Source organism: Musa acuminata, chromosome BXJ1-10, assembly GCF_036884655.1.
Source record: "Musa acuminata AAA Group cultivar baxijiao chromosome BXJ1-10, Cavendish_Baxijiao_AAA, whole genome shotgun sequence".
Taxonomy (NCBI): Eukaryota; Viridiplantae; Streptophyta; class Magnoliopsida; order Zingiberales; family Musaceae; genus Musa; species Musa acuminata.
In genome coordinates this window covers 26,780,793-26,882,019 of record NC_088336.1, presented here as the reverse complement: position 1 = coordinate 26,882,019, position 101,227 = coordinate 26,780,793, and the positions used below count along the sequence as shown (strand labels likewise).

Sequence of the window (101,227 nt, the reverse complement as noted above, 5' to 3'; positions counted from 1 at the left end):
TCTCACCTTTATCTTTCATCATTTTAATAAAAAATAAACGGTAAAAATCATCAAAATTAAATATCATGTTCACTAATAGATTAGACAATTTGACACGTAAGCAATTCGAGAATTATGTCGTATCTTGCTAAATATCCCTATAATAGATATTTCATCATTTTCAAATCTTTGGAACCTCCACCAATAATTTTTATTGGATATGCTCGTAATATATTCTTTATATGACTATTTGTCAAATCTCATCTCCTCGATATCAAATACATGATAAGTGAGTTCAAAAAGCTGAACTCAAGTTATCGATGTGTCAGACAATTAACATATCAATACCACTTATCATCGAACTAGAAAAATATTAATCAAATAAAGTTATTATGGAAAAATTCTTCGTATGATATACTCTTATCTTAGAAAATATTTATCTGAAGATTTAGTCCAACGACTAACTGATTGCCAAAACGGAATTCTTAATAATAACAATAATAAATAAGTAAATACAGTAATAATAACAAAAAAAGGGGAAATAAAGTAATAATAACAATAAAAGGACAAAATTAATGGCGCTTCGTGGATCATTCATTCCACAAGAGGTTAACTAAAAAGGGAAACCGTCGACTTGCTTGGCTTCTGTGATGCGAACAAAGCAAGATTAACTGTGTGTTTGTGTGTTGCCATCACGCACCGAGGAAGCATCGCCGCTGCTTTCCTCACGTACGACCTCATCGCCAACTAGATAATTCTTTTTCCACGAATTTTCAGAAATTTCACCTCGAATTTATTCCTTTTGTAATAATACCTTTTTGCATACTAATTTGCTTTCCATCTGTTCTTAAATTGCTGACATAATTTCTTTATTACTAATTTTTAGAATCTAAATTATAAATGTTATGGTCCGAGCTTCATTGATTAATTGATACTTTATTTAATTTAAATTATTAATTAAAATATTTAAGATAATAATAGTGTTATCCATGTTTTTATAAGTCAATCTTAATCTTACTTATTTCCGATATGATACTAATAGAAATGTTATAATAAATATATATATTTTAAATTATATAATTATAACTCAATATTATTTAAATTTAATTAAAAAAATAAAATTAATGAGGGTGATATTACTCTCTTTTACCAGCCTCACTAACATGGAACAGAACATTAACATTGTTTATGAGTCATAACTTAACCATTGACCGAGGAATAAAAAGGCATCTTGAGCTCAGACTCATATACTTTTTTATTATCTTATTTTTATTATTTTTTTAATAAAAATATTATATATAAAATATAAAAAATATTTAAATATTTAATATAAAAAGAATAATTTTGGGAAAAATAAGTTTAATAGTAATTAAAGTGAGAGAAAAAAAAAAACAAATGGATAATTGTGGAGGGTCATTCATTCAAGAGGAGGAAAAGGGCGAGAAAGAGAGCAGCTGCCTTTTTCTCCTTACCCAACTCAACCATCAACACAACTGTCTCTCACCCTCTCTTCCACCGTCCTGCCTCTCTCTTTGCGTCCATAGCTCACGATTCCCTTTCTCTCTCTCTCTCTGAACTAAGATTGCTACTCAGAGCGTTCTTTCCCTTTGCGAGGCGATGGCGGCGGTGGCCACTCCGTCGTCGGGTCTCCGGCGGATTCAGTTCTTGCGCGTCCAAGATCGACGCAAACCCCTGAAAAGACTCGCCTCCGCCGCTACGTGAGTAGATTCCTTCTTCCATCTCTCAAGAATATAGACCTAAAACCACGACCTTTCCTGCTCTGTCTGCGCTCTTCTTGGAACTAAGGAACAGAATTGGGTTCGCCTCTTTTCACATTTCTTTTTGGAGTTAAAATCGATTTTCTCTTAAAAGTGGGATCTTCTTATCAGTTTCTTTAAAAAAGAGAGTTTATGTTTCTTTCTGGGGGGTTAATTTTCGAGTTGAATTTGTAGGAAAGATGGGTCGGCGACATCCTCGGAGGCCGAAGAGGATAAAGGCGTTTCCGTTGAGCTTCGTCCGGCCCCAAGATTCCCTCAGCTTGAGACATCTTCCAGTCAGCCTAACCTGGCGCCGAGAATTCCTCGAATCGAGGCCTCTTCCAATGGATCAAACCTTCGGTTCGACCGTCTGCAGCCTTCGGATGAAGAATTCTCTTGCGAGCACAGACGGGCCTTTGGGCGTTTTGTTGCACGGGAGGCCCTTCTTGATGAAGAACTTTGGGTAATCTCAAGCTTTGGTTGTAGGATAGATTGGAACTCTTTTGCTTTCTTGAAATCATCACCATCATCATTATTACTACTTTTGGTACTTCTTCACGATAGACGGCGGCATGGCTAAGGGCAGAGAGTCAATGGGAGGATCGCTCAGATGTTCGGTTAGCAAATCCACATCCAATATTAACTTCGTTCTTTCTCTTCTTTTCCTTTTTTGAGGAAAAGAATGGGAGAATGCGATTGATATCACTAATTTTGGATATTTCAATGTGTTAATGTAGCTACGTTGAGACTTACAAACGCCAATTTGCTGATCAGGTATGAAATATTTTACCATGGATGTATGTGACATCTTTGTAAACTGTTGCAGATTACCTTTGCAGTGAAAAGATAGAACTATTTTAAACATACAAAAATTAAGGAAAGTTGTAACAGAGAATCTAAGTTTAGGATGGTTATAAAGAGGTAGTACAATGCGGCTCTGAATAAAGAAGCTTGATGCATCCACTGTGGCTAAAAATTCCTGAAATGTGATCTCAATTGATGTACATGTCTTGCCTTGTATTAAAAGAAATCCATTCTTAGCATGTATAAATCTTGCCATAATTGAATCTTAGAAAAGTTTGGTACTAAAAGCAACAAATGTTACATATAGAAACAAATAAATGAGCCTTATTGTTACTAAAATTCACTCGAAGTGGTCTCGTTGACTTTTAGGTAATTTCTTGTTGCCTTTCCTAATGATTGTTGATTATTTTGTACAATGTGTCATATACGAAGAGGCACATGAGTCTTGTTGAATCTTGTTGCCTTTCCTAAAGTCTTGATTCCAAGAAACAGACCAATAAAACCTTTTTGTACAATGTGTCATATACGAAGAGGCACATGAATCTTGAGATAAAACCAACAACATGCTTTTGGGAACAAGGCTTGTGTGTTTTCTTTTCGGTCATTTAGACAAAAAAAGGTACCATATCGAGTGATTATCTTTTCTTTGTGGATCATGGTTGTTGATGGCCAACATGTTTGGGAAAGCTAATTACGAAGCAAATTAGCATGCCAGTTTTGGACTGGTGAATCAGGATTACCATATTTGGGTTGGCTCAATCCCTGATGCATGTTTGAATTTTTGAGCTTGATGGTTTTGGGATTTTTTTGCAATCGTTTTCACTAATTCTTAATAAACTCATTTTTCTGGTAAATTAGCAAAAAAAAAAGGATGTTTTGAGTATCACAGAGAAATTATGAAGTTAAGGTGTTTTGTCTTAAGAAGGGAGCAAAATAAGACTAGTGGACACATAGGAAAAGGAAATATCAATATTTACACTTCCACCTGTTGTCCAAGATAGGACTTGTTACTAGAAGAACATTAATGAAATTATTTATCTTTGATATTGAATGAACAAAACACATTTTTAGAAAAACAATAAAGCTCATTTTAACGTTTTGTGATGGAGTGGAGTTGCTTTTGGAAGAAAAAAAGTCTAATTATGTAACAAGTTCATAACCTATAAGTTAATTAGTAATGAGGTACCTGACATAACGATATATCCAAAGCTTGACTAACATGGATAGTTATGAGCATATGCACATATATGAATTTAGGTACTAGGTTATCAAGTTCTTTCAACAAGTTAACCAAACTTTCCATACATAGATATATTTCCTTGAATGACTTGAGGCTTTCGATATACCATGTGATATGTTTTGTTATTTATAATCTTTATGTTGCTGTATAATAAAGTGAGTGTGCAACCTCATATGCAATCTGATGCAGGAATTTAATGCTTTAAAGAAGAGATGCGGTAGGCAGCATGCGGAGAAGTGTGTCTGCATTGTTGCGGTATATGCAAAATTTATGTAGTACTTGCTGTTTGATTTGCAGGCATTATGTCTTGTTACGGTTTAGTTTACGGCTATGATCGACTTATATGAGTTGTATCACAAGAAATTTTATGTTGGTTTCTGAGGTACTTTGTTTCATTAGTTGAATGTATGAATTCTCGGTGAAAGAGAATGAACTAGCTAAGTAGCAATAATGTGAAAGGAAGCCGAACTTCTTCTTTATAGGAAGTTGTCTGTATTATTGATCATACAACAATGCTAAATGATGAGACGGCCGATCTAGTTGATCTAATAATTAATCTCTCCTTCAAAATTTTCCTGAGATGAAAATTTTCAACATTCACAACATGTGAAGACCTTATAATGAGAATAAAAATTCCAGTTCTACCTTGACAAGTACTGATCTATAGATTATGAAGCTATTTAATCATCATTCCTATAGAGAAGCTTATTTTCTTCTTTGACAAGATAATTTTGTAATGAAGAGCAAACAATGAAGTTGGAGGATGGTGACATGAACTAAAGTATGAGATCTCTGTGCATTAATTTCAATGGTGCATGCTATTGTTCATTATACAGATTTTTATCTATGCATGAAGATGATAAGCAAAAGAAACCACCAGACATCCATGATGTAAATTTACTGCAATATGCAGATAAAGATTGCATGATGACCCAATATTCTTGGCATATTGGGGAATCAGTTTCTCGATTGTTTCTCACTAGATTTCTTGTTAAGATTGAGATAATATGGCTAATTTGAAGTTCTGTTGCTGATATTTCTAACTTTGATAACTAAGATAAGGATCCTTTTATAGTTAGGACTTTAGGAAAGAAAGAACCTTAATGTGTTGGAAGCGGTCCTTAATTCTGGAATTTATGCCAGTTTTTGGAATTATTTGTTTCTGTCATCTGGTATTCAGGAAAATTTTTAAGAGACTATTATCTTTTGCAAATGGCTTCAGCCAACTTCATGTAAGAAAGGGTGATATGCACGCCAACTTCAGCGCAGCTACCATGATTGTAGCTGTCCCTACTGGTATCAAAATCGTTAGTTGGATCACTGCCATGCGAGGAGATCCGCACCCATGTTGTCTTATGTAGGATCCTTCTTTGTTCATCATAGGAGGGCCACTGGAATAATTCTAGCAAATTCTGGGCTAGACATTACTCCGCACAAAACTATTCCTGATCCACATAATAAAAATTGACTATTCTCATGAAAACTGATGAGCTTCTCCATGGGCAGAGAATTACTTGAAATTTTTAAATCTGCAAAAAACTTTTAATCGATATACAGGAGATATGTGTTATATAGTTTTTGGACTTATCCTGTTCCTGTCATCTAATATTCAGGAATTTTTTTGAGAGACTATATTACCTTTTACAAATGACTTTGTCAACTTCTACGGGTGTTTTGTTAGAAATGGCTTTTGCAAATGATCACATCTTCAAATTTGTTTTGTTTTTGTGTTTAAAATTTTCAGATAAGGAAGGATGAGAAAAATGTCAAGCGGACTGTGTTGAAGAGCATAGTTGGGACCTTGGATTTGAGCGTACGACAGCTTCTTTGTGGAGAGACATTTCCCGGAGTATGCAACATGTTCAATCCCTTTTTTCATCAGTTTTTTTTTTTTTTTTCGTTTCTCTCCAAAAACTCAAGAATTAAATTTTAATCAGGAGTGCTTGAAGCCACCAGCTTCCTCCAATTTCTACCGAGCAGATCAACCAAGATATGCATATGTCGCAAACTTATGTGTTGCCAAGCATGCTCGTCGACAAGGCATTGCGACAAACATGTTATTATTAGCTATTGATGCAGCCGTTTCATATGGTAAAACACAACCTTCTATTCAGTGTTTTTATGCCAAAAGGTGTATTTAGTCCTTGTGAAACTGTGGTCATGGTTGAAGAAGGATGCTTATACATGACAGGCCAGTTTATAGTGTGCTTGCTTACCCGAGCTTTGCTGTGTTAGGTACCCACAGGATATTTGTACATGTGCACAAGAACAACACGGGGGCTCAGAAACTCTATGATCGAATTGGATTTCAGGTATCTTATCCTAATTCTAACTGCAAAGATAGCTTGAATCATCTCCTGACTTAACATTACTGTACGCCACCTCAGATGGTCAAAAAGGCTGTTCCCCATTTACTGGCAGACGACAAGCACTTGCTGTGCTTGAAGGTTAAATCTGATTCCAGCAGTTGACTTCCTATGTTCTTAAAAGTCAGCTTCAACACAAGCTGTGAATCTTTTGTATTCATGGAATCAAGTATAGTTTGACAGAAAAATACTGCTACTTGTTGTATTTTGTCTACACATAGTGGCATCCTTTGTTTTCATGGAATCAAGTTTAGCCTTCTTTTTTCATCTGAGTGAATCCTGCATTTTGGAACTTGAGCTCTCTGAATGAATCAGTATATATCGTAACAATGCAACATATAAGAGCACAAACATGAAGGAGAACACCAATATATATATATATATATATATATATATATATATATATATATATATATATATATAGAGGACACTATGTAGAAACGCAATGCTGGAACTTTGCATTTGGTGGCCACCCCATAGTGATCAACCAAACCAAAGGCTCGATTGCATCAAACACAATCTACAATACGTTAAGCCTCTCTTCCTCATCCCTCGAAGTCGTTCTTCGCCCACCGCCCTTCCTTGCTCCTCCTCGTCTTCTCCTCCAACTCCCTCGCCACGGCCTCGGCGTTGGCGATGGCCTCCTCCTGCACGCGAGCCATCCTCCGGCTCCTCTTCCTTGCCGACGCCTCCCTCTCGGCCTCCACCTCCTCGTACTGCCGCAGCCACCACCGCTGCACCGCGCAGGCCGAGACCAGCGCCAGCGACTGCACCAGGAACATCCCGAGCAGCAGAGCCTCCTCCACCTTCATCAGCACCCTCTGCTCCTTCCCGCTCCTGTCTGAGCCCAACAGCCGCAGACTGGGCTCGGGCCGGAGGAAAAGGGCGAGGAAGCTGAGCGACTGACCGACAGAGGAAGCGAGGATGAAGGAGACGTGGGTGACGAAGCAGAGGCGGGTCAGCTGGGAGAAGAAGCCCAGCACGGAAGAGAGGACGGTGGTGGAGGAGACCGTGAAGAGGGCCCAGCCGGAGGAGGTTGGGGAAGTCCTGAGCAGGAAGACGGGAGCGAAGGACGCGGAGGCGAGGACGAGGAGGAGGAGGTTCAGGGAGGAGAGGAGGAGGTTCGGGAGCGAGGAGGAGCTCCTAAGCTTCATGTCACAAACCATTTCTCTCCACCCCTGTGCTGCTTTCTTCTTCTTCTTCTCGATGCATTGAGGGGATTTGGAAGTGGCAATTTATCAGTTAGTTTGCGAACGTTGGAGCGTCAGCTTAACGGCTAGGTTTTATTTGTCTTTTGTTGTCTCCTTTTTGCCTTGTTAGAGCAGCGGAAGTTTAAACAAAGATGAGCGGGAATCATAGTTCAAATAACTAAGACGAGCTTACTAAGAGTACAAACACAGAGCTCCTTCCGAATCATATACAGGTTTTGCTACTTTGTTGGGCCAACAAATACCAATTGATACATGCCAATCCAACTTATATTTGAAATCTTGCTAGGTAAATATTATAAGGCAAAGCCTAATGTTTTGTATCCTCAAACCAATTCTCCTACTCTCTCATAGAGCAGACACATGAGGTTCATAGGTCATCAGGATGACCATGTTATCTTTGGGAGAGACAAGGAACAAAGAGCCTGTCATCTTACAGTCCCCTTCTCGATGGTAGTAGATCCCCCTCCCACCATTATCATGCACAACTTCTAGAGCACCATAAATATTTGTCAGCAATTTGTGAAGCAGAGAACACAATCCTGAAAACTTGATTAGCATCAACCATCAAGAGTGACCCACAAGCTAATTGAAACAACATCCGTCTGTACCTAGACGTATTCAGACATAGGTACAAACACACATCTACATAATAATTGTTCACCAAAGCACGAATTTATTAGCCACCTACAAATACCAGAACAATGTAGCATATACCTTTTTTCTCTATTTCCTCAGGGCCCCATGAAAAGCATATCTACCTGCCATATACTCTGTCGGCACAATAGTTTATCCCTGCCAAATCAAGATATTAGTCTACGGCAAAGAGAGTAAGTTCCGCAATCCAGTGACACAATCAAACACCAAAATACTAAAGGCATACATTATCAACTCCTGCCAATTCTTTGAAATCATGCAGACTCAAAGTTACCATTTATCATAGCAGAATAGCCCCAGCTGTTCTGGCCAGTCAATCTTCCAGTTTGGATAGCATGTCTTCTACCTTAGTTGCAACTTGCAACCACGAGTAGCAACTTGATATGCATGTATCCAAACAGCTGTGCCAGCAGTTACTCCTTGCAGATTTTGCTTCTACCTGCAAGTGTTATTTACAGAAATTTTCAGTTGCAGGCAACCAAATGCCCCCTACATGTGTTCGTAGTTACAAAAGTGCAATGACTGATTGGAATATTTAACGTGTACATATTGCAAATTGCCTCTACATCTAAATTTAACTTTTGATGCATTTGTATGCGAAAGGAAAGTGCTACTCAAACTCAATGTGGCCCATAAATGGATCCCAGATGGAGAATTTAGATCATCAAAAATATAAATCTCTGTGAAGTTTGAAGTATAGAACACAAAGTTTTAAGATGCATTTCAGGCAAGCATCTAAATCAACAGCCAAAAATCTCCAGATAAACTGCATATCTTAGAATGTAGACCTGAACTGGTAGAGTCAATTGTGACACTATTAATCATAGCAGGTACAACTAGATCAATCTTTAAAAGTTTGAAATAATATAATAAAAGAATTATAGAGTCCGCATCATACTTCCTTCCCTTGTCAACCATTCAAGTCCCAGAAATAGGTCATCAACCATAAGCATATATTTTAACATTTGTTTAGTACATTTCAAAAATTAAGGTTTGACTACTATTTGCAGATTCCCTGGAGTAAGATTTGAAAGTGATAACCAAATTAATACCATAACTACTTGCGTGATTACAGTAAATCAGGTGCTAACATGCTCAGCTCATTCGAGATGATAAAAATATAGAAGCCTATTTTACAAAAGGAAAACTACACAAAGAAAGGGTCATATCATCCTGAGCATGCATGCTGAGCTCACTGCTACATGATTAGGGGTTTAGACAATGCAAGTGAAAGTGGAAAGCAGAAGCCACTGGAAGTTTCAATATATAATAGGTATGAAGTTGGACTAGTGCACTATTTTAACAAAGATACTCTATTGATAAGGACAGGTCACTTGCAATCAACTTCAGATGACAAAGGAGTAAATTATAATAGTAATAGGTAAAAGAAAACTAAGCCAAAGGCCCATCAGATTTGGTGAATATATATAAAATTATTAGTATATTTGTCTAGAAATGTTTCACAATTATATAGAAATTAAGAAAGAAATACATAACTTTCCTATCCACAACAAAAGAGAATGATTGAGAAAATGGTCGAAAAGGTTCTAGTACTTGCTACATTTTCTTCTATACCCAATTAATTATCCAGTCTTTTTATGATTTTAAATAAAAGATTGAATGTTTCTAGTACCTAATCAAGTAATTTGTTTTCTTGCAGATAATACTGTCAAATGAACAAGAAGGCAACTGGCATCCTAAACAGGAAAGATGAGAGAGTGGCAAATTGTATTGTTCTATATTTATAAGGTTTTCTTAGAGGCATATCCTGATGATCTCCGCTCACCTAATAGCCATTAGTTATTTTCTTGTTTAGATAATTAGGAATAGGTTAAAGCTTCCCTTGTCTGTCATGCATTTCCTAACCTTCTCTAACATCACTGAGAAAAACAATGATAACTATTTTAGCTCTAGCTTGCTACAATGCCAAACTAAAAATAAAAAAAAAAACACACGCACACGCACACAAAGAGATATGCCTCTAAAGCTTCTTGAGAAATGGTATTATTGAGTTGTCTGTATGTTTAAAAAACAAAAGAAAAGGAGTTCCTTATGTTCGACTGCAAGCTATTGGCTATAACCATCATTGTTTTCTGATGAAACCAATGCATTAAAAGCAATTTGGACTGCCACACATTATGATCTTTCATGCTTGAGCCATCTCTTCATCCAAGACCATCTATTTGACCATTGAGATTTAAGATTGGCTTCATAAAGATTATTGGAAGAACTTTCTTTCATATCAAATCTAAGTGTCTTTGGTTAGAGATCAGCCTTGTTCATGAAACAACAATTTGAGACGATTAGCAGACATCTTTTTTCTATGTCAATTTACAGTGTGGCCATCCAAGAAATTGCAGTTCAATTTGTCTGCCCAGTAATTCAACCTAGATATTGACTAAACACTACAAATATGATCAACCTAACCAATAAGCAGAGAGAAACTGATAAACTTGTTTCTCAAATTTATGCTTTGAATCATCACTCATGTCAAGCACGGACATGAAATTCCTGTTTACTCTATATAACATGTTGGGCTACTCGTTTTCTACCTTAGCCAGCATCTTGTTTGTTACCCTTGGTTAAGTTTATAGAACAAGAAAGCACAAGATTACAAACAATAGAATATAATGGAACATAACATTATAGATAAAACTATCAAGAATAAACTAATTGAGAAGCTGAGTATAAAGCCATGCAAAATAGTAAAGGAACATTATGGGAAACGGCTAGGTCTTCATGAGACACATGTTAGCATGAAGCAATCGTAAGAATAATTGGAGACACTAAAAAAATAAGCGGATTCATAGAACAACAGAAAGTCCTTAATAATAACAACAATCACAATTCTGCTGTTGTTAATGGCAACAACAATTATATAATAACAATAGTACTAGTAAGTAATTGTGGAATAGGGATCCAATAAACACTCAATAAGGTGGATAATGTAATATGAATATTTGTTGTAGCGCTAAATTATACTTTAGAGTCTTAGAAATGACTCAGATCTGCAGGTGAATGGCATCTTCTCCCTTTATGATCCACAGATTAAGATGAGCAGTGTCATTTCTTGGGTCAATTCACAAATGTTAATGCATTGCTCATCTAAAAATGCTAAAATTTCTGAAAATATATAAGCTTTACTTCCTTATATGATACCAAAACCCCAGAAGCCATTTCGACCTTTTGCAGACACAAGATGCCAAAAGCCTAAGTAAAAGACAATCAACATATAAAAGTTTAGCCGATTCAAATATAGAAAAGGAACCTTTGCTGTGTCTGTTTAGGATACAGCATTAGGGGTTCACTCGGAGGAATTTCTTCAGCATAATAACAGCACCCAAACCGTAGTCAAAGCCTATATTACGAGCTCCACTGGAAGTAATTCTGACAAGCCGACAGGGCATACATTCATCGACTTCTTTATTATAGTCAACAGCCATAAGGGCACATACCATCTAAAGACAGACAGCAGATTTTCACTAAGGAAACCAAGAACATAATGGTCAAGTACTACAATTTTTCCTGCTTCCATGATAAAATTTTGATTCACGAATACTAGAAGGTGCTGTAATGGCAACCAAAACCATAATCAAAGGACTCCTGGATCTAACCATGAGTCCAGCTAGTGCAGGGCATCTCCACTCTTGACCAACCAGTAAATGACACATGTTGAACTTCGTTTTTTGTATGCACCAGCCTATATCCAATAGGAAAAGGCCTTCAATATTTAATTGTTGATCCAGACCTAAAACTCATCCTCTGTGCACAAAAATATTATGCTTTCTTTCTCCTGTTGTCATTTGGATCTCAATCATTCACATATATAATACAGATGGGAACAAGTGATGAATTTCCATACAAACTAACAACCAACAGCCATCTCTTTCACACTCTCTAATAGAAATGCAGCAAAGTACAAAGCCTGCACTCCAATGACAAACAACATTCACAAACTTAAAATATTTGAATCCACCGCCCTTCCTACCATCTCATCTCCATTTTATAAGCTTCAGTCACAATACAAATCTGATGGACTAACAATGCAGACTCCAAGCATCCATCTCCCTTTCCCACCTCTTGCTTGGTCAATGCTCAAAACCCCTTCAACTTTGTGAACTTCCATGCCATTGTCTATCCCATCTCTCTCATATCCTTAACCACTCTTATCTTCTCCATCCCATTCTAAAGCCCCCACTTCTTTCTCCAACTTTGTGAAGTCAATATCCAAAATCTTTGAACTGTCTGGCAATCCATCCTCCTCTGTTTTGTCTCCTGCAGCTCACTTTCTTCCCCATCTTCCCCGCCCTACTATGGTTCTCAACTTCCTCTAGTTTTCCTTGCTTGCTCTTTGAAGTCAATGCTTAAAGACCCCAGGTCTCGCTGAGTATTATACCTCTGATCCACCATGACCTTCGAGGGAGGACCAGACCCAAACCTCTCACCCAATCGCCACCACCACCATCATGTTCTGGACTGGTTGGAGGATTCTGTGTCCTTCCTCTCCTCCTTCCTCGATGATTCGTACGCTGGAAACACTGCCGATCAAATCACCAACTATGAATGGTGGACTCAAGAAGAGGACCAGGCCAACATGATACACAATCCTTTGGTCTCCACTCTCGCCACGTCTAATAACTCTCCATTACTTCCTCAAGCTGAATTCTCCAAGAAGAGGAAATTATCGACGAACCCAACCACTCCGAACAAGAACCCAACACACCAAAACCGTCAGAGGATTGCCATCGAAGGTGATGGAGGATTTGAGGAGGAAGGTGAAGCAAACAAGAAGCCAGCGGCGACAGGGAGGAAGGGCCATGGAAAAGGGAACGCGGGAAGCTCAAGCAATGGCGTGAGCAAGGAAGTGAGATGGGCTGAGCAATTGCTGAATCCATGCGCTGCCGCCATCGAAGCAGCAAACATCTCGAGGGTCCGACACTTGTTTTGCGTCCTCCGAGAGCTCCAATCATTCTCCGGCGATGCCAATCACCGGCTCGCGGCCCACGGCCTGCGCGCCCTCTCCAACCATACCTCCGCTGCAGGGATCGCCATCCCCGACCGCGGTGGCACCTCCGCGGCCACCTTCGCCACGACGGAACCGAAGCTCTTCCGATCAGCGATTATCAAGTTCCACGAGGTCAGCCCCTGGTTCGCGTTCCCCAGCGCTCTCGCCAACGCGTCCATCCTCCAAACCATGACACTCGACCCCAACCGCCACGCTAGGTCGCTCCACGTGGTCGACATCGGGGTTTCCCACGGCGTCCAGTGGCCAACGCTCCTCGATGCGCTGGCTCGCAACCCCGGCGGCGCGCCGAAACTCGTCCGCCTCGCTGTCGCCGGCGGGGCGGCGCCTCCCGGACCATTCTCCGTGGCGCCGCCAGGGTACGACTTCCAGTCCCACCTCCTCCGCTACGCCAGATCGATCGATCTCAACCTACGGATCGACCACACCGAAGATCTCGGCGCGGGGTCCGTGGCTCTCACCGTCGGCGAGACCCTAGTCGTCTGCGTCCAATTCCGGGCGGGCCATGGCAGCGCCGACGATCGCACAACGTTCCTCCGATCGATACGGGAATTAGAACCCGACCTCGTGGTCCTGAGCGAGATCGACGGCAGCGGCGGCGGCGGCGAAGTAGGGTTCCCGGCTGGGTTCGCGAGGAACGCAGAGCTGCTGTGGAGGTTCCTTGACTCGACGAGCGCGGCGTTCAAGGGGAGGGAGAGCGCTGAGAGGCGGGTGTTGGAGGGGGAGGCAGCGAGGTTTCTGGAGACGACGGCTGAGGCGGCGGCGGCCGAAGGGCGAGATCTGTGGCGGGAGAGGATGGCTGCGGTGGGGTTCCGAGAGGAGGCATTCGGGGAGGAGGCGCTGGATGCGGGGAGGGCTCTCCTGCGGAAGTACGACGGGAACTGGGAGATGAGGGCGGCGCCGGCGGAGGCGGCGGTGGGGCTGCGGTGGAAGGGGCACCCGGTGTCTTTCTGTTCCCTGTGGAAGCCTCACAGGAGAAACTAAAAAATTAGCGCTGTGATGAACAATCGATCGGATCGTGACCGTCCGACTGGTGATCTCTTAGCACGGAAAATGGAGCGCGTTGTTTCGACACTGGAGCGCAGATGAAGCGATGGAACCTATCCCAAAAATACAAATGTGGCTCGATGTACATAATGTGGCCCAGACCATGTGCCGTAGTTCTCCATGTTCAATTAGGCTCGATGTTATATTTAGGGATCCATCTTTAGTTCAAATAACTATCGAATTCGAATCAGCTTAGCCTACTGAGACTACCCCTCCTAACCGTGGCATCGCTATTGTGCAGCTTATTTCTAAGGCCATGATTAATGAATGGCTCGCCACATGACTTTAATATCGACGATTGATGTTAGAATAACGACTTTTAGGAGCTTAGGTCATGCACTTAATTTTAGCCAATTGACTGCTAAAAATTCGTAATGCAATCCATCATTAATTAAATATCGAGATCTTAGCATCTAATTAAATTAAATTAGTTTAGAATATACTAATTGATTTCATATGTTATGAAATAAAGTGATTTTTTTTACGATAACTTATGAAGGCTATTATAGCCTGGTGAGGAACCATAGGAAATTGAATTGTGACAAGAGGAATGGAATGTATAATTATGGTAGTGTAATTTATTGGATTGTTGGATTGAGAAATCATGGATTTATTTCTTATTTCATCCGTTAAAAATCAAAATATCTCAGTTTTATCTATTATTAGGAGCTAAAGTGTCATTATATATTACCAAGCTAATGATCTCGTATTACTAAGGTATCGATAAAACAACGATAGCCAATCAAATCAGTCTCCCATAACATATCCAAAATGAGAATTTATATTACATTTATAATGTAGCATTACATTGTTTTAGAGCGTCGAACTCCATCATCAAGACAAAAAGCTTACCAGAAATAAAGATGAGAAGACTTATGCGAGGAAGTGTTCCAAAATATCCGACCCATAAGCATGTCGGACTCGGATCTGGATGGATCTGACCTCAATTCCACCCGATACCACGTAAGTCAAATTCTACCCGGTATCAAGCTTGGCTGACCACATACAGCCATAGCCTAGGATGAATCAACGATCAAGGATTAAGCTTGTCGGAGCTTCACAGCCGTCCGATCTCTTGGTTCTCTTCGCAACGACATACCAAAACCTTTGCCCCGCTTCTCGCACGCAAAGTTCGCGACAAATCCACCGTTCGCCGACGCCGCTTCCGCCGCCATGTCCGCTTCTGCTGTAATCCGGGACTTCGACGACTTCGTCAAGGTCCACGGGATTCTACTCGCTGCCTCCGGCGTTCCACTGCCGCTCTACCGCCAGCTCTTCCGCAAGCTCTCCAGCGAAACCTTCGACGGCGGCGACTTCTTCTCCATCGAGCCATGCGAGGGAGGCCGCCAGCGCCGCCTCCTCTTCTCGGCTGAATTCCTCGGGAAGGAGTCGAACGTTTTCCTTGTCGATCACGCATGGTCATTTCGCCTTTCCGACGCTCTCCAACAGGTGAGAGCTCGAGCAATGAAATGAACCATATCTAACGTTAGGTTTAGGGTAAATTCGGCATTGGAGCATCCTTTTGATGGTCTTTTTGCTTCTTTGATCGATTAATTGGATAAAAAATTGAATCTTGGATGGTTTTTACAGCTGAGGGAGGTTCCCGGATTAGCTGAGAGAATGGCAACGTTGATGTGCGTCGATCTTGATCTGAAATCCAACGATGAAAATCCGGAGTCAGAAACCCAAGAGGAGGAGAAGAGTGGAAGCCTGGACAATGTGTTGGAAATCTTGCTAAAGGAGATGGACAAAGTGAAGGAGAGAGGAGTGGATGCTGCAACTTGGTTGGAGCTGGAGGAGTTGGGCATCGACGATGAGATGCTGAAGTCTCTAGAATTGTCTACTAAGTTTCCGGTTGGTAGCACCTCATGAACACTGCCGTCGTCAATGTGCTTATATTTTCTAAGCAAACAACCTAAGAATGATTAAAGAGACGCTATATCATGCACTATATTGTACTTATCATATTAATTATTTACCTTACAACAGAACCTGGTTGCTCTTAATCTCTGGGGTAACAAACTCGAGGATGCAGAAACAATTATTCAGGAAGTCACAAAGTGCAGAAGGTTAAAGGCAATCTGGTTGAATGATAATCGTGCTCTGCGAGATTGGTAAGTTTTGAGTGTCTTTAACTTTTTCTTGCAGCCCTACATGCTTCAGAACATCAAGCTAGTTGATGTTGTCTCATTTGGCAGATGAGGGTGTCTTTAGCTCTTATTTGCTCTTCATCTTTAGTGTGTTGTTGCCTCCTGAGATTCTTCAGTAATATGAGCAGGAGTAGCGTATGTAAGCACATTATCTCATTTGCTTTCCATCTATGATGGTGATGTCCTTCTACTCTACAAAATAAAAGAATCAATGGTTCTATGATTCATTGATAGCGATAGAGCTCTATTTAATAGGAAATATTTTGGAAGTTGATTTTTTCCGATGAAACTGTTCTAGCTCTAGGATTTTTGTTGCCAATTTCTTGCATCAACACCCCTTTTCTTCTAGTAATTGACTGATGTGTATAATGCATTTTCAGTGGTGACAGGATTTCTAAATCGATTCATGATGGTATTCCTGGACTGGAAATCTACAACTCATGTTTTACTAGCAATTTTGGCGAATGGGCATTAGGCTTTTGTGGCAGCATTTTGGGGGCAGATAATCCAGGTTGTTTGTCAGAGTGTAGTGGTTCATTGGCGAGTATTACCACACTCGATCTTTCAAATAGATGTGTCCGGTGCCTGCCGAAGGTAGGTCAAGGAATAAAATTGGTGCAATTTCTCTTTCTTTTTTTTTTCTTTCTTTTTTGTAGTTTTGTCAATTTGGTCAGATGAATACTAGAAGGATGATGCTTCTAAAGAAGAGATCATCTGGATATGCTAGTTACTCTTGAATTGATTTTCTTATGCTATGGGCAGTTTCTGAGACTATTTAATTCTTTTCAACTGTCCTTTCTATGTCAGATTTTACTCTTGAACGAACTGAAGTTTACTCCTGTGAGATGTAATATCTTTTTAATGTCCTTATTTTTCCAGGCCTTTTCACCAATCACGTTGCCATCTCTTTCCCATTTGAATATCCGAGGAAATCAACTAGACCAGATTTCTGTTAATGATCTTTTACAACTTCTAAAGAGTTTTACTTTGCAAACTTTGGAGGTAATTTCCATAAAACTAGTTTCTAAGTTTATGTTGAAGGCTGCATACTTTGGAACACTTTCATATGCTACCTTGCAGGTTGATATACCTGGTCCTCTTGGAAACAGTGCGTTACAAATTCTGGAATATCTTCCTAACCTGTCTTTTCTAAATGGTGTTAGTGCATCAGTTATAACTGAAACTGGTAAACATGTTATTGATTCCGCACTCCAACCGCGTTTGCCAGAATGGGCACCTTCAGAAACTCTTCCTGATAGGGTTATTGGGGCAATGTGGTTATATTTGATGACATATAGACTTGCTGATGAAGAAAAGATTGATGAAACACCAGTTTGGTATGCATAATTTTTATGTATTGCTCTGATGTTTTTCAGTTTGATCTTATACTTATTGTCAATTTGGTATAGAACTGTCCCTAGATTTTAAAAAAGTATGATTGGAAATGATATCAGTCAATCAAAAAAATGAAATCAAGATCAGATCACTCTTAACTTAATTAAGTTTTTTATAGATCTCAATGACGACAAAATATTCATATAGTCGACCCCAAACAGATGGGACTTGCAGCTTTTTTGTTGTTGCTGTCGTTGTTGCTGATCACATCAGTTTGATTGAATGAAATGGATCATAATATTTGGTTTTGGAAAACTTTATAGTTGTTTAGTCTGACTTTTCAACTTATTTTAAATTTGTAATTGACATTTTAAATCCTTGATTACTATTATGATATTTTCATGATGTATTTACTCTTAAAATCCTCTGTTACTAATTTTATGTAGATAATGTTTTTATCTTAAATTCACAAATGTACTATTTCATGATTTTATTTTACTCCACAGTTTATTCTATTTATCGTCTATATTTATCATATGACTTCTAAAAGCTATTGCATACGAAAGATTTTAATTTCGAATGATACCGTCTGTACCAGGCAGTACGCACCGGTCCGCCCGCATACAGGTACGCGGACCGCCCGCTATTGGGTGGTACTATCGATTGGGGCTGTTTCCGCCTCGTACCACTTGAAATCGGTCGGTGACGGTTGATTTCGATTGTCATCGTCTGCTACCAGACGATATTAGCCGAGGGAGAAGGAAGAAGAGGGAGAAGAAAAGGGAAAACCTAGAGATCCGATGCTGCTCTCCCTCAACGATCTTGATCCGTCATCGCTCTCCCTTGTTGGGCGCTACAGATGAGATGTTGCCTCCACGTTTGAGGTGACGAGGCCTCGGCATCGTCTGTAACTTCTCCTCATCCACGTGGGGAGAAGCTCGTGAGGAGAAGAAAACGAGGTGGCGCCACCTCGAGGATGTCGCCCTTTTTCCATTTTTTAAACTTTATTATTATTATTATTATCATATATATATATATATATATATATATATATATATATATATATATATATATATATATATATATATATATATACCGAGCGGTATGTGAGAGTGTATCGCTCAGTACACTCATACCGTACTGTATCGTACCGAGCAGAGATCAATACCGTAGTACGGTATGAAATTACGAACCTTGTTTTATACAATTTTTTACTACACATTTGTTATTTTCTGTTCCTGCTATTCTACTATTTAATTTGTAGATTATCTTGCAGAATGTGTTGTGCTCTTGCTAGCTCATAAAAAATTATACCAATCTTTTGACGTGTTTCAGCTCCTGGATGTTTAATCCTGATTCTATGGTTGGGTTATTTTTTAAAACATGAATTGTATCTGCAGTTAGAAAAATACGTTTTGCATATCTTAGTAATCTAACTATTTTGCTTAGATGTCTTACAGTAGTCATGGTACAACCTCCAATATTTCTTAGCTCCCTTTTTTGTAGGCATCTCATAGTCTGCATGGTGTTTACGCCAATAGCATCCAACTATCCATGATAACTCATACACTCTTTCCTCACCCACTTATTGGTCCCTGTTCTATAAGATCCCTGCTCCATTCAACCAAATATTCACTAATCCATTCCTGTAGATGTCTATCCTGTTCATTCTGCCTTATTTCCTCCACAGTTCTAAATTCAAAATTATGATCAGGATCAGCTGCTGGACTTTGGATTTGAATTGAATTGTTCTGAAAGAATTGACATCTCTGAGAAAACATTTTCTTCAACTTCCTTCCAATTTTACTCTTCTTTGGTCTATCCTCCTTGTTGGCAGTTGACAGGATCTTAAGGATTAGAGGGGAGATGGGCTTCCTTCTGTTCATTGCACTGATGACACTCTTCAATGTTGTCATGAACCTCAAAGGATGGAAACTAAGGCATCTTCCATGTCTACATTAGGTGCCCAAAGAAGAAATGCCAACCGAATCCCTTTGAATTGGTGCAAAACTTAGATTGGATTGGTTTAACATGTTTTCCATTTTAAGCAACTTATTTTGTTTCTCCTTTTCTTTGGCAGCATATTGGCACTTTCATTGGTAGTAGCATGTATGTGCAAGTGTTTATTATGGATTAATTGTTACCTTGATAGCTGTTAATAGTTCCCTTAAATATTTAGGTATGTCATGGATGAGTTGGGTTCTGCTTTACGTCACAGTGATGATGCGAATTTCAGGGTGGCTCCTTTTCTTTTTATGCCTGATGGGAAACTGGCATCAGCTGTAAGGTAATTGATTTTGAATATTTAATTTTCTTCTGTTTGTGTTCCTTTTGTTGCTTTGCATGTTCTTATGCTACGAGATAGAGGGTGGCAAGGATTCTGACATGTATATGCAACTATTCCACATATGTTTCTGTTCCTATATGGGTTTTTAAACATGCTTTTAATCTTATATCATAAAGATGTGTTCTAATATTTTTACTTTTGAATATTTAATATGCTTCTGTTTGTGTTCCTTTAGTTGCTTTGCATGTTCTTCTGCTCTAAGGTTGAGGGTGACAAGTATTTTTGGATATACATGTTCAACTTTTCCACATATGTCCCTGTCCTCGTATGGTATTTTACTTGCTATTAATCTTATTATTATGGAGATGGATTGTACTATATTGATGGATCATTTTATCTCATTTCTAAGATGTTCTTGTTCTATTCAATAACTTTACAAGCAACATTCGCCAAAGATATTTTCATGGTTCATGCAGACAAGTAGTTATGATGGTTCACTTCTTAAAAAGGTTATTCTGTATAAGATGACTTCCTTATTGACAACTTAAAAAAGAAAATAAAAAAAGAAAGACAAGATATCCTCATATACCAATTCAATAATAGAAAAGGAGTGCTATGTTGCTTTGCAAGATTGAATGACAGCTATAAGAGTTGTTTTTCATATAACAGCAAGATGATGAGACGTGAGGCAGTTTGGATTGTTTTCTTATTCTAGTAAATGCATAAATGTAGCAATATTTTGTTGTCACCTTGTATTTCTATAATTATTTTTTGAGACAAGATTTTGTACTAATTGGGTAATATACAGACTAGTGTACTGGAATTTAAGTCCTTCCTCACTCAAGAAAAAAAAGGCAAAAAGGATTGACATGAAATGCAGCTCATTTGGTTTTAAGTTGGGCTTGTAGCTTCCTGTTATAGATGTTGGCAACACTTGAAAACCTGTTAACAATCAAGGGAAGTTATTTTCAGTTTTTCAGTGCTGTGGCCAATTCAGGATGTCCATCATGGGGAAGAATGTACTCGTGATTTCTTGTTTGGTGTCGGAGAGGATAAACAACGCTCCGCAAGGCTTACAGCTTGGTTCAATACACCAGAAAATTATTTTATTAAGGTATTTTAGTTCTTCTTTGCTAATGCAAAAACTATTCGGACACGGCTTATCATTTCAATTTCCTCCATAGGAATTCAAAAAATACCAGCAGCAGCTTGCATCAAGAAGTCTTCCTGCTCCTAAAGAGGCCCCTATATCTAGAAGTATTCTTCAACATGATGGGCATATGCTCCAAGTCTATACTGATATTCCACACGTAGAAGAGTTTTTGACGCACCCTAAATTTGTTCTTAGTAAGTATGTGTGCAATTATCTCTCTATACTTCTGCTTCTCTGTAGTCTGCAGGACTTTCTTTGGATTTTTCTTATGGAGATGTTGTTGATGAATTAATAGATTGAATAACTCTAATCATGCTATTTGCGTCCTTTGGAAATGATAATCTTTTGTATTATTATATCAACTAGCTTGAAATGGGATCTGGAATTGTAATTGCTTCTGGTTTATAAAGAGCTTCCCATAGCTGCACTAGGATTTGGAGCAATCCAGACAAAGTCCTCTCCTTTATCTAACACAATCTTTTCCTTTGCCCTTTATGAGACCTGATTTCACATCCAAACTCTTCGGTGAAAGGTCATAGGTAAAAATGTTGATCTTTGCACTTGTTCCTCCAAAGTTGTCATACTGGCAATGCAATTGCGTGTAGAACATCCAGCATGCAAGATTCTGTTCTTGTTGTGGCATTCATAGATTCATCTTACATATTTATTTTTAGCTTAAAGTGTATTTTATCTTCAGTAACAAATCCAAAGGATGCTGATATTATCTGGACAAGCATGCAAGTGGATCCAGAAGTGAAGAAAGCCCTTGAACTAACTGATCTTCATTACACAAACCAATTCCCTTTCGAAGCTTGCCTTGTCATGAAACATCATTTGGCAGAGACAATCCTTAAGGTATGCAAACTCTTCCTTCAGAGCTTATGCATCTTCCAGTAGTTTATATACCATATCCTCGAGGCTGCCTATCTAATGACCATCTCATTGTTTCTTGATTCAATGCTAAATTGCACTGGTTGCAATGAAGTTGTATTCCAATGCATATGTTAACCCAAACAAAAAGATTGTCAAGTTTGCTCACAGAATTTTGTGTGAATTTGTTCTCACTCACCGTCCATGTACACAGGCACAGGGGAGACCTGAATGGCTTCAGCCTACTTATAACTTAGAAACACAGTTATCTCAACTCATTGGTGACTATTTTGTCCGGAAACAAGATGCACTTAACAATTTATGGATTCTGAAACCATGGAACATGGCAAGAACAATCGACACAACAGTTACTGAAGATTTATCTGCAATCATCAGACTTATGGAGACTGGTCCTAAGATATGCCAAAAGTATATTGAGCACCCTGCATTATTCAAAGGGAGGAAGTTTGATCTTCGCTACATCGTATTGGTTCACAGTATGGATCCTGTACAGATATTTCTTTTTGATGTGTTTTGGGTATGCTGTGAATTCCCTTGGCTATTTATTAGAGCAATGATCCCATAGTTGTTCTTGATATCTTCCAGCTTCTGATAAATTCAGCCTTTCACAGATATAACAATTTATTGATTCTTTCAGGTCAGGCTAGCAAACAATCCATACACTCTGGAGAAGAGCAGCCTTTTTGAGTATGAAACTCACTTCACTGTGATGGTAATTTTACTCTCCTTCTATTTGCAAAGGCACTGTCACAATCTTGTGATAGCCAAAAACAACCCCAATCAACTTGAGAAATTTATCAATTCATGTCGTGAAGTTTACTCTTTCGAAGCATTTCTTTTTGTAGTGGATTTTGTCATATAATTGATGGATCTGTTGCAAATGAAGACTTTGAGACCATCGATGATACTTTACATTGTGCATCTTCAGAACTACAGGGGAAGACTGAATCACATGAATACACCAGAATTTGTCAGGGAGTTTGAAGAGGAACATCAAGGTTGATTGTTAATTCTTTTTTCTATTGCAATCTCTACATTACACTTTAAAATTAAGCGCTAATATAATGTCCCCTCCTGTAGTGAACTGGCAAACAATCCATCAAGGAATCCAAGATATGATCCGATCTGTGTTTGACTCAGCTGCAGCGGTTCATCCAGAGATGCATAATCCACAATCGAGGGCCATGTATGGGGTGGATGTCATGCTTGATCATTTATTCAAACCAAAACTTCTGGAGGTAATCCTATTCATTTAGCTGACATATACACCTGATTGACTCAGCAACAGCACTTATCTTGAGATTTAGAACTGTAAACACATTGAATCACTCATCAAAATGCAGGTGACATATTGCCCAGACTGTGGCAGAGCATGCAAGTACGATACCGAAGCTATTGTGGGAAATGGGGGCATCTTCCGAGGACGTGATTTCTTCAATACTGTCTTCGAGTGCCTCTTTCTTGGCGAGACCGCACATGTAACACCACTCTAACTTTGCCATTTTGTTCACCGGCAAAGGAAACATTTCCAATTGAGTGTCATCAAAGTAAGTGAATGGGTGAATGATGTTACATGAAACTACTTAGTAAAACATGCATTTGGCAGAGCTTAGAATAGAGAATGAAGTTTTCATGTTGTACATGACAGATCATGAATTAGTAACTGCATCCAATCTTAGAAAAACTGTCAACTGTTTCAATCTCCGAAAAAATTTTAATTGTTTCAATTTTTTATTTTTAGAATGAGATATTTATGTAATTCCCATGAATAGAGTCAAACCTTATTCCTCTTTCTTAGACTTAGGCTTAGTTGATCATAAATCTTTTTTTTTCACCTTTTGGTTTATTTTGCGAAAGATATTGCCATATTCTTTCTTTTCGGATCATATAAAATTGTCTGTCTCTCCCATTGCTGTGATCCAAAACTTTCATCAAGCTTAATTTCCTACAGATGTTGAAAACATGGAGTGGTAAGTTATGGAAACAACATCAATATCTGCACTACACTTAATTAACACAATCAAAATTAGGATTGAAGAAATACTTAAAGCTAGAGAATATACAGGTGTCAATTACTGCAACTGTAGCATTGACTATATTTTAGGGTTAATTATAGATTATATTTTTATAGTTATGAAAGTGAAACAATTCATTCCATTTTCTCTAAAGTCAATGGCTGATAGAAGATAGCATTTAACATCACATGCTAAACTGATACAAAATCGATTCAATGATGACAATATTATTATACGTCACTATAAAAATATGCCAAATTATAAGTCTTATACTTGTTTGCAAAATCAAGCCAAAAATGAATTTGATTTTGTAATTGAATGTAATACCCAAAAAATTTATTCAAGTATTAATTACAGGTAAAAAGTAATTTAGTTATAATATAAATAATAAATTTAAACATTTAGCCAATAAGTTGAAAATATAACCATTATGAAATTAAAAAATATATAGATGTTTGATTGGATAGTGATTAAGGAAAAATTAAACGCAACATTGATATGTTCAATGAATAGTTTTCTTTGCATAATAAAAATTATGAGCCTTTTAGGTTTTTATTTATAGGATGTTAAGTCTTGTTCTAAACCACAACTAATCATAGTTAAATGGCACATGTGAGGATAATGACGATGATGTATGAATCAATTATACATTTTAAGTGTCAATCAATGCATAAAATGTTTGAGTTACAACGATTCAATATTTATAAACTGTCATAAATACACTGACACTTTAAATTTATGGAATGAATCTTCAAAGTCATTAACGTTTGATTTACGCATATATATATTTTGATTTACGCATATATATATACACGGAATATTTTGACAATTAATGTTTGATTTACGCATATATATATATATATATATATATATATATATATATATATATATATATATATATATAATCATGTTATTGTTATAAGATCATTTTATTTTTTAAAATTATTTCCAATAATTTTTTTCGTAATCTAAAAATATCCCTTAGTCTCAATGGAATAGTTTCGCATATATGAATGGATCCATACAATGCATCGGTGCAAATGGATGGATCAATCTATATCATAACATGATCTAGTCCATATCGTGAGTGAATTTAATAGTATTTATCACATCTCTTTTGGTAAGGCATGGAAGGGGTTATATTTAGTATTTATGACCTTCAACACAAATATTTTTATTGGATTTATCATGTTTATTTTGATTTATCAACATCCAAACCTACCATGAGTTTCATATAAGTGTAATTTTCTTTTTATGATATTTTGTCATGGTTTTTTTTTCTCTTAACACAATATTTTGTATGGAAAAATATATGTTCATATATCTTGAATTAGAATTCGGTAATATTGGAAATATATGCGTTGGAAAGAATAAGAAAAATGAGTTGGTAACCCATTTGTAATGTTTTTGTATAATGTTTTTTGTATATTAACAAAAAAATAATGACGTTCTAAAACATTATAATTAATTTTTTTATTACTTTTATGTAATATAGCAATATAAATTATGTCCATATTCATTGATAATAATTTATATTATAATTTTTATAATATTTTTTTGTTCAGATAAAATATATTGTGTATGAACGAAAACAACTTTTCCAAAGATCGTAATTGGTCTTTTATCACTAGTCTGTAAATATATGAAAAACATAAGAATATATATATATATATATATATATATATATATATATATATATATATATATATATTGATATATTGATTGATAAAACCCTTGTCCTCTCTCTTCTCCGCCACTACCACCCCCTCTCTCTTTCTCTCTCTCTCTCTCTCTCTCTCTGGTAACTGTTTCTGCCGCAAAACCCAGCAACGAAGTGTATCCCTCTCTCTCCGCCCTCTATTTATAGAGGAGAAGAAGAAGAAACAAACTACTGCTGCAGATCTCTCTATCAAGAACTAACACATCGAACTGCCGATCGGACGTCGGGAGAGGAGGAGGGGCCGCCATGGACGACCTCGAGAAGGCGATCCTCCTCGTATACGAGCCCGGCGCCGCTGACCCGACCTTCCGCGCCCAGGCCATGGCCTTCTGCGACCATGCCAAGGCCGACCTCTCCGCCCTCCTTCGCCTCTGTCTCGACCGCCTCCACCGGTCCTCCCTCGTACCCGTCCACTTTTGGTGCCTCCAGGCCCTCCACGACGCTGTTCGCCTCCGATACTCTTCCATCCCCCCCGCCGACCTCCCCATCCTCCGCTCCGCTCTCCTCTCCCTCGCCTCCGACCGCCCCCTCCCCGCCGCCTCCCCTCCCTTCCTCAGGAACAAGCTCGCCCAGACCCTCGCCGCCCTCATCCGCCTCGAGTACCCTTCCCTGTGGCCCGACCCCTTCCTTCGCATCCTCCCCTGCCTCCCCTCAGCGGACCCATCTTCAATCGACATGTTCGCCCGCCTCCTAATCGCCCTAGACGATGACCTCCTCAGCCTCGACTACCCGCGGTCGTTTGCGGAGGCCGCCGACGCCACGCGGGTTAAGGACGCCATGCGCCAGCAGTGCGTCCCCCAGATCGCCCGCCATTGGTTCGATGTCGTGTCCCTCTACCATTCCTTGGACACTTTCCTCGTCGCCGCAGCCCTTGACACCATGCGGCGGTATGTCACTTGGATTGACATCGCTCTTGTTGCCAATGATGCATTCGTCCCCCTCCTCTTTGAACTCATTCTCGCACCTGACTCGATCGAGCAACTGAGAGCTGCCGCCGTTGGCTGTGTTCTTGCCATCCTCCAGAAGAGGATGGATCCACGCCAGAAGGTCGCACTTCTCCGTAGTCTACCAGTAAGCCTGGTGTTTGCTGACCCGAATTTGGTCATAAAGGTTCCATATTTGGTTACTGGGTATGCTGCTGAGGTTTTAGAATGTTGCAAGAAGTTAGGTTTGACAGATATAGATAGTTCATCTCCGGTGGAACTTCTCGAAGAGGCCTTGCCTTCAGTGTTCTATGTGATGCAAGAAAGCGAGGAAGTTGAATTGGGTAATGTGGTTGAGTTCCTATCGGTTTATGTCACCACCATGAGAACACCCTCGCAGAAACAAGCAGTGTATCTTGGTCATATCTTAGAATTTATTAGAGTGCAGATATGCTATGATCCTGCCTACAGGAATAATCTTGATATCCCAGATAAGATTGGTAGGGAGGAGGAGGACCAGATGGGTGAACGCCGGAAGGACCTTCTTGTGCTCTTCTGTAGCATTTGCCGGCTTGCGCCTGATGTCACACAGCATTTCATCCAAAATTTATTAATTAGGGCCCTGTCCTCTTCGGAAGCTAGCGTGGAGGAGGTAGAAGCCACGTTTACTTTGTTCCACCGGTTAGGCGAGACAGTAAATGAAGAAGCAATGAGAACTGGTAGTGGGTTGTTGCGTGAGCTGGTCCAAATACTCCTTTCGTCACAATTTCCTTGCCTTTCTCATCGAATGGTGGCACTCATTTACCTGGAGACTGTCATGAGGTTTATGAAGTTTGTCCAGGATAATCCTCAGTACATACCTTATGTGCTGGCTGCATTCTTGGATCAGAGAGGTATACACCATCCAAATCTCAATGTGAGCAGACGGGCTGGTTATCTTTTCATGAGAGCTGTCAAGTTAATGAAATCTAAGTTCGTGCCATATTTGGATATGATTCTGAGAGTATGCATCCTTTACCATTTGTTTATGGAATATGCTTATAATTTTTTTCCTTTCCCAAAGTGGTATATCGTATTTGTTATATCTGGATACAGGGACTGCAGGATACCATCACTCAATTCACAACTTCAGATTGGTGCTCTAAAAATTTTGAGTGCTCAGGTTCTGAAGATGGCAGTCAGATATTTGAGGTATTACTTTGTGATGCAAAATATTTTTGCTCCAACTTCATTGAGTGTATACTGATTATCATTCCTCAATTTGATGGGGGCCCTAGGCAATTGGATTATTGATTGGCATGGAAGATGTATCCCCAGAAAAGCAATCTGACTATGTGGCAGCATTTCTCAGACCTCTTTGTCAAAAGGTAAAGATGGAATTTGAGAGTCTCTCCTTTTTTTCCCATCAATTGCCTTCTCTTCCTCGATTACTGATTCTCATAACTGCTTCAGCATTTATATGGTGAATAATTAGTAAGTTGACTTGTTACTTGTGCTTGTCTAATCAGCTCAATGAGGTGCTTTTGGATTCCAAGGCACAGGGGCTAGAAGAATCTTCAGGAAAAGTTTTAACCCTTCAGCAAATTATCATGGCTTTGAATGCTTTAAGCAAGGTGTCTCTTTTTCTATGCTGATATGTTCTCTCTCTGATAAATCAAGAGCCCGTTTGACATAATCCCTACTTTTTGTTGTTTCTAAGAAAAGTAATAAAAATGTCATTTCTGTTCTGTTTTTAGTTATTAATTATCAGAACTTATAGTTGATTGAATTAAAAAAAAGGACACATTGCATCTGATGATCTGGAGGAGAATTGTTATCCAATTATAGTTATGACAGGATCTATTGGGTAATAAGATGGTTTCTTGGTTTATAAAAAAATAGATAATACTGCTCTTAAAAGTTTTAAAAACAATGGAAGTACCATTAAGAAAAGAAATAAAATAATTCAAGCAGCATTTCTGTAAAACAATAAACTTCTGCCAAATGGGTCTGGAAACTGCCATCTTTTAAAGTATTATTAGTCATTTATGTATATTTGGTGAATGTTCACTATCCAATTCCCTTGGCTTATAATTGTACAATGTTCTCGTCTTCTATCTTTTCAATCTTTTGTTCGTCTTGAGAACATCAATTTGTTGTGGAAGTGACTCCCTATCTTTATGTTTGTGTATTGTTTATGGACAGGGATTCAATGCACGACTTGCCACAAGTATCTGTCCGGCCATTGGAATTATGTTTAAGCAGGTCGGTTGAGCTATCTTTCATGGTGATTTATATATGAGATATTCTTTGATTTTGCATGGCTTCCTTCAAGTGCATTTATATAATATAGGACAGTTTCCTTTAGATGGCAAGCTTTTATGTGATTGAAGGTAGATGAATAGTTTATATTTTTGTGTTTTATGTACACATGTAAGAGTTCTCTTGTTTTTTGTGTTGCAGGCATTAAGTGGGGTCTTGGAAATCCTAACTGCATTTCCAAACATTAAGACTTTGCGAAATAAGGTGACAAATCTTATACATTCTTCTTCCACGATACCTTTTGTATCTGAAATGTACAGTAACATTATTCGTGGATGCAGATTACATCATTCATTCATCGCATGGTTGATATTTTAGGAGGATCTATCTTTCCATGTCTTCCAGTTGTTTTAAAGCAATTGCTCATGGAAAGTGAGGTACCTTCTTCTCACAAGCTTTTGCTTTTTTTGCCTGTATCTTGTGCCTTTGGTGATGCATCCAGGGTAACTCAATTTGATCAACTATTCCTTTTCATTTATTATTCTGAGGTTACTCCATATATTATTTGTATGATTAGGAGACTGGTGTCACATTACATGTACTCATATCGGTTTATATATTGCATTTGTACTCATTTTTAGTTAAGTCTACTGAAGCCACTAAATAATTTATTGAGTGGTTTATGCTAGAAATTTTGTGATGTCTATGTTTCAGCTGTCTTTTCTCCATTTTTGACTTTTAGATTAACTCTGAATGAAGAACTTGTTATATAGTCTATCTAAGTTCTATTTTAACCTTTGTCTTTCATCTGAAAATTTCAGAAATGAAAATTGTTGAGCTTCCTTCTTGGTTGCAATAGCTTAACTATAACAGGATGTCCTTGAGGAGACATCTCAGTATTTAACACACTGTGCGGTCATGAGGCCAAGGGTTCAAATTTTGCTTAAGCATGTAGTATGTGTGTTATGTAATATTTAAATGAAAGAAGTAAACTTAAACAAAAGGAAGCTCAACAAACCTTGTTGTATGTTTGTGCTTGCACCGACTTAAGAAGCTGGACATCAATGTTAAACAGGAAAATGGCTAAGGTGTCATGACCCAGCCTGATATGATAACTTACCCATTAATTTGTTGTGTTTGAATTACTAGCTTAAAATGCATAAATCAAGTTAATGGTAATACATCTATTAGACTCAATCCAAATCTTTCTGAAATGGGACTACCAACATAGCCTAGATCAAATCATAATATGGTGGATATGAGGTCTAGGTGGCTCACGAGGAGTACTATGAGGCTCTGTCCATAGGGAGGCCTTTCCTATTCGAGTCCCTCGTCTTGGCCAATACTAGATCGACTCTTATATGAATTATTATTATCCGACCTAATAGGATGAGTGACCCATTAACTTGTTAAGCCTGAACCACTAGTCTAAAATGCTTAAGTTAGTGATAGTTTATCCATCAACTCCTTATAGGTAAATCTAAATATTTGTCTGCTTTCGATATGAGACTAAATCCTGATTGTGTTACATATATGTTCCCCATGGCACACTTCTTGTTGGCTTTCAACTAATCAAATCTATTACCATTGACCAGGCATCAATAGGAAACTGAAGAGACACGTGTAAATCCATTTGATGAACTTCTCATGAAAATAATTTTTGCACAACATACACAAATAATAGGAATGGTATCAAAATCCTTTTCCATATCAAAATTTGATAATGTCCACCTAAGAGTTCCATAGAATATGTCTCACCTGGCTTTTCCATATTAAAAATTGATAAAAACTACACATTTTTACTCAGAATTTCATAAACTCTGTGTTGCCTCTTAAGCAAGAAAAAAATAATCATACATTTGTGTGCTTGTCACAAGTTCCCTGTGCGCAGGACTTGATAAATCATTTGTATATCTTTAATCTGCTGACCATGACTTTTGACAAGAGGCTTACAAGTAACACTAAAGGGAGATACACATATAGTAAGTCATCTTTAATAGGTTCAGTTTTCATAATGAAAGTGAGGAAGGTCTTTCCCCATGGAGTTGGGAAGATATTTTGGGTTTAAGATCTTCGGAAAGTGGCAAGGATATCATGGCCTAACTAGTTTTAATGTTTTTGAAAAATTCAATAGTAAATCTATCAAGCTCTGGAGCCTTCCTATTGAGATTTTTTACCTAGAGCAAAGGGTTGAATCAAGTCATCATTGCAGTGTGCAGAAGAATCAGCTTTGGTCAGTGGACCAATCAAATGTTTATCTGGAACTCACAATTGATCCTGTTGTAGGATACTCACTAATGTTGTTCTTTTTCATTTTTAGAAGGATGGAAAACTGAAAGATTAGTGTTTTTGTGACCATCTTGATTCCATTTTACCTATATTTGTTCCTAATTCATTTTACACAATGTTGTTTAGAGACCATCAGTTTGATCTTTACCCATATTTTTGTCCTGCTTAACTTGGTGTCTCTTAGTCTCATTCTGATCTCTGAATATTCTCGACCATGTTTTTCTCTAGTGTGCATAAATATTATCTTTAAGTTAGCAATATACTTTTAGATAATTTGTGAATAATCACATAAAAGAAAATTTTGAATTGATGTTCATTGGTGAATGGTCCTGTAATTGATTAACAAAGCCCATTAGTACATATGACTGTTTTACCAGTTTCATTGATATAAATGTCATCATGCACAGGAAACATGTAAGACTGTTCATAAATTTGTGGTTTTAATGAAATAATTTGAAGTAACACGGTTTCCTCTAATAACTAACTTGTGAAACATATTTATGCCACTTTTAAGGATAGGTATGCCTTTTAAGATGCCATTTATGAATTTTTTTCTTCCTCCACCATGAAGGTGCTATTTTTTTATTCAGAAGCATACAATTATAAGCTAATTGTTCTTTCAGCGAATTTCCTTTTGTTTTGACGCTTTAGCTCATGATTTGCAGCCAAAGGACATGGTGGATTTTCTTGTTTTAGTCAATCAATTAATAAGCAAATTCAGTACTTCTGTAGAGAGCATACTAGAAGAGATATTTCCTGCTGTTGCTAGTAGACTGATTGTGATACTTTCAAAGGATGCCTTTCCTTCAGGCCCTGGATGCAACACGGAGGTATGGAAGCTCAAACCCTCTACAAAGGTCTTTCTGCATGCCCTTAATTTCTCTGGTACAAATGCTGTGAGATTTTACAATTATGAAAATGATCTGAAAATTTTCCTTCTGATAGTTATGGCCGACTTGGATCCTAATCATACTTTCTTTGTGATGTGCACTTAATGAAAGAATGACTTTGGTGAATACTTGAGCCAGAACTCAAATATTTTTGGCAAATGTCTTTGATACAGGTTAAGACTTGTGGGAAAAGCAGATTGAATTGTTGACTGAGCTTTTATTTTTTGAATTAAAGGAACAAAAGGAGGATGCTTTTTAAGGATGTTAGCAAAATAACAGTAGCATTATTATGATAGTAATGACTCATGCAAAGAAAACAAAGCTTTGGTCAATGAGATAACTTATTAGCTGGATATTTTGTGAGCTCTGCTTAGGTGGTATTCATAGGTGTACATCTCTAGTGTGCTCTCTTAAAAAACTTCTTTCCTACTTCCGTGAACTATTCTTCTACTAAAACATGAAGAATTTAATTATTGTGTATGGTTATTGAAATCCCATGATTAGTAATTTCTTGGGACTCAACTTTAAATGCTGCCATGAAACTTAATAATTATTACAAGATCCATTGGTTATGTACCTGATTCCATGTCTACTTGGCTTCTGTAGGAAGTGCGTGAACTTCAAGAACTGCAACGGATATTATATACTTTTCTTCATTTGATGGCCAACCACAATCTTTCATCAGTTTTCCTTGCCCCTAATTGTAGAGGATACTTGGATGCACTAATGCAGTTGCTTTTACTAGCTGCTTGCGGTCACAAAGATGTACTTCTTAGGAAGGTACGGAAAATATTTTGCGGTGCATAGTTATTGTTTCTTGCAAGCTTCTATGTTGGTAATGTAATAGAGTTATGTTAAATTCAGAACTAGGAAACTTGCAAATTTTCTTGGTTATGTAAGAAGATGCTCAAGTTAAGTTTTAAACCTCACTCTGGATGGAGTTTAGGTGCCTTGTGGTGCCCTTTTACCTAGCTCTTAGAACGAAATAGCAAAGTAAATTAACTAATAACTAAGACACCTACTTCATGTTTATTTTGGCAGTTGTGTGTCCAAATCTTCATGAAGCTCATCAAAGACTGGTGCACCAATTGTAATGTTGATGATAAGGTACTCTCTTTGCTATTAATCATTTTTATCATGACTAACCAAATACGTGTTCTTCATTTTTTTCAAAGTTTGTGATTCCAGATAATGGTTTTTGCTAAAAAAAATTTCCAGGTTCCTGGATTCCGCAGCTTTATAATTGAGAAGTTTGCAACTGATTGCTGCTTGTACAGCGTGCTTGATAAGTCATTTGAATTCCACGATGCAAATACCGTATAGTCATCAATACGTTTTCTTTTACTCTTTATGCTCAGCTAATGCATGAAATATTCATTTATGACTTTTTAGTATTTCATAGTTGCAATGCAAGATGGATCTGCATTTTTCCTAAAAAAAATTCCCCATCAGGCTCGCAATTAGACACGCACTGGCCTCCAGTATATAATACTTGTGTGCTAGCATACAACTTTGGCTTGTTACAATACTTATGCTCTTTACAAATCCCTACTGACCATTGTCCCATAGGTGATATAGTAACATGAAATTCTTCATGCAGATTTATAAATACACTAGAAGGTAGTGGTCTTAAGAACATAAGGTTCTTTTTGCAAATGAGAGAATAATCTAAGTTGTCTATATACACTTTTATTTGAGAGAAATTTGCACTGATCCAATAAGGAGGTCTATCCGTGATGTTACTTATCCATTTGTTTTCTAATAACCAAGTGCCTTACCGGACATTGGTCAGCATGGGTTGTGTTTCATGATGCTGGGCTAGTTGGGCACCGTGTTGGTTAGCACAAGCCAAAATTTGGGGTGTGGTGTACGTCGGCACTATTGACATTACTTTCATTGCATGTTCTAGTACCTGTCTAGCATGTTATGATCTGTGCTGATCGGCGTGCCAAGCCTTGCCTGTATAACTCTCCCTTTGACCTTTTCTCTTCTAAATGTATTTTAGGCATGAAGAAAGTGTTTCAATGGCTCTCTCCCATCTCAGTTTTCTTTTCTCTTGATGTTTACTATACAAACTATTTAACAACATACCTCCATCAACAGTTGCTTCTTTTTGGAGAAATTGTGCTGGCCCAAAAGGTTATGTACGAGAAGTTGGGTAGTGACTTCATTATCCATTTTGTGTCTAAAGGGCTCCAAGCAGCTCATTGCCCACATGAACTTACAGAACAATACTATCAAAAGTTGCAGGTACAAGAACTATGCTAATGCCTTATTCTTCTGCAGTATCTTTAATTGTTTGTTGAGGTCTTTGATCTGACAAACTACCAGCTAAGATTAACAAGATATTGCAGAATTTTGAGCAAAATTGAATTATCCAGATCTGTAATGTATGGAAATCGTCAATTTATCTAGAATTGTGTCAGAAATTTTGTATTGTCCTGTCGTTTTCCTACACGTAGTTCATCTAACAGGTTTTTCATCTGCTCTAGGACATTAGGTCTAACTAGATGGAACATCAGATGCTGCTACACCTTCCTTATATTGACTTTCTTGATATCTCAAATCTTTTCCAGCAGGCCAATGATATCAAAGCTCTGAAATCATTTTATCAATTACTTGTTGAGAATTTGAGACAGCAGCAAAATGGAAGTCTTGTTTTCAGATAGCACTGCAATATTTCATGGCATCTTGAAATGGAGTCAACGTGTTAGATTGGTTAATAATTTTTTTCTATAGGATCTGCTGGTCAAATGCAGGTAGTCAGAAAATTTCTTCTTAATACAGTGTCATTTTAATTCTTTTCTTTCTTTTTTGGTTTCTTTCCTATGTTATTGTTACTAATTCTTTCAGGAAAGTTTTGTTGATGTACATTACCATCGGGATGTTTCGAAGATTGAGAAGGTATTCTTTGGCATCATTATTTTTACTTCTAACCATGATTTATGATTATTTTGTTTTTTCCATTAAAATTTCTACTAAATGTGATTGCATCAGTTTGACAAATACTTTATTGATGCCTCCTATTTAGATTTGATGCCTGCATAACATTGGCCACTGTCATTTTCCTTTGAAACACAGACTGGTTATGTTCTGGGAGATGTATATTAATCATGTATCAGAAGAATGATAGTTCTTTGAGTTTGTATGAGAAAAGCAGTTCCCTTTGAGAGTCTGTCCTGTTCTGCTGCCTCTCTCTGTCTCTCTTTCTCTCTCTCTCTCTCTCTCTCTCTCTCTCTCTCTCTTTCTGAGATAAACGTCAGTTTGATCTTGACGCAGTTGCCTTGACCTGATATTGGGATGCTAATCTGCCAATACCTAAATTTTTTGATAGAGAAACATATGACACAATTCTGAGATTGCAGATATAAAATAACAAGTTGAAGAGATGACTAAAACTTTACGATGCTCAAGCGAGAATTTGTGCTCAATGTAATACTTATTGATGCTTGGTAAATTTGTTGTATCCAAGGTTCGCTGATGCTTTGTTTGCAAGGTTGAAAATTTCCATTTTCAATTTTTTAAAATAAAACTAGAGACCGTGAGTAGGAACTATTGCAAGATTGTTAGAATCTTATTTTCATGTGAACACAAACAAAAAGTTGCTTTGATGACTGATTTGATCATTTTGTATGTCATACCATTGTTGAATAAGGCTTTCCTAAGAGGCGTAGAATTCCGACTTGCTTATATTTTTCAAGATATATGCTGATGTATCTATAAGACTAATCTGATAAAGACTTCATAAGACATCCCATGCCACTGCTGACATTTTCTGCTGTACCTAACAACTCATGGAATGATGTTTGTTCTTGAGCCTCTTACGATAAATATATTTATTTAATAATGAGCATTAGATCATCCCCTTTAAACATTTTGTCAGATTGCTAAATTGGATTGCACCATTTGCCTTTGGTTCTTTGTGTGTGCAGGTGTATGTTGCGGGTATGCTTTCTTCAAGAAGGAAAAAGAGTCCTATTCTATTTGTTTAATTTTGAGATAAACAATAATGTATGCTGTAAATTATTTTTCATTAATATCTACCCTTTCTTTCGAGTCAATTTGTTCACACATTATTTTCTGGTCTCGTATCCATAAATATTTGCATCCGGATGTGTTGAGGATATCCTTAAAAGAGACTCTTTATCCACTTCCTGTAACTGTTCTGGTCACATCATAATGTATATGATCAGATGTACCTCAAAAGACAACACAGCAAGCAGCTCGACATGTTTGCACTATGCTCGACCAACAGTTACATCCAACACTAGCGAACGAGAGGCTCAGATAAGAATGATTGTAAGATAATTTTATGCCTACCGAACACCCAACTCAAACCACCAATCCTTCTTGCAAAGATGGCATGTTGAAACTCTCCAGACTCTTGATTCTTGTTAAAACCACAAACACAAGTAAAGAAAACCCCTAAGAGCCTTAAGTCAGGTTCTCTGTATCTGCCAGAACAGCTTGACGTCTCCCAGCAGAGGAAGCCGATGAATGGTAAAAGCCCAGATTCTATTCTACATCACCGCCCTGAATCGAATTTTCTGCAGAGATTAGGTTGAATTGGAGCAGGAAAGATTCCATTGAACGATTCAGGCCACAAAAGGAAGGAGAACAATTTCTAACCATCGTTCACATCTTCCATGTATAGGCTACGGGACTTCGCACTTTGTGCTGCTTGTCGCTCCAAGTGATCCAACCAAATGCCGTGCCGGCAGACCTCCCTCTTTCCTTCGACGCAAACGTAACACTGTACTTGAGCTTCTGATTGACGTGTTTGAACATAAGCTTCGCCGGCTTCACCGTCACAGCAACACCACCAGGCCCGCTTACCTTCGCTTCATAGGTTGACGACGCCGAGCCAACATTCGTCAGCTCTCTTCGGTACTTCACCACTCTCCATTTCTTCCCGAACACAACCGAGAAGGATGGGTAGTTCAGGTTGCCAGGATCTGAAAACCTCCGCGAGCAGGTGGTCACGTTAGGCCTCTTCGTGATGGCCTGGATGTGTGGGATGGTGTAGTTCAGGGAGCAGAGGAAAGCGATGTAATCGTCTGCCGTGATGTCGTAGACGAGGCCCGGGGAGAGGGCTCTCTGTGGATCCACATGGCCCGCACCGTAAGCGAACGGGGTGGCGTATGACCCACCGGCAGCATCGCGAAGGGGAGAATTGGTGTTGTCGACGACGTATGAAGTCGTCATGAGGGCCGACTTGATGGCAGCAGGACTCCAGTTAGGGTGCGCACCCTTCAGCAATGCAGCAACTCCACTGATGTGTGGGCATGACATCGATGTTCCTACATGAATAAGATCGACAACCACGAGAGAAAGTTATGATCAGCATACACTCATTCTAAAGCTAGCAGATATGACTCACGGAGCAAACACATACCCGACATGATGTTGAATTGGGTCCTCCGGCCATCCTTGAGCAGCCCGGTCGGCCCGATCGATCCCGACCACCCTGCCAATATGTTCACCCCCGGCCCGATGAAATCCGGCTTCAGTATCTGCGGCGACACCGGATTTGGCCCCCTTGAGCTGAATGCCGCCACCACCGGCGACGGCCGCACCCCCAGCACCGTCCCCCCGAAGCTCAACGCTCCCCTCGGTCTCGGGTTGGTGGTGACGTACTGCCGAATCAGATCCCCTTCCTTCTTCCCCACTGCTACTGCCGGCAGCAGATGGCTGTCCGCCACCAGCTCCTCCCCGTTGGCTGCCGTGTTCGCCAGTATCATCCCCGCTCCTCCAGCGGCCTTCACCACCGCCCCCTTTTCCACGCGGGCGCTCACCCCGCGGTCGCAAAGCACCAGCTTTCCCCGCACGCGCGCGGGGTCCAGCGTGCCCGCGAGGCACAGCTTGCTCGCGTTGCTGCTCCCGCCGCCGTACACCGCAGGGACCAGCTTCTTCCCCATCCCCTTCCCACTGTACAGCGAGACTCCTGTGTACCGCGCGCCGTTGCCGAGGCGGGCGGTCGCCGGGAAATCGCGATCTAGGGTGCCGGCGCCCACGGTGGCGATCCACGGGGCGCCGTTCGCGAGGGTGGCGGGGCCGGGGCCGCTGTTGCCGGCGGAGCAGGAGACGAAGATGCCGCGCTCTGCTGCGGCGAAGGCGCCGATGGCGATCGTGTCGCGGAAGTACGGGGTGGAACCGCCGCCGAGGGAGAGGGAGAGGATGTCGGCGCCGTCGGAGATGGCAGTATCGATCCCGGCGAGGATGTCAGAACCAAAGCACCCGGAGGCCCAGCAGACCTTGTACGCGGCGACGCGAGCGGCAATCGCCATGCCCCGGGCGGTGCCGGTTGCGTACCCGAGGAGGCTGGCGTTGGCCACGGCGGAGCCAGCGGCCGTCGACGCCGTGTGCGTCCCATGCCCGTCCCGGTCCCGCGGCGAGTCGTACTCGTTGGGCTTCCCCCGCACGGTGCCGTCTCCGGCAACCGCAGCAGCAGCTCGGAAGCCCCGGGAGAAGCTCCTGGCCCCAACGAGCTTGCGGTTGCAGAGCGAGGGGGAGAAGTCGACGCCGGCCTCGCAAGCGCCGCGCCACCGGGAGGGGACCTCGGGGAGGCCGGCGGCGGCAGAGAAGCTCGGAACCTCCGGCCATACGCCGGTATCGAGGACGGCGATGAAGACGTCGCGGGAGGCAGCCTCGACGGCCTGTATGGGGCGGGGAACGGTCGCCGAGGAGGAGGCGTCGGGTGCGAGACCAAGAAACTGCGGGGAGCGGGTGGTGTGCAGGGTGAGTACAGGGTCGGGGTGGAGTTGGACTACGGCGGGGGAGCGGCGGAGGAGGTCGAGGTGGTGCGGCAGCAGGGAGGCCGCGAAGCCGTGGAGGGCGTCGGAGTAGGTATAGAGTAGGTGGCGGCCGGGGTCGATGTCCAGAGACTGAAGGTGCGCAGCGTACCAGTCGGCGTGGGTCGGGTGGACTGCCGGCCGGTGGGCCGGGTTCATGTACACGATGTAGGTCTGGTTGCCGCAAACCAAACCTCCGGCACAAGCCAAGAACAGCATCACTAACGCCGTAACACTTGCCATACTCCTCGTCACCGAAGGTGGAAGCAAGACGCTCAGTTGTTCTCTATGAAGTCTCCATGAGGTGGAAGGAAGGCTGCCGTGTTTCAAATAATATAGGCGGAAAAAGGTGAGTGAGTGAGAGAGAGAGAGAGAGAGAGAGAGAGGCAATATTGGTGCTGATGTCGTGGTGGCGATCTGCGCTGCTCACAGTCACAGAGGAGTGCCGCAGGGCAAGCAGAGGAAGAGCTTTTGAATGGATTCAAACGGATAAACAAAAGGAGGGGACAGCTTCACAAACACACACACTCGGACTGACCCATGTCGGGTAATGAGCTTTTTCTTTCTTTTGTTTTGTCTCCTTATTAATCCCTTCGCACCTAACAATATATAATCTGCAGACGTCCTCCTCCGTTCCGTCAACTTCTTCTTGGATTTTGTTTTGTTGGATACGCATTTCTAGATCGTATTAAAGATTTAGCCTTCGTGGAGGGAAGATTTTGAACCCAAGGGTGTCAGCTCTTCCTCTCCTTTTCCGTGTACGGATTTGTATGGATAGATCCATCCACGCGGTGGAACTTTCCAATTAGAAAGAATTTTGGGAAATGTTTCTCTCTTTTTTTTCCCTTTTTTTTAAAGAAATATTCGTTTTTTCTCTTCTTCCATTTGTCTAAAATTAAGATAGTCGGAGATTACACCCAAAAATCGACTCAATCCTCCATGTATAAGATTATACCGCTAATTATATTTATAATATTTTTAATACCTTCGTCGAAACACTATAAATCTATTCAAAAATATTATAATTGAGATGAATTACCTCAACACTCAATAGAAATAATCTCACACACAAAAATAGTAAATAATAATTTAATAGGGTGTTTTTTTATATCAATGTTTTTGAATAGACGTATAGTGTTTTCAAAGCACTGAGTTTATTCAAAAATATTATAACTAGAAATTTTACCCGATTAAATTATTCTATCGATGGGTCTATCAAAAATGACAAAAGTTGTTTACGCCTCTAATTACAGGATATTATGAGAAATATGACAAAAAGAAACATCAAATGGAAAATATGGAAACGGATACCTCTTAAGGAAAAAAAAAATCTAAAAAGATAATTTTTTTCGAGAATTCGTTTACTTTAACTGTATTTAAAAGTCTCATTTTATTCTTTTTTCACTCATAGAGTATTTCTATTCTCATATTTTTTATTCACAAAAAGTTTCCTTCATTTTTTTCAGAAAATAAAATAAATTAAGTAATTACAAGCAAAAAAAGCATATCATTTTACAGTCATTTAATTTTGGTCTCGTGGCCTATTTGTTAGATCCCAAAACACACATTCCATTCCATGGCCCCATTGCAATAAATTTGCATGCCGTCCTCAATGCCAGTGTTATTGTAGACCTCATGCATTTTGAGAGTCTCACCTTCTTACTCGACAAACATGCAATACGTGAAAGCTATTCATGATGTGATTTAAGCTTCAATCGTTCCAAGGTGGCGTCATTCTGCCACAAATCTGGTGTGTCGTGAGATTGGACATCATCCATTTTGAGCGTCTCACCTTCTTCCATTTTCAAGCTTTTCCTAACACGATTAGTGTAATTTATGGACTTAATAACAATAATGAAATGACATATTATGATTTGAGAATTTTGGAATACATTATAATATCTTTACTGAGCCACTAATGAAATGACATTACTGATTTTTATTTTAGAAAGAGACATCAGATGTTTCTCTTTCTATGACACTCAGTAACGATAGATGCGTGATCTAAAAGAATACACTGACAAGGTTTTAAGTTGAATGAAAGGAAATGATGTTTGGATGCTTAACTCGTGACACAGAACCGATCAGTTTGCTGTTGTTCTTTGATGCTATGAGTCGTGCTTCCTCTGCGACTGAGAACTGAGACGGGAATGTCCACAAGAACATGATGTGCCATAACGGGGTTGGCACACAGTGTAGTCCCTCTCATCAGCATTACCGGCGAATGACACAATAATAGATTAGCAGTAACGGAGAACAGGTGTTGCTTTGAGACCGGGGTGAGGTCCGGATGAGAATGGTGACCGAAAAAGCAACTCACCATAATAGCCATACTTTGGGGCCTCTGTCGATGTGGTTTGCTGGTAGGCAGGCAAATCAGTCGTGAAACGTGGGAGCCCCTTTGCGAACACAGGTGCATGACTACATCATGGTGACCACCAAAGGTACATCATTAACATATTGCACCACGACCACCACCACCACCACCACCTTCCTTCTGTTTTAAGGCTATTATTGAGACCTGCCCAATGGGCACTTCGACTTGTGGAGGAGGACCTTCCACTGTTTTTAGGAATTTGACCTGATTTACATCGAATTGGTTTACAACATCAAATGCCTTTTAGATTATTAATTCAATCCCATTAAGTTGATTGACGAGTTAATTATCATAATATTATATGTTATGATATGATCCGATGGAATTATCAAACTCCTATAACTATCCGATAAAGACAATCATATGAGATTAGCGTGACGATAGCTTTTATGTCATGACTATCCTTTAGCCACGTTAATGAATATCCTTACATACCTTGAGCATTTATATTATGTTGGATTTAGTGTCTATCAGGAAAATAATATTATTGACGTCTTAATCAGTTCGACATGATTCAAACCCAGATATATAGGACTATCCAAAGTATCTTTCAGGTGCGAATGTTGAGTTCTTATTATACTACCTACATAAAGATCGAGGTCGAAAGAGTTTTTCGACCTAATTCCTTCTATGCTTAATTTAATAATCCAATGTATAAGAGTGTAAACGTGAATAATTTAGAGATAAATTTTTATATATAATTGTAAAAGTACGAAGAAAACTTATTATTATCTTTATCGTCATAAATGACGATAAGAAAGTTTATGATTATTTTTTTCGTTATAAATAATGAGAGAAAAATTAATAATTATCTTTCTCATCATAAAGAATTATCTTTCACATGACAATGTATTCCCTATGACATAATTTGATAAAATAATTGGCTCATTAATTTGTTAAGTTTTAATCAATAATCTAAAATACATTAATTTAAACTAATAGGATATTCATTAGGCTCTCATAATCCAATTTATTTTTTTTTCTATTTTTGATGTAAATTAAATTATAGGTGTTATAATAAATGATGTTTTAAATTTGGAAAACTTGAAAAGGCCTAAATGAGAAATAGTGGTCAAAAATATATTATTGATAGAATTGTTACATATGGAATTATAATATACATATAGAAATGGCATGGACATGGAAGTGAAGTGCTTGCATTGATCTCTCAAAGGCAGTGCAGCGAAAAAGTATGGGAGGGCTGTCGAGTCGTCGATGGGATCGAGAGGTTTCCCCATCTTTTGGAGAAGGGGAGGGGAGGGGAGGGGACGGAGGTATGATTCGGAATAATGGCATAGTGCTCGAGTGCAAGCAAGCTCAGTGGTGGCGATGGTGGAGGCAGGTCGACGTCGCCGCCGCACAACTGTCATACACGGGTAAGTAATTTAGAAGGCTCGCATGGGATGTGGAAAGCTTCTTTTTGCATAAAGCTGCAGTGGCACCGCACTCGATCGATCCATGTGTGCATCTCATCTTCCCACCTTTACACGCCGTCGTCCTATCGAACTCACAAGTGGCTGTCTCCGGACGCTCCCTCCATTCCCCTCTCTCGGTTTTGTTTAGTGCTCTCTCTTTTTTAGCGACTTTAATTTGCATTATGGGAATCATGATGAGATTTATTCGACACTCACCTACCCCTCTCCCTGTCGATTGAGACTTGTGGTGGATTTTGATTGTGCTACATTCGAATTTATTATAAATATAATAGATTAGATTCCGAAAGAAATAATGTTATGTGCTCAATGTTGGTATTATTCCACGGATAGTTACGTTGAATCATCGATCATTACTCGATCGTGAGAAGTTTCATCAGGCCATCTAGTATTACAAGTACCATCTATGTTTTTATTGGACGTGACATAATCCTAATTGATACATCATGATGACGAGATGTCCAGAGTAGCATCAAGCTATGTAGGCATGAGGTTTGGTCGATGTTGTCATATGTGATGTTGTCATTTGTGTAATACCCCTGATTAGTCCCACATCGAAAGTGACCAAGATTAAAATTAACTTATAAGTATCTGATGAGTGTATTATTATTAATTTAAGTTTAAGTATTTTGATCAGTGGATTAGACTAAATGAAGTTGATAGATAAATTAATCCTAATCCATCAAGCTCGGGTTGTAACATTGATCGTACTACATTCGAGTTTATCATAAGTTTAATAGATTAGATTTACAATCGAAGAGTGTTATATTCTCAATTTGTTTAAAAGAGTCTTTAAAACACATTTCAAAATCTTTTTAAATGAGATTTTTTAAATCATAGAAATCAAATGTAGAGCGTTATTCCATACGATAGTTATTTTGAATCATCGATCATTACTCGACTATGGAAAGGTTCATTAGGCCATCAAACATTACGACCACCATCCCAAGTTTTTTTTGGACAATCCTAATTGACGTGTCATGATGACGAGGTGTCCCGAGCAATGTTAAGCTGATATCAATGTGGACATGATGTTTGGCCAATGTATCGAGTTGATGAGGCATATGATGAGATGCGACGAGACACTAGTTACGTATGTATCAAGCCCCCTTATCAATACTAACATTAAAAGTTTTCAAGAAATTAAATTAAGAAAGCATCAATATGATAATTTTAAAAAGATTAAAAGAAAATTATAATAAAGTATTATATTAATAAAAAAAAAAGAAAGATGAGATGAAAAAAATCAATTGAAAGAATTTAAAAATATTGACTATTTTGGTATTTTGGGGACATAACATGTGGTAATTTTGAAAAAGAAATATAATTGAATTGAGAACTAAATTAGGAATTAAAGCAAAATGAAATGGTATCTTTTGCTAACAATTGACTTGAATAATTGCATGTCTCGAATCATTCAGTTCTTCTTCGGTAACACATAAAAAATGTTTCCATTAGTAATTATGATTTAGAATATGAACAATTTATTCAGATGATTAAACATTAGAGACCTTCGTGATGATGACACCTTTACATCTATAAATAAACCCACAATTATCTTTTCAAAAGCATTTGTCACAAGTCATGCATTACGATAGGGAATATTTGCTTCTCATAATGCGCGAGGTTAGACTCTCTCTCTATAGTAATAATGACTCTCACATTCATTACATCGAGGCTCACATCATAGATCGGATGGAGCTAACCTTCCATCAACAACTAACTCTTTACGTATAAATGAGTTATCTAAGAAGAAGACGACTAAAAATTAGAAGCGACGGATATATTAAAACATTATCATCCTCGCAAAAAAACTTAATCGGTATAAGAACAAAAGAGAATCCGATCTATTGTAATAATAGACACAAGAGCAAAAGATAATTCAAGCAATGAATCTATTAAAATATTATCCTTCTCACAAAATCTTATCGACGCTAAGAATAGGAGAGAATCCAAATAATGGATCTATCAAAATGTTGTCATTCTTGTAAAAATTTAATCGACACAAGAACATAAGAGAATCCAAGCAATGGATCTATCTAAATATTGTTATCCTGCTTAATCGACACAAGAACATAAGAGAATCCAAGAAATGGATCTATCATCATGTTACCATCCTCACATAAGCTTAATCGACATAGGAGGTAAAAAAATTATTAAAATATTATCATCCTCGCATAAGCTTAATTAACACAAGAACAAAAACAAATCAAGGCAACAGATTTAGTAAAATATTATCATCCTCATTAAAGTTTAATCGACACAAATCCAAGCTAAATTGTTGACTCTTATTCTGTCGAGTCAAATCAAAGCAGATTGGAGTTGAAGCTGATAGTAGATAAGATTTCCTCAACTATATAAATTTATTATGAATTTTGTCTTGGGTTAAGACTGATAGCAGATAAGATTTCTTCAACTATATAAAAAAATCTCTCTTCTGTCGAGTGAAATTATCTATTCTGTTAAGGAAAATCTTTCCTCCTAATCTATATAAATAAGAGATCGATATGTTAATTGTATTCAAACTAAAGTTACTTCAATAAAACTTCTTCAATAATTATTCTTATCTTTTATTATTTTCTTGGAAGACATCCTCACCCGTTAACCACATCGGGTCAAGATTAAATCATCTTGACCCACTGCCAGCTTGGGTTGGATTTGGATCAAATCTGCACTGATTCAAACTCGACCCGATCCATTCCCAGACCCATGCCAAAGTTAAAAGACCCAACACAATCGAGTCTTTTTTCTGTGGTGCGTTAGTGCTGCATTTGATTCATTGGAAGTTGAAACAATATAATTCTGCTTCTCTATTCTTCTGCAAACAATTTGAGTCTTTTTTCTCTATTCTTCTGCAAATATATATATATATATATATATTCTCGATTGATCACTTATGATTTTACTATGATTGATATGCTAAATCACGTTTTACGGTCGAATCTAGTCGCATCACTGGCAGAATTGACTGGGTAGAGTAGAGTACGATCGATGGGCGGCAGTGTTTGACCGATGCCAAGTGCATCCACACATAGATTTGGTGGAGTCAAAAGGAAGGATGACACGCCCATGGACGTAACGGAGGGATCACTCCATGACTAGTCTCCCGATCTCGGAACTTGGATCTTCAACCACGGAAAAGCCCAGCCATGGCGTTGGCCACCAACTCCACCCCACCCCGCAAGTCCAGTTCGTAGTTTGAAGTCAAAGTCCGATTCAACGCCTTCGATGGACCTCTCCAAATCCACGTACGTCTCGTGGAACCCTCCTCCTCCAAACCAACGGCGTGCTGCCAGGCTCCGTGGCTGATGGGAAGGGAGGCCTTTGAGGCCCAGTCAACGGAGGAGGACGATTCAACATGACCGTATCGCCCTGCCCTTCCCGGAAGCTCGCCGCAGATGAGACCGGCGAACGCAGATCCATCAAGAACAAAAGCGAAGGCGGTCGTCTCTACAGCTTTGTTTCCTTTGACATAGAGACACATTTGAAGGTGTGTTTGTCAGGGACGACTCGATCGATTCGTCTTAATCATAGATTGCATGTGTAACAATCTGAAAATAATTACACGTCAGTCATAGATCTAATTAATTTTATCTGAATCGTACAGCATCATTTATGTTCAGCAATTAATTTTCTCAAAATATTTTATGATCCTTTAGCACCGGAGGAGTTTAACTCGAGATTCCACGAACAATTATTTTAATCGATAGATAATATAAATTATAAAAATAAATTTTTTAAACTCTGAATAGTCACATAACAAAAGATCTAAGATGATCTATCACGATCAAAAATTTTTGCTTACTAAAATCGGATGTTCGGTTCGATTTCTCTTTTAATTTAGGACTAATATGAAAAGTAAGATAATTGAGAGTGATAAATTAATAAATTTTATAATAGATTGGATAAAAAAAAGATTATAATATGAATAAAATATTTTCTGTTTTATTTACCGATGTTATGGATAAGAGATTGTAGCATCAATCATTAGAAATGTTACATTCCAGAGAAGAACAGAATAAGAAAAAATAATTTGCAAGTGACAAGTGGTAAAGACAAGATTTGAGCTATATTTTTTCTAACAACCATCAAAGTCAGTCTAAACAAAAACTAATAGATTAAGCCAAAACACTTTATAATTACAAAAAAACATCTTCCTAATGTGCGACCCTCCGTAATTATATTGGTATTCACCTTTTATAGTTCATCATTTTTTTAATCACTCATCATTAAAAAAATATTTTTTTTATATTAAAAAATATCTATAGAATATTTTCTGTTCCGATGATTATGTCGACATGATGCATCCTTTGGTTAAGCTTTTATTATTTGTGATAGCTATGCATCGACGAAGATAAAGATGAATATCCTCGTTTCACTTTCAATTTCATATTTTCAAACTCTACTCACGAAATTAACGATCACTCGTTGTCATACAAGAAATGTATGAAAAAGGATTAGAGTGCATAGTCTTCTCCCTTTAAATCGAAGATTTGGGTGACAACAACGGGAAGCTACTTAGGCGAGTCATTAAAGAATTAGACTTCCGATGACTTCAATTATTATAGAGAAATTTCGGTATTTAAATGATTGAAAAGAAGATAGTAAGTGGCATTTACACCACTCATTAGTTTGTGGTTGAGATAATAAATGATAAGTTTTATGTCATAAAAAATAACACCACGAATTCGTTTTTTTACTTGAACGTCACGAGATCGCCATGTCCCTTTATTGGAGAAATTGACTTGGCAGATCGAACTCAACAATCACACCAAGCAAGATTGAATTCTATTGATGTTGTCCTGTGAGCAACTAAAAACATGATAGCAAGAATCAAACAAACAAGTTTGATATCTCCTCCTGTCCTTATGAAGTACCTACGATGAGGAAATCATCCCCATCATGTTCCAATGATCGAGTTGCGGGATTCAGTGTGAAAGTAGTACTGCTTCTGCCATTGATATGCCATTTGAACACCACAGATGGGCATGCCGGTCCTTCGAGCTGCAGAAAATGAACCCCACTACCTGGAAACATCCTTCTTTTCCTCACGGTTGACTTTGTTCTACCATCACGCAATCGATCACACCCGTACAGCATGTGTTTATGAGCTATAAACGCCAAGAAATCAAACAAGAAACGTGCACGAGGTAGAAAAGTAGAAACCAAGGGGCCGCCTGCCGCCCCTCCCTTCTTATATTTGTCAACCCATCCTTAGATCACACCGCAATAATTCTTGTCGCAACAAAACAGAGCAGGAAGAAGAAGAAAGCTCCCCCCCCCCCTTCTTTCTCCTGAAACTTTGCTCGAGTGACTACTTTGATCTTTAGGAAGAAAAGAGGGGAGGGAATGGCAGCATGTAATGAGATCATCGGCGTCTCTCCGCTGGGGAGATCCTCTTTTCTTCCTGGGAATAGATCTGTTTTGCTGGGGAGCAAACAGAACAAGCTCTGTTTTGCCTCCCCTGCTCTGTTGGAACAGAGGAGGAAGGGGAGACTTCCGTCCATGAAGAAGGCCGCGGCGACGCCAGTCGTGGCGACGATCAGCGAGGAGATGGTGAAGTTGGTGGCGGGGAAGCAGCAGCAGAAGTTGAAGGTGAGGGCGGCGCTGACCGTGAGGAGGAAGCTCAAGGAGGATCTGAAGGAGGTCATCGTCAATCAACTCGACGCGCTGTCCGACAAGATCGGCCGGAATGTGGTGCTGGAGCTCATCAGCACGGAGATCAATCCAAGTAAGCCTCGAAACATTTCGATCTGGCTTTTGGTTCTCGGATCACAAGCTCCAGCTCTACTTTGCGTCCTGTTTGATGAGATGGAGGAGGAAAAATACAAAGAAAAAGTTGGACTCTTTTGGGGTCAAGCTCTTTTTACTTGCTTTTTGGTAGATTTAAAGTGGATCTAGTGCTGTTATCAGATCTTTATAGTATAAAGCAAATCCAAAGATGACTCTTTTCAATCTAAAAAAATCCCCATATTTACCAAAAGGAGGTACTTTTTCTCTCTTCCCTCAAGAACAATCATCGATTGTGTCCTTCCAGATCGGCTTTTTCAAGATGGAATCATTGTAGATCATAGTTTTTTCCCTTTTAACTTCTCCAGTTGGCAGTAGATTTGCTGACACCAGAACAAGAGAAAAGCCAATTTCCTTCTTTGATGCCTCTAATTGTTCTCCCTGCAACTCAGGAACCAAAAAGCCGAACAAGAGCGGCGAGACGGTGATCAAGGATTGGTACGAGAAGAAGAACGTGAAGGGAGAGCGCGTGGTGTACACCGCGGAATTCGACGTGGACTCCGCCTTCGGCGAGCCTGGGGCGATCACGGTGGTCAACCGCCACCAGAAGGAGTTCTTCCTTGAGGGCGTCGTCATCGAGGGGTTCGCGTGCGGGCCGGTGCATTTCCCCTGCAACTCTTGGGTCCAATCCACCAAGGACCTTCCCACCAAGCGAATCTTCTTCAGCAACAAGGTCAGCGTCATCCTCTGCGCTTGTTGATCACAGCCATTCTGACATGCAGTTGATCTCATCAGTAGCCATTGATGACTTGAGTGCAGCCATATCTGCCATCGGAGACGCCGGCGGGGCTGAAAGAGCTGAGGAAGAAGGAACTGAACGAGCAACGAGGCGACGGCAATGGTGTTCGGAAGCGGTCCGACAGGATCTACGACTACGCCACCTACAATGACTTGGGTAATCCCGATCGAGGCATCGAGTTTGCTAGGCCAACACTTGGGGGCAAGAAGATCCCTTATCCAAGACGATGCCGTACCGGTCGCCCCCCAACAGATACCAGTGAGTTCTCTTTCCCCTCTGTCGACAGATGGAGTCGAGGATTCTCCTGTCGCTTATAGGAACCACGGCGAGGATGCCGGTTGCTGATCCGTTGACTTGGTCCGCCATGAATTGGTCACCGCCAAGATTGACGAACATGGCGTGATGTGATATCGTTCTCAATGTGCAGAGGTTGACTGCAATCCATGGAAAGCTAACCAAACGACTTGTATTCATCTACATTGGTGCAGACATGGTAGCTGAGAGCCGAATCGAGAAGCCACATCCCATATATGTGCCTCGGGACGAGGCGTTCGAGGAGCTGAAACAGGGTGCCTTCTCCGCAGGAAGACTCAGGGCTGTGCTGCACAACTTCATCCCCTCCCTCATCGCGTCCATCTCCGCTGATAACCATGACTTCCAGGGTTTCCACCACATCGACAATCTCTACAAGGAGGGCCTCGTCCTCAAGCTCGGCCTCCAGGAACACCTCATCAAGAAGCTCCCTTTCGTTCGAAAGATCCAGGAATCGAGCGAGGGCCTGCTTCGATACGACACCCCACGCATCCTCTCCAGTAAGCACTGCGTCCAATTTCTGATTAGCTAAGTCTCTGCTTGAGCTTAATGCGATTTGGATTGTCCACCTGCAGAGGACAAGTTCGCGTGGCTCCGGGACGATGAGTTTGCACGACAGGCGGTCGCCGGCATCAACCCTGTCAGCATAGAGAGGCTTCAGGTGATCCTCCTTAGCCATACACACAGTCAGTAACAAGGGTATTTGGAACGAAGCTCCCCGTAGTGACAAGGGTATTATGGTCTATAGGCTTTCCCTCCGGTCAGCAAGCTGGACTCTGAGATCTATGGCCCACCTGAATCCGCTATCACCGAAGCCCACATATCCGGTCAACTCGAGGGTTTGACCGTACAACAGGTACAAATATTGTAAAAGCCGTCGATGTTGATGATACTGACAGAAAGTGCCATCGTCGCGGCCCCTGATGGATGATTGCTGTTGTGTCTTCCTGATCATATGAAGGCTGTGGAGGAAGGGAAGCTGTTCGTGGTGGACTTCCACGACATATACCTGCCGTTCATCGAGAGGATCAACGCGATGGACCGGAAGGCGTACGCGACGAGGACACTCTTCTTCTTGAATCCCATCGGGACGCTGAAGCCCGTAGCGATCGAGTTGGGACTCCCTCCGGCGCAACCGGGGGCGTCCCGGCCGAGCATGGTGCTGACGCCGCCTCGCGACGCTACTACCAACTGGCTCTGGATGCTCGGCAAGGCCCACGTCTGCTCCAACGACGCCGGCGTCCACCAGCTCGTCAACCACTGGTACAGAGATCGACAACGAGTGCCTTGTGATCTAGAATTCTCGCTTCAGGTAGCCCGTGGACGCGGTGAGGTTCTAATCGGGCGGTGGTGACACGCAGGTTGAGGACGCACGCCGTTATGGAGCCGTTCATTCTGGCGGCGTACCGGCAGCTGAGCGCGATGCACCCGGTGTTCAAGCTGTTGCACCCGCACATGAGGTACACGCTGGAGATCAACGCGCTGGCGCGGCAGAGCCTGATCAACGCCGACGGCGTGATCGAGTCCTGCTTCACCCCCGGCGCCGTTTGCATGGAGATGAGCGCCGCCTACTACAAGCATCACTGGCGATTCGACCTCGAGGGGCTACCAGCTGATCTCATCCGCAGGCAAGCTCTTTATCCTCCATCTAATCTAACTATGGAAAGGACACACCATAATGCACGGTCATACAATTGACATCCGATCATTTACTGAGTTGCATTCTGGCACTGTATAATTCCCATGCAAAAGAGACGAGTGATTGGGGAAAATAAACGCAATTTGACGTCCAAAATTTCAGGGGAATGGCAGTGGAAGACCCCACGCAACCACATGGCGTCCGCCTCGTCCTCCCGGACTATCCGTACGCCGACGACGGTCTCCTCCTCTGGTCCGCCATCACCAGCTACGTTCGCTCCTACATCCAGCTCTACTACCCGGACTCGGACCCGGGCCGCATCCGCTCCGACTCGGAGCTCCAGGCCTGGTACCACGAGTCCATCAACGTGGGACACGGTGACCACCGCGACGCCCCCTGGTGGCCGCCGCTCGACACCTCGGACGACCTCGTCGCCTTCCTCACCACCCTCATCTGGCTCGCCTCCGCCCAGCACGCCGCTTTGAACTTCGGCCAGTACCCGCTCGGCGGCTACGTCCCGAGTCGGCCCCCGCTCGTGCGGCGACTCATCCCCGACCCGGAGCGCGACGCGGACGAGTACAGGGCCTTCCTCGCCGACCCGCACCGCTTCTTCCTGTCAGCCATGCCCAGCGTGCTGCAGGCCACCAAGTTCATGGCGGTCGTGGACACGCTGTCAATGCACTCGCCGGACGAGGAGTACCTGGGGGGCACGCGGGAGGGCGCCGCCGCGTGGACGGCGGACAAGGAGGCCGAAGCGGCCTACCGGAACTTCGCCGACGAGGTTGCGGCTGCTGAGGAGGAGATCAAGAAGCGGAACGTGGACCCGACTCGGCGGAATCGGTGCGGAGCCGGGGTGCTGCCTTACGAGTTGCTGGCGCCGAGTTCCCCACCCGGTGTAACGGGACGGGGAGTTCCCAATAGCGTCTCCATATAAGGGGAGGTAATCGCTCTCGACGGTGAGGGGAACATGGATTCTTTTCTTCTTTGTAACTCGTAGGACAAACCAGAGCTTATATACAAAAGATCGAGAACAATATTGGAAATATAATGTTAGAATTATTGAATGTAGAAAGGAAGACATGATTATATGGAAATGTAAATGGTATTGGAATTTATATTATCCCCTTTGTGACAATTATTTAAGAATGCTAATTATGATAAGTCTGGAAAGATCCAATTGTAGCTAAACTAGATGGTTACTTATTTGATTTCCCTCTTTTGCAATGATATAGTGTATCAAAAAATATAATGCAATCAAAATCTCTTACTGACTGCATTAAGAAAAGAAGCACTTGTTTCATCAGACTCAATTAATTGTACATCAATATGTAATAAAAAGAATTGCATGTATCATTTAATTCCTAAAAGAAATCCAAGAAAAAAACTGGCATCAAATGATCTGCCCATTCCGAATACACACAAAAATGTTACTCCATTGATTGCTCAAATTATGGCACCAAATAAACATTCATAGTTTCTCAAAAACTCCTAGCAATTATCCAACAAGTCCAAATTACTAAACTAAGGATGATCATAACATCTACTAATAGGAGTATTGAACATAAAGCTTGACAGCCATCAATTTGAGCTGGTCACATATTATTGGAAAATAGGTTACATTATGCAATATTTTAATCTCTAAAAATATGACCTAACTTCTAGGCTGCTCATTTAATCTTTAAGCTCAGCCGGGGAAGATTATCACACTAATGCCAGATAAAACATCAGAAATGTGGTTCAAGTACATGGACCATCAAGCTTGTTCCAGGAGAGCTTACCAAAAAGAAAGCAAGTGCCATAAACTCATTGCAACACAATAAGACTTCGAAGAGCAAGAGTGCCAAATCTAGTTCTAAATAGCATCTTGACATGATCAAACAACCCAATCTCCTAATCATAGCAAGAACTTACATGACCTGTTCTAGCATTATCAATCTGAAACAATGAAAATCAGGTGGTTTGGATAAAGATTGTTTATTTCAGAGAAACTAACTTCTGGGTCAAAATTATAAGAAGCAAATAACGATTACAAACAAAAAGAAAAAGCAAGAGACATAAAAGTTCACAAGAAATTAACAATTATATAAAAAATTCAAGACGAAGATGAAATTACCAAGATACAGCGATCAGCATGTCTAAGATGCAATAGCTCTCACAAAGAAATGGTGGTGCGGAAGCAAATTGAAAATCAAACAGAATATATAACTTTTTCACCATACAATAACAAGAAGCTGTAAGGCTGCAACATCTTTATCCTCCACGATTGATAAAAATCACATCGAAAAAGATATAAACAACATAAGTTTAAATTATTCTCAAGCTGATGGTTCTTTGTACAAATGTCTAGAACAAATAGGTTTAGCAATCCAAGGTCGAAATGAAATCAGACAAACACATGGTAAGAGAAAGAAAAATGTTTTCAGCCATACACAATGCTATATTAAAAGTTAATCTCAACTAGAAGACACCCTCCTTAAAGGAATTCCCTTTTGCAAGCACAAGACAACAGATCATTAACAAGTAAAAGAACAATACCTCAGGTGGATACCTGACATTCAATAAGAAAGAAACTACAGTTATCTATTCACAAAGTAAATTACCATGTTTAATATATTACCCAAGAGCAGTACATGAGAAAGAATGTGCGACTCCAAAGACAACACCGGGCAGAGTTTCCCAAGACAACACCGGGCAATCAAAGGGTGATTACCCTTAACACATGAACAAGTTCAATGGTAAGTGCAGCAACATAAAGAAAATCCATCTTCATATGTAACTCTTATAACATCTGAGACTTGTGACAGCATATCCATGTACAGATGCAACCTTGGCTTTCTAGGCAAACTCAACACTTGACCACCACAAAAAGGTACTTCATATAATCATGGCTTCCAAGTTCTTAGTGTGGAAAGTGGTAGGGAAGACCAGCGCATCAGTATGCCAATGGCAATTCAGCTTTCCAGTTCTCCTGAGAGAAAGATAGGTCATTGCAAGCCAGCCAATGGCAAGAGGCCAATTGCATTGCTCACTCTAATAATCAGAAATATGAGGTAAAGTGTTATTAGGCCAAAGCCCAACATCTTGTTAGGACACATATCATTCCGTGGTAAGATGATAAGGGCCCAAACAAGTCCAGATACAAGAAAAATCATGGTGTACACCAAGGTGCTATCTTGTGGTAGCACATAGGATTTAGGAGCAGTCGACCAAGCTCCAAGCAACATTGACATCCCCAAACCAGCAAGCGTGTTGAACATTGGTCCTGCATAGCATCCTGACATCGCAATCTGCACACCATCACCCCCGTTTACAGCCAAAGCAACATTTGACATCAAATCTCCCATTGAATTGCCCCATGCCAATACTGTCAGTCCCAGAATGGAAGGATTTATCCCCAAAATCACACCCAAGGTCACCAAAAGAGCAACCAACTCATTAGCAACAATGTAAAACCATGCTATGCTCATGAAAAACCCTCCTAAAACCCATGGAAACAAATACCTCCGTGGTGGATGATCGGTGCTGGTGTACAGGAAAGCAACAGCTGCAAATCCAACACCAAAGAGGCCGCCTACAATGTAAGCAGCAATGCTGATTTTAGAAGTCTCCTGGGTATTCCACACGAATGCCAAAAGAATGGGGGCGAAGAAAGCACTTGCAACTGCATATGGTTTTGACCACCTTTCTTCCTCAACGATTGGAATTGTCAACCTTCTAGGGATGGTCAGGGGCATCTCCATTAACAGAAATAGTTTGGAAAATGAGAAAACCGATGCTTCTGCCTCTTGTTCATTCCAACCCCATAAAGGCCTGGAGCTGTCAAATGAATTCGCTCTGCTTCCCTGATTCGAATAAATAGCCACATGTGAAGCCCACATCCACTGTGGCAATGAACCATGCAGATGTGACACCTCGTTGTCAAGATCATCTTCAAGAAGACTGCTATAGACGGACACATCCTCTTCACTGCCAAGAGAAAAGATGCTTCCTCTAACTGGGAGCAGTGGAGTCACCATGTCTAACTTCAACTTCCGAGCATGCTTCCTCAGAATCTCATTTGCTGCCACGGTGAAAGCATAAACCAAATAAATCGAGACAAACAAAACTGCTCCCCAAAGTGTCACTCTTCCAACAAACAAGATCAAGGACAATGACGCCAATGTCAATAAAAAGAAGCTAATATCTCTGATGAAGCACTTTCTATCAATCTGAACATTCTTCTCCGCCACAAATAAAGCGACAGTTCCAACAACTATGCAAGTGACGAAGACAGCTCCACCCAGCACACTATTAATGCCAACCTCGCCAGCACCCGTACCGATGAATGCTGCAATGCTCGCAAATACATCAGGAGCACCATTGCCAAGTGGAAGAAGAGTGACCCCAGCAACAGTCGGTGGAAGCTTTAGTAAGATGGAGAGTTTCTCTAAGCTACAGCAGAAGTAATCTGCTGCGGTGTTCCCCAACGTGTAGAACAAAGCTGCCAGCCATAATACAAGCACAGCATATCCCAAAACGCGAAATTTCCCACAATCACAATAGAAAAAAGTAATGTAATCGATGATTCCACCGGAATTGCACTGCCTATGCGTCTTCAAGAAGTCACAGTGGCTGGCGAAGCCCTCGTGCTGGCGTATGCCAGCACATGCCACGGTAGGATTCGCCAGGGGTTCGAATGACTCGTCCATCTGAGCGATCGGGACGGACCCATTTGTCGAATTGGTGAAAGAGAGCTCGGCCATCCTCCGACGAGGATAGAGGTCAGATTTGGAAGTATGACCGAGGGAAAAATTAGATCTTGGACCAAGGAAAGGGTTCCTGAGGCAATCCTCTCCGTTGTAGAAGAACAAGAACAATACCAGAGAGCAGAAGGCATTGAAAACCGCGCGAAATCTGGAACGGCGCGTATGGATCCCAGCCATGTCGGTGAGGTACGACGATGGTTCCTTACCCCTTCACCGGAGATCTAGGGTTTGGGTACATGGCGAATTCAGCGCAAAGTTGTCCAGGGGTCGAATTGGGGGATAGTTTGGTATCCAGGAGCTGGAAATCTCGCGTTTATGGGGAAAATCGAAGGCAAAATAGGGTTTTAAAGCCGCAGAAAGATCGATTTCTATTAAAATTAAGGTTTCCGGAGAGTACCTTCGGGGATGACGACGGGAGGTCTCTGGAATCGCCTGCCGCGGAAGGCTTCCAAGGGTCCAAAAATATTCATGGTGACGGATATGCCATGACACACGACACAAGTCACGATCCATAGACGCGGTCGGCGGGGTGCGTCGCGTCAGTCTGTCGAACCTAAATCGTAACTTAAGTTACGGGCTTATCGTGGTGTTTAAGCTGTACTTAGGATTGGCAAGCGGATCGGAGTCTTTTGGCCAGTCTGATTAATTCGATCAGTTTGAATGAGTCTATGTAAAAGGTTCCGCTTGAGTTAGATACTGACAGGGGACGTGTTCGACTCGCAAATTGCAGCTCGTCATATGATGACATAGTGGAGTAGAGATCTGAAGTCATGTAAGTATCAAAATATGTTGCTGAGCCCAGCCTACCAATTTACTATTACATATGTTAATTATTATTCACTTATGATTCTTTTCCATCTGACATCAATCTTTATATAAGTCGATATATCGATTGACGCCTGAGCTATCCACTCAATCACATCGAGTTTCTTATGCACGTTGGTTCAAAATCAAATCGAGTTGATTTGGACATTATGATTTAGATAGTCATATTTGTTCATAGAGTTAGAAACACGACTAGCTTTTGCAGACAGATAATCCGCAAGCAAACTCTGTTCATAGGACTCGTAAACTCTCCTAAAACATTCCACATCCAGACAATAGCCTAATAGGCAAGTAATGTTTACTGGGTTTGTTTAAACAATACTCCTAAAATATTCCATAGACTTTTGTTTTCAATGCTGTGACATGAATATTGTCTTATAAATAGAGAAAAACATATCCACATGAATATTGTCATGCATCCAAGGTTCGACCAGAAATTTTCACTAATGCATGCATATTGGTGTAACATTCGGTTTTAAGATAAATCAGGTTATCCTCAACCAGTGTAATCACAGAAACCAAGAGAGAGTTACCAAAGTCCCAAGCATGACTCCTCTGGAATCGAAACTGAATCAAGCTGTAGATGAAATAATCTACCATCAATCACGTTCACTGATCGCTGTGAGGTGTTCATCTATCTCCTCTGTCGACAACACTCTAAATGCTGGATCATCATTCCTCACAACTCCCACCTAGGGAATAACCAATAACCGTAAGTCAAAAGCAAGATTGGAAGCACTATTTATGGACGAGCCTAAGATACAGTGGAAAAGAAGTAATTTTTTTTTTTAATGTGAACTACTAACAACTTCTGCTCGAGGCTAGTTTTCTCCAGCCTTTCAAATGAAATTACTGATACTCATGACCATAAATCAAGAAATTACCTCAATCTCTGTTGCTTTAAAATCCTCCTGCAGAACTGATTGCAGAGCAGATATTGCAGTCTACAAGGCAAAAACCATAATTACAATCATAAATTCATTAATAAGAAAATGCTAACCTAATTTCAAAATATAATAGTCTTCTACAAGCACTTTATAAAAGAAGCAATTTCGACATTGTATTGACAAAAAGAAGAAACAAATGGTGGAAGAATTAGAAAGAAATAAATAAAATGCCTAAATCTCAAATGAGACAAAGCAAGTACCAACTCAATACACTAAATGAAATCACCAAGGAAGAAACAAAAGTACATCATCTTACCCATGCCAGCAGGTCAAAGGACTAGAAATTGCAAGTCATGATATTCACAAGAACAAATTTTCAATCAATGATAGGTCATTCTAAGATAGGAAACAGATGCTTAGTGCATATTAACTGCAGTCTCAGATTCGTACCTGCACAGTTTCCTCATACGAGAATGCAGGATCAATCTTCATTTTCTTTTCCAAGAAGTTGATTGCCTCTTGTTCTTTCAGGCCAGCACTCGTAGCCTGAAAACATAATACTCAATTTTTATTTACCGTCATAATTACATCTAAAAGGTAAAAACATAATGGCAAAAGTTAGTTTGTTTAACAAGGAATCTAGAACCAATTCACAACTTAGTATAACAACTAAACATTTTAAGTAAAAGTAAATTGACATGAGTTCCAAAGACAAATAAGATAATGCTACAACCCAAAGTAAACCTGCAATCTAAGATCAGTAATCAACAGCCATTTATAAAAACAATATTAGTTTGCATCATCAACTAAGGGAATTAAAGAAATCAGTAGTAAATTGGTTTTATAAATTTAATCTACAACAAGTGCCCATTAGATTTTACAGAAAAAAAAAACTACTCCAGGGTCAAATAATCAGCAAGCCACAGAGCTCCATGAAACCCCATGGCAAGCATCAACTCCAGCTAAGTTAGAGTTTCTCTCCATATACCATCCGCTGGTCTAGCATATCTAGCTGTTTACAACCTATTCATCTACTTATGACAACAAGAACAACAATGATGATGATGTCGATGATGCAGTGCGGCTAGCTTTCATTTACAATTATCTGGAGTTTACCGACATTGGGTCTCTCTTACATCGGCCATCTAGCTCTTATCTACTGCCTGCTATGAAACCCATATAACAATGTTCTGTTCAGATTCCAATATATCTAGCTGAGAACAGTCCAAAATCATTGCATAATAGCAAAAACAATTTGGAATCATACTAAATTATATCCTTGTATGAAATCAAAAAGCATACTGATTCATTCGATGCTCAATGACAAAACTCAAAAAAGAGTCATTAGCACCACTATATATGACAATTATAAAAATAATAATAATGTGTCATAAATGTCAGTTTTGTTTAATAGTTTCACATATAACCCAATGACGCTCACCAGTGGCTATTACTGTGACTAATTATTTTTAAAGTAATTTCTAGTTAGCTAAAAACTCAGATTTATCCTAAAAGAAAGAATTACCTTATCTCTTTCTTTCATCTTCATAGTCTCATTAAAGTTAAATTATGTTGATTTAGTAACGAGCTAGAAAAAGAGCAATGAGAATAATATAAACCATCGGCAAATCTCGAATCAATTTAGCAGTTGGTTATCAGCTTTTCCAATGCAAAGAAAATATATAGGTCAGGCTATGCCAACCTATAGTGGATGTGAACCTCAGACAATGAGGACGCATCACATCATAACTGCACCAATTTGATCGATCAGGAAGAATACGACTTGTCTTGAGCTAGATCAGTCATGTGGAATAAACAATAGCTCTAAACTGAACAACATCCTATATATGGATTTTTCTTGGCTAATAAAACAATGCATACATAAAGGTGGGCACTATTGAGTTAAAACCCATTACTGAACCAAACCAACCCCATAACTTTGTTCAGATTACAAATGGACTCCATTCAATTCATTTTCAATATTGTAAGATTTCAGTTTATGGTTGTGTAAAATCAAAAACCAGGAAAACAAAACCAGACCCGTATTGATTCGATTAACTTGAGTATGAGCCCGAACTGATTGATTTGGCCCTTCCTAAATAGTTAACCTGACCACACAATTCACCGTTCCACGAAAGTTTCATTTAGAAGATTGCTCTCTCTATCTCTCTCTCTGATCAAAGCCCTTACCTCATTGGTTCTCTCCCTCTCCATCCTCCTCGTCCTTTCCTGTGAATCAAGCTTGCGTGGCACCTATTCTGAGGGCTCAAAAGATACCCTAGAGGAGATTCCTAAGCTCCATAACACTTTGCTGATCTTTGAGATCTGCAAGTTATTTGTTGTCATATATGCAACAATAGCTCGGTGTTTGGCAGCAGTGACCTCACCTATTTCTACTAAGAACCCAATCTAGGTTAATTCAAGGTATTTACTTGATTGTTTTTTCACTTTATGAGAGTTTGCTCATTTAGATCAAATATTGTATAAAGAAATAATCTAGTAAACCTTAACTTGTTGGCATAGTTTTTCCTAGATGTTTGCACTAGTTCTCACTCCCTTGGCTCCCCGCATGACCTCCATCTCCTTGAAACCCATCTCCCTTCCCTTTGCCACTGCACCAAAACTGTATATTTAGTTTGATTTGGTTCAAACAATTGCTCGTTTGGTCCAAGTTCTGATAAAAGTATTCAAAGGGGTGATTTCAGATGAAAGTATCAGGAAACCGAAACTTGAGCAAATTAAAATAGGTCAAGACCAACTGAACAAATTATTTGCTCACTTTCTCATCACTATTGTAGCGACAGCATATGTTGTTTGCATCAGTTTAGCATAACATTAGACTAACTAGATTGTGAACTCCAAGGAATCATGATGATTTTTTATGTGAATCAAACACCTTATTGTACCACAAGTTCAAAGAACTCATCATAATACCTAAACTATGTAATCATACATGCTTCAACAAATAATTCATTACCATATCTAACTTGATTCCAGATAACAAATGAAAAATGTCTACATGAAAAGGATGCAGGACCATGCCTATACCATCTTCCACTCACATATTCTGTATCCAATATAAGAAATCACAAGGGCTCTATGAACACAATTTTTCAAGTATACTACAAAAGAAATCAAGAAAAAAATGATGCAATTGGTGAAATCTGGTTTTTTATATAAATGGTGAAATCTGGCACCACCACAAGTCATCTGGGATAAGATGCATAAAACTAAGCAGGCCTAAGTGTAAAACATTTCATGATAATTAGCACATGAGATTAATCAGGTTTCAACTTTTAAATTTGTACCCATCCCAGCATCCATCTCTATCTTTAGATAATATCCAAAACTGTTGAAATAAGTACAAGAGCACCATACCTTGTGCCCAAAGAAATGCCCCGCTGGGTCACATTTAAATAGTTGAGGCCCTTTCTCTTCATCAATACCCAAGACCATAGCAACTACATAACAAAAACTATAGTAGTAAGAAAAACAAAGAAAGAGGGGGAAAAGACTAGGAGAATCCATATATAGATGATACTCCATTAATTTCTTTCAGTATTATGAATCTCAGATATTGTCGGAAACTACCTACTCCAAGAGGTCTCATGTAGGCATGCTGGGTGTATATCTGTGATTTGTCTGCTATCCTGTATGTGCATACAATAGAAAATAAGACTACCAATATAAAAAATCCAGCAAGATGAAATACTGAAAGCATTCCAGAGCAGGGAAATAAAAAGGAACATCCCAAATTATGTTGACATACCTAAAAGATCAATAACAGAAAATAGCTGGGGCTATTTAAATAGAAAACAAAAAATATATATAAACTTTAGAAATAACAAGGCTGGTTAGTCATAAAAAGCTCTTAGCCAACAAGCACTGATCCTTTTAGTAGGCAATCATTTAAATTCAAGGAATAACAAAATTACTTTAAGCAAGTCACAAAACTCACCCTTAACCTGAAGGCGAAGTTATGAAACTATGTTGAACTTGACTAGTTATGTCTGATTTGATTAGGGCTACTCAAACCAAACTCATGGGCTAGTTAGTTGTAGTTATCCACATGCATTAAGGCCTTACATTAAAGGAGTAAACTCTTAAAGTTCCTTTGTTTCTTTTCTTTTGAGAAGCAACAAAAGTTGGCTGTTATGAATTTTGCACAGAGAATACAGCTTAATTGTTGGAACAGACCAAGCCATGTTCAACCCTATTAAAACATGTTTGAACTTTGTGTTTGCAAAATGTTAATCTTGTGATCTTGATAACCTCTTTGAAGGTCTATTACAGTTGTAAAGACCCCATGTGAAAGCAATTTGCAAAACCTGAACGATTCATTTCACTAACAAATGATTCTTATTCCAGGTCATTGATCAACAGTCAACAACTGATTATGAACAGATATTGACTAACTGCAATTTTCAGAAAAAAAATTGTTACATTTAGTTATAAAAATTCTGAGCTTGCCTCAAATGAACCTACCCCGAAGGAACAAAATTAAACTTCTACATAGATAGGGATCGCCTAACACTAAAGCCCGACCATCAGATTAATTCTTACTACCAGAAGCGCCAACTACCGGACTTCCTACTTCGACACTGAGTTCAGTGGCTTATTTGGTAAACTTCTCTCAGTGAAACTGTAAACAAATGTTGAATTCCTGATCTTGATCTTTATAAATCTCAATGGCACATCACATGCAAATACAACAGTTGCTTATGAGTTTGCCTGCTTTTTCAACTATAACAGTAAATGAATCCCATTCTCACATGAAAAACATGTATGCATACTTTTCACACATGATGAATTCTTCGCATGTACGTTAGATGTCTTGCTAGAGACGTACAGAATTATAATAATTCACAAGAAAAATCGTACTAATTTGCCATTGGTGGGAGATATTATGACATACAACAAATACGGAATCTTACTACAACAATTACAGTAAGGGTGTCACTGCCTAGATGTAAAGGTGCTACAAACTATCAAAAATCTTAAACACCAAAAAGAGAACTCTTGTTAAATCTTAGAAAAAGCACATCCCAGTGGCAAAAGACTGAAGCAGACTGCTGGAATATGCATAAATTGACACACGTGATGATAAAAATATCAGAATTGCAATTGATTTATTCATTGTAAGATATATAAGCTGGAAGTTAATGACCATACCATTTGGCTAAAACATCTACAGGCATCTCATAACCCCATTTAAAACGAAATTCAGCTGCTTCATTTCTTGCTTGTTGGACTAAAGATCTTGCATCAGCTACAACAACCATATACAGAACAATGTCAATAAAACCAACAAATTATGGTTGAACAAATCATCTGAATCCAAAACAATAACAGCACCAAATAAATCAAATATTCTAATATAAAACATCAAGAGATATTTTTTCAAGAATTTTTACACAAGACTTTGAAGTTGAAGGAAATAGTCCTTTTATAATAACTAAAAATTATAATTGGAAGTAGGATATTAAGGTAGCTGTTGTTCTAAAAAACGTGTCAAGTTGTTCTAATCTAAATAAAAAAGCATCATCGCTATAATACAATGATGTCATCGCCATAATCCAAACTGTTTTGCCTGCTCTTTAATGTACTTGTTGCTAGCCTTCAGATTTTTCACAAGCTTGCTCACGTGATTGGGCCTTATTTATTCTAGAAATAAGTAAGAAATGTAGAAAACCTGTCATCCCAGTTGCTAACAGTCCGAGGTACTTTGTAATTGGAAAGAGATGCGTGACACTGATCTGATCCAGAAGCTTGTCCTGCATTAAGTTTTCCAAGACAAATTAAAAACAAAAATTACACTCCAATAACAAAAACAATATAACATTTTCGATAGTGTTAAAGAGTGAGTTGAAGAAATACTCACGGGAACCTTCTTCTGAGTGACGACGCATACGGAATCCTTTCCTCGGACTCCAATCGACGTGATCCCGGAGGCCTTGACGGCCTTAAACGCATACTCTGTCCCAATCAAGGAAAAGCACGCTTCAAACCAAAATCACAACCCTAAAAATCGCGATTCCTCGTATTCTGCAAAGCCAATAGAACAATCCGGCTTCGAGAAAGCGAAGGATCAAAGGTTACGCCTTGGGTGGGAATCAAAAACCCTAGGGCTTACCGACTTGGTAGAGACGGCCCTCGGGGGAGAAGATTGTGATGTGTCGATCGTAGCCGGCTCCAGTTCCGCGACTCATGGCGCTGTGTCAGCTCTCTCTTCACCCGGGTGCTCTACGGTTTCTCCGCGAGCCTTGGGGTTCGGATCAAGATTTATGTCTATGGCGACGGATCTCAAGCGCTGAGGGAAGGAAGAAGGCGGCCAAGCTGTGCTTCGGCTGCAAGAAAGAAATGCGTTTTTGCTATTACATCCCTAAATATTCTTTTTCCTCTCAATTAACAAAAATATTTTTTCAATATTGACCCTAAATTAGTTCAATTAATCCTTTGCCCCCTGTATCTTTTGGTAACATAAGATGATTTCATGCTTGGGCGATTCCCTATAAAATACTCATATTTTAGATTTTTTTTAATTGATATTTCCATTTTTAAACAGTCTTTTTAATTTTAAAAATAATCAAAAATACTTTTCAAAAAAATTTCTACTCATTTTCATCGGTTTTAATTTAAATTGTTAAGATCTTTTTTTAATAACATTTATCATGTTTTTATTGATATACCAAAAACACTATAAATGTTATTAAAAATATTATAGGAGATAGGCTAATAATTCTTTTAAATCATTTATATTATTTTTAAATAAGCTTTATAGTATTCTTATTATGGTGATCAAATTGTTTTTTTATTTCTATCTAGGTAATGTTGTTTCTAAACTAATATAAATACATATTTGAACTATATCAATGCTTCGTAGTGTGTATTGATTTTATTTGATTTATTTATAGTATTTTTATTATGATGACTAAAACATTATAGTAGATGAGAAATTTTTTAAAGAATAATTTTAATATATTTTAAAAAAATTAAGGATACTATTTATAAAATATAAAATATAAATATTTATTGAAAATATTATATATATATATATATAATATATTCTATATGTGTTAATTATGCTTGTTGGTATAGGTATCCTACTATATTAAGAGTTGGGATATTTTTTATTATCCACATGGTGATGGAGCGAGGATCGATGAAACACTCCCTAACTCATCTCTTTACTAGTCCATGCCCATTAAGATGTAAGCGAAGATATGGATGGACAAAGCGCTCACATAACTCAAATCAGGTTAAGCTTAGTTTTAGTTGAGTTGATCAGAAGTCAATTGCAAGTCATTTGGCTTGATTGAATTAGATAAAACGCTATTGATAGGGAATCTACCGTCAAATGACATGTGGTTGCCATGTGAGATCCAAGTCACCATCCACTCATTTGCCTATGTAGACAAAGATTCAAAGTATAGAACCATAAACCTCTTTTTTCGTCAATTACAAGCTTCCTTTTCTTCCGTTATAATAAGAAAAATAATTACAAGCTTTCTTTTCTTCCATTATGATAATGAAGGACATTACAAACTTTCTTTCCCTTATTCAAAGTACAAAAACACATTCTAAACAGGGAAATGAGAAAGGACTCTCTCTATTCTCAAATTTCTCGAGCCCACATTTAAAGACCTAGGATTACTAACCTGAGTGTCAGATGGACCAAGCTAGGAAACCTCCCCCAACTCTAGTCTTCATGTGGTGGCATAGTGGGAGCGTAATACTTCCATCTCAAGAGCATAATATTTCCACCTCAGGAGACCGACACCTTCACCTTGGATTCACCTTGAAGCCATCTTGGAGTCACCTCAGATCCACCTTGGAGCCATCTCAAAACCACCTCAAAAATATTTCAAACAATCCTACGCAAACGGGTTTGGACTATATTAGGTTGACCAAGATACCAATGATATTTTTTCCTAACAATTTGGCACTAAAAAGAGGACTCGATGTCACAAGAATATATGCTTACCAACCCTCTCAATGAACCATCCAACGAGGAGGCTCTACCTCCAACCCACAACACTTTTGCTCGAGGGTCAACTGTCATCATTCTCATATGTGGATATTTCAACCTCAGCACAAACACCGACGAGACACTGACGTCCATTCAACGACTCAAGCCGTCGCTCCCTAAACTCGATCCACTTAGTCGTTTCTGCCAAGGTATTCCTAAACCTCGCCTATCAAGTGCATATGCTTATGGGCATATTACAAATTGTTGCCCTACTCCTACCTCAACTAACCCAACAAACAACATCGCCATTTCAACCACGGATGATGCCTCAAATGCCAATGATATTGACACTCCTTAGAATCCACATAACTGACATGATGCTAGCATCTTACGATTGCATAAGGTTTGTGGAACTACTAGCCAAAGGAGCACCCCGCTCCCAAATAGTGGAGCTCGATGCACTACTACACTATTACTTTACTCTACCCTAATCCAAGGCCCAATCAGTGGATTCAATGAATGACTCCATAAAGGTCCAATTGTAATAAATGGACCAATGCTTAAACGAGATATGGTAAGAGTTCTAGTAGTACATGAGGGAGAATCTAGTCAATCCCACCTCAGGTTGATCCTCATTCACCCAAAATATTCAAGAGGAACTAATCCCGACCAACTTCCATCTCCCATTGCTTGAAGCCTTTGACGATAATATCGACCCAATCGAACACATTATCACCTTACATGCTTAGATGTCTCTTTATAACACCCCAGACACTCTAATGTGTCACATGTCCCTAACGATGCTAAGAGGCCCGGTGCAGAAGTGATACACTCAATTGAAGCCACTCTCGATTGGCTACTTTGCTCAACTCGTAAGAGAGTTTGAAATATACTTTAAGAATGTACGTTTGAGACCATCGATGACAATATTGCTTGAACTCGGGTAGGAGGAGGAAAAGATACTTTCTGACTTCATCGCTTAATTTACCAAAGAATATGAGGCATGTAAGAAGTTCATCCATCACTTGTGATTCAAGCCTCAATGATGAGGCTTAGGTGTTTTCTCATTTTTTGATCATTGGCGGAGAGGCCATTAACGACTATACTGGTGAGTCAGGAAAACCCGACCTATGTGAAGAAAAACCCATTATAGTAGAAACACAGGCCCCTCGTGCTCGAAACACTTGAATAAAAAAAACTCGACCGACAAGATGAGATCCCAAACGCTCCCATATCGGACAAACTAAACAACTCACTTCAAACCCCTCTTGTAAGAGCCCCAAAGTATGCTTTCAGGGGAGGGACAAATGCTAGGGAATCTACTATCAAGTGACACGTGGTTGTCAGGTGAGTTCTAAGTCGCCCTCTACCCATCTTCCTATGTGGACGAAGATTCAAAGCATGGAAACACAAGCCTTTTTCTTATCTATTATAACAAGGAAAGTAATCACAAGCTTTCTACTCATCTTTTACGATGGAGAAAGACGATCATAAACATCATTCTCTTCGTTTATGATAAGGAATGATATTACAAACTTTCTTACCCTCCTTTAATGTATAAAAACATATGAAAGAATTTTTTTCTTTATCGAAATACTCAAGCCCATATTTAGGGATCTCGAATTACTAACTTAAATGTCGGAGGGACCAGGTCGAGAAATCTCTCATCATTCAAGGTATACAAATATATCATAAATAAGGAAATAAGAGAGTCGGAAGGGTTTGGTCTTCATACAAGTGGCACCTCGGGAGCTTAACACCTCTACCTTGGAGCCACCTTGAAGTCATCTCGGATCCAACTCAAAACCACTTTTGATCCACCTTGGAGCCATTTCAGATCCACTTTAGATAATCCTACAAGTCTGAACCACGTATAATTACCCAAAATATGTCAATGATATGTTCTCTTAACAATTACAAACAAATATTATTTTTTATATTTATATATTATTATGATAGGTAAAACTTTACAAATAATAATAATATTATTATTTATAAAATTTGATTCTATTAATTAATTATGATGATATTTTTATTTTTAAAAATAAAAAAAATAATTAAAAAATTGGAGAACCCGTTGGTTCTCCATCCCAACCGGAGATTCTCTATCCAGTTCTCGTCCTGGTCTCAACAAGGAAGATGATGAAGATTAAGGATTAGGGATAAGAGGACAGAGACACAAAAATACTTTCTGCCTCGCCCCTCTTTACGGATTACCGAATAATCTAGTCTTGGATATCGGATGTCGGATCTCAATTAAACTTGGGATTCGAATCCGTTTTGGAAATTCCATGTGTTCAAGAATGGATACCCACGTCATCGGATCAAATTCTCAAAACAAAGAAGAAGGCGCGATTGAGCTTGTGTCTCAACTCGCGGCGTCCACAGGCGCGGAATCAATGAGGGGGCGCTGTTCCGTGTCTGGTCACTGTTGCGTCTCGTCACGCTAAGAATCTGACTGCATCGGTGACGCACCGATGAATGGATCGCAGGGTCTCATCCACCGCCGAGTGGAAGAGAAAAAGGCCCTAATCCTCGTGAGAAACTAGGAGAGGGTTTCTTCTTCTTTCCTTTTCCGGTCCTCGATCTGTCTACCCAAGGCAGAAAGAGGGGTCTCGGGTCTCCGGCTAGGGTTACGATTCTGCAGATCGGGGGGTTGGATCTCGAGGCGTCTTGGCTCGAACTGACGGCTGTCGCCGGTGGCATGTCGGGGCCTGGGTTCCAAAGAGTGCGTTTTTCTTGAGTTTTCGGGGGTGACGCGGAGGGTGAGGTAGGGACGGCGCAGCAGTCGGCGTATTTTGGCTGCCAATGCTATTTGAGAAAGTGCGGGGGTATTTTTCGGTGATTTTTAACAGGCCGAAAGGGTTGGGCTGCAATGTCGTGGGCGGGACCAGAAGATATCTTTCTCTCCACCTCCCTAGCGAGCTACCTTGACAGTGAGTTTGTCATTACCTTTTTCTTCTTCTTGCCCTTTTGTTGTGTAGCTAGTTTTCTTGTTGTAAATTTATTCTTGAATAGATATCTGTAATGGATTAGTGAGAAAATCGTAGTATTAATTTTCTTATTATCATTTTGGATTTGAATTTTTTTCGTACATCTATGTACTTGCTTACTCATACTTTCGTTGAAAGTTCCAATTTTGTTGTCCTCTGTTATATTAGCTTTGCTTTTATTATATTTGCTATTTCGTTTTAATTAGTTAAAATATATTGCTTTGGTTTGTCTGGTTGTGGTTTTTCTTTAAGGGCGACATGAGTTTCATGTTGATCTACAGATTCCGTAGTTATGATACCTCTGCAAATTATTTTGCGTTCCTTTTTCTGCAAGAATAGTCGTCAAAGTGTGTTCTTGTGTTAGACAAAATTTCCAACTGATAAAGTCGATGTTTGTAGTTATTAGGATAAAGTGGATCCTCAAAGAATATTCTGCCCATTGGGTGTGAGTAGGCTTTTATTGAAGGATGAATTCAGACATATGGGGGAATTAGGTTCTTACATAATGCAGTTTCTGATGATATTTTGAGTTAGGTTGTGAAAGAGGAACCCTACAACAGGATATGGCTGTATGTTTTAATTCAGTGTTTAGTTAAACTAGCAAATTATAATTCATGGGGGTAATGAAGTGTATGACCTTTCCAGATAACAACCAAACTAAATGCAAATTATTACTTAAGGTGGTTCCTTATCTCATTCTTCTCTTATCGTGTTTTCAACGCACAAAGAATATGATAATCAGATGTTTTTTTAACTGAAACTCTTATTTCCGTGATCCATGGGATACTGCAGCTGCTCCACTAGGCAATGATAATAAAGGCATTCTCTGGTTATAAGGTTAGTCTTTAAGCACCGATATGTTTTCTCCTTGCCCTGATTTTCATCTGCAAGAATCCATCTACCTTTAGGCCACTTCAAGTATCTCGATACATTTTCCAAGGTTTGCTTGGTTGTTTGAAGTGTTTACTAGCAGTAATTCTAAAGGCAGAGGAGCTAATTCAATATGCAGTGTGCCCTTTCTGGAGGACATAAGCAAGGACAATGATGATATATTTTGGTGTTGATCTGTAGCTTTTATTGTCACCATTTTATATGTGTTTGGTTGCAAGCAATTGTAACGATGTTTCACACTTAACATTGAGAAAACAAACCATTTTTCCTCTAGTCTTCAGTGTCATCATGGACCAGTTTCTGTTATCTCATAATAAAATGAGGAATCCTTCCACTCAATTTATTAGATGCACGGAGAGTGTGACTTGGACAGTTTTTATTTTTCACAGAAAAGCTTCTTGTATTATTACGTGATGGGCGAAAGCTTCTAGGTGTTCTTCGTTCTTTTGACCAATTTGGTATTCTTCCATCCTTTATTTGTAAACTGTGTTGCATTTGCTCTGGCAATATGAGATGCTTATCAGAGTGAATTTTGATTGTTTACAGCAAATGTGGTTCTTGAAGGTGCTTGTGAGCGAGTGATTGTAGGTGATCTCTATTCTGATATTCCTCTAGGCCTCTATGTGATCCGTGGGGAGAATGTTGTCTTAATAGGAGAACTGGTATTGATGTCTCTTTTGATGCTTATATGACTTTAATATGTTGAATCTAATATTGACACCATTTTGTTTACTGTACACTGCTCATTATCTAAAAGGACTTGGAGAGGGAGGAGATTCCAGCCCACATGATTTGTGTTTCAGTTGCAGAGATTAGAAGAGTGAGCACCATATTTAAGACTAATCTGGATAAGTTTACTGTTCTACATACTTCTAGAGGCATTATTATATTTTCATGTGATGTTTCTGGATGCCTCTGCATTCGTTACCGTTTAACTTGTGTGCGTGCTTTATGTGCATTCCTTTGCATATTTCTTTTCTTTCTGCCAACTTGATCCTGTTTATAGTCCAGTAGGTGGATTTGTGTCTAAATACTGTTGGAGTTGAATACTTGATTGCATCTAACTACTGTACATTTAGTTTTATTTTTCCCTTGTTTTGTATATTTTCTCCATGTCCATCATTGTTGTTTTGCGTAATCTTAGTAGCAAATTTTTAGACCTATTTTTCCATAAAACTATAGTCATGTACTCTATTTTGTGTAGTGACTAAATTTGGATAGTCAGTCATATTATGAGTTCAGTTTTGGAAGATACAAATGTTAGGATTTGTAGGATTATGTGTTTATGATGAAGGAAAGTGTTGTACTTTCTTATGTTAAAAGTTCTAATTGGCCTAGAATTCCACTCTAGACCCTTAACGTTATGGCACACTGTTGAGTGACAATGAAAAATGCATATGAGGTCGTAAGTGAAATTTGAGCTTCGACTGCTGTTAATCTGTAGTTATTACTGCTTTCGCTTATGGTTCCTGTATGTTTATCTTATTTTCTTGTCTTCTGTGTGTGTGCTGCAATAGCATAAATAATATTGTTTAGCGCTTGAAAACAGTCAGATTAGATGTACTCGCATCTGATTGGTTTTCCCTATTATCTTCTTATAATAATATCTTCTTTTCTGTTGTTTCCTCCTGAGAGTGGACCATAAAGCGTGTTGAAAGACAATTTCAGGAGTTTTATCTATACCACCACATGACATCTATTGCAGTGTATTTGGTATCAGAGCCTTTGTCATCATGAATTTATGAAATCTTTTTGTTGGCTGCATTTCTGTTATCTATGTGGTGGGAGATTTCATGAAAGCACAATTGTGCCATGAGCACTACATGTCATACCCACTGCCATCAACAAAACCTAGCTTCTCAAAGATGAGCACTAAAATGGTGTGCTTTTTAAGAATTTGAACAAGCTTTATGTGCACAGTTCTGGAACATTGTTAGGAGCTTGCTAAAGCACTTCTTGCACCTGTTTTCCATGACGCATTTCCAAGGACCAGTTGATAATTAGGATATGTTTGACCAGTAGTTCATACACTTCTGTTACATGTTGACGGTGGAAGTAGCATGTTCCTCATTTATCATATAAAAGTATGCTTGAAGCCTTTCTTTCAGTGATTATACTGTGGTGTACTCTTGTGACAGGCACAAAAGGCAGAAAGGGATGCCACTGATCTGAAAGGGTCCATGAGAAAGAGGATGGAGTTCCTCGATCTGGATTGACGGCATGCTCTGCCCTCCTCGCCCATATCCATTACCATTTTGATGTGTTTGAATCATCTCGTCCGCATCTTTTATCGCGGTTTCTTTCTGAGTTCAACATAAAACCCTTTTACTGCCCTAAGCTGCTCTAGTTCTGCTGCTAAGTCGAAATTTAGGTCTGTACCATTGCTCTTTCCTACTGTGATTTATTAACGACTTCAAGGTTTCATATTCTCCTGGATTTGTGGAGTTTGTTATAGTGACGATGACTAGCATTGTGCGACTTCTGTTGGAATGGTTCTTGCAATTAAAACAGGTTACCTTTGTGTAGTCACATCTGATGATTTGTGTATATAAAATTTAGATGTCATAATCTAATGCTAATATTAAGCTCTTCTATCTCCACAATTAATGTAATGTTTGTTCATCTTGATCACACAAGTGTATCATTTATGTATATCCATGTTAAAGGTGTTACATAGACCAAGGTTGGCAGGTGCCGTCACTTTTGTAAGATGAAACAAGCTTGGGTTTTGGAATTTTTCTTCTATCAACAGTCCTGGAACAGTAGACAAATTTCTACAAATAAATGTGTCACACCTTCAAAAAATCAAGGTATGGAATACATACATATATACATACATGTCGTGAGGGATCTCTATCTGATTTTTTAATCTAATATGAAATTACCCAAATAGTTAACCATGTGGTGTGCATCGGAGTTTCATTTCTATGCATGTCGCGCATCCATTATCACTTTCGTTATTGTCCTCGATAACGAGCTCTTATCAACAAATGAGCAACATCCAAAAGATTGAACTTTTTCATGCATTTTTCATCCCGTATCAAACGCTGTCTTCCCAATTAACCGCGTTCTTTAACGAGTTGTGGATTGTTCATCCTGTTAACTCGCTGGTTTTAACGACAAATCACGTATACTACAACAACGAACCATCAATAATTATTGTTGCATAAACAATAGTTAATAACTGGGAAAGAAACTTGCGACAAAAACAACACATCTTTAAGGTTCAACAAACAGATCAAACCACGACTTCAGATCACACAATAGGAGAATTCGCAGCAGTCACCGTAGATGAGCTGCAAAACTCCACGGTTTAATACAGCAAAACAGGATGATTGACAATGAGTCAGATGAACGAACCGCCCATCATCGACAAGAACATGCAGCAAAGAACCAATGGGTGCATGAAACCAGACTTTAAACAAAAGTTTAAACATGTGTTCTCATGATGTCTGAGATCAACATTACCCAATACTGGTCAAAATCATTTGTGCTTCAAGAGCCTCTGGGTTGCTTCAGACTTCAGCCTTAGTAAGTACGAGAAAGCATCATTAAAATAACTATCAATTGCATCTTCCGATTTCTCATAAACATAGAAGGCAAAGAAAGTTATAAAGACACCTGTGGCAACAGCAAAGATCTTCTTTGTTATATCAATGGTTAGCATCATTTTAATGTTCTTGGACATCAGCGCAAAGAAGTATCATCTTTACCTATTTTGTATACTGTCTGCAGTGACGTCGTGCCCAGGACATTGAGAGCTAATAAGAAGATAATCACCTGTTTGATTTCAACATGAACATTAACAGCGTGAGCACTAGGAAAATAATATTGACACAACTTCAACATCTAGATTGTGATTGAGAAAAGTAGGATCACATTAGACGATTGGGAAATTAAGAAGAAATGTAATATGCAAACAATACGTAATTACACACCTTAAACATTAATGACCAATCCTTTCCCTTGCAAAGAGATCTCAATATGCCAATTCCATTGTTCCATGAATAAGTGGCTGAACAAGCAAGGCTACGTGCCTGCTCTACTGATATGTTAAAATATGAAGGTGGCATTTTCTCAATTTTGTACCCAAATCTGCACACACAATATTTTCTTATGATCCATCAAGAAGAAAAGTATATGGTGAGAACTCAAATAAAGTGCTGCAAATGCCAACAGAAATCAAAATGTCTTAGGATAAAATGAGAATATCTATTTCTGTCAAAAGTTATTCCAGTGACATCATAAAGAATAGTTATGAAACACGATGAGATCAACTGGCCCAATAAAGGTGCTTGTGTTTTAGCAACAAACTGGATAAATTTTATACAGATAAACTGAAACATACTCATTCTTGTTATAGATGAAAGTGAAATTAAGAACCATATATTTTCTAGAAAATGATTAATTATTCTACGTCTAAAAGACTAAAATCATCAACTTATGTTTAATTCCTTAATGCAACAGAAGGCTTTTGAGTGATAATCTACTTGACATGGTTATACACTGTCCCACACAACAAGTAAAGAAATAGATAAATACTAAAAGATAGTGAAATATGTAACAATAAGATGCAGAGAAACAGGACGCTCTTACATTTTCTTAGGCAAGGCACCATGAATAAACAAGAATAGTGCAACAAATGAGAGAAGCTTTGCCATTGCTGTAATCAACGTATATCCACTTGTGAATAAGTAATAATAGATGGCAATCAAGAGTAGCAATGCTGTGACCGACTGTTTCTGATCTTTCCAGAGAAGTGTGTTGGCAACTGAAACACAGAATTAGTGCATCACTCAGTAACCTCAAGCAACTAAATCGCCAATACGTTCATGTAATACATCCATACTTTTTCCACCTCCCAGATAGAGATAAGCTTTGGATGTTGTCTTTTTATGCTCAGCTTTCAGATGAGAGTATGACTCGATCGTTTTTTCCAGGCCATCCTATAATCACATGATGAAGCAGTTTATAATGAATAATTAACAGGTGCAGATGCACCTAAAAGATAAAAAAAGAATATGAACTTATATGTAAAACCTTCAGAGACACAATAGGCTCATAACCAATCTGATCTTTAGCCTTTGAACAATTAAAAGTCCTGTTGCAGGATAGAAGTCTAATCCTTGATGGTGTCAGCTGGGGCACAGGCATTCCATACCGAGACAACAGCTTGTATGTCGACTCTACCATGTGAGCAATTGGCATCATAAAAGTGACAGGAATTTTTGTACTAGGCCTGCAATAAAGAAAACTCAGCATTATCATTGATCGCTAAGAAGATGAACCATCTTCCTGAATGTTTGTGAAAAAGGGATCGGAGAAGCTAAGGGGAGGACGGAGAAGGGAAAGTAAGACATATGATTTAACTTACTTGTCATAATTCTTCATTATAGTTGCTCTTAATAACATGAGAAATACAAAGAATCAAAATGGTTCTTTGATTCTTTCAAATCCACAAACAGATTTTAATCTAAATTATACTTCTCCAATATGTTTTTACATAAGATTTAAAACACCTAAAAATGTGAGCATAATAAAATTATCAAAAGCATACTCAACTTTTATATCCAAGATCTTCAAGTATCGGTGACATAAACTCCATAAATTTTATTGATTCTTAGATTCAAAATGGTTCTTTGATTCTTTCAAATCCATAATGTGCAATCAGATTTTAATCTAAATTATACTTCTCCACTATGTTTTTGCAGAAGATTTGAAACACCTAAAAATGTGAGCAGAACAAAATTATAAAAAGCATATTCACCTTTTATATCCAAGACCTTCAAGTATCAGTGACATAAACTCCCAAAACTTTATTGGATCCATGTTTGTTATGAAATAGGCCTGCAGCAAAAGGTATGTCACAGAAACATCATAAGAACTTAAGTAAACAAAAGGCATACCTGTCCTCCAGCTTTCTTTGCACCCACTTCAGATGCTAGAGTTTGCTCTGCACATATATGAGCATGTGCCACATTTTCAACGTATGTGAAGTCATAGACATTATTTCCATCACCAATGATATACTGATAGAGAAGAAAAAGAAGACAATGGTCAACGGAAGTTCATAAATTGAATGACACCTCTTATGTTATACTAATTCCATAAGACTTCATACTATTAAAACCGGTGAAAAAACAAGTATAGTAAAAGTGACAAAGGCATATGCATTTTTCACTTCAGATAAATCAATTTGGCCTACAGGAAAACGAAGATGAACCTTAGAAAAAGTAAGCCTATCAGTTAAAAACTTCACTCTTGGAAGCCTCAAACATAATCAAAGGAATTATCAAGCAAGTTTGTTTTATAAATATGTATCAAGAAGTATGAAGTTAGAACATGTTGCCTTAGCCTTCCCAGCCTTTGCAGCAGCAACTAGTGATGGCACCAACAATCTATCACCAGGGCCAAAGATGCTACTAGGGCGTATACAGCATGTCAGAAGCCCATTCCTACCATTAGCTTTTACAACCAGTTTTTCTCCTTCTGCTTTAGTCTCTGAATATGAATCATTGAACTGGTGCAACATAACAACTCCAAGAGTCAAAAAGATAAAGAAAAACAAAAAATCTCAAACAGAAAAGGCATACAATATTGCAAAGTAAAGATTTCCAATGCGACCTTATCTGGGTATGGCATTGTTTCATCCCCATTGAAAATTCCATGCACACCATCAAAGACCACACTAGGAGAGCTAGTGTAGATTAGTCTCTTAACTTTGCACTCGATACAAGCATCAATAACATTTTTGGTACCTGCAAATGCGCAAGTACCTCTTAGTAGAAGGGAAATAATATTAGTCCTGGTGGGTTTCAAACAGACTCCCATAGTACCACAGTGTGTTGAACTTGTACACCAATGCCACTTATAACATGTTTTTACTCAGCCTACCAATTTCTTTATGACAAATAACAGCGTGAAAATTAACAAGAACCACTTAACTTCTAACCTTCAACATTCACAGAGTAATGAAGCTGGTGGTTGTTGATGGATGAATCAGGAGCAGCCATATGGTAAACAACCTCAATCCCTTCAAATGCTGTAGAAAGGAATTATAAAGAAACACTAAGACAGGGAAATAGTGCATCCATCATATTTATAAGTATAAGAAACTGGTGAAATTAGAAATAGATAAAAATGTATTACTTATTCTGCACAACTTTGCAGTTTTTCTGTAGCTTTAAAGATACTTTAGACCCTAACATCGATGGACAAAGGAAAAAAAGAAAAGAAAATTATTTGTCCTGTTACTCTTGTCCTAGTCTCATAGCCACTTCTCCTATGACTTCATGTTTGCATTTGCAGGCATTCCTCCAGCAACTTTGTTTTCTCTCCAAAATAGGTTAGCATTTCCAAGATCATATGAACAACTATTTATGACATCACATTGCTCCAGAAAATCAAAGTGTACTCACAGTCGACAAATAAGGGATCTAAGCAACAAACAATGATGATGTTTACATTGTACTTAATCATTGATAATTATCGAAAAGATACCTTAATAATTGTCAATAAGATAATTAGATATCTTGTTTCTACTAGGAACCAAAATCTCCTAAAATACATTCAGGACATGCAAAGAAAAATAGATGATCTACAGCTAGAAAAAGTAGATTACCAAAGCCATAGCATACACATCGAGATCAGATATATGTTTAGCACATAATTGAATAGTTTAGCCCTCCAAACATAATATTGTCACCAGGTAACTTTTGGACTGAAATATTCTGAACTCTTTGAAATGCTAAAATGTGAAGGAAGGCACGATAATCAAATTTGGATCCAAATCTAACTAATTTAACTTTTCAAAACTATAATCAAACCATACATTTTAATGTCACAAAAATGCAATATGTCAATCTTAGAAACCAAAGGCATTTGCTTCTGTTGTTACCATGCCAGATGATACTTAAATCTATAACCAAGTGCATGACGTTGTATATAAATTATTTCAAGGGATGGGTCCTTGTCATGTTGTTTAGAATATAAACAATAGGAAGACAAAGTCCAAAGCAGAACACCATAGGGTCAATACATTATTTGGCAGCAGAACTTTCTTTATTTCATATCAGCAATGTATAACTAAGACCATGTCTCCTAGGTTGACATTTCATCGATGAGCTTATTAAGTGTCCCGCATCTGTATGCCTATTTGACACGCTGGTAGATATGAGTCATGATTCTCGGGGATGTGTGCAAGAGTCAAAATAACACTATATGGATGGATCAAGAAAAGTACTAAGATAGAGTCACAATGAAACAAATAGCATTTACATGATAGAGCCAATATTAAGCTTGTTGCTAGGAGAGGGGGTTTTATTGTACTGAACTAAGTGCCTTCTAGATTGAACTGAAATAATCTAGATCATGGATATAATAATAGAAAATTAGAAGATGTGTATCATGAGCTTGCTGAAGTCTTCAAAATGGAATTAATATAAACATAGTCCACAGAAATTTCCCGGCTTTGTATAATATTTTTTTGTTAGAGAACTTAGATTATAGCTATCTGCTGATATATTATTAGAGATGTTAAATTGTATGATGGATTAATACGTCATGATTCATATACTCCATGAATCACCATCAGGATTTCCAGAAGTTCTAAACCGTTATCGATCTGTTACATGATATAATGTTCTTGAAAACAATGTTTCCAAAAGTATATCAAGTCAAAAAAGACATTATACCAAACAGTATCTTAAGGCTGTCATGGTGGATCCTCTCGAAAGTCAATATGCCCTGAAAACTTTTCTGCAAAATGATGCATGAAAGTAATGCAAAACAGCATGCTTTTGGTTCACTGAACCCTATTAAGTCCACAACTAGCAGTTTTCTTTAAACCCAACAACATAAGCAAGTCAAACAATGAAACTGCACCGGTACTTACACCTAACTATTTTTTTCTTTCCATAATGAGCTGCATGTTCACTGATGTATTAGCAACTTTTCCTACTTACTATGCACATTGACTCTCCCTGACAGGACTTATTATAAATGCATGGTTTTTCTTGTAAAGTTGACTCTATGAATTTTGAAATAAGGTAAAGCAAAAGAGGAGACTAGGATGCTTTTCTCTTTACAATGCCAAACACCATATTCCTTGGTCCTAGTTTTCGTGACCATGCATCTTTCTGTGGTGGTGTCATTTGCTACTCATCTGATGATACAGGTTACTGGATATGGTCTTTCATGCTTCTCAACGCCATCTTACTGACGTCGTTCGGTCCATATTCTGTCAACCTTTGATTAGCTGCAAACTACATATTGTCTTTCTGTGGTGGTGTCATTTGCTACTCATCTGATGATACAGGTTGGTGGATATGGTCTTTCATGCTTCTCAACTCCATCTTACTGATGTCGTTCAGTCCATATTCTGTCAACCTTTGATCAGCTACAAACTACATATTGTCTTCCTGTGGTGGTGTCATTTGCTACTCATCTGATGATACAGGTTACTGGATATGGTCTTTCATGCATCTCAACTCCATCTTACTGACGTCGTTCGGTCCATATTCTGTCAACCTTTGATTAGCTGCAAACTACATATTGTCTTTCTGTGGTGGTGTCATTTGCTACTCATCTGATGATACAGGTTAGTGGATACGGTCTTTCATGCTTCTCAACTCCATCTTACTGACGTCGTTCGGTCCATATTCTGTCAACCTTTGATCAGCTACAAACTACATATTGGACTCTTGAACCCCCCACCGCCCCCAACCCAAAAATAAAACAAGATCTATCAACAAAATCTCTTATAGAACGTATATTATTTTTTATAACAACAATAGAAAAATGGTATCTTTCTTCTAATGAGCCGACGGCTTTTTCCTTAAAATCACAGCTCCGCGTTTGACCAAAACGGACATTTCAACAAAAAGCATTTACTCTAACAGATTATTTAGCTACAAACCCTCCCAAAAAGCCGGCAGCGGCTGGAAGAAAACCAAGCATCCCAGAGAAAGATGGGGAGGCGGCAGATGCAACCCATTACCGCGGATTGGGGCGACGGTGCCGCGTACCTTTGACGACATGGGCCCTATTGCGTAGATCGGCGGAGACGTAGGCGGCGCGGCCTGATCGGAGGGCGTGGCCAAGGGCGCCGTCCTCCTCCCGGGGGTCAAGCGAGATGGAGGGAGCGAGGTCGGCGACCCGGACGCACCAGATGTCGGAGCGAAGAAGCATCTCGACCAGGTGCCGGGCGGCGAAGCCACGGCCGCCGGTGACCACGCACCACCGCTCTTCTCCTCCGCCGCCCATCCTCTCCCCCCTCTTCGTTTGGCCGCCCACCCGAAGGCCGAATCAAAAGGGTTACGGGATTCGAGTTCGCTCTCGGTGATGTTTTCGAAATGTGCGTCATTTCTTATTCCTTCACCTGTGTTTAGGTTAACCGCGGTATTACATACGGTAAAATTATACACGGCGAATTCTCGAAAATAATTGCTTTTTTTTTTAATGTTTCTAACACAGCATTCCTATTTTTAAAAAAAGTTATGAAATGACACTCTTTTTCTCACAAGATTGATCAATTTAACCCTCTCAATTATAGTTCTTCATCGTCCATCGCTCATCATCAATTGTAAAAAGAATAAGATGAGAGGACCTTTATCGTTATAGAAGGGTCGATCCACGCACTCTCATTGTTGATCACATAGGATGAGATGATAAAAATGAGGGGGCACACCTTCATCGTCATAATCTCGTGCAAAGGTCTAAGTGTATAGTGATTTAGATCAAGACAACAGGTCTATAAAAAAATAAATAAATGGGATCTTTTTACATCGTCAAATGTGTTATTTTAGAATTTTTAAAAATAATTTTTTAAAAAATTATATATATATATATACATATATATATATATATATAAATATATATATAACACTGATACATCTTACCAAATGATATTGGGTAATTTACTCATAAAAGTCCCTCATAAATTTTTTTATTAGAAAAAGTTCCTTTATTGAAAATTTATTTTTTTTCTTAAATGGGACGAGTTAATCATATTCTTTCGCATTTAGTATTAAATTTTTGAACTTTTTGAAAATTACAATGGAGTCTCTATGATTTTGAAATTATTATAATTTACTTTTTAACTTTAACAACGCAGTATAGCATCAAAGTGAAGGGTAAACTAATCATTTCTTGCATTTAAGCAAAGGGGCAGTTGTCGAATTGAATGGTAGCTTCATGAGCCACTCCGAAGACGCCGAGAGTGAACAGACATGTCCGTTTCCTCGACGCCCCCGACAACCAACGGGTGGACCCTTCCATCTCCGCAAGGTGGAGGCGAAGTATGTCAACAACTCCCTCTTCACCGGCGACTTCGCTAGTGACACCGGCGCCCACCTCATCGACAAGGTGATCGACTCCTGCATGGACCGACGGCCTCACTTGAGGCACCCTAGGTTGCGATGCCGAGATCATAACCGACAAGCTCGGCAATGAGGTGGCCACTAACGTTGGCGGCATTTGCCCCGGCTGCGACGAGTCGTTCAAGACGATCGACTTGGACGAGCCGTTGGGGACCGGCGGAGGACGAGCTGCTGGAGAAGTTCGATCAGTTCCGGTGGTTGTTCGAGTCGATGGGGAATTATGGGTGGGGAAATGGGATTTGGGCCAAAGGAAATGATTAGAACAGCGATGGTGGACAGCGGAAGGAGGTGCTCAACAAGCCATGGAGGCCTCTTATCCGCAAATCGAAGATCTCTGCGGAGGACGAGCTGCTGGGGAAGTTGGATCAGTTCCGGTGATTGTTCGAATCGATGGGGACTTACGGGTGGGGAAATGCGATTTGGGCCAAAGGAAATGATTAGAACAGCGATGGTGGACGGCAGAAGGGGGTGCTCAACAACCCATGGAGGCCTCTTATCCGCAAATCGAAGATCTCTGCGGCTATCCTCAGCCCACACGTGAACTTTGTTTATCTTCTTCGATTTGTGGCCACATTAAGGATATTATACATTTTAGTTTGCATTTTTTTTTGTCTCTTGTTTTCGTTCACTTTCTTTCTTTTCCATAAATCACGTATAAATCTAATCCCACAAAAATGTGTCTTAAATGTTCAAATACCACAAAAATTTTTTTTCCATAAATAAAGATTCTATAAAAAAATTAATATTTTAAAAATAAAAAATATATATAATAATTTTGAAACCATGTATATTCTAATGTAACTTTTAAAAATTTAGATTATGTTTTCATGTTATATTTCGGTTCATTTCATACTATAATAATATGAAGTTCTTGTATCACCTCATACTTTCACTAATTTTTTCTGTTAATTTATATCAAAATTGATGTATTATCATGTTAAATACTTAAACATATTATCAAAATATAATATTATTTATTTTCAGGCGTAACAACTTGACTCCAAACCACTTGATATTTTCATCATTCAAGTCAAATGTGATGTCAATATCATTTCTAAATTTTTAAGATGATTTTATCAATAATTTTATTTAAGTATAAATAAATATAAAGTGGATCAAAATAAAATTTCAATAAAGGAACTTTATTTAATAAAAAGTATTTTTGAGGGGTTTTAATGAGAAAATGACCCAAAATCTTTTGGTAAGATGTATGAGAGTTATATATATATATATATATATATATATATATATATATATATATAATACCAAAGGATTTCGTAAAAAGAAAAATAGATGGTATTATTAAAACTAAAAATATAATAATTTGGAAGTTATAGTAACCCAATATAATATTTAAAAGAGAAAATTGTAATTAGCCCTGTTGATGTTTTAATAAAGGGAAGCAGGATTTATTTCTGATCGTTGATTCATATGTGATATCACCCAAAAATCATTAATCTGGCCGGAATTTGTGGATACCTATAAACCTTTAAATTACTGTGCAAATGATAGGGTTGTAACATGAACAAGTAAATTAATTACAGTTGAATAAGATTGGACCTGATGGCGATAATAAATTAATGATAGGGCAATAATGCCGACGCGATGTGCGCTGACGTCACCCGCTCTCAGACAACGACTTTGTCGTCGTCTGACTCAACATACTTGGCCGAGGCAGAGGAGAACGATGACCGAAGCATGCCCATGCCCTGCGGCGGTTCGGTTCTTCACGCAACGCCAACGATAATATCAGACGCCATTAGAGGTACGATCCTACTCCCACAGGCAGACACGTCAGGTAACACTAAATTTCCTTAAATACCCCCAAGTTTGAAACGATAAGGGGAGGAAGATATACGACAAACTCCACTCCACATCTTCTAACTTGATCGTCGGAGGGGTCGAGCCGAGCTTCCGACCCAACCTGTGCGTAGGTAGGGAGACAAGGCGATTTCCCCGAGACGCGGGGGGAGGTGCCTTCCCCAGGGCATCCAGACGATCCCAGGTGGTCCGCGCAATTGGTCACTCCGACAGCCCCAAGAAACCCCGAGCAAAGATCCTCGTCGTTCGATCCCGAACCAAGCCATGTCGGCCTCGAGACACGACACAAAGTTGTTTACCTCGGACCATAGCAAATTCTTTATTTATTTGGACGTCAAATCCTGAGTTGACTAATCCTTTTATTTACTAAGTTGACTCAGATCATCATATTTCACTCATCTTTCCCCTTAATATATTCCATTCTTAAATCCTTTGATCAAAGAGAGAATTCAATTATAATTAGGCTTGTTTTAATTCGTGATCCGGCGTTTTACGACATATGTCACGAGAGAGGACATCGGACGGCATCATCCCAAATCTTGCCTCTGATGCTCTAAGTACTCGCATCCGCGGCCGATATCTTTCCTTCTTTTCGACCCACTATTGCGCTCTCCTTACCCCTTTTCTTCTTCTTCTTCTTCTTCTTCTTCTTCTTCGTCTCTTTTTTTCCCCCCTCGATTTCGAGGGTTTTTTTTTGAATTTTTTTCCGTCTTTATTTCCTCGTAAACCTTAATCCTATCACCCTCCATAGGATCAGTATCGGATCGGAGTGGTGCGTGGAAGCCCTAGCGCGAGAAAGGATGCAGCAGCTGAGGCTCAAGCAGCAGCAGGCTTTGATGCAGCAAGCCCTCCTCGTCCAGCAGCAGCAGCAGCAGCAGCAGCAGTCCCTCTACCCCCACCCTGGCCTCTTGGCCGCACCTCAGGTCCGTCCCACGCCTCGCCCTCAAATTCCCTTTTCTGGATCGGTTGCGATGTTTTCTTAAAAATCTCATCCTTGGTCGTAGTGTGTAGTTTCTGTTACTCAATTTGAATTTTTTTCCCCATGTGTAGCTCGTAGAATATGTTTATTTTATGATGGATGTTAGGGTTCTTGGATCTCGAAATGAGGGTTTTTATGTGTTGGATTACGAAATTGGGGTTTTCTTCATGTTGTTCGTCGTTCCCTCTTTTCGCGGGTTCTTGGTAGTAAATTTATGCAGCAATCCACAAACCAGGGGTTTTCTGGCACCGTACCCTCGTTTCCTGATTAGCGCTATTTCGGTTACATTTTTCTGAAATTTTACTTTGGGGGCATTTGGGACTGCTCCATTTCTTCGTATTGTTGCTTTAACGTCGTAGTAATTAAGAGTCTATGCATCTTGCGGCGATCTTTTTATTATAAATTATTGCTGCTTGAAAAAATCATACTTTTTTTTGGGGGGGATCATATTTACATTCTAGAAATTGTTCCATAGTATTGCGTCATACTTCTTATGTGTTTTTCTTTTTCTGGAATCAACCAAGTTGTTTGTATAAAGATTATTGAATTTTCAATTTTCATTTGCAAGTTCATTTCAAGTCTTCGGCAATGCTGAGGGAAGAGCATTAGTAACTTTTTTAGTTAACCTTGCCATTTATATTCATACTTAGTTCTTTTGGCTTTTCATGTTCATATTTATCACTATTGAAGGCTAAAGGATTAGAGTTTGGTGTAAATCCCTGGGATGTGAAAGATGATTGTTACTATTGTGGAAACTTAAGTGAGAGATAGTATTTGGAGATGCTTGTTGTTCTATTGGTGGAATTTTCTGATTTATATAGTTATTTATTAGGCTTAGGATTACTTTAATTTTATGAGTTTCTTTTTTTTATTTTGTTTGTGGGGCCTATTTTTTTTTCTGTTTTCCTATTCATTTGCACTTTTATTTTGCAGATAGAGCCAATCTTAAGTGGGAATCTGCCTCCTGGATTTGATCCAAGCACATGTCGCAGTGTGTGAGTGTCATTAGGGCTTTTTTTTTCCTTTTGATCTTTTTGCTCATACAATTTATGCCTTTTATTCTTTTAGTGTAGTTACGTCCTCTCTTGATTGTGGATTAGTGGGGGGGATTCCATTCTTTCAGTTTTTCCATTGTTTAGCTTGTTCTCTGCAAGTTGTTGTTTTAGTTATATAGAATTTCATAATCATCTTGATTGGTACCCTCTTTTATATATGGCACATTCGAAATAGTGATACTGTTTTTGTTTCTGGACCTGTTAGTTGGAGATATGATATCATACGCCAGTATTTTTTGTTTATCTATTCTAATAAATAACCTGGATTTTTGATGAGGGCCTGTCATGTCATTATATGCAAATATAGAATGTTAGAGCCCCTCCATCATTAAAATCAGTGATGTGTTTTGAGGATGTTTGAAAATGTGCTTTGAATTTTTTTTAATTTTGTTTGTCGTCATATGGTGATTAGTCATATGATCTGATATTTTTTTCCCAGGTATGTAGGCAATGTGCATCTTCAGGTTACTGAAGCCCTTCTTCAAGAGGTTTTTCAAAGTACTGGTCCCGTTGAAGGGTGCAAGCTCATTAGGAAAGAGAAGGTCAGTTACCTCTCTATTCTTCAATATAACTCATTCTATTGTGGTGTTTTTTCCCCCGGATTTTTTTCTTTAGGATTCCAGTTTCAGTTTTGACATCAGTGTGAAAAATAGGCTAATTTAGATATATTTAGCTAATTAATACGTTGATCTTAAATTGGTTTCAAAATTCTCTCGATGTTTGAATACTTGTGTAGTTCTTATTTTCTGCACTAATGAAATGGTGAAAAGCTGGTATCAGTGTTATATATGAAATTTCATGGATCCCATATTTTTTTAATTTGGCTTACAAATATTTGCAAAAATATCTTGTTCTATATTTTTTTTCATTAAGTTGAGTGAATTAGAAATAAAAGATTTTAATAAGATGGAGAAATATGCTCTTTTGTGCTTACAACCTTTTCTAAATTGATGTTCATTTGCTTTGTGAACAGTGTGATGCTGGTTTGTTCTTAATGGTTGCCTTGGTTTATAATTTTCATTTTGATAATGTTATATGACAAAACGATGCCTTTTTGTCTGCCTGCAATATATATGGCAGCTTATATTTTAGTAATATTGCATTAATGATTTTTTTTTATCATACCTGGATATTGGCATGTTAGGATTTCCATTGTTTGTTTTAAATGTTGATCCAACAGTAAATAGCTTGCTTTATAGCAGAATGGGATATGTCGCTTTCACATCTTTCACGTCTTCGACATTTCATTCACTTTGATTGTATGAGAGTTGTTCTGTGTTTTTCTGTCTGCCATCCTAGTACTCTTGCAGGATAAAGCATTCACCATAGTTTAAGTGGTCATCGTATCAGTATTGGTCTCCAATTAGATCATTATGGTACCAACAGTGTACCATGTGGATGCACGATATGATTGTCACCTTGACTTGTTTGGCCAGTAGTGACAAACCAATGAAAAGTTCTTTTTGGTTGTCTTTTAGGAGTGTCTTCTAAATGAATGAATTACATAAATTACATAATTCAAGTCACTTACACGGTTACACCACTAATGTTGTCAGTAATGATAACAATGATACAAGTAATGTCACTTGCTGAGCGGACCTTGTCCACTAGCTAATCCCATGCCCGGTCTTGTTTTGTAAAACCTTGGCATGTATGTAGCTGGCTGTATGCTTGGTATTGCTCTTTATTGTTGTCTTGTTTTCAGTGCAATGGCATACTGGCGTGGTTAGTAATATTTATTGTGGCACATGTAATGTGCATCATATATATATACAGACTGATATTTAATCCATTGTATATTTCTTTAGTTTCTAACTATAATATGCTTGTTCTGATTTGACTTTGTAGTCATCATTTGGTTTTGTTGATTATTATGACCGCCGATCAGCTGCACTTGCAATTGTTGCACTTAATGGGAGGCATTTGTAAGTTGGACAATTCTATTTTGTATTTTGTTGTCCGTTTATTAGTACTTTGTCATGCTTATGCTGCATGCATTTGCAGGTTTGGCCAACCTATTAAGGTTAATTGGGCATATGCCAGTGGGCAAAGAGAAGACACATCAGGTCCAATTTTAGATAATTTCTTTCTCAAAATTTATGCTTCAGTTCAGATTGGCTTGTACTGTATTGGAAATCACTGACATAAGGAAAATATCTTGTTTTTGGTATATGCAGGGCAATACAACATCTTTGTTGGTGATCTTAGCCCCGAGGTCACAGATGCCACCTTGTTTGCATGCTTTTCTGTATATCCGAGCTGCTCGTAAGTTTTCTTGACCTTCGTATTTGTTATATGTATAATATTATTGTCTCTGTATTTTATTAATTTTATTTTTTTGGTGCCTTTTATGTTTAGGTCATGTAAGAACTTAGCAAACCAGCTCTTTTTTTTCTAAATGTTCATGTGAAACTTGTGTCACCACATGCACCTGTGTTTTTCTTTTTCTATAGAGATGCAAGGGTTATGTGGGACCAAAAAACTGGGCGTTCAAGGGGATTTGGTTTTGTTTCTTTCCGAAATCAACAGGTCAGTTGATCAGTTGATAATCAGCTTTTAAGGTCTCTAGTATGATTGAACCTTTTCTTTTACCATTCTTTTTGTAGGAGGCTCAAAGTGCCATCAATGACTTGTCTGGTAAGTTGCTCTTCAACAACTTTGTTGTTACGCTAGCATCAATCATCTTGCCTTAGGCTGGCTGCTTGACATTGGTCTTATTTTTTTACTGGTTTCTGTAGATGTTAACAATTTGAATCTTGTTGGGAGAAAAAGACCTTGATCTTGTAGTGGTTGCTTATTGCATAGATTACATATACCAAGATTAATGGGGCAACACTTATTGATGTATTTACATTATAACATAAGATGATCACTGTAGTTTAACTCATGATACTGACGACCATGGGTTTGCAAATTTGACTTGAATGGTCTTCTGCCGACATGTTTCAGGCAAGTGGCTTGGCAGCAGGCAAATTCGTTGTAATTGGGCTACGAAGGGAGCTAATGCTAATGAAGACAAACAAAATTTAGAATCCAAGAATGCGGAGCTAACAAATGAATCTGCAGGTGGGTGACATGTTGAACTGGTGCAATAGCTAGGCACACAATATATTGTTTTTGTGAGTTACACAGTTATGTTTGTAGACCTTCCCTTGATTTAATTTTTTTTTGGCAAAAGCTATTCAGATTTTTTTTTTTAAACCACTAAGTTAGATTGTCATACTAAATTGAGGTGTTTGTCTACCTTGATTGTGTAATGGACTTTCTTCTTCATTCTAGATTTTACAGTACAAAGTTTGTGGTTTTATATATGTTTAGCTTTAGAATTTACATCAATTGAGAATTGTTTGTGTACCCTGTCTCCAGGAATAATTATCTGTACACTTGGTATTTCCTTGCAGAACATTGAAATATATCCAGATGCACTTACGCCATCACTAAACTTATGCAAGGAAATACCAAGTGAATAAATTTAGTCCATGATGCTGATGTGGTTTCTATCCTATCACTAAACTTATGCAACATTAGTATGATGTGATAGATTATTGTGTAATTTGCCCCATTTTACAGTTAATGGTGCTGTGATTTGTTTGGTCCTTGTTGATTTTTTTACACATACATATAACTGGTGCACTAAGAGTAATTGTGGTAAGGGAGGTGATAGCTGGGTTGTCTATAGGTTTCCTAATTTTTTGAGGGGCTGTATTTGAGAAGATATTTTGTAAAGTCACAGGGGTGGACAAGCAATTGCCCCTAGGACCCATTACAAAAGTTCTGATTTTGTACCAAGGTTGATAATATAATATTCAGGCCAGTTTTTTTTTTTTTGATAATTTCATCATTGTTTTTTTTGCTCTTGGTTTATCTACTATGTTAGAATGATGTTCTTAATTAGCGCAACATAGGAGTTATTGTCAAATGGTTGTCATTAGAATATTTCCCAAGCATTTTAGTATCTTACCATTGAAAATGATTGAATTAGGTTGAGCATTTATGTGCTTTCAAATCAAGAGAAAAGATTGGGCTTTTGATTTTTTTAAATATGTTAGAATGATGTTCTTAATTAGTGCAACATAGGAGTTATTGTCAAATGGTTGTCATTAGAATATTTCCCAAGCATTTTGGTATCTTACCATTGAAAATGATTGAATTAGGTTGAGCATTTATGTGCTTTTTCAAATCAAGAGAAAAGACGGGCTTTTGATTTTTTTTAAATATGTTAGAATGATCAACATAGGAGTTATTGTTAAATGGTTGTCATTAGAATATTTCCCAAGCATTTTAGTATCTTACCTTTGAAAATGATTGAATTAGGTTGAGCATTTATGTGCTTTTTCAAATCAAGAGAAAAGATTGAGAATTTATTTTGGTTGTTTGGCTAGTTTGTGAACCTTATTTTTTAAATAATTAGCAAAAAGTAGATCAAGAAAATATCAGAATAGAGTAAGTCAAAGCCTGTTGATGAACTTTAGTCCTAAGAATCTAAAGTTGGGGATGCTTCATGGTAAAACCATTTGGGCCCAGTTGATTCCTAAGCCATCACCTTCTGCAAATGTGAAGTCATATATAACCCTGATTTATCCAGTCAATTTTTTATTGTTTGATGGATAAAGATGATGTTCTGCTAAAAGTACCTGGTAAGTTGTTTGTCATACTAATGTAATATTTACATAGTCATTTCAAATGTAGCAGCAAGATATTGTGTACCCATCTACTAGGAATTAATAATTGTATGGGTTGTAGCTTGTATTTAGATGGCACATCAAGATGCAATTGCCCGAGTCCGAGCATGTTTTACTTATGATCATTGCTTGACAGAATAGTTCAACATTAGCTGTTATTTTTTATCTTGTTTTTTGGAGTAGCATTTTGATTTACGGGCCATAATTATTTTTACCATGCAGAAGATGGCCAAGAGTACACAAATGATGATGGTCCAGAGAATAACCCACAATATACAACTGTCTATGTGGGTAACCTTGCTCATGAGGCAAGCATCTCTCCTCCCTCCATTCTCCTCTCCCCTCATGATATTCTTCTATCAATTCAACTGTCACTCCCCAACCCGATGTATATTGGTTTTTGTTTTTTCAAAATGTGAACTTTTTACTGGTATCAGTATCTCATTTATATGCAACATGTCACAAAGCTCATATTGATTCTTTGGTGGGTATCCTATTGCTGCTTCAGTCTGTTTTAGAGGATTTAGCTGCCATTCAGTGCTTGTCATAATTATTTGATCATGTCTGAATTGATTTTGCAAATTGCATTTTCTGTTGTTGAGGTCATTTTTGTTCTGAGTTGTCGAAATGTAAAAAAATGACAGGTTACTCAAGTTGATCTCCACCGCTATTTCCATGCCCTTGGTGCTGGAGTCATTGAGGACGTTCGTATACAACGCGATAAAGGGTTTGGTTTCGTGAGATACAGTAGCCATCCTGAAGCTGCTTTGGCTATTCAAATGGGAAATGGTCGAATATTTTGTGGAAAGCCAATTAAGGTATAGTTGGATTATTTGGTACATTTACACTGAATTCTAGTGCCCATATATATATGTATATATATATATATATGTATATATATATTATTGGAGCTTAGATGTTTTTGAATCTATGGATATACAATGTCAGAGTTTTTGGTTCTGTTCAAAATTGTGGCTTTACAAGACTCATTTTTATGGCAAATTTTAATTCAATTTTTAAGCTGTGTTCATTTACTATTTGGATGTCCTCAATTGAAGCTTATGTTTGAGAAAACCAGTGTTGGTCTTCTTCTGCAAGCCTGGGTATTTCCAATGCTGATTCCTTTGGGATATTAACTTAAACTTCATACAAGCATTGAGCTTGCCTGTGGTGAACAGTGTTAAATCTAAGTCCTCTGCTGACATGGGATGATGTACTTGACTGATTAATTTGCAGCCTTGGACTAGTTGATATTTGACAGTAGATACATGACTCATCCGAGTTAGCTACTCATACCTTAAATGGCAAAAATTCTGTTGTTGAATGTATCATCTGTTTGTGCTATATAATGAGTTTCAAATCTGATGATTGGGTAAGTCATATAATGAATGAACAAGGAAAAAAGAGAACCTACTTTCTCTAGTTTTAATTGGTTGATTCAAACACTGATATATATTTTTTCATGACACTGATTCATTAAATTGAAAAATCGCCTTTTCTTTTAGCCAGAAGATCACATTTTCTAGCGTGGATGAAATATTTTTTATGTTTTGGCTGTTGCCGCTGATTCAGGAACCAAATAATTCGCTTGTATTTGCAATTGTTTTCTTAATGTTATTAGTTTTATCTTTTTATGTAATATACTCTACCTTTTACCTTAATGATCTTTAACTGTTGGAACTACAAAATGCTACTTAACATCCTTGTTTGAGTCGTTTTACCATCCTTCAAATAATGGAGCATGGACAATCACACATGCCACATCATAGTGTGATGCACACTGACACAGTATAAGAGTAGGAAAAGATTGTCATGAATATGACAATTAATACTTGTTATGAACCGTAAATATGATGTTCATAGATTGTTTAGATTGTAAGAAAAGTACTACCACGATTCACATTAGTTGCAGTTAAATAGATATTGTCAATGTTAATCATCTCTTGATGCCTTGTTTAAATGATTTGTCTTACCATATATTCCATTGTTTACCATAGGTGTAGATGCTGCGAGTTTCTTGGTATGTTTTGGGCTGTTGCAAGTCTGTGTTTAGCATGAATATCGCATGAACATGACAACTATTTTGTAGTGTTCGTGCGTCATAGTCTCCAAGAAGTTTGATTGTTGAATGATGCAGCCTTGATTGCTCCTGTGGTGTGCACACACCATCTGGCTTTTGTATCACTGTAGGAAATCATGTTCTGATGGATCAATGAAATTATGTTATCCGACTGAATGTCTTTGTTTCTTCTCGTTACATTCATTATTTATATAGACTTCACTGCATATATGTACGAATGCTGTGTTTGATCAGCTCATTGACTTGCTTTGGTTTCAGTGTTCCTGGGGCAACAAACCGACGGCACCAGGAACGGCCTCCACGCCACTGCCTCCACCTTTGGCTGCTCCATTCCCTGGATTCTCTGCAACCGACCTCGTTGGTTATGATCGTGTAATGGCATTGAGCAAGATGGGTGCCAACCAGGCACTGATTCATGCTCAGGGTCAGCATGCTCTGAAGCCAGCTGCAATGGGGATGGGTGCTGGAAACAGCCAGGCTATCTACAATGGCGGGTTCCAAAATGTTGGTGCAGCACAGCAGCTCATGTATTACTAGTGATCGTATGCATCCACAGACCCATATGATCGACCGAGGATCTTGGAGATTTCGCTTTTATTGTTCTTATATCTTCTTTTATACTTAATGTTTTCGTGTGTATACTTGTATTACCGGCACTGCACAATTATGTAGACCTATGGAGTGTCTGTAGGGTTTGATAAATAGCCTCCTATCCTTTATATACAGTTTTCATCTCTTTGTATTTAGATCTTGAGGGAATTCTCAGTGTGTTGCTTTTAGGGTTTGGTATTACCGTACAGTCCCAGTCTTTGGATAAACGATCTCGTTGTGTTGCTTTTGTGGTTTGATGTCCATGGACCTCATTCATGTAGCTTCTTCTGCTTTATTCTACCTAGAAACATCCCAGCTTTCTTTGCAGATACGTCATGCCCAAACTAATGGTAGTATTAAATGTGTATGTTGGTGTGGTTGGTGGCATTAGTAATCTATGCTCCAAGGAAGAATTGAAGAAGGAACCAAAGAAGAAAAAGAGTAAACCAAGATGTCTCGAGTTCAATTATTGGCAAAAACACACACAGGTGTTGAAACTTCGATTACAAGTAACAATTTCTGTCTCATCTTTTTCCTCGGGCAAATCAACTAACGATTCTTGCTCAATCTTGCGAACCTTCAAACGTATACGCCTATGGATGCACATACAAAGGTGCATACTTCGAACGCACGTTTCCGCCTACAAGCAACGGATCATCTCTCGTTGATGCCGGAATATTTGATGCCCTGATCTCAGCCTCAGCAACGAAGGGGAGTCATGACACCACGATAGCCGTAAAGAAGAGTTGGCCGCCGGAGTAGGGCGAGCCAGATGGATTCGGGGCTTCAACGCCACGTTTCTCCTGGTACTCGTCGCTCACCATCTGTTGATATCGGCACTCCATGCTGCAGAACGCCTTCTCTCTGCGGTGGAAGTTGCATTTCGATTAGAACACATAACGATCGATCACGAATCCATCAAAGCTACGGATTAATTTCTACTTCATCAGCTCAATAAAGCAAGCTAGAAGCTGAAATCGATATAGAATAAATGATTGGGAAAGGCATGGATTTGCAGCATACCTATACATGAAGATATCCATCCCGTGTAGCCTCTTCCCACACAGAAAGCAGTTGCTGAGGAAGTCAGCCACCTGGGACTCTTCGGTGGCGACCGGCGGTGGCGATGCACAACAACCCCCTTGAGCCCTCTCCCAATGCCTACCCCCGGGGCACACTTGAGGACGACTCGTCCTCGGCGAACCGATCGCGATCGGTAAAGTCGTCGCGTGGAGCTTCCTCGGGCTCTCGCCGCCGGCCTTCTCGAGCGCCACTGCGATGCCTAGTCCGACGCCACCAGAATCGCTATTCTTCCACCTCCTCGGATACAGGGAATTCCGCTCGGATGGGGTGGTCGGGCTCGGGATTGCGCCGGTGAGCCACATCCGGTCACCGAGACCGATCGCGTCCGGCAGCTTTCCGATGATTGGGCGTGGTTGATGCACCATCCCGGCCTGTGTCGTCTCAGATCTCCGTGGCCGGAGAGGTGGAGTAATTGGCCTTCGCTCCGTGTTTCCTGAGACGACTTCCAAGTCTCCCGTCGACGTCTACTTCAATCGCTGTCGCTTCTTTACGATTGGCTTCAGAAAACCACGGCCGAAGGAAAAGGTCTGCGAGTTCCCATGTAAGGCTTTCACATACAAGCGCCTACACCGCAATGAGCAATCGAAACCGTCCAATACATAGATGGACGGTCCAGATCACAAGAAAACAGCAGAGGTGGTGGCTCGTATACTGAAGCGTTGAAGCAGTAGAGGAATCGCACGGAAGACCGGGATGACCGCGAGATGGTGACAGATAGCAGGCCAAGTGACCCACACGTGTCGGGGGGTTAATACGACGTCGGTTTGAGGTGGTACCCGAAACTGAACGGTACCAAAGTGACTAGTCGAATGACCAAAATATCCTTCCATGCCATTGAACTGGTCTACGTGCGACTTTACACGCTCATCCAAGCTTCGCTCTTCTCACGTGACGCCGAGTGGAGCCCCGTGTTTCATCGGAAGGCCCACGCCGACTCGTCATTGGGTGAGGCCGTGACGTTGATACCCTTCCCACGGTGGATCTTTGGTGTGGGCCAGAGATGATGGCCTTCGTTGGGCTCACTTTTGGGTCCCATTCGATCGGATTCAGATATTTTGATTGATTTATATGTCTAAGATGATAATAGAGATTGACCAAATATTGCTAATCATATTATTATTATTATTATTATTATGCCTGTGGTGAATGCAGCAGTAATTGATGTTAACCTTTTTTTTTTAACAGCGATAGCTCGTCGATACAGACATCAAGACACGAAGCTTGCGGTGAGAGAGAGTCACCGGAGATAACCCCTGTGACATTCCATGCCACTATGCATGGGACTAAGGATCTTTTCTTGGCCGGAATTTATCCTCGATTAAACTTCCAACAATTACACACTTGAATCGACAGGATCATATGATTTCAGACGTTCATAAACATACAAAATCGACTCTTTTGCTGTCGAAATCGTTGAAAATTGCATGGTTTTGGATTTTTGTCATCCGTGTTAGGGAAGACGACGCAATTCGGCAACTAACTCTCTCCGTCCAAAGGCCGGCGAGCCTCCAAACCATGAGGCGAAGCCACGCCGACCCTTCGCCGTTTGATGCTGCGGCCTTGTACGTACATCTCCACCGTGCATGTGGAAGCTTAAACCCGCTTGGGTCGTTCTCCGGTGGGACATATTGTTTCTCCGTCCACAGGCATTAAAAGATCCCCAAGTACGGCTGTTGTAAGCGACTGTGGACTTTGTTCTACTGCGGCCGCGCTGCCCCAGCCGCACTCCGATTTCCCTCTCCTATAAATACAGGCTTTCTTCATCCTGATGTTGTCAGTGCATGGCGTGTGTACTGCGTCTGGGGATGGAGAAGCCGAGTTCCAGCAAGGGGGTGGCGCCAAAGTACAAGGGGGTTCGGAGGAGGAAGTGGGGGAAATGGGTGGCGGAGGCGAGGTACCCCAACAGCCGGGAGAGGCTGTGGCTCGGCTCGTTCGCGACGCCCGAGATGGCGGCGAGGGCCTACGACGCTGCCGTGTACTGCCTGCGCGGCCCCGGTGAGGCGCTCAACTTCCCGGACCAGCCGCCGAACATACCGTCGGCGGACAAGCTGAGCAAGTACGAGATACGGGCCGCGGCGGTGCGACACGCGCACGAAGGCGCGAAGCGGCCGCAGGAGGGAGAAGCTCGACAGGGAGGTGGTGAGGAAGCGGTGGATCCAGGCGAGAGTAGCTCGGGGTTGGGGATGTCGGGAGAGCCGGTGGAGGAGTCGTTGCCGGACTTGTTCGACTCCGGAATGGTTGGCGGAATGTGGCCGCTGGAGGACAATGATTTCTGGATTGGTGGCGACGGCGGTGGTGGCCATGATGATGATGATGACGACGACGATGATGGCGGCAACGAATGCGTTCCTCTTTGGAACTTCTAAGAGTCTTAATTTTCCTATACAAGTATGCGTGTCAGAGTCTCTGATTCAGATTCATTATGTATTTATCGAGATCCATCCTAGCACAGAAAAACAAGAAAGAAAGGGAAGAAATAACGACGACGTACAAGTTGTTCCCAATCATTCAAACAGTAGAAGACACGAGTGAAGTTGTTTCATGTTTTTGTATTACAGTTTTCTACTTTGGTAATAGAAAACGGAAGTGTTTTTAGTGGACCGAACCAAACCGGGCCGTCAGTGCCGGCTCTTCTTTCCCGTTAAGCCAAGCCCTAGCCCTCTCTCTCACTATCGGTTTCCTCCAGTGAGGCGGACTCCTGCCCGGAAGAGCTCGTTGTCTGCTCGACGACCTTGGCCAGCCGCTCGAACTCGAGGCTAGCACAGAGGGCTGGATGTGCGACCGAGGCCAAGCGTAGCGGAAGACGTAGATTAGGCGGAGTGCGGCGCATTGCTATTGTTGGTCATCGGCGCCGCGGTAACCTCGCTTCCCACTATCCTCTCTCCTACTCCGTGCCGGCCGGCGGATTCCGTCGGATTGAAGAAGGCGTCACATCGACGTTAAAAATTCGGTTCGCTCGTGGCACACCGACCCCTTCTCCCATATCGATAGATGAATTTCTTTTGGACATTTTAACGAGCACCATACTGGTGAGTAGGTGACGTTGGATTCAGATGGTTTGCTACCAGATTATTTGAGGTCCAAATTTGATTTCTCTATATACTCTGAAGCTTCTTCGATCATACTTCTTGTGTTCATCGGGTGGTTATGTGGTCCAGCCACAGGTCCTCGTTACCAAGGCACGAAGGGGAATCCTGGTTGCATTGAAAAATAAGAGAAACATATTCCTTTGAGTTATATTTGACAAAAATTAGTCAAATCAATGTCAGGCCGTGGTGCTTCTGATGTACTGAGGCTTGCATCGGTTGGTAGACGGCTCCTATTGCATGTTTTCGGTGATAGTGTATCATGTTCAACTGTGTCGACGGGAAGAGGTGCATTTTCTCCTGATTGGCTTTACTCAGCCTTGCAAAAGCGATCAATGGCAAAGAGTCGACGGGTCCAGGACAGAAGCAAGAAGAAGCGGGTGCATGATCTTGAAGTTGTCACGGAATGCTGGAAGGTTGCTTCGAAGGTGTTGGTCATAATGGAGGTTTTGAAGAAAGAGCCCGAACAAGTAATACCTCTGAAGCGGTTGGAGCAGTATCGGCAGCAGATCAGTCTGAGTAAGCCCCATAAAGTCGAGGACTTCATCCGCAAATCGCCCAAGCTGTTCGAGATCTACAGGGACAAGAAGGGAGTGCTATGGTGCGGACTTACGGAGCAAGCCGAGGAGCTCGTAGAAGAAGAGGCTAGGCTTCTGGAAGAGCATTCGGAGAAGGCAGTTGAGCATGTTACGAGGCTCCTGATGATGTCTGTGGATAAAAGGCTTCCTGTCGATAAGATAGTACATTTTCGGAGAGACATGGGCCTTCCGTATGATTTCAGGACGAAGTGGATTCATATGTTCCCTGAACACTTCAAAGTCAGGAGAATAGAAGATGATGAGTATTTGCAACTCACGTCATGGAACCCTTCTTGGGCGGTTACAGAGATAGAGAAGAAAGCTGTGGCAACAGGAATTATCTCAGAGTCACCAGGGGAGCCTGGAGTTCTTTGTCTGCCTTTTCCAATGAAGTTTCCACCAAACTATGGTAAGGTCTTTAGACATGGTGGACGAATTGAGCATTTTCAGAAGAGGTCATACCTGTCACCTTATGCTGAAGCAAGAGGACTAATGCCTGGATCACAGGAGTTTGATAAAAGGGCAGTAGCCATTATGCATGAGATATTGAGTTTTACCATTGAAAAGAGGCTTGTCACCGATCACCTCACGCACTTTCGGAGGGAATTTGTAATGCCTCAAAAGCTAATGCGGCTTCTTCTGAAACACTTTGGCATTTTTTACGTTTCTGAAAGGGGTAAGCGGTTTAGTGTCTTTCTGACAGAAGCATATGATCGTTCGGAGTTGATAGACAAATGCCCTTTGGTGCTTTGGAAGGAAAAAATTCTCAGACTTACTGGTTATAGAGGGAGGAGGAAGAGAATAAACAATTATAGTGATTTCTCTGATTCTAAGGATGATTTGATCGAGGGGAATCATGACAATAGAAGTAGTTTGATGGAAGTTGAGGATGGAGAGATCTTTGGTACGATGGATGATTCTTCCATTATAGATGAATCCGAGATGGATGTCGGAGAGGTAAAGGAGGCATATGAAGATTGAGTACTTAAGGTTAGTTCTTCATGCTGAATGCATGATTTATTGGTGGCGTCTTGTCTGAAATTTTAATTGATATGCTGGTTTTGTGATAATAAATGAATTATAATGTTTCAAATTATCCGAGATGTTGTGCTTGTCTTCTGTCTCACATATGTTGTGCATCTTGTAACAAACTAAAATCCTCAAGGCTATATTTGTTCCAAATTATACAAGTTTTTGCCAGGACATGATTGGTTCATATTTATCTCAGAGTGATTGTGCATCCTGTAACAAACTAAAAATCCTCAAGCCGATCATTGTTTTAATTATGCTGCATGATTTTTGCCAAGATATGCATGATATTTTTTTATGCCTACTTATGGTATGCACTTAATTGCTAACTCTGGTCGACTAAACAAATAATAGTTCTTACACAGGCCCTTTTTGCTTCAATGATGTGAGCTGGAAAATAGGGTGTGGAATCAGAATGATTAAGAGATGTTCATTGTTGCTGGTTGAGCGGAGAACTGAACTTCGGAATGGACATGAATCGGAGTATGCAAATTATCTCTTCTTTGCACTCCATTGCACGGTCCGAGAGAGAGCAAGAATTCAAGAATCATTCGCACCAAGTAAGAAGATTCTGCTAAACTTTTATTTATTCTTTCTCAAAATGATAGCATTTCCTTTGGTGTCTAAATATTGTTGACGGGTCTTATTCCCATGATATCATTAAGAACATAAATGGTTTTGTTAGACAAGGCAAATAGGTAAAAGGTAAAAGAGAGGTGAGATCTTGTTCAGAATCAAGTTTCGCTACCGATCTATTGCATGGTTTTTTTTTTTTTTTTTATGCCAATATCTACTGCTTTCATAAGTTTCTGAGCCATTATTTTTTCACATTTTACTTTGTTTTCATTGTAATTAACTGTACTATATGTTTGTTTCCTCCATTTTACTGTGAGGGATGATTTGCCTACACATAATATAAAGTACAATCACGTACATGAAGGGCTAAAATGTTGGATAACTTGGTGGTTCAAAGGGTCGATTCCAACAGGCCCAGAAAACTAGTGGCTGGAAGTTAGTATAGCCATCCAACCTCTAAAGAAATTATGGTGGTTCACCTTCTTAATTCACACTTCCACTGGAAAAGCAATTATTCTCAGACAGGTCACCTTAATTCGATCGTTGGGAAGTCTGGTGGTTCAGCTACACTCTCTTTCGGTTTTGGTTGGTGCAAACACCAGCTGTTCCTCACCCACCTCCCCCTTTTATATATAATCGTTTTCGCTCCGTAATCACACAATCCACGAGCTAAGCTCTTTTTGCTTCTCTAGAGAAGAGAGATGGCCGGCGAGCACGCGCTCCTGTCGGCAGAGATCGTGAACCACGGAATCGAGTCCTCCGGCCCCGACGCCGGTTCACCCACCTTCTCGGTCCGTGTGCGGCGGAGGCTGCCGGACTTCCTTCAGTCGGTGAACCTGAATTACGTTAAGCTGGGCTACCGCAACCTTATCGGCCATGCCGTGTACTGGGCTACCGTACCTCTGCTCGCCGTGGTGGGAAGTCTGAGCAGAGAGGCGCTGTGGAGGAAGGCGTGGGAGGAGACGAGCTACGATCTCCCCACCCAGCTAGCTTTCCTTGTTGCGCTCGCGTTCACCGTCGCCGTCTACTTCATGTGGAAGCCGAGGCCCATCTACCTCCTCGACTTCGCCTGCTACCGCCCCTCCGACGATCTGAAGGTAGTGAACTGCACGCCCGCGTTCATGGTGGTCAATGTTGATATCCTAAGCTGCTATGCTTCTCTCTCTCTCTCTCTCTCTCTCTCTCTCTCTCTCTCTCAGGTGTCCAACGAGGAGTTCATAGAGCTGGCGAGGAAGTCCGGCAAGTTCAACGAGGAGAGCCTAACGTTTCAATCCCGGATCTTGAAGTCCTCCGGCATCGGCGATGAGACCTATGTCCCCAAGTCCATATTCTCTCCAGGCAACTGCGCCACCATGACAGAAGGCCGCGCCGAGGCCTCCACGGCCATGATCAGCGCCCTCGACGAGCTCTTCGACAAGTGCCGCGTCCGGCCGAAGGACGTCGGCATCCTCGTCGTCAACTGCAGCCTCTTCAACCCCACGCCGTCACTCTCGGCCATGATCTTGAACCACTACAAGATGAGGAGCAACATACTGAGCTACAACCTCGGCGGGATGGGGTGCAGTGCCGGCGTGATCGCGCTCGACTTGGCCCGCGACATGCTGCGGGCCAATCCCAGCAGCTACGCCGTCGTGGTGAGCACCGAGGCAGTGTCCTTCACCTGGTACACCGGCCGCAATCGGTCGATGCTCATACCGAACTGCTTCTTCCGCATGGGGTGCTCCGCGGTCCTGCTCTCCAACCGCAGGCGAGACTTCCGCCGGGCCAAGTACCGACTCGAGCACATCGTGAGGACCCACAAGGGCGCCGACGGCCGGAGCTTCAGGTGATTACACGACTGAGTTGGTGAATTAGTACTTGGTTGCAGAGATACCATAACTGGGTCGGTGACAGATCCTATGATTTCTTCCTCAAGGTGCGTGTATCAAGAGGAGGACGAGGAAAGAAAGAAGTGCCTCTGCATCAGCCGTGACCTCATGGAGGTGGGAGGCCATGCACTCAAGGCCCACATCACCACCTTCGCCCCCCGCGTCATCCCTTTCTCCGAGCAACTCCTCTTCTTCGCCACCCTTTTCTATCGTCACCTCCTCCCCAGGAAGACCGCCGACTCCGCTGGCACCAAGCCTTACATCGCCGAGTACAAGCTCGCCTTCGAGCACTTGTGCGTCCACGCCGGGAGCAAGGCGGTGCTGGACGCGCTTCAGAAGAATCTGCGGCTCGAAGACCGCCACATGGAGGCCTCCCTTGCGACCCTCCACCGCTTCGGCAACACGTCGAGCAGCAGCATCTGGTATGAGCTTGCGTACCTGGAAGCCAAAGGCCGAGTGCGTGGTGGCGACCGGGTGTGGCAGATCGCGTTCGGTTCCGGGTTCAAGTGCAACAGCGCGGTGTGGAAGGCGACACGGCGAGTCCGGAGGCCGAACAGGAGCCCCTGGCTCGACTGCGTCGACCGGTATCCGGAAGGCAGCTAGGGTTCCAAAGCTAACGCATGGGATATGCATGCATGGTGGCTTCTGTTTGCTTTCACGGTGGTCGACACTTGCTCCAAGCTCTGTTGTTCGGTTTACCGTATGTGCTTATGTTTGCTCCTTTTTATCTGCAGGTATGTCAATTCTTTTAGATATTAGAATTATATAAAAAATAATAATAATATTCAGATTAAGATGGGGATAGTATTGATTTTATTAGAACAAATGATGATTTTATTGAATTAGAAGCAATTTTTAGTTTCGTATGAAAAGAAGAATCTATGATGTCAGTTATCAAAGATATTTATAATCGTTTCAAGATACAAAAGTTATAAAAACCCGATAAATTTTTTATACTGAAAAAGTTAAATAGTTGGGTAGATGGTTATGTTGATCCAATGGATTTCGTATTTAAAGAATGGTTCGAGAGAGATGAGAATTTTATGATTGATCAA

General features: G+C 39.7%; 16 protein-coding genes and 1 long non-coding RNA gene across 29 annotated transcripts; 10 read left to right on the top strand and 7 right to left on the bottom strand.

Annotated features, from left to right (window-relative positions):
• Window positions 1-1,425: 1,425 nt before the first annotated feature.
• Window positions 1,426-6,413, top strand: LOC103968519 (GCN5-related N-acetyltransferase 6, chloroplastic). The gene is made up of 9 exons (XM_009381766.3): window positions 1,426-1,697; window positions 1,932-2,199; window positions 2,301-2,353; window positions 2,474-2,510; window positions 3,970-4,035; window positions 5,525-5,629; window positions 5,718-5,871; window positions 6,016-6,092; window positions 6,168-6,413. Exons 1-9 carry the CDS (start codon window positions 1,597-1,599, stop codon window positions 6,249-6,251), a joined length of 945 nt encoding a protein of 314 aa, XP_009380041.2. The 5' UTR covers window positions 1,426-1,596; the 3' UTR covers window positions 6,252-6,413.
• Window positions 6,414-6,583: 170 nt separating this feature from the next.
• LOC103968518 (uncharacterized) lies at window positions 6,584-7,441 on the bottom strand. The gene has a single exon (XM_009381765.3). The coding sequence runs from the start codon at window positions 7,310-7,312 to the stop codon at window positions 6,692-6,694; it is 621 nt and encodes a 206-aa protein (XP_009380040.2). The 5' UTR covers window positions 7,313-7,441; the 3' UTR covers window positions 6,584-6,691.
• A 161-nt stretch (window positions 7,442-7,602) lies between these two features.
• LOC135595838 (uncharacterized) lies at window positions 7,603-11,262 on the bottom strand. Of its 2 annotated transcripts, XR_010480678.1 has the most exons (3): window positions 8,286-11,260; window positions 8,072-8,149; window positions 7,603-7,845 (listed from the first exon to the last, which is right to left on the bottom strand). It is a non-coding gene; the product is annotated as an uncharacterized LOC135595838 (long non-coding RNA). The 2 variants fall into 2 exon arrangements; XR_010480677.1 differs by having other exon boundaries at window positions 7,603-8,149; window positions 8,286-11,262.
• Window positions 11,263-12,070: 808 nt separating this feature from the next.
• Window positions 12,071-14,300, top strand: LOC135595837 (protein NODULATION SIGNALING PATHWAY 1-like). Its single transcript, XM_065087259.1, has one exon. The coding sequence runs from the start codon at window positions 12,420-12,422 to the stop codon at window positions 14,016-14,018; it is 1,599 nt and encodes a 532-aa protein (XP_064943331.1). The 5' UTR covers window positions 12,071-12,419; the 3' UTR covers window positions 14,019-14,300.
• An 881-nt stretch (window positions 14,301-15,181) lies between these two features.
• LOC135583994 (uncharacterized) lies at window positions 15,182-23,666 on the top strand. 2 transcript variants are annotated; one of them, XM_065087257.1, is made up of 15 exons: window positions 15,183-15,530; window positions 15,672-15,935; window positions 16,071-16,195; window positions 16,612-16,825; window positions 17,111-17,233; window positions 17,312-17,568; window positions 19,746-19,853; window positions 20,826-20,967; window positions 21,038-21,200; window positions 21,704-21,861; window positions 22,091-22,414; window positions 22,535-22,609; window positions 22,826-22,895; window positions 22,978-23,135; window positions 23,241-23,666. In XM_065087257.1, exons 1-15 carry the CDS (start codon window positions 15,255-15,257, stop codon window positions 23,388-23,390), a joined length of 2,607 nt encoding a protein of 868 aa, XP_064943329.1. In that variant the 5' UTR covers window positions 15,183-15,254; the 3' UTR covers window positions 23,391-23,666. The 2 variants fall into 2 exon arrangements, with proteins under 2 accessions (XP_064943330.1, XP_064943329.1); XM_065087258.1 differs by lacking the exons at window positions 22,978-23,135; window positions 23,241-23,666 and having other exon boundaries at window positions 15,182-15,530; window positions 22,743-22,874.
• A 1,988-nt stretch (window positions 23,667-25,654) lies between these two features.
• LOC135595836 (exportin-T-like) lies at window positions 25,655-36,101 on the top strand. 5 transcript variants are annotated; one of them, XM_065087255.1, is made up of 15 exons: window positions 25,655-27,558; window positions 27,651-27,746; window positions 27,833-27,922; window positions 28,064-28,168; window positions 28,740-28,799; window positions 28,998-29,060; window positions 29,138-29,233; window positions 31,751-31,915; window positions 32,582-32,755; window positions 33,017-33,082; window positions 33,194-33,292; window positions 34,079-34,225; window positions 34,555-34,734; window positions 34,829-34,879; window positions 35,908-36,101. In XM_065087255.1, exons 1-13 carry the CDS (start codon window positions 25,879-25,881, stop codon window positions 34,642-34,644), a joined length of 2,931 nt encoding a protein of 976 aa, XP_064943327.1. In that variant the 5' UTR covers window positions 25,655-25,878; the 3' UTR covers window positions 34,645-34,734; window positions 34,829-34,879; window positions 35,908-36,101. The 5 variants fall into 5 exon arrangements, with proteins under 5 accessions (XP_064943327.1, XP_064943324.1, XP_064943326.1 ...); XM_065087252.1 differs by having other exon boundaries at window positions 34,552-34,734; XM_065087254.1 differs by lacking the exon at window positions 35,908-36,101 and adding an exon at window positions 35,007-35,145 and having other exon boundaries at window positions 34,552-34,734.
• Window positions 36,102-36,175: 74 nt separating this feature from the next.
• Window positions 36,176-39,214, bottom strand: LOC103968514 (subtilisin-like protease SBT1.8). 2 transcript variants are annotated; one of them, XM_009381762.3, is made up of 3 exons: window positions 37,371-39,214; window positions 36,605-37,275; window positions 36,176-36,508 (listed from the first exon to the last, which is right to left on the bottom strand). In XM_009381762.3, the coding sequence occupies exons 1-2, from the start codon at window positions 39,007-39,009 to the stop codon at window positions 36,611-36,613; spliced, it is 2,304 nt and encodes a 767-aa protein (XP_009380037.2). In that variant the 5' UTR covers window positions 39,010-39,214; the 3' UTR covers window positions 36,176-36,508; window positions 36,605-36,610. The 2 variants fall into 2 exon arrangements, with proteins under 2 accessions (XP_009380037.2, XP_009380035.2); XM_009381760.3 differs by having other exon boundaries at window positions 36,176-37,275; window positions 37,371-39,213.
• Window positions 39,215-47,775: 8,561 nt separating this feature from the next.
• On the top strand, window positions 47,776-52,191 carry LOC103968512 (probable lipoxygenase 6). The gene is made up of 9 exons (XM_009381757.3): window positions 47,776-48,307; window positions 48,759-49,039; window positions 49,126-49,363; window positions 49,594-49,917; window positions 49,993-50,078; window positions 50,166-50,273; window positions 50,379-50,680; window positions 50,779-51,045; window positions 51,219-52,191. The coding sequence occupies exons 1-9, from the start codon at window positions 47,926-47,928 to the stop codon at window positions 51,988-51,990; spliced, it is 2,760 nt and encodes a 919-aa protein (XP_009380032.2). The 5' UTR covers window positions 47,776-47,925; the 3' UTR covers window positions 51,991-52,191.
• A 1,615-nt stretch (window positions 52,192-53,806) lies between these two features.
• LOC103968511 (cation/calcium exchanger 4-like) lies at window positions 53,807-56,313 on the bottom strand. The gene is made up of 2 exons (XM_009381755.3): window positions 56,199-56,313; window positions 53,807-56,099 (listed from the first exon to the last, which is right to left on the bottom strand). Exon 2 carries the CDS (start codon window positions 55,976-55,978, stop codon window positions 54,041-54,043), a length of 1,938 nt encoding a protein of 645 aa, XP_009380030.2. The 5' UTR covers window positions 55,979-56,099; window positions 56,199-56,313; the 3' UTR covers window positions 53,807-54,040.
• Window positions 56,314-56,985: 672 nt separating this feature from the next.
• LOC135595835 (proteasome subunit alpha type-6-like) lies at window positions 56,986-63,869 on the bottom strand. The gene is made up of 9 exons (XM_065087250.1): window positions 63,647-63,869; window positions 63,395-63,489; window positions 63,206-63,287; window positions 62,686-62,782; window positions 61,105-61,163; window positions 60,892-60,974; window positions 57,964-58,059; window positions 57,511-57,570; window positions 56,986-57,318 (listed from the first exon to the last, which is right to left on the bottom strand). The coding sequence occupies exons 1-9, from the start codon at window positions 63,720-63,722 to the stop codon at window positions 57,226-57,228; spliced, it is 741 nt and encodes a 246-aa protein (XP_064943322.1). The 5' UTR covers window positions 63,723-63,869; the 3' UTR covers window positions 56,986-57,225.
• A 3,977-nt stretch (window positions 63,870-67,846) lies between these two features.
• On the top strand, window positions 67,847-71,895 carry LOC135595834 (sm-like protein LSM1B). 2 transcript variants are annotated; one of them, XM_065087248.1, is made up of 5 exons: window positions 67,856-68,418; window positions 69,756-69,824; window positions 69,913-70,028; window positions 70,124-70,186; window positions 71,505-71,895. In XM_065087248.1, exons 1-5 carry the CDS (start codon window positions 68,358-68,360, stop codon window positions 71,580-71,582), a joined length of 387 nt encoding a protein of 128 aa, XP_064943320.1. In that variant the 5' UTR covers window positions 67,856-68,357; the 3' UTR covers window positions 71,583-71,895. The 2 variants fall into 2 exon arrangements, with proteins under 2 accessions (XP_064943321.1, XP_064943320.1); XM_065087249.1 differs by lacking the exon at window positions 69,756-69,824 and having other exon boundaries at window positions 67,847-68,418.
• A 668-nt stretch (window positions 71,896-72,563) lies between these two features.
• LOC103968507 (3beta-hydroxysteroid-dehydrogenase/decarboxylase) lies at window positions 72,564-79,719 on the bottom strand. The gene is made up of 12 exons (XM_009381752.3): window positions 79,392-79,719; window positions 76,319-76,408; window positions 75,991-76,124; window positions 75,716-75,886; window positions 75,273-75,395; window positions 75,134-75,213; window positions 74,407-74,605; window positions 74,216-74,312; window positions 73,963-74,137; window positions 73,305-73,461; window positions 73,080-73,146; window positions 72,564-72,987 (listed from the first exon to the last, which is right to left on the bottom strand). Exons 1-12 carry the CDS (start codon window positions 79,627-79,629, stop codon window positions 72,851-72,853), a joined length of 1,668 nt encoding a protein of 555 aa, XP_009380027.2. The 5' UTR covers window positions 79,630-79,719; the 3' UTR covers window positions 72,564-72,850.
• Window positions 79,720-83,140: 3,421 nt separating this feature from the next.
• On the top strand, window positions 83,141-92,160 carry LOC135583983 (oligouridylate-binding protein 1-like). 2 transcript variants are annotated; one of them, XM_065087246.1, is made up of 12 exons: window positions 83,141-83,488; window positions 84,478-84,539; window positions 85,039-85,141; window positions 86,448-86,524; window positions 86,604-86,665; window positions 86,777-86,864; window positions 87,053-87,128; window positions 87,206-87,236; window positions 87,549-87,665; window positions 89,507-89,589; window positions 89,926-90,099; window positions 91,620-92,160. In XM_065087246.1, the coding sequence occupies exons 1-12, from the start codon at window positions 83,366-83,368 to the stop codon at window positions 91,896-91,898; spliced, it is 1,275 nt and encodes a 424-aa protein (XP_064943318.1). In that variant the 5' UTR covers window positions 83,141-83,365; the 3' UTR covers window positions 91,899-92,160. The 2 variants fall into 2 exon arrangements, with proteins under 2 accessions (XP_064943318.1, XP_064943317.1); XM_065087245.1 differs by having other exon boundaries at window positions 89,504-89,589.
• A 234-nt stretch (window positions 92,161-92,394) lies between these two features.
• Window positions 92,395-93,531, bottom strand: LOC135595833 (FCS-Like Zinc finger 13-like). The gene is made up of 2 exons (XM_065087247.1): window positions 92,976-93,531; window positions 92,395-92,816 (listed from the first exon to the last, which is right to left on the bottom strand). The coding sequence occupies exons 1-2, from the start codon at window positions 93,398-93,400 to the stop codon at window positions 92,669-92,671; spliced, it is 573 nt and encodes a 190-aa protein (XP_064943319.1). The 5' UTR covers window positions 93,401-93,531; the 3' UTR covers window positions 92,395-92,668.
• Window positions 93,532-94,840: 1,309 nt separating this feature from the next.
• On the top strand, window positions 94,841-95,401 carry LOC103969792 (ethylene-responsive transcription factor ERF017-like). Its single transcript, XM_009383440.2, has one exon. The coding sequence runs from the start codon at window positions 94,841-94,843 to the stop codon at window positions 95,399-95,401; it is 561 nt and encodes a 186-aa protein (XP_009381715.2).
• A 251-nt stretch (window positions 95,402-95,652) lies between these two features.
• LOC103968504 (protein WHAT'S THIS FACTOR 1, chloroplastic) lies at window positions 95,653-98,493 on the top strand. 3 transcript variants are annotated; one of them, XM_065087244.1, is made up of 3 exons: window positions 95,653-96,064; window positions 96,194-97,689; window positions 98,094-98,493. In XM_065087244.1, the coding sequence occupies exon 2, from the start codon at window positions 96,298-96,300 to the stop codon at window positions 97,678-97,680; it is 1,383 nt and encodes a 460-aa protein (XP_064943316.1). In that variant the 5' UTR covers window positions 95,653-96,064; window positions 96,194-96,297; the 3' UTR covers window positions 97,681-97,689; window positions 98,094-98,493. The 3 variants fall into 3 exon arrangements, with proteins under 3 accessions (XP_064943316.1, XP_064943315.1, XP_009380022.2); XM_065087243.1 differs by having other exon boundaries at window positions 95,653-96,113; XM_009381747.3 differs by having other exon boundaries at window positions 95,653-97,689.
• Window positions 98,156-100,966, top strand: LOC103968503 (3-ketoacyl-CoA synthase 10). 2 transcript variants are annotated; one of them, XM_009381746.3, is made up of 4 exons: window positions 98,156-98,288; window positions 98,997-99,401; window positions 99,504-100,129; window positions 100,220-100,966. In XM_009381746.3, the coding sequence occupies exons 1-4, from the start codon at window positions 98,196-98,198 to the stop codon at window positions 100,773-100,775; spliced, it is 1,680 nt and encodes a 559-aa protein (XP_009380021.2). In that variant the 5' UTR covers window positions 98,156-98,195; the 3' UTR covers window positions 100,776-100,966. The 2 variants fall into 2 exon arrangements, with proteins under 2 accessions (XP_009380021.2, XP_064943313.1); XM_065087241.1 differs by having other exon boundaries at window positions 98,165-98,288; window positions 99,002-99,401.
• The last annotated feature ends 261 nt before the right edge of the window (window positions 100,967-101,227 follow it).

Excerpts from the sequence above, each read along its gene's own strand:
- LOC135583994 (XM_065087257.1), top strand. The coding sequence starts at position 15,255 with ATGTCCGCTTCTGCTGTAATCCGGGACTTCGACGACTTCGTCAAGGTC. Across the intron at positions 15,936-16,070 it reads AATTGTCTACTAAGTTTCCG|AACCTGGTTGCTCTTAATCT; the intron begins GTTGGTAGCACC and ends ACCTTACAACAG. Across the intron at positions 16,826-17,110 it reads GTGTCCGGTGCCTGCCGAAG|GCCTTTTCACCAATCACGTT; the intron begins GTAGGTCAAGGA and ends TTATTTTTCCAG.
- LOC103968507 (XM_009381752.3), bottom strand. The coding sequence starts at position 79,629 with ATGGGCGGCGGAGGAGAAGAGCGGTGGTGCGTGGTCACCGGCGGCCGT. Across the intron at positions 75,887-75,990 it reads CAATGCCATACCCAGATAAG|TTCAATGATTCATATTCAGA; the intron begins GTCGCATTGGAA and ends ATGTTGCACCAG. Across the intron at positions 74,606-75,133 it reads GAAGGTCTTGGATATAAAAG|GCCTAGTACAAAAATTCCTG; the intron begins GTGAATATGCTT and ends TCTTTATTGCAG.
- LOC103968518 (XM_009381765.3), bottom strand. The coding sequence starts at position 7,312 with ATGGTTTGTGACATGAAGCTTAGGAGCTCCTCCTCGCTCCCGAACCTC.
- LOC103969792 (XM_009383440.2), top strand. The coding sequence starts at position 94,841 with ATGGAGAAGCCGAGTTCCAGCAAGGGGGTGGCGCCAAAGTACAAGGGG.
- LOC103968503 (XM_009381746.3), top strand. The coding sequence starts at position 98,196 with ATGGACATGAATCGGAGTATGCAAATTATCTCTTCTTTGCACTCCATT. Across the intron at positions 98,289-98,996 it reads TCAAGAATCATTCGCACCAA|AGAAGAGAGATGGCCGGCGA; the intron begins GTAAGAAGATTC and ends TTGCTTCTCTAG. Across the intron at positions 99,402-99,503 it reads GCCCCTCCGACGATCTGAAG|GTGTCCAACGAGGAGTTCAT; the intron begins GTAGTGAACTGC and ends TCTCTCTCTCAG.
- LOC135595835 (XM_065087250.1), bottom strand. The coding sequence starts at position 63,722 with ATGAGTCGCGGAACTGGAGCCGGCTACGATCGACACATCACAATCTTC. Across the intron at positions 63,490-63,646 it reads GGGCCGTCTCTACCAAGTCG|AGTATGCGTTTAAGGCCGTC; the intron begins GTAAGCCCTAGG and ends TGATTGGGACAG. Across the intron at positions 61,164-62,685 it reads GTAGATGTTTTAGCCAAATG|GATAGCAGACAAATCACAGA; the intron begins GTATGGTCATTA and ends ATGCACATACAG.
- LOC103968504 (XM_065087244.1), top strand. The coding sequence starts at position 96,298 with ATGTCAGGCCGTGGTGCTTCTGATGTACTGAGGCTTGCATCGGTTGGT.
- LOC135595834 (XM_065087248.1), top strand. The coding sequence starts at position 68,358 with ATGTCGTGGGCGGGACCAGAAGATATCTTTCTCTCCACCTCCCTAGCG. Across the intron at positions 70,029-70,123 it reads TTGTCTTAATAGGAGAACTG|GACTTGGAGAGGGAGGAGAT; the intron begins GTATTGATGTCT and ends ATTATCTAAAAG. Across the intron at positions 70,187-71,504 it reads CAGTTGCAGAGATTAGAAGA|GCACAAAAGGCAGAAAGGGA; the intron begins GTGAGCACCATA and ends CTCTTGTGACAG.
- LOC103968512 (XM_009381757.3), top strand. The coding sequence starts at position 47,926 with ATGGCAGCATGTAATGAGATCATCGGCGTCTCTCCGCTGGGGAGATCC. Across the intron at positions 48,308-48,758 it reads CAGCACGGAGATCAATCCAA|GAACCAAAAAGCCGAACAAG; the intron begins GTAAGCCTCGAA and ends CCTGCAACTCAG. Across the intron at positions 49,918-49,992 it reads CACCCCACGCATCCTCTCCA|AGGACAAGTTCGCGTGGCTC; the intron begins GTAAGCACTGCG and ends GTCCACCTGCAG.
- LOC103968514 (XM_009381762.3), bottom strand. The coding sequence starts at position 39,009 with ATGGCAAGTGTTACGGCGTTAGTGATGCTGTTCTTGGCTTGTGCCGGA. Across the intron at positions 37,276-37,370 it reads CCAATTCAACATCATGTCGG|GAACATCGATGTCATGCCCA; the intron begins GTATGTGTTTGC and ends TTATTCATGTAG.
- LOC103968511 (XM_009381755.3), bottom strand. The coding sequence starts at position 55,978 with ATGGCTGGGATCCATACGCGCCGTTCCAGATTTCGCGCGGTTTTCAAT.
- LOC135595833 (XM_065087247.1), bottom strand. The coding sequence starts at position 93,400 with ATGGTGCATCAACCACGCCCAATCATCGGAAAGCTGCCGGACGCGATC. Across the intron at positions 92,817-92,975 it reads ATGGATATCTTCATGTATAG|AGAGAAGGCGTTCTGCAGCA; the intron begins GTATGCTGCAAA and ends CTTCCACCGCAG.
- LOC135583983 (XM_065087245.1), top strand. The coding sequence starts at position 83,366 with ATGCAGCAGCTGAGGCTCAAGCAGCAGCAGGCTTTGATGCAGCAAGCC. Across the intron at positions 85,142-86,447 it reads AGCTCATTAGGAAAGAGAAG|TCATCATTTGGTTTTGTTGA; the intron begins GTCAGTTACCTC and ends TTGACTTTGTAG. Across the intron at positions 86,525-86,603 it reads GCACTTAATGGGAGGCATTT|GTTTGGCCAACCTATTAAGG; the intron begins GTAAGTTGGACA and ends ATGCATTTGCAG.
- LOC135595837 (XM_065087259.1), top strand. The coding sequence starts at position 12,420 with ATGACCTTCGAGGGAGGACCAGACCCAAACCTCTCACCCAATCGCCAC.
- LOC103968519 (XM_009381766.3), top strand. The coding sequence starts at position 1,597 with ATGGCGGCGGTGGCCACTCCGTCGTCGGGTCTCCGGCGGATTCAGTTC. Across the intron at positions 1,698-1,931 it reads AGACTCGCCTCCGCCGCTAC|GAAAGATGGGTCGGCGACAT; the intron begins GTGAGTAGATTC and ends TTGAATTTGTAG. Across the intron at positions 5,872-6,015 it reads TGATGCAGCCGTTTCATATG|GTACCCACAGGATATTTGTA; the intron begins GTAAAACACAAC and ends TTGCTGTGTTAG.
- LOC135595836 (XM_065087252.1), top strand. The coding sequence starts at position 25,879 with ATGGACGACCTCGAGAAGGCGATCCTCCTCGTATACGAGCCCGGCGCC. Across the intron at positions 27,559-27,650 it reads ATTTGGATATGATTCTGAGA|GGACTGCAGGATACCATCAC; the intron begins GTATGCATCCTT and ends ATCTGGATACAG. Across the intron at positions 28,169-28,739 it reads CTTTGAATGCTTTAAGCAAG|GGATTCAATGCACGACTTGC; the intron begins GTGTCTCTTTTT and ends GTTTATGGACAG.